This window comes from Macrotis lagotis, chromosome X, assembly GCF_037893015.1.
Source record: "Macrotis lagotis isolate mMagLag1 chromosome X, bilby.v1.9.chrom.fasta, whole genome shotgun sequence".
Lineage (NCBI taxonomy): Eukaryota > Metazoa > Chordata > Mammalia > Peramelemorphia > Peramelidae > Macrotis > Macrotis lagotis.
In genome coordinates this window covers 73,724,963-73,868,391 of record NC_133666.1, presented here as the reverse complement: position 1 = coordinate 73,868,391, position 143,429 = coordinate 73,724,963, and the positions used below count along the sequence as shown (strand labels likewise).

At 46.6% G+C, this 143,429-nt stretch overlaps 1 protein-coding gene across 4 annotated transcripts; it reads right to left on the bottom strand.

Moving 5' to 3' along the window:
- Positions 1 to 36,780: 36,780 nt before the first annotated feature.
- On the bottom strand, positions 36,781 to 134,932 carry CLCN5 (chloride voltage-gated channel 5). 4 transcript variants are annotated; one of them, XM_074203202.1, is made up of 14 exons: positions 134,916 to 134,932; positions 105,355 to 105,419; positions 79,343 to 79,501; positions 62,118 to 62,269; positions 54,517 to 54,616; positions 53,343 to 53,530; positions 52,224 to 52,346; positions 50,828 to 51,034; positions 44,924 to 45,004; positions 44,192 to 44,734; positions 42,450 to 42,636; positions 41,136 to 41,534; positions 39,677 to 39,893; positions 36,781 to 38,861 (listed from the first exon to the last, which is right to left on the bottom strand). In XM_074203202.1, exons 3-14 carry the CDS (start codon positions 79,482 to 79,484, stop codon positions 38,771 to 38,773), a joined length of 2,430 nt encoding a protein of 809 aa, XP_074059303.1. In that variant the 5' UTR covers positions 79,485 to 79,501; positions 105,355 to 105,419; positions 134,916 to 134,932; the 3' UTR covers positions 36,781 to 38,770. The 4 variants fall into 4 exon arrangements, with proteins under 4 accessions (XP_074059303.1, XP_074059300.1, XP_074059301.1 ...); XM_074203199.1 differs by lacking the exon at positions 134,916 to 134,932 and adding an exon at positions 111,445 to 113,939; XM_074203200.1 differs by lacking the exon at positions 134,916 to 134,932 and adding an exon at positions 98,631 to 98,670 and having other exon boundaries at positions 105,355 to 105,844.
- Between the last annotated feature and the right edge of the window lie 8,497 nt (positions 134,933 to 143,429).

The window sequence follows — 143,429 nt, the reverse complement described above, 5'->3', positions numbered from 1 at the left end:
CCTCTTTTGTCCATGTACTCTCCGTCCCATGTCCCCGCCTGACCCTGTGTCCCCTCTTACTACAGTCCCCCCCTGACCCCTTGACCCCTTTCTCCCTATATCCCCTCTAACCCCTGCCCCGCTCGGTCCCAGTGTCCTTTGTGGCGGCTTTACCCTCTGTCCCCCTCTCTACCTTTGACTCCTCCGAACCCTGTCATCATCTGTCCCTGTATTCCACTCGGCCCTACTGTCGCCCTCTGTCGCTATCTCCCCTCTGCCCCCTGTAGACCTCGGTCCCTGTGTCCCCTCTGGCCCTGTGACTCCTCTGATCACTCTCCTCATCAGGCCCCGGGTCCCCTCTGACCCGTCCACCTTTGTGCCTTTGTCCCCCTCTGCCCGCCGTCCCCTTCTGTCCCTCTGTCCCAGTCAGTCTGGTCCCCCTTTCTCCCTTTGTCTCCCTTTTCTCGCTGTTCCCATCCCTGTATTCCCTTCTCCCCCTGCCTACCGTTCTGTCCATGTGTCCACTCTGTCCCTGTGTACACCTGTCCATTTTCCCCCTCCGAGCCTCTGTCCCCCTCGGTCTCTGTGTCCCCCTCTCTCCCTTTGACTCCTCTGAACCCTGTCCTCATCTGGCCCTCTATTCCCCTCTGCCCACTATCGGCCTCTTTCCCTACTTCCCCCCTGCACTCCTGTTGCCCTGAGTGCCTGTGGCCATTCTGCCCTCTGTCGGCCGCTGTCTGTATCTCCCCTCTGCCCCCTCTTCCCCGCTTTTCCTGGGTCCAATCTCATATCTTCCCCCTCTGCCCCGGTGTCCCCTCTGTCCCCGTGTCCTCCGTTGTCCCCATCTCCCCCTCTGTCACAGTGAACTCTCTGTCCCTTTGTCCTCTCTGCCCCTCTTCAGCTCTGTCCCAGAGTCCACTGTGGCCCCTTTCCCATCTCATCCTCTGGCCCCCTCCCTCCCTTTGACTCCCTCATCTATCCCTATATTCCCCTCTGCCCTATGTCCCCTTCTGTCCCTTTGACCCCTCCTTCCCTTCGTCCCCTCTGCCCACTGTCCCCCCTCTATCACTGTCTCCTTTCTCGCGGCTTTGCCCTCTGTCCCGCTCTCTCCCTTTGACTCCTCTGAACCCTGTCCTCATCAGTCCCTGTATTACCCTCAGCCCACTGTCGGCCTCTTTCCCTATTTTCCCCCTGCACTCCTGTTGCCCTCAGTGCCTGTGGCACCTCTGCCCTCTGTCGGCCGCTGTCGGTATCTCCCCTCTGCCCCCTCTTCCCCGCTTTTCCTGGGTCCAATCTGATATCTTCCCCCTCTGTTCCGGTGTCCCCTCTGTCCCTGTGTCCTCCGTTGTCCCCATCTCCCCCTCTGTCACAGTGAACTCTCTGTCCCTTTGTCCTCTCTGCCCCAGTCCAGCTCTGTACCAGGGTCCACTGTGGCCCCTTTCCCATCTCACCCTCTGGCGCCCTTTCTCCCTTTTACTCCTCGATCTACCCCTGTCCTCATCTATCCCTTTATTCCCCTCTGCCGCCTGTCCCCCGCTGTCCCTGTCCCCTCCGCCCCCTGTCCTTGTCCCTCTGTCCATCTGCCCCCCTCTGTCTTTGTGTCCCCCTTTTTCCCTGTGACTATGAAGCCTGTCCTCTTCTGGCGCCGTCACCGCTCCATCCCTCTGTCATGCTCCACCCCTGGCCCCCTCTCTCCCTCTACCCCCCTTTGCCCCCTGTTCCCCTCTGTCCCTGCATCCTCTTCTGTCCATGTCCTCTTCGTCCCATGTGCCCGCCTGACCCTGTGTCCCCTCTGGCTACTGTCCCCCCGGACCCCTTGTCCCCTTTCTCCCTAGGTCCCCTCTAACCCCTGCCCCGCTCCGTCCCGGTGTCCTTTGTGGAGGCTTTACTCTCTGTCCCCCTCTCTACCTTTGACTCCTCCGAACCTTGTCATCATCTGTCCCTGTATTCCACTCGGCCCTACTGTCACCCTCTGTCGCTATCGCCCCTCTGCCCCCTGTCCACCTCGGTCCCTGTGTCCCCTCTGGCCCTGTGACTCCTCTGATCACTCTCCTCATCAGGCCCCGGGTCCCCTCTGACCCGTCCACCTTTGTGCCTTTGTCCCCCTCTGCCCGCCGTCCCCTTCTGTCCCTCTGTCCCAGTCAGTCTGGTCCCCCTTTCTCCCTTTGTCTCCCTTTTCTCGCTGTTCCCGTCCCTGTATTCCCTTCTCCCCCTGCCTACCGTTCTGTCCATGTGTCCACTCTGTCCCTGTGTACACCTGTCCATGTTCCCCGCTCCGAGCCTCTGTCCCCCTCGGTCTCTTTGTCCCCCTCTCTCCCTTTGACTCCTCTGAACCCTGTACTCATCTGTCCCTGTATTCCCCTCTGCCCACTGTCGGCCTCTTTCCCTATGTCCCCCCTGCACTCCTGTTGCCCTGAGTGCCTGTGGCCCCTCTGCCCTCTGTCGGCCGCTGTCTGTATCTCCCCTCTGCCCCCTCTTCCCCGCTTTTCCTGGGTCCAATCTCATATCTTCCCCCTCTGCCCCGGTGTCCCCTCTGTCCCCGTGTCCTCCGTTGTCCCCATCTCCCCCTCTGTCACAGTGAACTCTCTGTCCCTTTGTCCTCTCTGCCCCTCTCCAGCTCTGTCCCAGAGTCCACTGTGGCCCCTTTCCCATCTCATCCTCTGGCCCCCTCCCTCCCTTTGACTCCCTCATCTATCCCTATATTCCCCTCTGCCCTATGTCCCCTTCTGTCCCTTTGACCCCTCCTTCCCTTCGTCCCCTCTGCCCCCTCTCCCCCCTCTGTCACAGTGTCCTTTGTGGCGGCTTTACCCTCTGTCCCGCTCTCTACCTTTGACTCCTCCGAACCCTGTCAGCATCTCTCCCTGTATTCCACTCGGCCCTACTGTCCCCCTCTGTCGCTTTCTCCCGTCTGCCCCCTGTCCGACTCGGTCCCTCAGTCACCCTCTCTCCGTGTGTCCCCCTTAAACCCTGTGAATATGAATTCTGTCCTCTTCTGGCGCTGTGTCCACTCTGTACCTCTGTAATATTCTACCCCTGTCCCCCTCTCTCCCTGTATCCCCTTTTGCCCCCTGTTCCCCTCTGTCCCGGCATCCTCTTCTGTCCATATCCTCTCTGTCCCATGTCCCCGTCTGGTCCTGTGTCCCCTCTGGCTGCTCTCCCCCACTGTCCCCTTGTCGCCTTTCTCCCTATGTCCCCTCTGCCCCCTGTCCCATTCGGTCCCAGTGGCCGTTGTGGCCCCTTCCCCTGTGGCCCTCCATCACCTTCTCTCCCTTTGACTCCTCGGAACCCTGTCCTCACCTGTCCCTGTATTCCCCTCTGGCCCTGTGTCCCTTCTTCGCACCTGTCGCCCTCTGTCCCTGTGTCCCCTCTGTCCCCGTCCCACTCTGTCCCAGTGTCCACTTTGGCCACTTTCCCCTCTGGCTCTCTGGCCCCATCGATCTGTTCGACTCCACTTTAGCTGTCATCTGTCACTGTATTCCCCTCTTCCCTGTGTCGCACTCTCTCCCTGTATCCGCTCTGCCGCTGGTCCACCTCTGTCCCTCTGTCCCCCTCTCTCTCACTTTACCTCCTCTGAACCTTTTCCTCATCTGTCCCTGTGTCCCCTCTGGCCGCTGTCGCCCTCTGTCCTTGTGTCCTGGCCCACTGTCGCCCTCTTTCCTTGTATCCCTTGTGCCCCCCGTCGCCCTCTGTATCTTTGTACCCTCTGACCCCTGTGCACCTCTGGCCCTGTGTCCCCTTCTGCCCCCAGTCCCCCTCTGTCCCTCTGTCCCATTCTGCCCCGTCTCCTTTTCTCCCTTTGTCACCCTTTGGCCGCTGTTCCCGTCACTGTATTCCCTTCTCCCCCTGCCTACCGTTCTGTCCATGTGTCCACTCTGTCCCTGTGTACACCTGTCCATTTGTCCCCCTCCGAGCCTCTGTCCCCCTCGGTCCCTGTGTCCCCCTCTCCCCCTTTGACTCCTCTGAACCCTGTCCTCATCTGTCCCTGTATTACCCTCTGCCCACTGTCGACCTCTTTCCCTGTTTCCCCCCTGCACTCCTGTTACCCTCAGTTCCTGTGGCCCCTCTTCCCCCTGTCAGCCGCTGTCGGTATCTCCCCTCTACCCCCTCTTCCCTGCTTTTCCTGGGTCCAATCTGATACCTTCTCCCTCTGCCCCGGTATCCCCTCTGTCCCTGTGTCCTCCGTTGTCCCCATCTCTTTTGTCCCCTCTGGCTACTGTCCCCCCTGACCCCTTGACCCCTTGCTCCCTATGTCCCCTCTAACCCCTGCCCCGCTGGGTCCCAGTGTCCTTTGTGACGGCTTTACCCTCTGTCCCCCTCTCTACCTTTGACTCCTCCGAACCCTGTCATCATCTGTCCCTGTATTCCACTCGACCCTACTGTCGCCCTCTGTCGCTATCTCCCCTCTGCCCCCTGTCCGCCTCGGTCCCTCAGTCACCCTCTCTGCGTGTGTCCCCCTTTAACCCTGTGACTATGAATTCTGTCCTCTTCTGGCGCTGTGTCCACTCTGTACCTCTGTAATACTCTACTCCTCTCCCCCTCTCGTCCTCTTTCCCTCTTTGCCCTTGTCCCTGTATCCCTTTCTGTGCCTGCATCCCCTTCTGTCCATGTGTTCTCTGTACCCCGTGTCCCGCTCTGTCCCAATGTCCGCTGTGGCCCATTTACCGCCTGGCCCTGTGTGCCCCTCGGTCTCTGTGACCCCTCTATGCCTGTGACTACTCTGACCTCTGTCCTCATCTGGCCCTGTGTCCATTCTAGCCCTCTGTCCCACGCTGCCCCCGTCGCCGTCTCTCCTTGTGTCTCCTTTTGGCCCCTGTTCCCCTCTGTCCCTGCATCCACTTCTGTCCATGTCCACTCCGTCCCATGTCCCCGTCTGGCCCTGTGCCCCCTCTGGCTGCTCTCCCCCACTGTCCCCTTGACCCCTTTGTCCCTATGTCCCCTCTGCCCCCTGTCCCGCTCGGTCCCAGTGGCCGTTGTGGCCCCTTCCCCTCTGGCCCTCCATCACTTTTCTCCCTTTGACTCCTCGGAACCCTGTCCTCACCTGTCCCTGTATTCCCCTCTGGCCTTGTGTCCCTTCTTCACGCCTGTCGCCCTCTGTCCCTGTGTCCCCTCTGTGCCCCCTGTCCCACTCTATCCCACTGTACACTGTGGCCCCTTTCCCCTCTGGCCCTCTGGCCCCATCGATCTGTTCGACTCCACTTTAGCTGTCATCTGTCACTGTATTCCCCTTTGCCGTTTGTCGCACTCTGTCCCTGTATCCGCTCTGCCGCCGGTCCACCTCTGTCCCTCTGTCCCCCTCTCTCTCGCTTTACCCTCTCTAAACCTTTTCCTCATCTGTCCCTGTGTCCCCTCTGGCCACTGTCGCCTTCTGTCCTTGTGTCCTGCCCCACTGTCACTCTCTTTCCTTGCATCCCTTATGCCCCCCCGTCGCCCTCTGTATCTTTGTACGCTCTGACCCCTGTGCACCTCTGTCCCTGTGTCCCCCTCTGCCTGCGGTCCCCCTCTGTCCCTCTGTCCCAGTCTGACCCGTCCCCTTTTCTCCCTTTGTCTCCCTTTGCCCGCTGTTCCCGTCCCTGTATTCCCTTCTCCCCCTGCCTACCGTTCTGTCCATGTGTCCACTCTGTCCCTGTGTACACCTGTCCATGTTCCCCGCTCCGAGCCTCTGTCCCCCTCGGTCCCTATGACCCCCTCTCACCCTTTGACTCCCCTGAACCAAGTCTTCATCTGTCCCTGTATTCGCCTCTGCCCACTGTCGGCCTCTTTCCCTATTTCCCCCCTGCACTCCCGTTGCCCTCAGTGCCTGTGGCCCCTCTGCCCTCTGTCGGCCGCTGTCGGCATCTGCCCTCTGGCCCCTCTTCCCTGCTTTTCCTGGGTCCAATCTGATATCTTCCCTCTCTGCCCCGGCGTCCCCTCTGTCCCTATGTCCTCCGTTGTCCCCATCTCCCGCTCTGTCACAGTGAACTCTGTCCCTGTGTCCCCTCTGCCCCTGTCCAGCTCTGTCCCAGGCTCCACTGTGGCCCCTTTCCCATCTCACCCTCTGGCGCCCTGTCTCCCTTTGACTCCTCTATCTACCCCTGTCCTCATCTATCCCTGCATTCCCCTCTGCCGCCTGTCTCCCGCTGTCCCTGTGTCCCCTCCGCCCCCTGTCCTTGTCCCTCTGTCCATTCTCCCCCCTCAGTCTCTGTGTCCCCCTTTTTCCCTGTGACTATGAAACCTGTCCTCTTCTAGCGCTGTCTCCGCTCCATCCCTCTGTCATGCTCCACCCCTGTCAACCTCTCTCCCTCTACCCCCCTTTGCCCCCTGTTCCCCTCTGTCCCTGCATCCTCTTCTGTCCATGTCCTCTCCGTCCCATGTGCCCGCCTGACCCTGTATCCCCTCTGGCTACTGTCCCCCGCGACCCCTTGACCCCTTTCTCCCTATGTCCCCTCTGACCTCTGCCCCGCTCGGTCCCAGTGTCCTTTGTAGCGGCTTTACCCTCTGTCCCCCTCTCTACATTTGACTCCTCCGAACCCTGTCATCATCTGTCCCTGTATTCCACTCGACCCTACTGTCGCCCTCTGTCACTATCGCCCCCCTGCCCCTGTCCACCTCGGACCCTGTGTCACCTCTGTCCCTGTGACTCATCTGATCACTCTCCTCATCAGGCCCCGGGTCCCCTCTGACCCGTCCACCTTTGTGCCTTTGTCACCCTCTGCCCGCCGTCCCCTTCTGTCCCTCTGTCCCAGTCAGTCTGGTCCCCCTTTCTCCCTTTGTCTCCCTTTTCTCGCTGTTCCCATCCCTGTATTCCCTTCTCCCCCTGCCTACCGTTCTGTCCATGTGTCCACTCTGTCCCTGTGTACACCTGTCCATTTTCCCCCTCCGAGCCTCTGTCCCCCTCGGTCTCTTTGTCCCCCTCTCTCCCTTTGACTCCTCTGAACCCTGTCCTCATCTGTCCCTCTATCCCCCTCTGCCCACTGTCGGCCTCTTTCCCTATTTCCCCCCTGCACTCCTGTTGCCCTCAGTGCCTGTGGCACCTCTGCCCTTTGTCGGCCGCTGTCGGTATCTCCCCTCTGCCCCCTCTTCTCAGGGTTTCCTGGGTCCAATCTGATATCTTCCCCCTCTGCCCCGGTGTCCCCTCTGTCCCTGTGTCCTCCGTTTTCCCCCTCTCACTGTGTCCCCTCTGGCTACCGTCCCCCCTGATCCTTGACCCCTTTCTCCCTATGTCCCCTCTAACCCGTGCCCCGCTCGGTCCCAGTGTCCTCTGTGGCGGCTTTACCCTCTGTCCCCCTCTCTACCTTTGACTCCTCCGAACCCTGTCATCATCTGTCCCTGTATTCCACTAGGCCCTACTGTCACCCTCTGTCGCTATCTCCCCTCTGCCCCCTGTCCACCTCGGTCCCTGTGTCCCCTCTGGCCCTGTGCCTCCTCTGATCACTCTCCTCATCAGGCCCTGTGTCCCCTATGACCCGTCCACCGTTGTGCCTTTGTCCCCCTCTGCCCGCGGTCCCCTTCTGTCCCTCTGTCCCAGTCAGTCCGGTCCCCCTTTCTCCCTTTGTCTCCCTTTTCTCGCTGTTCCCGTCCCTGTATTCCCTTCTCCCCCTGCCTACCGTTCTGTCCATGTGTCCACACTGTCCCTGTGTATACCTGTCCATTTTCCCCCTCCGAGCCTCTGTCTCCCTCGGTTTCTGTGTCCCTCTCTCTCCCTTTGACTCCTCTGAACCCTGTCCTCATCTGTCCCTCTATTCTCCTCTGCCCACTGTCGGCCTCTTTCCCTATTTCCCCCCTGCACTCCTGTTGCCCTGAGTGCCTGTGGCCCCTCTGCCCTCTGTCGGCCGCTGTCGGTATCTCCCCTCTGCCCCCTCTTCCCCGCTTTTCCTGGGTCCAATCTGATATCTTCCCCCTCTGCCCCGGTGTCCCCTCTGTCCCCGTGTCCTCTGTTGTCCCCATCTCCCCCTCTGTCACAGTGAACTCTCTGTCCCTTTGTCCTCTCTGCCCCTCTCCAGCTCTGTCCCAGGGTCCACTGTGGCCCCTTTCCCATCTCATCCTCTGGCCCCCTCCCTCCCTTTGACTCCCTCATCTATCCCTGTATTCCCCTCTGCCCCATGTCCCCTTCTGTCCCTTTGACCCTCTCCTTCCTTTCGTCCCCTCTGCCCACTGTCCCCCCTCTATCACTGTCTCCTTTCTCGCGGCTTTGCCCTCTGTCCCGCTCTCTCCCTTTGACTCCTCTGAACCCTGTCCTCATCAGTCCCTGTATTACCCTCAGCCCACTGTCGGCCTCTTTCCCTATTTTCCCCCTGCACTCCTGTTGCCCTCAGTGCCTGTGGCCCCTCTGCCCTCTGTCGGCCGCTGTCGGTATCTCCCCTCTGCCCCCTCTTCCCAGCGTTTCCTGGGTCCAATCTGATATCTTCCCCCTCTGCCCCGGTGTCCCCTCTGTCCCTGTGTCCTCCGTTGTCCCCCTCTCCCCCTCTGTCACAGTGAACTCTCTGTCCCTTTGTCCTCTCTGCCCCTGTCCAGCTCTGTACCAGGGTCCACTGTGGCCCCTTTCCCATCTCACCCTCTGGAGCCCTTTCTCCCTTTGACTCCTCTATCTACCCCTGTCCTCATCTATCCCTTTATTCCCCTCTGCCGCCTGTCCCCCGCTGTCCCTGTCCCCTCCGCCCCCTGTCCTTGTCCCTCTGTCCATCTGCCCCCCTCTGTCTTTGTGTCCCCCTTTTTCCCTGTGACTATGAAGCCTGTCCTCTTCTGGCGCCGTCACCGCTCCATCCCTCTGTCATGCTCCACCCCTGGCCCCCTCTCTCCCTCTACCCCCCTTTGCCCCCTGTTCCTCTCTGTCCCTGCATCCTCTTCTGTCCATGTCCTCTTCGTCCCATGTGCCCGCCTGACCCTGTGTCCCCTCTGGCTACTTTTCCCCCCGACCCCTTGTGCCCTTTCTCCCTAGGTCCCCTCTAACCCCTGCCCCGCTCTGTCCCAGTGTCCTTTGTGGAGGCTTTACTCTCTGTCCCCCTCTCTACCTTTGACTCCTCCGAACCTTGTCATCATCTGTCCCTGTATTCCACTCGGCCCTACTGTCACTCTCTGTCGCTATCGCCCCTCTGCTCTCTGTCCACCTCGGTCCCTGTGTCCCCTCTGGCCCTGTGACTCCTCTGATCACTCTCCTCATCAGGCCCCGGGTCCCCTCTGACCCGTCCACCTTTGTGCCTTTGTCCCCCTCTGCCCGCCGTCCCCTTCTGTCCCTCTGTCCCAGTCAGTCTGGTCCCCCTTTCTCCCTTTGTCTCCCTTTTCTCGCTGTTCCCATCCCTGTATTCCCTTCTCCCCCTGCCTACCGTTCTGTCCATGTGTCCACTCTGTCCCTGTGTACACCTGTCCATTTTCCCCCCTCCGAGCCTCTGTCCCCCTCGGTCTCTGTGTCCCCCTCTCTCCCTTTGACTCCTCTGAACCCTGTCCTCATCTGGCCCTCTATTCCCCTCTGCCCACTATCGGCCTCTTTCCCTACTTCCCCCCTGCACTCCTGTTGCCCTGAGTGCCTGTGGCCATTCTGCCCTCTGTCGGCCGCTGTCTGTATCTCCCCTCTGCCCCCTCTTCCCCGCTTTTCCTGGGTCCAATCTCATATCTTCCCCCTCTGCCCCGGTGTCCCCTCTGTCCCCGTGTCCTCCGTTGTCCCCATCTCCCCCTCTGTCACAGTGAACTCTCTGTCCCTTTGTCCTCTCTGCCCCTCTTCAGCTCTGTCCCAGAGTCCACTGTGGCCCCTTTCCCATCTCATCCTCTGGCCCCCTCCCTCCCTTTGACTCCCTCATCTATCCCTATATTCCCCTCTGCCCTATGTCCCCTTCTGTCCCTTTGACCCCTCCTTCCCTTCGTCCCCTCTGCCCACTGTCCCCCCTCTATCACTGTCTCCTTTCTCGCGGCTTTGCCCTCTGTCCCGCTCTCTCCCTTTGACTCCTCTGAACCCTGTCCTCATCAGTCCCTGTATTACCCTCAGCCCACTGTCGGCCTCTTTCCCTATTTTCCCCCTGCACTCCTGTTGCCCTCAGTGCCTGTGGCACCTCTGCCCTCTGTCGGCCGCTGTCGGTATCTCCCCTCTGCCCCCTCTTCCCCGCTTTTCCTGGGTCCAATCTGATATCTTCCCCCTCTGTCCCGGTGTCCCCTCTGTCCCTGTGTCCTCCGTTGTCCCCATCTCCCCCTCTGTCACAGTGAACTCTCTGTCCCTTTGTCCTCTCTGCCCCAGTCCAGCTCTGTACCAGGGTCCAGTGTGGCCCCTTTCCCATCTCACCCTCTGGCGCCCTTTCTCCCTTTTACTCCTCGATCTACCCCTGTCCTCATCTATCCCTTTATTCCCCTCTGCCGCCTGTCCCCCGCTGTCCCTGTCCCCTCCGCCCCCTGTCCTTGTCCCTCTGTCCATCTGCCCCCCTCTGTCTTTGTGTCCCCCTTTTTCCCTGTGACTATGAAGCCTGTCCTCTTCTGGCGCCGTCACCGCTCCATCCCTCTGTCATGCTCCACCCCTGGCCCCCTCTCTCCCTCTACCCCCCTTTGCCCCCTGTTCCCCTCTGTCCCTGCATCCTCTTCTGTCCATGTCCTCTTCGTCCCATGTGCCCGCCTGACCCTGTGTCCCCTCTGGCTACTGTCCCCCCGGACCCCTTGTCCCCTTTCTCCCTAGGTCCCCTCTAACCCCTGCCCCGCTCGGTCCTGGTGTCCTTTGTGGAGGCTTTACTCTCTGTCCCCCTCTCTACCTTTGACTCCTCCGAACCTTGTCATCATCTGTCCCTGTATTCCACTCGGCCCTACTGTCACCCTCTGTCGCTATCGCCCCTCTGCCCCCTGTCCACCTCGGTCCCTGTGTCCCCTCTGGCCCTGTGACTCCTCTGATCACTCTCCTCATCAGGCCCCGGGTCCCCTCTGACCCGTCCACCTTTGTGCCTTTGTCCCCCTCTGCCCGCCGTCCCCTTCTGTCCCTCTGTCCCAGTCAGTCTGGTCCCCCTTTCTCCCTTTGTCTCCCTTTTCTCGCTGTTCCCGTCCCTGTATTCCCTTCTCCCCCTGCCTACCGTTCTGTCCATGTGTCCACTCTGTCCCTGTGTACACCTGTCCATGTTCACCCCTCCGAGGCTCTGTCCCCCTCGGTCTCTTTGTCCCCCTCTCTCCCTTTGACTCCTCTGAACCCTGTCCTCATCTGTCCCTGTATTCCCCTCTGCCCACTGTCGGCCTCTTTCCCTATGTCCCCCCTGCACTCCTGTTGCCCTGAGTGCCTGTGGCCCCTCTGCCCTCTGTCGGCCGCTGTCTGTATCTCCCCTCTGCCCCCTCTTCCCCGCTTTTCCTGGGTCCAATCTCATATCTTCCCCCTCTGCCCCGGTGTCCCCTCTGTCCCCGTGTCCTCCGTTGTCCCCATCTCCCCCTCTGTCACAGTGAACTCTCTGTCCCTTTGTCCTCTCTGCCCCTCTCCAGCTCTGTCCCAGAGTCCACTGTGGCCCCTTTCCCATCTCATCCTCTGGCACCCTCCCTCCCTTTGACTCCCTCATCTATCCCTATATTCCCCTCTGCCCTATGTCCCCTTCTGTCCCTTTGACCCCTCCTTCCCTTCGTCCCCTCTGCCCCCTCTCCCCCCTCTGTCACAGTGTCCTTTGTGGCGGCTTTACCCTCTGTCCCGCTCTCTACCTTTGACTCCTCCGAACCCTGTCAGCATCTCTCCCTGTATTCCACTCGGCCCTACTGTCCCCCTCTGTCGCTTTCTCCCGTCTGCCCCCTGTCCGACTCGGTCCCTCAGTCACCCTCTCTCCGTGTGTCCCCCTTAAACCCTGTGAATATGAATTCTGTCCTCTTCTGGCGCTGTGTCCACTCTGTACCTCTGTAATATTCTACCCCTGTCCCCCTCTCTCCCTGTATCCCCTTTTGCCCCCTGTTCCCCTCTGTCCCGGCATCCTCTTCTGTCCATATCCTCTCTGTCCCATGTCCCCGTCTGGTCCTGTGTCCCCTCTGGCTGCTCTCCCCCACTGTCCCCTTGTCGCCTTTCTCCCTATGTCCCCTCTGCCCCCTGTCCCATTCGGTCCCAGTGGCCGTTGTGGCCCCTTCCCCTGTGGCCCTCCATCACCTTCTCTCCCTTTGACTCCTCGGAACCCTGTCCTCACCTGTCCCTGTATTCCCCTCTGGCCCTGTGTCCCTTCTTCGCACCTGTCGCCCTCTGTCCCTGTGTCCCCTCTGTCCCCGTCCCACTCTGTCCCAGTGTCCACTTTGGCCACTTTCCCCTCTGGCTCTCTGGCCCCATCGATCTGTTCGACTCCACTTTAGCTGTCATCTGTCACTGTATTCCCCTCTTCCCTGTGTCGCACTCTCTCCCTGTATCCGCTCTGCCGCTGGTCCACCTCTGTCCCTCTGTCCCCCTCTCTCTCACTTTACCTCCTCTGAACCTTTTCCTCATCTGTCCCTGTGTCCCCTCTGGCCGCTGTCGCCCTCTGTCCTTGTGTCCTGGCCCACTGTCGCCCTCTTTCCTTGTATCCCTTGTGCCCCCCGTCGCCCTCTGTATCTTTGTACCCTCTGACCCCTGTGCACCTCTGGCCCTGTGTCCCCTTCTGCCCCCAGTCCCCCTCTGTCCCTCTGTCCCATTCTGCCCCGTCTCCTTTTCTCCCTTTGTCACCCTTTGGCCGCTGTTCCCGTCACTGTATTCCCTTCTCCCCCTGCCTACCGTTCTGTCCATGTGTCCACTCTGTCCCTGTGTACACCTGTCCATTTGTCCCCCTCCGAGCCTCTGTCCCCCTCGGTCCCTGTGTCCCCCTCTCCCCCTTTGACTCCTCTGAACCCTGTCCTCATCTGTCCCTGTATTACCCTCTGCCCACTGTCGACCTCTTTCCCTGTTTCCCCCCTGCACTCCTGTTACCCTCAGTTCCTGTGGCCCCTCTTCCCCCTGTCAGCCGCTGTCGGTATCTCCCCTCTACCCCCTCTTCCCTGCTTTTCCTGGGTCCAATCTGATACCTTCTCCCTCTGCCCCGGTATCCCCTCTGTCCCTGTGTCCTCCGTTGTCCCCATCTCTTTTGTCCCCTCTGGCTACTGTCCCCCCTGACCCCTTGACCCCTTGCTCCCTATGTCCCCTCTAACCCCTGCCCCGCTCGGTCCCAGTGTCCTTTGTGGCGGCTTTACCCTCTGTCCCCCTCTCTACCTTTGACTCCTCCGAACCCTGAAATCATCTGTCCCTGTATTCCACTCGTCCCTACTGTCGCCCTCTGTCGCTATCTCCCCTCTGCCCCCTGTCCGCCTCGGTCCCTCAGTCACCCTCTCTCCGTGTGTCCCCCTTTAACCCTGTGACTATGAATTCTGTCCTCTTCTGGCACTGTGTCCACTCTGTACCTCTGTAATACTCTACCCCTGTCCCCCTCTCGCCCTCTTTCCCTCTTTGCCTCGTTCCCTTGTCCCTTTATCCCTTTCTGTGCCTGCATCCCCTTCTGTCCATGTGTTCTCTGTGTCCCGTGTCCCGCTCTGTCCCAATGTCCGCTGTGGCCCCTTTACCGCCTGGCCCTGTGTGCCCCTCGGTCTCTGTGTCCCCCCTATGCCTGTGACTGCTCTGACCCCTGTCCTCATCTGGCCCTGTGTCCATTCTAGCCCTCTGTCCCACGCTGCCCCCGTCGCCGTCTCTCCTTGTGTCTCCTTCTGGCCCCTGTTCCCTCTGTCCCTGCATCCACTTCTGTCCATGTCCTCTCCGTCCCATGTCCCCGTCTGGCCCTGTGCCCCCTCTGGCTGCTCTCCCCCACTGTCCCCTTGACCCCTTTGTCCCTATGTCCCCTCTGCCCCCTGTCCTGCTCGGTCGCAGTGGCCGCTGAGGCCTCTTCCCCGATGGCCCTCCATCACCTTCTCTCCGTTTGACTCCTCTGAATCCTGTACTCACCTGTCCCTGTATTCTGCTCTGTCCCTAACTGTATCCGCTCTGCCGCCTGTCCACCTCTGTCCCTCTGCCCCCCTCTCTCTCTCCCCTTCACTCCTCTGAACCCTGTCCTCATCTGTCCCTGTGTCTCCTCTTGTCTCCTGTAGCCCTCTGTCTTTGTGTCCTGCCCCACTGTCGCCCTCTTTCCTTGTATTCCTTCTGCCCCCCGTCACCCTCTTTACCTTTCTATCCTCTGTCCCCTGTGCACCTCTGTCCCTGTGCCCGGCTCTGGCCCTGTGACTCCTCTGATCACTCTCCTCATCAGGTCCTGTGTCCCCTCTGACCCATCCACCTTTGTGCCTTTATCCACCTCTGTCCCTGTATCCTCCCTTGTCCCCATCTCCCCCTCTGTCACAGTGAACTCTCTGTCCCTGTTTCCCCTCTGCCCCTGTCCAGCTATATCCCATGGTCCACTGTGGTCCCTTTCCCATCTCATCCTCTGGCCCCCTCCCTCCCTCCCTTTGACTCCCTCATCTATCCCTGTATTCCCCTCTGCCCCCTGTCCCACTCTGTCCCAGTGTCCACTGTGGCCCCTTTCGCCTCTGGCCCTCTGGCCCCATCAATCTGTTCGACTCCACTTTACCTGTCATCTGTCACTTTATTCCCCTCTTCCCTGTGTCGCACTCTCTCCCTGTATCCGCTCTGCCACTGGTCCACCTCTGTCCCTCTGCCCCCCTCTCTCTCACTTTACCTCCTCTGAACCTTTTCCTCATCTGTCCCTGTGTCCCCTCTGGCCGCTGTCGCACTCTGTCCTTCTATCCTGCCCCACTGTCGCCCTCTTTCCTTGTATCCAGTGTGCCCCCCGTCGCCCTCTGTATCTTTGTACCCTCTGACCCCTGTGCACCTCTGTCCCTGTGTCCCCCTCTACCCGCGGTCCCCCTCTGTCCCTCTGTCCCAGTCAGTCCGGTCCCCCTTTCTCCCTTTGTCTCCCTTTCCCCGCTGTTCCCATCCGTGTATTCCCTTCTCCCCCTGCCAACCGTTCTGTCCATGTGTCCGCTCGGTCCCTGTGTACACCTGTCCATTTGTCCCCCTCCGAGCCTCTGTCCCCCTCAGTCCCTGTGTCCCCCTCTCTCCCTTTGACTCCTCTGAACCCTGTCCTCATCTGTCCCTGTATTCCCCTCTGCCCACTGTCCCCCTCTTTCCCTGTTTCCCCTCTGATCCCCGTTTCCTTCAGTGCCTGTGGCCATTCTGCCCTCTGTCGCCCGCTGTCGGTATCTCCCCTCTGCCCCCTGTTCCCCGCTTTTCCTGGGTCCCTGATGTCTTCCCCGCTCTGTCCCGGTGTCCCCTCTGTCCCTGTGTCCTCCGTTGTCCCCATCTCCCCCTCTGTCACAGTGAACTCTCTGTCCCTTTGTCCTCTCTGCCCCTGTCCAGCTCTGTCCCAGGGTCCACTGTGGCCCCTTTCCCATCTCACCCTCTGGAGCCCTTTCTCCCTTTGACTCCTCTATCTACCCCTGTCCTCATCTATCCCTTTATTCCCCTCTGCCGCCTGTCCCCCGCTGTCCCTCTGGACACTCCGCCCCCTGTCCTTGAGCCTCTGTCCATCTGCCCCCCTCTGTCTCTGTGTCCCCCTTTTTCCCTGTGACTATGAAGCCTGTCCTCTTCTGGCGCCGTCACCGCTCCATCCCTCTGTCATGCTCCACCCCTGGCCCCCTCTCTCCCTCTACCCCCCTTTGCCCCCTGTTCCTCTCTGTCCCTGCATCCTCTTCTGTCCATGTCCTCTTCGTCCCATGTGCCCGCCTGACCCTGTGTCCCCTCTGGCTACTTTCCCCCCCGACCCCTTGTGCCCTTTCTCCCTAGGTCCCCTCTAACCCCTGCCCCGCTCTGTCCCAGTGTCCTTTGTGGAGGCTTTACTCTCTGTCCCCCTCTCTACCTTTGACTCCTCCGAACCTTGTCATCATCTGTCCCTGTATTCCACTCGGCCCTACTGTCACTCTCTGTCGCTATCGCCCCTCTGCTCTCTGTCCACCTCGGTCCCTGTGTCCCCTCTGGCCCTGTGACTCCTCTGATCACTCTCCTCATCAGGCCCCGGGTCCCCTCTGACCCGTCCACCTTTGTACCTTTGTCCCCCTCTGCCCGCCGTCCCCTTCTGTCCCTCTGTCCCAGTCAGTCTGGTCCCCCTTTCTCCCTTTGTCTCCCTTTTCTCGCTGTTCCCATCCCTGTATTCCCTTCTCCCCCTGCCTACCGTTCTGTCCATGTGTCCACTCTGTCCCTGTGTACACCTGTCCATTTTCCCCCTCCGAGCCTCTGTCCCCCTCGGTCTCTGTGTCCCCCTCTCTCCCTTTGACTCCTCTGAACCCTGTCCTCATCTGGCCCTCTATTCCCCTCTGCCCACTATCAGCCTCTTTCCCTACTTCCCCCCTGCACTCCTGTTGCCCTGAGTGCCTGTGGCCATTCTGCCCTCTGTCGGCCGCTGTCTGTATCTCCCCTCTGCCCCCTCTTCCCCGCTTTTCCTGGGTCCAATCTCATATCTTCCCCCTCTGCCCCGGTGTCCCCTCTGTCCCCGTGTCCTCCGTTGTCCCCATCTCCCCCTCTGTCACAGTGAACTCTCTGTCCCTTTGTCCTCTCTGCCCCTCTTCAGCTCTGTCCCAGAGTCCACTGTGGCCCCTTTCCCATCTCATCCTCTGGCCCCCTCCCTCCCTTTGACTCCCTCATCTATCCCTATATTCCCCTCTGCCCTATGTCCCCTTCTGTCCCTTTGACCCCTCCTTCCCTTCGTCCCCTCTGCCCACTGTCCCCCCTCTATCACTGTCTCCTTTCTCGCGGCTTTGCCCTCTGTCCCGCTCTCTCCCTTTGACTCCTCTGAACCCTGTCCTCATCAGTCCCTGTATTACCCTCAGCTCACTGTCGGCCTCTTTCCCTATTTTCCCCCTGCACTCCTGTTGCCCTCAGTGCCTGTGGCACCTCTGCCCTCTGTCGGCCGCTGTCGGTATCTCCCCTCTGCCCCCTCTTCCCCGCTTTTCCTGGGTCCAATCTGATATCTTCCCCCTCTGTCCCGGTGTCCCCTCTGTCCCTGTGTCCTCCGTTGTCCCCATCTCCCCCTCTGTCACAGTGAACTCTCTGTCCCTTTGTCCTCTCTGCCCCTGTCCAGCTCTGTCCCAGGGTCCACTGTGGATCCTTTCCCATCTCAACCTCTGGCGCCCTGTCTCCCTTTGACTCCTCTATCTACCCCTGTCCTCATCTATCCCTGTATTCCCCTCTGCCGCCTGTCGCCCGCTGTCCCTCTGTCCCCTCTGCCCCCTGTCCTTGTCCCTCTGTCTATTCTCCCCCCTCAGTCTCTGTGTCCCCTTATTTCACTGTGACTATGAAGCCTGTCCTCTTCTGGAGCTGTCTCCGCTCCTTCCCTCTGTCATGCTCCACCCCTGTCCCCCTCTCTCCCTCTACCCCCTTTTGCCCCCTGTTCCCCTCTGTCCCTGAATCCTCTTCTGTCCATGTCCTCTCCGTCCCATGTGCCCGCCTGACCCTGTATCCCCTCTGACTACAGTCCCCCCCTGACCCCTTGACCCCTTTCTCCCTATGTCCCCTCTAACCCCTGCCCCGCTCGGTCCCAGTGTCCTTTGTGGCGGCTTTACCCTCTGTCCCCCTCTCTACCTTTGACTCCTCCGAACCCTGTCATCATCTGTCCCTGCATTCCACTCGGCCCTACTGTCGCCCTCTGTCGCTATCGCCCCTCTGCTCTCTGTCCACCTCGGTCCCTGTGTCCCCTCTGTCCCTGTGAATCCTCTGATCACTCTCCTCATCAGGCCCCGTGTCCCCTCTGACCCGTCCACCTTTGTGCCTTTGTCTCCCTCTGCCCGCGGTCCCCCTCTGTCCCTCTATCCCAGTTTGTCCGTTCCCCCTTTCTCCCTTTGTCTCCTTTTGCCCGCTGTTCCCGTCCCTGTATTCCCTTCTCCCCCTGCCTACCGTTCTGTCCATGTGTCCACTCTGTCCCTGTGTACACCTGTCCATGTTCCCCCCTCCGAGCCTCTGTCCCCCTCGGTCTCTTTGTCCCCCTCTCTCCCTTTGACTCCTCTGAACCCTGTCCTCATCTGTCCCTGTATTCCCCTCTGCCCACTGTCGGCCTCTTTCCCTATTTCCCCCCTGCACTCCTGTTGCCCTGAGTGCCTGTGGCCCCTCTGCCCTCTTTCGGCCGCTGTCTGTATCTCCCCTCTGCCCCCACTTCCCCACTTTTCCTGGGTCCAATCTGATATCTTCCCCCTCTGCCCAGGTGTCCCCTCTGTCCCCGTGTCCTCCGTTGTCCCCATCTCCTCCTCTGTCACAGTGAACTCTCTGTCCCTGTGTCCCCTCTGCCCCTGTCCAGCTCTGTCCCAGGGTCCACTGTGGCTCCTTTCCCATCTCACCCTCTGGCGCCCTGTCTCCCTTTGACTCCTCTATCTACCCCTGTTCTCATCTATCCCTGTATTTCCCTCTGCCCCATGTCCCCTTCTGTCCCTTTGACCCCTCCTTCCCTTGGTCCCCTCTGCCCGCTGTCCCCCCTTTGTCACAGTGTCCTCTGTGGCGGCTTTACCCTCTGTCCTGCTCTCTACATTTGACTCCTCTGAACCCTGTCATCATCTGTCCCTGTATTCCACTCGGCCCTACTGTCGCCCTCTGTTGCTATCTCCCCTCTGCCCCCTGTCCACCCTCGGTCCCTGTGTCCCCTCTGTCCCTGTGACTCCTCTGATCACTCTCCTCATCAGGCCCTGTGTCACCTCTGACCCATCCACCTTTATGCCTTTGTCCCCCTCTGTCCCTGTGTCCCCCTCTGCCTCCGGTCCCCCTCTGTCCTTCTGTCCCAGTCTGACCCGTCTCCCTTTGTCCCTTTGTCTCCCTTCGCCCACTGTTCCCGTCCCTGTATTCCCTTCTCCCCCTGCCTACCGTTCTGTCCATGTGTCTGCTCTGTCCCTGTGTACACCTGTCCATTTGTCCCCCTCCAAGCCTCTGTCCCCTCGGTCCCTGTGTCCCCCTCTCTCCCTTTGACTCCTCTGAACCCTGTCCTCATCTGTCCCTGTATTCCACTCTGCCTCTCTGTCCCAATGGCTTCTGTGGCCCCTTTCCCCTCTGGCCCTGTGTCACTGTCTCTCCCTTTGACTCCTACACCCTTTCCTCATCTATCCGGATCTGTGTCTCCTCTGCCCCCTGTCCACCTCTGTCCCTCTGTCACCCTCTGTCCCTGTGTCCCCCTCTCTCCCATGTCCTCTTCTGGCTCTATGTCCACTCTGTCCCTCTTTTCCCCTTTGTCCATCTCTGTCACTGTTTCCCCCTTTTCATCCTATCTCCCACTGTCCCTGTGTCCCCTCTGCCCGCTGTCCCACTATGTCCCAGTGTCTACTGTGGCCAATTTCCCCTCTATCCTTGTGTCCCCTCTGCTCCCTGTCCCCTTCTATTCCTGTGACCCCTCTTGTCCGCATCACGCTCTGTCACTGTATCCCCCTATGTCCCTTTGCCCCTCTCTATACCTATGTCCCCCTCTCTCCCATTGACTTCTCAACCCTGTCCTCACATCTGTCCCTGTATTTCCCTCTGCCCCATGTTGCCTTCTGTCCCTGTGCCCCCTCTGGCCCCTGTCCACCTCTGTCCTGGGTCCCGATCTACCCTCTTTCCCCATCTGTCCCTGTGTCCCCACTGTCTCTCTGTCCCCTCTGACCCTCTGTTCCCCTCTGCACCTCTGTCCTTGTGTCCCCATCTCTCCCTATGACTCCTCTGACCCCTGTCCTCTGTCCCTGTGTCCCGATATCCCCTCTGTCCCCTCTTTCCCTGTATCACCCTCTGTCCTTCTGTTCCCCTTCTGTCCGTGTGTCTGGTCTTTCCCGTATCCCCTGTCCCTATGTCCCCTTTGCCCCCCATCGACCTCTGTCCCCCTTTCTCCCTTGTCCCCCTCTGTCCCTGAGTCCCCCCTATTTCCCTCTGTCCCCTTTGCCCTAACCCTAATTCTGACCTAGGCTGATCACAACCCTAACCCTAACCCCAACCCTAAACCCTAAATCCTAAACGTTTTTTTTAGGTTTTTTTTTTTTGCAAGGTAATGGGGTTAAGTGGCTTGCCCAAGGCCACACAGCAAGCTAAGTATTAAGTGTCTGAGACTGGATTTGAACTTAGGTACTCCTGACTTCAAGGCCGGTGCTTTATCCACTGCGCCACCTAGCCGCCCCTAATCCTAAACTCTTAACCCTAAACCTTAACCCTATTCCTTACCCTAACCCTAACCCGTATGTCCCCTCTACCCCCTTCCCCCCCTTCCCTGTGTTGCCTCTGCATCCTGTCCCCATCTCTCTGTGTCCCTCTCTGCCCCCTGTCCCCATCTGTCCCTATGTCCCCTCTGTTCGTGCGACCCCTTTGTCCATATGTCCCCCATCTGTCCGTGTGCCCCCTGTCCCCGTCTGTCCGTGTGTCCCCATCTGTGAGTGTATCCCCATCTGTCTGTGTGTCACAGTCTGTCCGTGTGTCCCCATCTGTCCGTGTCCCCCGTTTGTCTGTGTGTCCCCATCTGTCCGTGTGTCCCCCGTTTGTCCGTGTGTCCCCATCTGTCCGTGTGTCCCCTGTCCCCATCTGTCTGTATGTCCCCATCTGTGAGTATATCCCCGTCTGTGTGTCCCAGTCTGTCCGTGTGTCCCCATCTGTCCGTTTGTCCCCCATCTGTCTGTGTGTCCCCCATCTGTCCGTGTGTCCCCCATCTGTCCGTATGTTCCCCGTTTGTCCGTGTGTCCCCCGTTTGTCCGTGTGTCCCCATCTGTCTGTGTGTTCCCATCTGGGAGTGTATCCCCGTCTGTCTGTGTGTCCCAGTCTGTCCGTGTGTTCCCCCATCTATCCGTGTGACCCCATCTGTCCGTGTCCCCCGTCTGTCTGTGTGTCCCAGTCTGTCCGTGTGTCCCCATCTGTCCGTGTGTCCCCCGTTTGTCCGTGTGTCCCCCGTCTGTCCGTGTGTCCCCCGTCTGTCCGTGCGTCCCCCGTCTGTCCGTGTGTCCCCTGTCCCCATCTGTCCGTGTGTCCCCTATCTGGCCGTGTGTCCCTGTCTTCCCCCGTCTGTCCATATGTCCCCTGACCCTGTCTGTCCGTGTGTCCCCATCCTCATCTGTCTGTGTGTCCCCCGTCTGTCTGTGTGTCCCCATCTGTCCGTGTATTCCCGTCTGTCCGTGTGTCCCCGTCTGTCTGTGTCCCCCATCTGTCCGTGTATACCTATCTGTCCTTGTGTCCCCTGTCCCTGTCTGTCCGTGTGTCCTCATCTGTCTGTGTCTCCCATCTGTCCGTGTGTCACCCGTCTGTCCGTGTGTCCTTCATCTCTCTGTGTGTCCCCCGTGTGTCCCCTCCCCCATCTGTCCGTGTATCCCCTATCTGTCCATGTGTCCTCATCTGTCCATCTGTTTCCCATCTGTCAACCCAAGTGTCCCCATCTATCTGTGTGTCTCTCCATCCCCATGTGTCTCAATTTGCTTTTTTTCCTTGTCTTTGCTCCATCCATCCTTCCCTATTTCTTCTCTCTTCCTCCCATATGTCTCTTCCCCTATCTCTCTCCGTGTCCCCATAAGTCTCTTCCACATAAGTGCATTTTCCTGTTTGACAGTGGTTCTAAATGACTGCTGCTCCTTCTGCCTCGGTGGGTTCCCCTTAGTTTGTGTGTCTACTCATTCATGTTTGCATGTGTGTGACTATTTGTGTGTGTGTGTGTCCTCTTCCTGGATTCCAATGTCCCATCTCGCTGTCTTCTCTCGGTGTTGCCCTTGTCCTCTCCTGCCTTTGTGCGTGAGAAACCCCTTCTATTTCTAGGTTTCTAGTCTTTGTGTCCACACTTCACCATGTTTCCAAACCCATGTGTGTCTCCCTCTTATTTGGGGGTATATTACCCTCGTTTCGGGTACTGTACATTCCCTTTCCACGGATGCATTACTGTCTCTGTTATCTGTCCTCGAGTGTTCTGCTTTGGTATGTCCAATCCTCTATCATCCCTTCAGGTCTTTTGTAATCCAAACACATCCCCTTTTGAGGTCCTCTTTAGTCCTTGTCTAGTTCCCTTCTCCAAACTGGTAAAAGCATTTTCTTCCTAAGATGTAGGGCACAAACTCATTGGGAAGTGCCATGTGGTGTCTGATGTAGCTCCCACCAAAAAGCTGTTACAGCTAAAGCTAGGTTCTGCCCCATTGCTGGGGCAGGCTGGGGGTTCTTCCCAAATAGTCTATCAGTCAGCCAATAAGCATTTATTAAATGGTCCCTTTGGGACCAGGCACTGTTGGAAGCAGTGGAAATACAAAGGAAGGAGTCAAGGACTGTCTTTGGTCCCAGAGGAGCATCCACTGTAAGAGCAAAGGACTGAGGAGAAATGTGAAGGTTGTGGCTGCACATTGGGTACCTGATTTCTTGAACTCTTCAGTTAGCACAAAACAATTCTGATGGTTGTGACTTTAGAATAGAATCGGAGATCTGACAAACTTAGACCTCCTTCCTGCCCACTCGTTTTTCCTTCTTTCCCTCCAAGTTCTTGACTTCTTGTGGGGAAACCACTCCAGAAGGAGCAGAGGGCTTGTGAAAAGCATGAATGAAACAAAACTGGAAAGGTTGGTGGCTTGCCCCTTCTCTACCCTGATGCCCCCAAATACAAAAGAAAACATCTTGAATCCTAGGAGGAAAAATCTGGACTTTATTCAGTAAACAATGAAGAAGTGCTAGAGTTCTTGGCAAGGAGGACGATCCAAGTTCTGATGGGAAGGACTTACATGACAGCATATCTACAATGGATCGCTTGCTCTAGTGTCTGGTTAAGAGGTAATGAGGCCCATGACTTCAAGGGTAGTAGTCGGGGTGGAAAGGAGATGGACAGATGTTGGAGATTTTCCAGAGGGAAAATCAAGCAGTGATGATGATGATGGTTGTCCTTCATTCTCAAAGAAAACCACAACATCAGAGAGGTGATGCCATGACAAGCACATGAATTAGATTTGAGTGGAGGCGGGAGTTGCTAAATCACCAGCCTCATGTTCTCCTCTAGAGACATCTGGTTCCAGTGGCTAGATAGGAATCAGGATGACTGGAGATGCTGGATGGGAGGCCATTAGGATGAAATGACTTGTCCAAGGTCACACAGCTAGTAAGTGGTAAGTGTCTAAGGTTGGATTCAAACTCCCATTCTCCTGACTCCAATGTCAGTGCTCTATCCACCATGCCACCTAGCTGCCCTGGGATAATCGATAGAAGATGATGACTACTTAGATGTGAGGGTTCTTTGGAAAGAATACCAAAGCTTACTGCTTTCTTAGATTGCAATCATTGATAGTAATGGGAAAGTAAGGAAAATGTTTGAATTTCGTGGCAATTAAGTTTGGGTTCAGAAAAGTTTAATTTGAATTGGTCTCAATCAATAAGGGTTAACAACCTAGAAAAAGTTCAGTGTTACGACCTTTGGCCTTCTTCTCAGGCCCTCTCTGCAGACAGTTCTTGCTAACAGCCATATTTCTTTTTATGACTCTTTGAGTTTAATATGGGAAAGCCACAGGAAAGTTGCTGCTTCAGAACAGGGACACCCATCAGCCTCTGTTCAAGGGAAGTCTCTAAAGATAGATGTCAACGATTTCCTGTCGTTTTTTAAATGGTATCACTTAAACTCCATGACACTGAATCTGTTTTACATAAAGAGAGTTGTTAGTATTGTTACTGATACCTCAACTGGGAGGAGCCTTCCCAAAAACATGTGCATCTGGAAATGACTGCAAAGTTTTCAGAGCTTTTGAGGGGCACATTGAAATAAGTGTTTTCCTTCTCTTGGCTAAATCAATCAAAATCCTAGAACTGTACATTACAGGAATTAGGATTGAAAGGAACCTTAGAGGTCAGCTGGGTCAACCCTGTCATTTCCATCTAATCCAATTCCCCCATTTTATAGAGGAAAAAACTGATTCTGAGAGAGGAGTGCTCCATTGACTTCATTCTGACCAGTTATTGGCTTTTCATGTTTCTCTGTATTTAGCATATCATTTTCATAGTACTGTAATATTCCATTATATTCACATATCACAATTTGCTTAGTCCCCATTTGATGGACATCTACTTTCTATTTCTTTGCTACCACAAAAAAGTGCTACTCTAAATATTTTGGTGTATTGGGGGATTTTCTTTTTGGTAATGACCTACTTGGTTTATATATCTGACACTGGATTAAGGTTTGGACACTTCAGCCACTCATTATCACAGAATGGTTACACTCATTGACAGTTCCACCAACAATGCAATAGTGTATTTCCACAACCCCTCCAAATGGATCCATATCTACAAAGAATAATAGCTATTCCTTACTCTACTTCTTCTGTTTCTTTTTCTTATCTTATTGCTAAAGCTAGCATTCTGAACACTCTATCAACTAACAATGAGGATAATGGATATCTTTTTCTATAGTTGCTCTTATTAGAAAGTCTTTCCACACAATTTACATATAATGTTGACTTTTGGTTTTAGCTAGATATCATTTATCATTTTATAAAATGGTCCATTTATTCCTATTCCTTTAATGTTTTTTAACAGAAATGAGGGGTTGTATTTTAGCAAAACCATTTACAAAATGATTAAAATATGATTTATGATTATTTTTGTTAAGACTTTTATGTTTATAATTTTTTTTATAATGAACAAACCCTATTCTGACATAAATCTGATCTGGTCATAATATATAATCTTGGGCTCAGTGTTAATATTTTATTTAATATATTTATAGCAATGTTTATTAGATATTGATCTATTGTTTTCTTTTCTTTTTGGTAACTTCCAGATGTGGGTATCGAGGAAATATTTGTGTCATAGGAGGAGTTTGGTAAGATCCTTTATTTTCCTTTTTGTTTTTTTTACTTTATCTGATATTGGAAATGGTTCCTTAAATGTTCGATAGAATTCAATTGTAAATCTACTTGGTCCCGAGGCTTTTTTTCTTTGGGAGTTCAGTTATGATTTGTTCATTTTTTCCTGAAATTGATTCATTTCAATTTTTTATGACTTTTTCTGGGTATTTTATATTTTTCTAAGTACCTCTATTTTAGCTAAGTTTTCCATTTTGTTGGTACATGATTGGAAAAAATGATTCCTGATAATTTCCTTCATTTAATCTTCATTTGTTGTAAAGTTGCCTGCTTCATTTTGTCCTAGCAATTTCTCTTTTTGTTTTTTAAAACAGATTAGTTATTTATTTTTTTTTTTTTTAAAAAGTAGCTCCTAAGTTCCAGGGTGAACCAGGAGTAGATATATAATTCTGAAATTCAAAGAAAGTCAAGAATAGGATTGGGAGGGAGAAGAATATAAATGATAGATGAGCTGCTGCTCTCCAGCTGTGGAAGAACTTTCCATGCTGGGACTTCTTAAACATTATTAAACTTATGGGTCTGCATTTTTTAAAAAGGTCCTCCAAATCCCTGCAGAAGCAAAATAGTATAGTAAAAATAAAAACACAACCCAGTTTTAAAGTCATAGGATCACAGGATTTCCTTCTGAAAAAAGACTTAGAGATTACCTTGTTGAACTTCCTTATTTGACAAATGATTAATAATATGAGCCATGATTCTAATTTTTGCCTCTGCAGTTTGCTATTTGTGTGATTTTGGGAAAAATATTTTCTAACAAACTACTTCCCTCATCTCTAAAATAAGGAGGAATAATTCCTTGAAGTACTTAGTTTGGAGGGATATCAGAAGGCTCAAATGAGGCAATTTTACCCTGAAGCAAGGGAAATAAAATAGAATTCCCATAATGGAAAGAGCACTCGACTCCAAAACAGGAAGACCTTGGTTTAAATCCCTTGATATTTGTTAACTGTCTCACCCTTTCTCTGATTCTCATTTTTCTCATCTGTAAAATAAGGACCATCTTTCCTGTAGGACTTATCTCACAGGGTCATTTTAGACTCAGCTGAAACTAATAAATGTATTAAAAATGCTTTGCCAACTTTAAAGTGCTAGACAACCCCCCCAAAAAAAAAGTAGCTCCTAAGGGGTGACTAAGTGGTGCAATGGATAGAGCACCGGCCCTGGAGTCAGGAGGACCTGAGTTCAAAGCCGGCCTCAGATACTTCATAATGACCTAGCTGTGTGGCCTTGGGCAAGCCACTTAACCCATTTGCCTTGCAAAAACCTAAAAAAAAAAGTAGCTCCTAGTATTTTTTTTTTTTATCAATTTAATGTTTTTATTTGTGCTTTGAAATTGGTTAATCTCTTCTTTGACTTTGTTTTGGCATGTAGTTGGCTTTTTAAAAATTATTGCTTTTCTAGTTTTCTTTTATTAGTTGCATACTTAATTTATTGATGTTCTTTTTCTGCTTTGTTAAAATGATTTAGAAAATATAAATTTTTTGTTCAGGTTCTATTTCAAAAGTGTTCGCATATTGTCCCAAGGTTATATCTTGATGAAATCTAACCACTATGATTTGACCAAGTCTTTAGGATGAAATTGTTTGTTCTCCGATTAATTTTTAATTGTTTCTTTAAATTGAAGTTTTTTATTGTCTTGTAGTCATTAAGAGATGTACTTACTTTTTATGCCTTTGTGATGCTCAGTGCCTTAATATATGGTAAGTTTTTGTAAAGTTATCATACATAGCTGAAAATGCGTATAATCCTTTTTATGCCCATTCAACAATCACCAGAAGTCTATTATAGAAAATTTTTCTAAAATTCTATTTGTTTATCTTTTTGTTAGATTTGTCTCTAGGTCAGTGGTTCTTAGAGAGGCTGGGTGGTACAGTGGATAGAGTGCTAAGCCTGGAATCAGGAAGACCTGAGTTCAAATCTGACCTCAAAAGCTTCTTAGCTGTGTAATTCTGGGCGAGTCATTTAACTCTGTTTGTCTCAGTTTCCTCATCTGTCAAATGATCTGGAAAAGAAAGTGGCAAACCACTCCAGTAGCTTTGTCACAGAAAACCCTAAATGGAGTCATGAAGAGTTGAACCTAATTGAAATGATCAAACAAAAGGGATCCCAAAATGTGTGTGTGTGTGTGGGGGGGGGGGTGATGGACTCCTTTGGCAGTCTGGTGAAGCTCTTGGATGTCTTCTCAGAATATTGCTTTTAAATTCATTAAATAAATACATTAAGTTGCAAAAAAATTACACTGAAATATTTATCAAATCATGTATTTTTTAAATTCAAGATCTCTTGGCCTAGGTCTAAAATAGGAGTTTTCCTTATACAGTTTTACTGGCTACTTCTCCCTGTAGAGAAATAAAACTTTTATATTTAGACACTACACCTGTATTTATCAATGACACGTTCAAGCATACAGTGGAATTTTCCTATTTCTATCTTTAAATCATGGTTTTGTTTATGTTATCTTGTCTAAAATGATCCTGATTGCTTCCTCTGCTTAAGTTCACAAGAAGCTTGATAGATGTGAAAACTCGGTGAATCTCTTTCAGGTCTATTTCTTGTAAACAAAATATTGGCTTCTACTTTCAAATCCCGTCAATGGCTGCTTTCTTCTATTTTATGGCTGAATTCATCCTATTCAAGGTTATTATCATGGTTAATTATGTATTTCTCTCCATTCCATCCTCTTCTTTTTCCTCTCCTCTCACTCCCTCTCTATACAAAAAAAGGTAGTAAAAGAGAAGTATAGGGTCCACTAGGTGGTGCTGTGGATAGAGCATGGGCCCTGGAGTCAGGAGGACCGGAGTTCAAATCCAGCCTCAGACACTTCATAATTCCCTAGCTGTGTGGCCTTGGGCAAGTCAGTTAACCTCATTGCCTGGCAAAAACCTAAAAAAAAAATACGCAAAACACTAGTGATTGATAAATGAAGCAATCAACTTCTGACCCACCATCCCCTTCTCTTCCCTTTGTCCAGAACCCAATCACAGGTTTTTACCTGTTCTTTCTTTTTAATCCCCAGTGCTTAGCATGGTGAGTATAGTTGGTGTTTAATAAATGTTGACTTATTGATTTGGTGACCTCAGTACTCCCACTGTTGACCCAACACACATACCCCTGTCTCTCAGTTCCTCATCTGCCATCACTTTCATTTCATGGAGAGAGGAAAGGAAGAAGAGTAGGGTTTTTCTACTGTAGTTTTATCTATTCTCCTCTCTCTTCTCATAGCAGAAATTGGAGAGGGGCGAAGAAGAACAAGAACCAACATCTTCTTTTCCTAGACCTCAAACCACCCAGTGAGCTTGACTGCCCTGACACCTGGTGGCCACTTTCTGGATGTTTCACAATTATTCTTCACAATACCTGAATCTGAAAGGTCTTATTATAAACAAATAAAATAAAATAATAAAATAAAATAAAATAAAAAGGTCAGATCTCTTTTGTAACTCTGGCTAGCTAGAGAATTTTTAATGAAACACAAAGGTTGAAAAGACCCCCAAACTCCCAAATAGGCCATTTTGATTACATAAATTCTAAACATGTTTGGAGGATTAAAATAAGAATAAAAAATCAAATATAAGAGAAATGATAGCGTGGAGAAAAACATTTACACCAAGTAATATCCATAAAAGTCTAATATCTCACATTAAATAATCAGAGCGGAATTACTTGGTCATGATTGGACCATGCTAATTAAATAAAAATGACAATACTATCTAAATCAATTTACAGATTCCACGCCATACCAATAAAAGTATCAAAGGATTTTTTTTATAGAACAAGAGAAAAATACTTTTAAAATTCATCCACATGAATAAAAAGGCAAGAGTCTCAAGGGAAATAAGAAAAAGGTGGGAAAAAGGAGTGGGCCTAGCAACACCAGATCTTAACCTATCTTACAGAGAAGTGATCATCAGAACAATTTGGGACTTGTTGACCAGTAGAACAAATTAGGCATGTTGGATTCGGCAATTACTAAATATGACAGCATAGAATAGTTGATAAATCCCAAGATACCATGGGCAAGGAATCAACTGTTTGACAAAAACTGCTGGGAAAATTGGTAGAAACTAGAATTAGCCCAACATTCCAAATCACAATGATCTCCAAATAGATACAAGATCTAGAAATACAAGGTCATATCAGACAAATTAGAAGAGCAAGGGAAAAAATCAAGAAAGAACAATCTTTTTATAACTGTATTAGGGAAGATTTGACAAATAAGGGATAGAGAGGGTCACAGAAGATAAACAGATAGGAAGAAGCACTTCTCAAAAGAAGAAATACAAACTATCAACAGCATATGAAACATGCACCAAATTATTAATACAAAAATGCAAATTAAAGATGATTCTGAGGTTTCTCCTCCAGGCACTGAATTGGTAAAAATGATAAAAACAGAAAAAGTCACAGTTTGTTGAAAGTGCTGGGGAAGGATGGCTGCCATTTTGATGATGCCCTCTGTTGGTGGGCCTATGAATTGGTTCAGTCATTCTGGGAAGTCATTTTTTAACTAGGACCTCCAAATTCACTAACCTGGGCATACCCTTTGACCCAGTAACAGCACCAAAGAGATCAAAGGAAGAGGAAAAGGATCTTTTTATTGCAGCAAAGAACCAGAAACTAAGTCGATGTCTAAATAATCAAATTACAACTGATCAAATCATGGTATATAAATATGGTAGCCGTTACTGTGCCCTAAGAGGTGACAAAAGGCATGGTTTCTGAGAAACCTGGCTATAGCTGCATGACCTGACATTAGTGAATAGAACACAACCAGGGCAATTTCTGTTTAGAGACTTGGAGTTTCAAGATGGGCTATCAAAGAAGACAGCCTCAAAGGCCATAAGAACCCTTAGCATGGCAATGAACACTAAACTTTCTGGATGGAGAGGCTATGGATATAGAGTAAGGCTTACATTTTCAGACATGAGCACTGCAACACAAATATGTTTAACTCAACTATATTTATTGCTTAAAAGCTAAAGCTATTTGGGAAGGAACATTGGAGGGTGTGGGGTGCGTGCACGCGCGCACGCGCGCACATACACACACACACACACACACACACATATAAGCATCAATAAAATGGTTATCACACACAAGGAAGTTTAAGAGGGGACCCAGACCAAAAATGGGGGAATTGTTTCAAAAAACAAATGCTGGAATGCGGCAGAATCATAGGTACAGATACAAGTTTTTTCCTGTCCTATGTACATGGAAATGTTTCTTTGTTTAAATAAAAATAGTTTAAAGGTATGGTAACCACGTAATGCAGGGAATTAAGACAAGCATTTAACATCAATAATAAGTGGTCCAAGAGTTTTCACGAGACTCAGAAATTATAATACAGACCACATGACAACATGATGCAAGACACTAATAGTAAAAGAAATGCAAATTAAAATTTTAATGATGAATACAAAGTCTACAAAGTGACTGAACTGTTCACATCCCTCAAGCCAGCAGGCTTACTACTGGGGGACATGGGACATTTAAACTAAAGAAGTTAAAGTTGGAAACGAAGGCATAATATGTGATTCCCAACAGTACTCTTTTGGATGGTAGAACAACTTAAAGAAGAGAGGCATATAAATGGGAAGAGTAGATTAAGCAACACAAAATGGTATATGAGAAATTTAGGAAAACATGCAAAGATTTATATGAGGTGATAAAGAGCAAAAGAAGCAGAAACAAGCAAATATATGCAAAGGCTACATGAATGTAAATGAAAAAATTGCTAGAAAAAAATCAAACTAATTAAAAAGTCAATGGTGATCACAGAACAGATCTTGAAACATATCCCTTAGGGAAGGGAAGTAGGGGAGACTATTAACATAGAATATTATTTACATTGTCAGCTATCATGGCAATATTTGATGGTTTTTCTCCTTACTTTTCCATCACAAGAGTGGTTTCAATCTGGAGGGGTAGGATTTTCTCTTTCAGAAGTAACAAATAGTTTTTAAAAAATTAATCACCACAGATTTATATTTCTCTGGTTCTTTTACATCATAAACATGTTAGCTCTTGACAAAATTAAAGAATCTTTAACAGGTGGGTCACTTCTAAGCACCAAGGGAAATTTTTCTCCTTTTCCTCAACTGTATCTTTTGATAAGTCAAAGCATTCCTGCATGCATCTGCCCCTCTCCTCTACTTCTCAGTGAGATGCAACAAAAGAAACACTAGCATTTTACCCTCCAACAACCTTCCTACTGAATCCCAATGTTGCCAGTATATGAGGCATCAGACACCACATCACAGTACCAGGCTACACAACTACTGTGCCAAGTAGATTCACAAAGCAAGAAAGAAAGCAACCCTAATTCTACATTGAGTGCTAATTTCAGGTCCTGAAAATATTCAAAATATTTGGGGGAGGGAAGAGGGACAATCAAGGGTCAAGTGATTTGCCCAGGATCAAATGCTAGTAGTGTCTGTGTCTGAGGCCAGATTTGAACTCAGATTCTCCTTATTCCAAGGCCAGTGTTCTACCCACTGCTTCAGAATATTTGAAAATATTAAGAAATCCACCTAACAGTCATTTGGCCCTTTCAATTTCCAAAATGTTTCCCATCTATTGCTGTATTCTCTTCGCAGTATGCTCTTGAGGTAGGTAGGGTCATAGTAGCATCAGCCCCTTTTACAGACAGAAAAACAGAAGTCCTGGACAATTTAGTTCCCACATAAGTAGCCTCTGGAGCAGTCTCTCCACCTTCCACTCCCCCACTTCACCACACCATTTTACATGACAGTCGACCAGAGTTGGAGATCAGGCCATGCCCCTGGAGGAAGGCCCATGTCTCTGAAGGATGGAAGAAAGCTAAGGATGCATCTTAAGAATTGGCAACCCTTCCTCATATGATTAACTGCTCAGCACAATTCTGTGCTGTGCTTTCTCTGGAAACTTTACCCCATTAACTTTCTGAATGCCGAGTTATTATTGACACACAGACATTAGTAAAATATTGGTTTCTGCTAAACTCTTCCCAACTTTCAGGAACTCCAAGAGTCAGTTGGGTAGGTTTAGTTTCTTTGGCTGAGTTGAAGTCTATGTTGGGCCTCCAAGAATGGGCCTGAAATTGGAGCTGGCTGATCTAACAGTTGTCATTTGATTTCAAAGAGGACCACACCAACCAAATTAATGGTGACATGACTTGTACATTATGTTGATTATAGTGAGGGCTATGTTGTGTCAAGACATCCTTGTCACTTGCCTTTTCCAGAACCTTTTCACCAGCTTGGTTGAGGCCCTGGTGTCTGTGTCAAAGTGGCAGCACCATCCTAATGTGGGTTGATGGCAGGGCAGGGTTTTGGATGCAAAACTGAAGAGGATAGGCTAAGTGGCTTATTAAGGAATGAAAATATCCACATATGGGTTTGGGGCATGGTTTCTCAAGACAAAGAAACGAACATTGAAGACATCAAGCTTATCTAGGCTACATAAAATCACGTTGAAAGGATTTTGAGGTCACTTTCCAGGGAACACTACCAAACCCCTAAACACACACACACACACACACACACACAGACACTCTGTCTCTCTCTCAAAGGAAGGACAGAGACTTGTTATGTTATATGGTGAGATACAAGAAGAAAACTAGATCTCTCTCCTTTTTAGGCAGGATCGTAGGATTTGGGAGTTAGAAAAAACCTTGGCAACTAAAGTCCAAGCCATACACAAAAGCTATCTCCACATGACAAGACCTCCAAAGAAGGAGAACCAACCACGTTGGTCCTTTCTACTTCTCAACAACTCTCATCATTAGAAAATTTTCCCTAATGATACTAACCCTCATTGTAACCCCATTTCCCCAAATGCTCCTAGTTCTCTTCTAGGTCTAAAAGAACAAGTCAAAACCCTTTTCCTCAGGACAGCCTTTTAAAGACAACTTAAAAGAATTCTCATCCTAGGACGGGTCCAACCTTGGACTCTCTTGCCCAGCATTCTACCTCAACACCCTCATTTTACAGAGAAGGAAGCCGAATCCAGAGAGGGAGAAAGGGGCTTAACCATATTCATAGTAACATCAAGGATTTACATGTAGATCTGATTAATTTCAATACTCTCCCACTGTCAATCAAGGCCTCCATAGAGCATGGTCAATTGCTAAAATGAGGGTTTAGCACTGAATGCTAACTAGGCATATTTTCTGCCTCAATATTATGAAGTACCTCATGTTAAATATTTGCACTACTGACGGATCTTTTATTTTGGTTCCTTTAAATAAACTCATGTCATTTCCTTCACCCTCTGTCCTTGTTAGCAATCAATGAATTTTCATTCGGTAAGATTCTGAAGTAAAAGAGAAGAGTTGTTAGAACTGAGGAAAGGAAGGAGTGGGGCTGTGAGGATCCAGTTAAAAATGATCAACTTCAGAGCATAATATTCTGCTTTTTTTCAAACGAGCTCTTCAGCCATCAAGATTCAAGACACGTGTAAGGGTCGGTCTTGCAATGTTTTCTTTTTTGGGGGGTGATTTGGCAAAATTAGTGAGCACAGTGGAAAGAAAGCAATTTTAATTTCCTGTATCACCCATGAAATGAAGCCAGAATCCAGATGTCTAGAAATGAGGATGTGGCCAGCAAGAGTTTCTGGCATCCTCTCAAGTTGCTAACGCCCACAATTCCAAGAAATTCTTTCCATGTAACAAGCAACACAATCAAATCTTTAACAAACTTTTTATCATTTAGGTTGAGACCTCAACAAAGTACAAATAGCAAACAGGTTCAATCTCAACTTTATTACAGCTACCTCGTATTTATTTCATCAGGAATCCTGGGGGTGTCTGAATTGTTAGTTCCTCTCCAGAAGTATATAAAAAGGAGATCTGAGACTTATTTTTTTACTATCGATGGCTATTGAGTCGATTTCACATTGCCATGTGGTTGGCTTGAGAGCCCCCTTGTTTATACCAGCCCAGGGGAAGGATGCACCATATGTTACCATATGGGGAGGTACAAATGCATGTGGTGTAATGCCAAGTGAACATTTTTGTGTAAACCCCTTAACTCCATAAAGCCTAGAAATAGGACACAACTGAAAAATGTCCCCTTCACACAGGGCCCATGAAATTGATCTGGCTGGGAACATGTCACTGTAAACTGCAAAAAATGCTGTGGTAGCACTTTTGGTGACAGCTGAAGACAGCTTGGCAGTCCTAGTACAGGTTGCACTCCCCTAGGAGCTTCCATGCCCAGGGTGAGCTCACCCTGTGAAAATGGATGTCAGCCCCCAACTGAGCCCCATCCTTGCCTCTCACACTTGTAAGGCTTTCTGCACTTAGGCCTCTGGATGAATTTTTCTGCTCTGACCTCACTGCCCTGGAGGCATGGGAATATTGTATCTTCAGGCACAAGGCCTGGGGAGACCAACTGCCTCTTTCCCATGTTTCCAGGCCAAACAAATGAGAGTGGTATCCAATGTCACTTTCCTATTGGCATTCCATTTTTTCACCTTTCAAATAATCCCCAAATTGCTCCAAACTGAAGGTCTGGGTCTCCTTCCTATGTCTGAAACCCACCATGGTTCCCTTCTGCATGTCCTTTCAGAATCTCTCCCCATATCATCCACCCTCCTGACCTTGGATGGAGATCCAAGGTGGGGCAGAGACAAAACAGCTTCTTTCTTCCATGCTTCGACTGGGGAACTTAGGACTTTTAGCCAAACACCACTGGGCATTTCCCATCCCAAGCACTCATGAATGAGACTTGTGGACAGCTAAGTCCCTAGTCACTAATGATATTTTGGTTTCGAAAACTGCCTTTGATAGAATCAAAATCTTTATGGGACCCAGAAATGGCCCTTGGATGAAGCAATTTTGATCTGGACAACAGGGAAAGGCAAGAGCAATATCTCATAATGAACTCTTCAGCAATAATTTTGAAAAATCCTTTTTCTTTCCTTTTCATGAGCTCACAGGGCTTTGTTTCAAAGTTCCACAGTGTCTCAAAGTGTACTAATTCACCATTACTTTCTCATGCTCGTGTTCTAACAGAATTGAGGATTCATTGGTGATTTTAATCCTGTTCTCAGCTCTCCCTGCCAAGAGTTGTTCAGATACAGCTGTTTGGTGCCAAAACAATTGAATTGCTTTGCTGTTGGATCAGCGACTTGAGATGATCTCACCAAAGCATTATCCACGGAAGCCAAGAGATGGCTGCCTCTTTCCCAGTGCACAGCTGGGTCCAAGACTGCTGACAGTAGAGTGAAGCCATGGGGAAACTGAGGCCAGGCAGAAAGAACAACACATTGGTTCACTGTGATTAGTCCAAACAAATCGTTTTGTTTTTTCCAAGTACTCATACTTGATTGGAATTTGCCCCTCTTCTTTACCCTCCACAGTTCCTGCCCCATACCCATCACTTCAGATAAGTGGGAGTAAACTCTCTTCCTTAAAATCTGTGAAAATGTGCAAACCCAGATAAACAAGGTCTCCTTTTAAAAGACTAACTGATGGCCTCTCATCAGCCCTTTCAGGGCTGGATGTCTACCAGCTCTATTCTTCACTAGGAAGCCAGGACTCTGCAGAAGTAATCAATTGCATTCCAACACGAGCCTCTTCTATTCCTACAGAACAAGTTTAGTGCTTTTACACTAAACAGATGAGCTTGAGCTCATTAATCTGTGGGTCACAGAATTCCCTAGTTGGGGCCATGTGGCTGCTGGCCTGGGCTGTCAGAGCTCCCTGCATCTGTTTGGCTTAATGGCTAAATAGAGGCCACATTTTCCTTTAGACCAAGGCAAGAGGCTCTGTGAATGTGCTGAACAAGCAAATTGACAGGAAGTCCCAGCCACAATCAGAACAAATTCCAGTTCCATGGGGTTGGACATGTGTCACGATGGACACACTGCACGGGTCACAACCACATCTGGAAGGTGAGTGAGAAAAGTCCTCTCAAGCAGAGAGGCACACATGTGCAGTAGCCAGCAATCCCACACCCAGGCACAGCCTCCCAAGAAGTCCACACCAGGAAGCAGGGTGCCACCTGACCCAAAAGATTCAGGGCATTGGAGCAAAATACCAGAAAACAAGCAGAGAATGGTAGAAAGCACTTGTGACTCAGGACAGTCATGGAATGCCATTGTGCTCTTCAAACAACTTAGAGAAACATGGGAAGATCACTCTCAAATGATACATAGTTAAGAAAGACACAATGACAATAAAAATGTAAAGTCAATATAACTCAGATAAAGACAGGGACCAAGCTGGCCTCTGGAGGTGAAACACGTCTCTCCTCATTAAACAGATGGCAAACTACAGGTACAGAAGGAAATGTGTCTACAGGCTTTTGAGACATGCATGAGGATGTGTCTTGTCTGCTCAATTTGATTTCCTTGTTGGAAGGCAGGGTGCTACCAGGGATGTTTTCAGAAATGACAACAATGTGAAAAAAAACAAAAAAAACCCACAAGTAATGATGTTTTCAAAGCTTGGGAGTCATACAACGGCCCCCAGCACAACCATCATCAACAGTACCAGCCAGAACTAAGTCCTAGAGGTGGCATCTCTGGGCTACCTCAACTGTCAAAGATTTCAATGAGACATGAAAAACAAGAGTAGAACTCATACTTGAAGGAAGCTGAGCAACTCAGTTTTTTGATAATACCTAGTGACAGACAAGAAACCCAACTTGAGAGCTTGGAAAATGTCAGTGGGGGAACAGCCTCTAATTAAAGAAGAAATGTTGCCAAAGGCTTCACTTTCCCTGTGTCCCACAGGGTCTGTTTGGCAGCAGAGTTCACACAGTCAGCAGCCTTTCATATGGACTCAGCAAGTGGAAGAAACAGGAACCGAAATGTTAATGAAGCTTGCTGCTATTTTACCTGGGCAAGGACTTTGTGGGCTGCTCCTTGGAAACATCCGATTGACATTTTCAAAGAGACTATACTTGCCTTATGACTGGCTGACATTTGCAAAATAATTACATGTAATAAAAGAGCTTTGGGAAGGTACGAAATCCTGAGCGAAAGCTCTAGACAGGGTTCAGTAGCCTTTTAAAAGGGCTATGGCGGTAGAGACACATATGCACACGCACACGCACACAAACACACATACCCATCTTTATTTTGGTATGGCATCCAGGATCTGCTCATTACTGAGTGGAGTAAGAGAGAATGTGTGTGTGTGTGTGTGTGTGTGTGTGTGTTGGGGGGGGTACATTTGGATACACTTCCCAAACAGAAGTCAACTTACAGAAAGGAAAGGGGGAGCATGAAAGCCATTGTCTTCCTGCCCAAAGTGGCAAGAATCATCTGTGTCCCACTGAAAAGCAGAGTGTGTGCCATCTTTGGTTCATGTGCATAATCCCAGGAGGGATTTTTGGGAAATGTTGAACCCCATAGTGTTCAGTCCTGAATTGTTGGAAGTGGAACAGAAAGGAGAACTGCATGAAGGGAAGCCAAAATCCTCCCAGAACAGTGAAAGATTGGGGGTTCTGTAACTCAACATACACCCTGGTTACAGTTTTATACCTGATCCTCAGAGGATTCTAAAGGACTAGTGATTTTTACTGGAGCACCTTTGGGTGCCACCCTCATGAAGTGCAGGGAACTTTGAGGGGTTAGGGGATTGCAGGGGTTCAAATTTAGATCATAAAGAACTTCAGGGGACCCAGAGTTTCCTTCAGGAGTCAGGTTCAAATGTCTGACTAGATCTGGAGTTCTGGGAAGACCAGTGGATGGATGCAGGTGAGGGGATCCAGTGAGCTAGTCTTTGGGACTTATGTACCCATACTTTTAGAGAAAGCTGGTAAGACCTATGTGGTCAGCTGGTTCTGGTAACTGATCTTAGAACTGTGAGCCCTGCTCTGTCACAGACTCTCAGATATTTCCAAGTATATCGGCCTGATCGTGGACCCCTTTCCAATATCTCCAACAAGCAGGCACCCGGCTTCTGATTAAGAATCACCAATAAGGCAGAAGCCACCATTTCTTGGGCCAGTCCATTTCATTTCAGTCCAGTTCCCACAAGGGAGAGGATTTTCCAGACATGACAAGCCTAAAACTGCCTTGATTTCCACCCAAAGCTGAGAAAGCCTCATCTCTTCTTCAAAAGACAAGACCTTTAACCAACTGAGGCCACCTAATAGTGGCCTAACCTCGCCCCAAATCCTTTAATGAATCAATTCTTACCAGTGGTTGTTTTAGAACACATAAGAAATCCTCCTTTGTCCCTGTTTACAAATAGAGCTGATTAATTGTGAGCCTTTTGCAGGCAAAGAGAAAACAGGATACCATTTTTGCTCTTGGTATGAGTAGCATGAGTAACAAGTAAGCAAGCTACAGAAACCAGCCTCCCTGGGTACAGTGAGAGGTCAAATCAAGCAACATTCTAGAAGAATCCAAGAGTTTCACACAAGGAGAAACTGACGAGTGCCCTCCCCCAACACCCTATATATGGGGATGGAAAAAATCTGGAATCCCAGTAAATAGTTTAACAGGCACAGGATGAAACCCCCCCCATCCCGAGCCTCTCCCCCAACACACACACCTCCTATAATCTGGGGAGAAGCTCATGGGACTTTACAGTTTTCCTGTCCATCAATAAACCAAGTGAAGCCCAAGTTTGGAGAACTAGGCCTCTAAAAAGAGCCAGAAGATGATGGAGGGGGCCAGATGGGCCAAGAGGTTCCTTGCAGAGGTTTTAGTGATGGCTAAGCTGGCTAATCATTAGTTACCAAAGTTAAAAAAATAAAGATCTTATTTAAAAAAAAAGGGGGAAGGGGAGGAGATGGAGGGGAAGGGGAGAGAGAGGGAAGGGAAAGGAAGGGGAGGGGAAGGGAGAGAAGGAAAGAGAAGGGGAGGAGAAGGGGAAGAGAGGATGGGAGGAGGAAGGAAGGGGTAAGGGAAGGGAAAGAAAGAGCATTCTCTTATGGCAATTTTCTTTTACTCCTTCTTGAACTCTTTGCAACACAGCTTCACAAAAGCCCCAGGAGCACGCTCTCCTCAAGAGAAGATTCTGTAGTGCAATGGGTTAGCTGAGAGGGAAGTCCCAAACAACAACTCTCAGCCTTGTCCTCAAATAGGTGATGTGCCAGTCGCTGCATGAGGAACTCAGGTTTTCTAAACAGTGATGATATTGTAGCCCCAGCACAGTTCGGGGACTTCAGTTGAAAAGTATGGAATCAGGGTCTTGGTTTGCCATCTGGGCGATGTGTTTCAATACATCCTTTTTGGTAATAATTCCAAGGAGTCGCCTAAAAATTTAAATAAAAAAGGCAAGATATAGTAACATCCCTACCCATGCTCCATCAACAGTCGGCCCATCTTCACCACGATTTGGTGGTACAGACTCACTAGCCTAGGCAATTAACTGAAGGACTGAGAAGGCTACTATGGTCTGGAATCCTTTTTGGCTTTTTTAGCCAGGGTAAAGGCCCAAATGTGTCCCTGGGTATTGGAGAGGAAGGAAATATTCTCCTTCCTGGCAAGACCAGTTTTCTGTACTTGGTTCACAGTACAATGATGCCCTTTGCTCCCACTCCCAATTCTTTTTGGTTTTTGTTCTTGCAAGGTGATGGAGTTAAGTGACTTGCCCAAGGTCACACAGCTAAGCCACTATTAAGTGTCTGAAGGCAGATTTGAATTCAGGACCTCCTGACTCCAGGGCTGGTGTTTTATCTACTGCGCCATCTAGGTACCCCACCCTCCCAATTCTTAAAGACAATGACTTGCACTCCTGAAGATAATTTAGGGAGCACATGTTGCTTTCCATCTTTCTCTCAGCATTTATTTCTCCTAATCTCAGACAGGACTGCTGAATAGCTAAGTGGAAAGGAAATCTCAGTGACAGGAAAGCATTTCCACAGTAAGGACCCAAAGGGAACTGAAGAACACTAAGCTTCCACTCCCACCATTTCGTGGGGTTACATAAAACCTGACTCTTGGTCAATGAATGTGTCCTTTAGCTTTTTGGAATTCCTCTTATCCCTCAACATACTTGCCCAAATATACCACTCCCTTACTCCCTTCCACCAGACTTGATTCTTTGACCTTTCACAGCTGTTCTTACCCATTGTGAGTGACCAAACACTGGCGAAGTCCCAACTTTCGGAATATGTCCACCACAATCTCCATGGGGGTTTGATCTGTCACTGTGAAAGGGCTAAGGTCCAGGATGTTGCGAAGTTTGAGTGATGGAGGAGCATGTGGAGGCAGTGGAGGTGAATGATCCGTGAAATGAATGATGGATGTGCTCACAATACCATCCTGCTTCTTCCGAGCGTTTTCTATTGAAAAAAAAAATACATGGATAATAAAATATTGGGAGTGATTTTTTACATCAATGTGGTCTCATACAAGTGGTTTCTCTCCCAACAATTTTATCATTTCTTTGGTTAAGAATTATCCTGGGAGTAGAGATTTAAGCTGCAAGGGCCTCAGTGGTCAGAGGTGTCAAACCACTTGCCCAAGGTCACATAGGTACAAAAAGGAGAACCAGGATTTGAACCAATATGTTTTTGGACTCCAAATCCTGGCCTCCTTCCCTTGACCTGTTGCTGAGATGCTAAGATTCCAGAGCCACTAATTTTGACTGGAAATGGGGCCATTCAACACTTATTTAACACTGATTGTGTCCCGGTGCTAAGGGAGACAGAAAGCTCTTGGTGAAGCCATGGTCCCTCCTCCTGGCGGGAGAAAGGGAAGCCACACACAGAAATAAGTATGAAGGGAGGGATAATAAGGGACAACACTATGGAAAGGCCTTTTACTGTCTAAAGGGCTGCCTGGATTCACTGGAGGTTTCACAGAGGAGATGGCATATGTTATAACAGGCACAAGGGAAAAGGGACAGGAGTCAGAATAACAGAGCCGGGTAGGAAAGGACAGGAAGAGGCAAGAAATGTGCCCAGAGCATGCCAGACTTTGGACTAGAACACATGAGGGTAGAAAAGGAGATTGGAGTCAGGCTTAGAGCTCCTGGGAGTTCCTGAGATTTTCTGGGAAGAGAGATGATCAAAACTATTATTTCTCTAGCCTTTAATGTTTACACAACCACCCCTTCAGGGAGGTGTAGTATGAAGATGAATACTCCCATTTGCTAGATGAGAAAGCTAAGGCTCAGAGAAAGAAAATGACTAGACTCATGTTCACACAGCAAGGAAGCATAGGAGCTAAGCCTCAAACTCAACTTTTCTGAATCTGATTGGTGCTTGGCCTCCATTCTCATTGAGGAAGTAAATGAAGCCAAAGGTTGGGATGTCTCCATTGTGTTCTGGGTTCCAATTTGCAAGGGAGAAGCACATGGCCATTTTAGTCTGTGAGTTTTCTGTGGCTTCCCATGCCTCAGCTCCATATCTCAAGGGGTATCTTTGGATGCTCTTGGGGGCTTGACCAGGGTTTGCTAAATCTCACTTATTCAAAATCCACCCCTATTCTCATTTATCACATGGTGGTCACTGCCATGGCCACTGCACACACCTACTTGAGACCCCATATTTTCAAGAACATTCAGCCATCTGGCTCCTTACCGACTGAAATGATGAGATCTCTCCTGAGAACAAAACCCACCAGCCTCTGAGACTCTCTGGACACAACCACGGGGTAGCCACTATAGGTGGTCTCACTGATTAGTGTCTCAACATCCTCCACAGTCATGCTGTCCTGTGTGAGGACCATGAGCGTTGGGTCACTTCGGCGGGGTCTCATCACATCCATCGCCAGAGTCTTATGAGTGAACTCTTCTTTTGCTTCTAAGAATGGGTATCCATTGAGGCGAATGTGAGCATCATAAATACCCTCCCGCCCAATGGCATCTGCCACCCACTTGCTGGTCATAGCTGCAGCCATCAAGGGCACAATATACTCCAGGCCACCCGTGAGCTCAAACATGATGACAACTAGAGACACAGTCATACGGGTCACTCCACCTGAAAAGAGCAATATTTGAACACATATGTTAGGGTCTCTCTAGGAAAAAATGGATGCCCAAGCAATAATTAAGCACCTGTTCTGAATCAGGTACTATACTAACCACTGGAGAGATGAAGAAAGGTATAAGCAAGATCCTGACTTCAAGGAGTTTCCATTCTAAGGGGGAAAACAACATGCAAACAAAAATCGACACACAAGCTCCAGATGGTGCAAACAGGAGGTCATTTCAAATGATGTCAGCTGAGTTTCTGAGGGAGCCAGGAAACCCAAGAGGTGGTGGTGAGGAGGGGACACAGTCAGGGCAAAAGCCAGACTGCAGAGGGAAGTGGAAGGGGCCAGCTTGGGGAGGGCTGGTCATGTCTTTACACCCACAAGATGGCAACAGGGAGTCACCAAAATTGTTCAACTAGGAGAGTGACTTGGTCAGAACACTACTTCAGGCAAAGCTTTTAAATGAATGTCTAAGAAGAAGGGCGAAAAAAGAGTCAGTATGATACCAAATGAATCTGTTATAGATCTTCTCCGAGAGATCTCAGCATAATGAAGTATCTTTTATATTGTAGTCCGGTGGGATGGATCCCAAGAGAAGCTTATAGGGAGAGGGGAACAGGTGGCACTAGGTGACCTCCTAGACTCCTTTGAATTCAGAGTTCACTGACTCCCAGAAGCAATACCTACACATCTAAAGCATTCTTTCTGTAAACTCCCAGAGGGTAGAGATGTTCCTTCAAAATCCCTCACTTTGGCTTCCCACCTTTGTATTCATGACATCACAGATCTAGAGCTAAGCAGCATCCTGGGCCTACCCTCTGACTCCCCCGCTGGCAGCAGACTCGGCCCAAACTCAGGGAACTGTCTGTAGGTAACACAAACCAGTCAGCCCTTGGCTCAACCCACCCCCCAAAACTTACCTAAGCAGGCTGCTGCACCAACCATCGCATAAAGGCCAGGGGTGATACAGTCTGCTCCTGGGCTGCACCAACCATTGAAGATGGGCCAGTCATGGTGATAGAAAGCTAGCTGTTCCATTCCCACTCCGAGGAGTCTTCCTGCTATGGCTCCAACAGCCATGCTTGGGATGAAGAGACCAGAGGGAACCTGCAAAAGAAGGAATCTATGATTAACAAGGAATGACTTTCGTTTTGGTTTTGGGTTTTTTGTGGGGTTTTTTTGCAAAGCAATGGGGTTAAGTGACTTACACAAGCTAGGTAATTAAGTGTCTGAGGCTGGATCTGAACTTAGGTCCTCTTGACTCCAGGGTCAATGCTCTATCCACTGCACCACCTAGCTGCCCCCAAGGAATGACTTTCAAAACAACCAGACTGTGTCCATTCAGGGATGAACAATTACTTTATCTGTATGACCCAAGAAAGTTATTTTCATCAAAGTACAAAGTTAGTTTCAAAAGATGCCTTCCAAATGCACTGGATCACTGGGATCCCTGGGATCCCTGGGATCCCTGGGCTGGATGCCTTGCCTTGAATTGGGAGCCATATGGGACAAGAATCAGAGAGTTCAAGGCCAAAACCACGTATGGCAAAGAGTTCCTGTCTAAAGAAGAGTAAAAATAGAGAACTGCTCTCAAGTGCAGATGGTTTTCTGTACCCAATTCTTTGTGCCTAGAAATATGAGCCATGACGGCTGCATATACTCCCACTTACACGTGGCTGCTCAAATGCTCAGAGACCCAACCCAGCCCTTCCCTGGAACCCTATCTACAACATCTCTGGCAGGTAGGGCTGGCCCTGATAGAAATGGCCACTCAGGTTTCCTTCCAGTTCAGAGTTTGTGGTCAACAGAAAATTACAGTATAATTTGTGTATGGCCTTTGGTCTTTCCATTTGACTTTGGCTGGGCTTTATTTCAAACTAAATAACAAAGCCACATTGTAAAAACCATTCCACAATGCAGATGAATTATCTCATCTCAGACAATGTTCTGGACTGAACAGAGCTTCTCTCTCTCTAGTTTTACTATTTTGCCTGGCTCACATTTTTCCAAGGTGGTGATGGTGGTGGTAGGGTGGTGCAGGCCACAGACATAATTCAATGTCTTGGTAAAAAAGATCTTTTCTGATGGCTAGGTTTAAGTAGGGGAAGGATTGTTGAGATTTCTCCCTTTTTGTTTCTTTTGGAGTGTGAGTCAAAAAAAGAGGTGAGGCTATTTTCAAAGGAAGTGAAAATAAAAGCCCAGTACACTGACTTCTGCTGCTAAAAGTTTCAGTATCTGTCTTGGTATAGAAGTGGGCCTGGCTACAAAACCAAACCTGAAGCATGCCCATGAACACTTGGGTAAGACATCAGGTCACCCTGGAAGGGCCACCACTGTCCCCCCAATGCTGCTCAGTTACAAAATGTATTAACAACTTACAAAAATACAAAGGATCCCCAATTCCTTCCACCATCAAGTTCTGTATCCTGTTCTTTATAAGGGTCACAGAGACAAAGAGAACTATTGCTAGCTTCACCTTTCAAAAGAATTCAAGTTGGAGAATGGAGGGGGGAGAGAGGAAATTTTCTAGCAAGCTCCAGGACAAATGAAAAAGGGTTGGAGGAGGGCAATGGAGAGCCATGTTTCTCAAGAGCCCTAGCAGATACCTCAAAGGATGGAATAGAGCATCTTGGCAGAGCTTGAGCAAATGAGAGTTCCTCACCTTCATCCCAAAGGTGAAGATGGTAATGAGAATCTTCATGACAAGTGCCAGAGATAGTTGCCACATGGCTGTGTATACCCCTGGCCCAGCAGCCCTGTCTGGCAGCTTGCCCCCTTTGGTGGTGTTGAAGTTGTTCACATAGTCGCAGAGCTTGGAAGAGTCCAGGAGGCTACAGTCATTGAAGAGCTCAGAAATCAGCTCACTGGTACTCATGCGTGTATACTCATTGGGGAAAGCCAGGATGCCAGTGACGGCTGTCACAACAAGGACCTCCAGCACTGGGTACTTGCCCAGTTGGGTGTTCTTGCGCTTTCGGCACCAGGCAATGTTGCCTCGGATAAAGAAGGCTCCCCAGAGGCCCCCAAAGATCCCCAAGAGCACAAATGGCACAAGCTCCAGGAGATGCCATGGGCTGTGAAATTCTACATAAAACAGTACCAGTCGGCTATTCCCAAAAGGGTTGATGGAACGCAGAGTAAATGCTGCTACCAAAGCAGCGAAGAAAGATCGCCACAGGGTTTTCAGAGGGAAATAATAGCTGACCTGGAAGGAAGAAGAGAAGAAAGTCAAGTCAGGCACCTAAGCACCAAGTGTTTCTGAGAAGAACACAAAGAGCTGGGGGATGAGCAACCTCCCCCCGCCCCACCTCGCCCATTCTATGGTCCTTCAGTTCAAGGACAAGGTCACCATAAGGGTCACAGAAGGACTTCCAAGAGCTTGCATTTCCTTTACCTCTTCCAGGCTGAACAGCACTCCACCAATGGGCGCTCCAAAAGCTACAGAAACACCCGCTGCTGCTGCTGCTGACAAAACCTACAAAAGCAAATACTCAATGTCAACTACGGGATGAGGAGGCTTCCTTATCTGGACATGTTTTCCTTTTTTCCTTTTTTTCCTTTTTTTTAGGTTTTTTCAAGGCAATGGGGTTGCCCAAGGTCACACAGCTAGGGAATTATGAAGTGTCGGAGGCCAGATTGCAATGCAGGTCCTCCTGACTCCAGGGCTGGTGCCCTATCTACTGTACCACCTAGCCACCCCTGGGCATCTGTTTTAATTAAGATTGATGCTGTTCCTCTTACCACTACTGGAAACATCTCCCTTTTACTGCAGACCAAAATCTGATTCAGTTTCACTCAAACCATGCAGGCAGTTATTTATTCATTGAAGAGCCTGAAGCACTTTTTATTGGAATTGTTCCCAAACTGCCCACCAAAGAAGGGGCCCAATTCACATGCCAGAATGTTGGCCATTGGGGTCAGGCAGCCCTCCCTGAGATGGGATATTTCACTGTAGAGTCAAAAGCATTTTCAGATGAGATCTCCTCCAATAAAAAAAGGAGTGTCTGATCTCTGAAACCACTAGTTATATCAACAAAGTGTCTGTACTAGTTCAGAGGACACAATTAGAGTCTTCCTCAGTCAATCGAGCTTCTGTGATATTATAATTTGGGAACTATTACATGATGATATGGCTCAAACTACATACCCATTTGCTACTGAGGACAATATATATTTTATATTATAGTAATGACAAGAATATACAGTAGCTCAGAAATGGTGATTGCAATGGAGAAGAAACTGAGTGTGGGGACCCAGCAGACTGCCAGGGCATCCAACCATTCAATCAACAGGTACCATGGGATCATGGTTTAAAAGCTGGAAGGGACTTCAGAAATCACCCAGAGCTTTATAAAAGAAATGAGAATAAGATGGCAGAGACACAGTAAGAAAGCTGTTCGTTGGAAAAGGATATAGGAGTCTTAGTGACCTGCAAATACAATGTGAAGATAAAAGGCATGAAGAGAAATCTATGCCTGAAACCTCTTCCCAAGTTAGGCCACATCTAGAGGAGTGTTTGTATCTAAGTCTGGGTGCCATATTTTAGGAAGAACTTCGATAAACTGGAGATCATCCAGAAGTGGGTGACTAAAAAGGAAAAGGGCTTTGAGATCATATTGCATACGAGGTCAGTTGGAAAGACTGATGGTGTTCAGCCTGGAGAAAACTTTCCCACTAACATGAGGTTGTGAAGGAGGATGCCTACTCTCACCATGATCAACACTGTTCCAGAGATGCTAGTTAAGACAGAATGGAAGTAAAAAGAAATTAAAGAATTTGGTGGATCAGAAGTAGCTAATATATCTCTATTTATGGGCAATGTACTGGTTTATTTAGAAAATTTGAAAAAAGGGGCAGCTAGGTGGTGCAGTGGATAGAGCACTGGCCCTGGAGTCAGAAGGACCTGAGATCAAATCCGGCCTCAGACACTTAATAATTACCTAGCCGGGTGGCCTTGGGCAAGCCACTTAACCCCATTGCCTTGCAAAAACTTAAAAAAAATTGAAAAAAAATCAAGAGAATATATCATTTCTACAAAATAGTGAGATATAAAATGACCCACAAAATAGTTAGTACTTCTAGATTTAACATAAAGGAGGAAAAATCATTTAAAATGAGGAATAAGTATCTGGGAATTAATGTACCATGCCATACACAGGGCTTCTATAACTAGAACCATAAACAAATTTTATGGAAAAAAGAGAAAGAACAAAATCATTGGAGAAATAGTTAATATTCATGCTTAGTAGGCACTAATATAGGAAAGTTGACAATTCAATACAAATTTATTGGGATTAAAAGTAATACCTATGGAATATGCTTCATACATTTAATAAGAATAACAATGAAAAGAATGAAAAAACTAAAAGTGGCCCGATATAAAAATTATACTCTAAAGAAGAAATGATCAGAACTATCATGGCATTGGAAAAAAATGAAGAATAGATGAACAGACAGAACAATAAAAGCCATATTTCAAACCAAACGTATATAATGGGTCTAGTGTTTGATAAGTCCAAGGTGTTGGAAAACTAGTACGGTAGTTTGGTGGAAGAGAAGAACAGATCATCTTCTCACACTAAGTTCCACAACAAGTTGCAAACTTATCTATGATTCAAGTACAATGTTATGTGAGGAGATGGCAAGATGTTGTTTGGGAAAGAATACTGAGGAGTCTGTTTGCAGAATCCCATCCTGATGTGATCATGACACACTGCTTTACCATTCTTGCCTTACTTTCCCAATCTGTAAACTTGAGAAAGAACAATAATGCTTCAGAACCTTCCTCACAAATTAATTAGGAGGTGCAAACAAGACAATGTGTGTTCAAGGCCTTGGCAAACCTCAAAACATCCTGGGATGTCACAGTCATTTGATTCTTTTTGAGGAAAAAGTCTCCAGTGAGGAGCCCAAAGCTCTTGGTTTGGTCTTCGGCTAGAAAACATTTTTATCTATGACATGGAATAAAGGCACAGATGGCAGGCTTAACAAACTTCCAGATGCCACAAAACTGGGAGGAAGAGTTGACACATCAGATGAAAGGATCAAAATCCAAAATGATCTTAACAGACTCAAATATTGGGCTGAGTATACAAAGATTACATTTGATTCTATTCACTTTAAAGTGTTATACTTGGTTGTAGAAAATCAGCTTCATAAATACTAGATGAGGGAGGAGTAAAGAGAAGTTCATCTGGAAACTATAGATGGTAGATGAACTCCAAATGGACACGTGACTTAAGGATGGAAAGGATTAGAGCACCAGGGAAGAAATGACCTTGTGGGATCTAAGGAGAGAGAAAATTCATGACTAAGCAAGTGGTAGTGAGAATCACAAATGAAACCGTTTTGATTACATATAATTGAAAAGGTTATGCACGACGCTAATTCAGTTAAAATCAGAAGAAAAGCAGGTAAGTGGAAAAATATAAAATCATAAAAATTTTTCAACAAATTACTCTGATAAAGTTCTCATTTACAAGATATATAAGGAAAAAAACAAACAAAAAAGAAGATATATAAGGAACTGATTCAAATTTATAAGACTAAGAGACATTTTCCAATAGATAACTGGTCAAAGGATATATGAACATGCAGTTTTCAAAGGAAGCAATCCAAGCAATCAATAGTCAATGAAAAAAAATGGAAAAAAATAGTCAAGGAAAAAATTTTCCGAATCATTAATAATTTTTAAAGAAATGTAAATTAAAGTAACTGAGGTTCCACCTTATACTCCCCATGCACCCAGATTGACTAAGATGACAAAAAGATGGCAAAAGAGAAACATAATAAATTCTGGAGGGGCTATGGGAAAATAAGGAACTTTAATACATTGTTGGTGGAGTTGTGAACTGGTCCAGTCATTCTGAAAAGAAATCTAGAAATAAGCCCCCAAAGCTGTTAAATTTGGCATACTCTTTGATTCGGTGAATATTAGGCTGATAGTCCAAAGAGGTCAAAGAAAACAGAAAATGACCCATACATACAAAAATGTTTACAGCAGCAAAAACTGGAGACTAAAGGAGTACCTGGGGCACTGCAGTACACAGTAGACCTGGTGTCAATAAGACTCCTCTTCCTGAGATGAAATCTAGCCTCAGACACTTATTAACTGTGTGACCCTTTGTGCCTCAGTTTCCCCATCTGTTAAATGAGCTGGGTAAGGAAATGGCAAGCCACTCTAGAATCTCTGCCCAGAAAACTCCAAATGGAGTCATGAAGAGTCAGACAAGATTGAAATCATAGAGCAAATAAAAAGGAATGTCTACCTATTTAGAGAATGACTAAACAAATTGTGGTCCATGAACGTAACAGAATATTATATCATGAGAAAAGATGAGCCGGACAACGTTAGATGAAACTGAGAAGACTTCTATGAACTGAGCAGAATGCAAAGTCTATAAAATCTAACATTATAGTGCAAGACAATTTGGAGACATTTCAGAACTCTGATCAATCCAACAAGAAACTACCAGTTCAAAGGCCTGAAGATGAAGCACACTCCTCACTTCTTGCTAGAGTTGAAAAGGAGCTGAAAATGCAGAACCAAGAGATGTAGGCAGTGGAGGGAATTATTTGACTTAACTTTGAATATTTTTGAGGGGTTTTTTTCCATTTAAAAAAATGTTCTGGGGCGGCTAGGTGGTACAGTGGATAAAGCACTGACCCTGGAGTCAGGAGGACCTGAGTTCAAATCCAGACAACCAGACATTTAATAATTACCTAGCTGTGTGGTCTTGGGCAAGCCACTTAGCCCCATTTGCCTTGCAAAAAACTAAAAAAATAAAATAAAATAATTTTAAAAAGTTCAACGTGGAAGCAGTGGGAAGGAGAGCTAATAAATACAAAAAAAAATTAAAGAAAACCTCTCTAGGGATAGCTGTGTTCTGCAAAGTGTTGAACAGTGGCCCAAAAAGTCAATATAATCTTTGGCTGCAGTAGTGATAACATAAGGGCAGCAATAATGATAACACTTTAAAGAAGACACAATTTTACATAATGGATCAGCTTTTTTGAGTCTCCTGACAAATCCATGTCCAAGTATTACTATCCCTGGCAGCCTGGAGGCTGTGTAGTGACTTCTTCAGGGCCACATAGCTAATAAGCATCGGAGGTGAGCTCTGAGTCTGGTGGTCTACCCACTAAGTCACCCTTCATGAAGAAGCAATCAATGTAAGTTAGTGGCCCTCTGTCCTCTTGCCTGGTCAGACTGCATCTGGAAACTTGTCTCTGATTCTGGGCACCCATTTTGTGAAAGACACTGACAAGGGTGTCTAAAGAGAAAGCTCCAAGGAACCTCCCATAGCCAGGAAGTTCACTGGAGGAAGACTTTGACTACAGGCAGGAGAGAAGTACATGGGTGAGGGTAAGGAACACTGACAAATAGTGATCATGAAGGAAAAAAAAACACAGAAGGAAAGAAAAAAGTGTCAAGGAAATGTTTTTTAAAAGCACTAAAGAGAACAGAAGGAAGTTTAAATGGGGCTGCAGAGAAGCAAGGCAGCTTTCAATGGACATTAAAAAAAGAACTATTACAAGTAGTTCTCAGTTTCATATGTGATCATCTGTTTCTGTTTGCCTTCATATACTGAAATGTCCACGTTTGATGCTATATAATTTCATAATAAACAAAGAAAGAAGAAGAAAAATCAGCAGCAAGGACCTTCAGACCATTCTCTATGAGGCAAGGCTCAGAGACAGGAGGCATGCTAGGAGGAAACGTTGGTTAGACAACAGAATTTGGAGACTGGAGTCTCTGCCCCCCCCCCCCCAATTTCACTAGTATTATCACTTGTACAGCCTTCCCTTTCTCCACCTAACCCAAGTTTTCATTAGTTTGGCCTCCCCTTTCCCCAGCCTTCATTGCCTTTCTAGTGTCCAGAGAACCCCAGCAAACTACTCTTTCCAGTGGCAGGAACTAAACAATGCCTTGAAACCCCCAATTACTAGCCCCGCCCCCGCAGAAAAGCTATGGGACATGTGCTACACTGGGATGACAGGCAGCATCACATCTTCAAATTGGTTGGAATAGGCCCTGAGTTCAAATTTGTTCCTCCTGTGGGAATCCCACCCAACACAAATGATCTCCTTGAGCCTTGCTGGTGACCTGAAGGAAGCTAGTATCCTGCCCATTTACCAGCTCCCATTTTTAAAAGTATCTTCCTTATGCCTCCCTCTGCCTTTGGCCCTCTGGGACCCCATGGAGAAGCTCCATCTCTCTTCTATACAAGACCCTCCAAGGAAAGCAGGCAGGCCCATAGACTTGTCTAGTGGGAGGAATTTGGGGATTTGGCTTTACCTCGCGACGCTTGGCCTCGTTTTTCCTGTACTTGGTGAAACAGTGGCACAGGATGTTTCCACAGCAGCATGCGACATGTACAAGGGGACCTTCTTTGCCTAGGCTCAGGCCAGATGAAACCGCCAGCACCAGAGTGATGGTTTTAATGATCAGTGTCCATTTTCCCAAATAGCCTCGAATAATGAAACCACTCAGAATCGTCTTGATCTGTACGAGTCCAAGCACAAGAAAGGTTGGATATTTCCTGGGCCTCTGTTGGGCAAGCAACAACAACCTTGCAACCCTCCCCAACTTAGCAGCTTTCCCATACGCACTCCCCAAAGGTTCCTCCATACTCCTCTTGTTGCATAGTGACCAGCCAATGGCGGGGGGGGGGTGCTGCAGAAAACCTATTAATGTGACCATTCCTCTCAATGGACTAGAGGAGCAGAGAGCTATGGGTCAGTCCCATGTTGCAGTAAACCCTTCTCAGTGGTCATTCTAGGTAGCCAACACTGGGGGGAACAGAATCAGTCTGTAAGGTGGGGCCCAACTGTACTTTTGGGCAGTGGGTGGAGGTTGTTTTTAAACAACACAATCCCACTGGAATTGCTAAAATGAGACATTCTGAAGAGAAGGGGAATGATGAATATAGCTGAATTGGAACAGGTTCTCCATGACATCAACTGTATATAAAAGCCAACTCACAGATTAACTGTAAGGAGAGTCCCAGAAGCAAATGCTCAACCTGAACCTGGTTTCCTTCCCTTGGCTTTCTTGGGTCCAGAGAAGTCCCAGAGAAGTTTGGGCTCAGTCAGAGAAGGGAGCCAAGCAGCTGGGGAGAAATACTACAAAACCTTCCTACAGTTTAGAGATGGCCCACTTGTGTGTATTACTACCCACTCCATGAACATAGGTTGGGGAGGGCTGATGATCTATTATTATAGAAGGAGAACAAAGATTCTAATAAAATGCCTTTGTTGGAGAAACAAGCCATTCCAACTTCTTAGGTCTCTGGACATTGAGAAGTTGGCCAGAATCTTCCAAGTAGCAGAGTGTATCTCAGAAAGAGCTGGAGTTTGTCCCTGGCCTGTGCTATGTCTTCCCCCTTATCATCTCTGGGCCTCCACCCCTTCCCCCCATCCCTCCTCTGGCAAACAAGGGCCTTGGACAAAGGGACCCTTGAAGTCTCTGGTAGCTCCAAACTCTCCCTCTAGGATCCTGCACACTACATTGTGTAGATTTTGGATTACACAGTTCCCAGGAGTTAGCCTGGGAATTGAGCCACAGCCTCTCTGACAAAAGAATTTGGGTTGTTCCCAGGTTGGGGATCGCTAGTGGCTTCCAGGTGTCGGGGACTGTTTTCCAGGGGTAAAGAAGATGATCGACAATTTCTTACATAGTCTTAGCAACTCACCTCAGGGATCCCAGAGCCGCAGGCATAGGGTGCAAATACCCTGACAAGGGAGACAGCCAGAAGGGCAAATAGGAGGGCCCAGAGGACATACATGAAGTAATTGAGGATGTAGGCAAAAGCTCCCTGGAACACAAACACACGTTAAGAGAAAATACACGAGAGAGAAAAAAAGAGAGATAGTGAAACAGAGAGAGAAGGCTTAGACTTGAATGAGGTTGTCTGAATCAAGCATGAAACTACTTAGAAAAATGGTTTTTGGGAAAGGTCATGAAGGAGACAGGATCTATGTGAACTCTCAGGAGACACCCTTCCAGAGTTTGAGACAAGAGTACAGAAACACACTGTCAGCTCATTTGGTGAAACCATTAACTTGCCACTGAAAACAAGATGTTTTATTACAGTAAAAACAATTTGGGCTGTCAGTGACCATGAGCTCACCAGGCCCAGAAGCCTTGGAGGCCTCCTCTTAGGGTGTCTCCACTTAAGAGCATTGAACTAGGGCACAAAGAAGGAGCCCCACTGTGATGAGGAAAGAGGCTTCCCTGCTCTAGTGGTGTGAGTGAGGAGGAGAGGTAATCTAGGCCACTTGTTAGCAGCTACCACCATAACAAAGGGTAGAAAAGAAACTTCTTCTGGACAGAAGCCATTAGGAATCCTGGAAAATCTAGCTGGCTGTTGGGAGAATTTCTTTTTTTGGCCTTGCCCTGTGAATATGGTGATGCTGAAGCAAGTTTGAGGCCAGGAGATGGCCCAGGAAGTTCCTGTCATGAAGGGAGGAGCAGAGGAGAGAATGAGCATTTCCCAAGCATCTACTACTTGGAAGAAATACTCTAGAAATACGATGGTAATCGAACTGGTAAAAGAAAGTTACTGAGCTGGGGAGGGGGAGGAGGGGGAGCAGAGGGAATCAAATCTGGCTGGGGGGCATGAGGGAAGCCAGTTCTCAGCTCAGTGGCTGCCATGGGCCAGGTCTACAGCAATGATCTGGGGGAAATACAGGGGACTAAACTACAGGCACAATCTTCGAGGGGTGGGGGAGGTAGGGCGGGGGAGGTAGGGCCCTCCCACTGATGCCCCAGGATGATGTGTCATTGGTCCCTTCCCAGGAAGCTGGGCTACCTCAGACTGGCCAATGATCAGTTCAGACCAGGTGTGCCACTCGATGCACTTATCCCTGTCTTCAAAGGTGACTTCCTCAGAGTTCCAGCAGCAATGCTCATGGTTGAACCAGAAGCCTCTCAGGCAGACTCCTTCCTTCAAGTCGGTCATCCAGTGAGCAGAGATGTCTATCAAGCCAGCCAAGGAACCTGATAGAGGGAAAAGGATTCCGGAGTCATCAGACCCAGTTGCATTTATAGAAGACAAGAGGGAAAGGAACCCAAAGTCTCAGCCAAGTCAGAGCTCTCTTTATACTCTGAACTTCTCAGTCAACATCAGCATCTTCATCTATATCTGGCACCATATGTGGTTTGGCCTTTTTTCTCCAAAACATACAGGGCTCCCAAAAGTCTTTGTGGACCCTGTGGACACTAACTTCCAAAGCCTTGTTCTGACCTCTCCTGACCTTTGAGTCTTAAAAAAAATCACTTACACCACTGGCATCCTCGTGGGACCTTGCTCATATCACAGCACCATTCTGAGAAGGGAGACTGATCCCAGAGGGGAGCAGCTGGACCTGAGGAGTCAGGTGCTCTCCATCTTCTTCTCTGCCCCCATCCCCACTCATTTCTGCTGCCTGGCTCACCATCACCCCCACACCGAAGCTGATATTACCCTCACTAACTTCCACATCCACCTTGAATCTGTCCAACTCCAGCCTTCCAATTCCTCACGTGGGTTGCTGAACTGCTCTACTGGCCACATGTGGGCTCAAACTTTGTCTGCTCTCAGAAATGACTCATTACTGAGAATCTCACCATCTCAGGACATGCTCCTAAATCTGCTCTGCTCAGGTTTCTCCACTGGACAGCCAGGGTCCTGAGGTGCAGTGCCAGTGCCAGTGCCAGTACCAGTGCCACCTCCCCTTCCCTACCAGGAGAGATTATTCCAGCTCTCTCTCAAAAGTTGTCTTTTGGGCAGCTAGGTGGTGTAGTGGATAAAGCACCGGCCCTGGAGTCAGGAGTACCTGGGTTCAAATCCGGTCTCACACACTTAATAATTACCTAGCTGTGTGGCCTTGGGCAAGCCATGTAACCCCGATTGCCTTGCACACAAAAAAAAAGTTGTCTTTTCACTGCATTCAGGCCTTGATCCAAAACAACCAGCCCCGTGCACATGGGAAGATCAACTATACCTGCTAAGAGTCCAATAAGCAGCATCAGCAGCCAGCCAGAAAAAGCATCACTCACACGATGAATAAGGGCCCAGGTAGACTCTTTGCTTTTATTGGTAATCTGAAAAGAAACATCCCACAACAGATTACACACTAGATGGATCCAGTATACTCACTCACTTGCCTTTCTGCCATGCAAGTCACACATTCACTCAAAAACAAAGCAAATCTTACTGTCTCCTAGAAAAGCAGACATACTCTGTTTGTAGTGGCAAAGAATTGGAAATTGAGTAAATTCCATCAATTGGGGAATGGCTTAGCAAACTGTGGTCTATGAATTTCATGGAACACTATTGTTCTATTAGAAACCAGGAGGGGGCAGCTAGGTGGCACAGTGGATAAAGCACCGGCCCTGGAGTCAGGCATACCTGAGTTCAAATCCGGCCTCAAATACTTAATAATTACCTAGCTGCGTGGCCTTGAGCAAGTCACTTAACCCCACTGCCTTGCAAAAAAAAAAACAACTTAAAAAAACCAGGAGGGATGGGAATTCAGGGAAGCATGGAGGCATTTGCACAAACTGATTCTGAGCGAGATGAGCAGAACCAGAAAAACACTGTACACCCTGACAGCAACATGGGGGTGATGATCAACCTTGATGCACTTGCTCATTCCATCAGTGCAACAACCAGGGACAATTTTGGGCTATCTATGATGGAGAATACCATCTGTATCCAGAGAAAGAATTGTGGAGTTTGAACAAAGACCAAAGACTATTAACTTTAATTAAAAAAAAAGACCATTATCTTATTATGTAATTTTGCTCTCTTATACTTTTTCTTCCTTAAGGATCTGATTTCTCTCTCATCACATTCAACTGAGATTAATGTATACCATGGAAACAACAGAATGATTAACAGATGGCTTCTGTGGGGGGTGGGGGGAGGGAAGCAAGAGTAGGGGGAAAATTGTAAAATTTTAAATAAATAAATTTAAAAAATAAATAAAATATTATTGTTAAAAAAAAAAGAAAAGCAGACACAGTTAGACTTAACACCCTTCTTAAAATGCCCCAATTTTTGCCAGAAATTCAAGGCTACACTAGCAGAAGCACCTACAAAGCATGTGCTACATAGGGCTTCAATAAAGTATTCCTACTTCCTAATGTCCCTCACCTCTGTTAAGACCTCCATTCATGATCTACACTTCTCTGCCTAGTTTATTTTCTTCTCTCAGTCTTTCCACCTGTCTCTCTATGGAAAAGAAGATTTAACAATTAAAGCCCTAAGCTTCTGGACTTGCAAAGAGTGAGAGTTTTGTCTCTTCCTTCCCAATTCTAATTCCTTTAATTTCTGTTTTTTCTCTAATTGCTGATGCTAACATTTCTAATACAATATTGAATAGTAGTGGTGATAATGGGCACCCTTGTTTCAACCCTGATCATATTGGGAATGCCTCTAGCCTCTCCCCATCGAGTATAATGCTTGTTGATGGTTTCAGATAGATACTGCTAATTATTTTAGCGAGCAGTCCATTTATTCCTATACTCTCTAGTGTTTTTAATAGGAACGGATGCTGTATTTTGTCAAAAGCTTTTTCAGCATCTATTGATATGATCATATGATTTCTGATAGGTTTGTAACAGTTTTCCTAATATTGAACCAACCCTGCATTCCTGGAATAAATCCTACTTGATCATAATGTATTATCCTAGTGATGACTTGTTGTAATTGTTTTGCTAAGATTTTATTTAGGATTTTTGCATCTATATTCATCAGGGAGATAAGGTCTGTAATTTTCTTTCTCTGTTTTAACTCTTAGTTTCATAGAAAGAGTTAGGCAGAGTTCCATCTTTCCCTATTTTTCCAAAGTGTTTATATAGGATTGGAACCAATTGTTCCTTAAATGTTTGGTAGAATTCACTTGTGAATCCATTAGGCCCTGGAGATTTTTTTTAGGGAGTTCAATAATGGCTTGTTGAATTTCTGCCCTTCATTTTCAAAGAGGTCCAATGACATCAGAGAAGTGATGTCTTGACTTGCTAAATGAATTGGATTTAAGTGAGATCACCACTGTGCAAAGTCACCAGCCTCACTCTATTCTCCAGAGTCATCTGCGTCCAGTGGCAAGAGAAAATCAGGATGACTGGAGATTCTGATCCTGGAAGTAGTGCAAGACCTTGGTCTTTTTAAGCTAAGGTCTTTCCTAGGTCTCAGCTTGTCTTGAGGTAAAAAGGGCCTCTTTCACCTACTCAAAAGAAACAACAAAACCCATAATCTAGGAGGGGAAGACCCTCAGGGTTTTCTGACTAGAACAGAAACAGTTGCTAATTACACTCACTCTGAGCCAACAAAACCCCCAAAATGATCAACTGAGGGTTGAATTGGGACCCATTATTGAATGATTTGAGTTTTAAGGCATAGTCAAATAATTCCATTTGAATTCTAATGTCTGGTTTCCACAGCTCAATTTCAAGAAATGTATATTCTTAGTAAGGCCTTTTTCAGGAACAAAGCAAAAGATGGCTTCATTTGCCTATTCAAAAAAAGAAAAGAAAAAGAAAAAAATCAAAATACAATTAACCACTTAGTAAAAGAACAAAAATTAGTGGAGAAAAGAACTCCTAAAAAAAAGAAAACTCCTTACAAAACAGAATAGGCCAAATGGAAAAGGACGTTCAGAAATCTCACTGAAGAAAATTGGCAAGCATAAGCTAATGATTGAATGACATTATGAAACAATAAAACAAACTCAAAAGAATGAAAAAAATAGAAAATATGAACTCCCTCACTGACCTGGAAGCTTGATCAAGTAGAGATAATTTAAGAACTACTGGACAACCTGAAAGTCATGATCAAAGAAAGAACCTAGACATCATATTTCAAGAAATTATCAAGGAAAACTGCCCTGATATCTTAGATCCAGAGGGCAAAATAGAAATGGAAAAAAATCCACCAATCACTTCTTGAAATACATCCCAAGATGAAAACTGCCAGGAATAGTCAAATTCTCACACCCCCACATCAAGAAGAACATATTGCAAAGCAGCCAGGAAGAAAAAAACTAAGCCAGTTAGAATCACACAAGATTCATTAGCTTCCACATTAAAGGAGCAAAGCGGTTAAAATATGATATTGCAGAAAGCAAAGTAGTTAAGATTACAACCTTACTCAGAACAACCTACTCAGTAAAACTGAGTATAATCTTTCAGGGGGAAAATGGATATTTAATGAAATAAATGGCTCTCAAGCATTCCTGATGAAAAGACCAGAGCTGAGTAGAAAATTTTACATTCAAACAGATGAATCACCAGAAACATAAAGTAATCATAAAGGACTCAATAAAGTTAAACTTCCCATATTGGAAGATGATACATGTAACTCCTAAGAACTTTATCATTATTAGGGCAATTAAAAGGAGTCTACATAGACAGAGGGCATGGGTGTGAGTCAATTATGTTGGAATGATCTCCAAAAAGGGGGGGGTGTCGGGGGTCGGCCCTGACCGCCTGGGTGGATAGGACCTACCCGGGAGTGAGGTCAGACCAACCCAGAGAAGACACGGCTCCTTAAGGGGAGCAGTGGCTTCGCCTGGTTGGCCTGTGTCGCTTGCTCCAATCGGGTGGTAGGTTCTGCCCTCGGGGCGGATTGGGGTGGCAGCCCGGAAATAACTCCCTATATTAACCAGCGCCCTGAGCTATTCGGGGGATCCCTCTGCACCTAATAAAACATATGCCTCCTGAAGACGTGTCTGCCTGAGTCCCTCCTCGCTGATCCCCGGGGGAGGGAAAAACCGGGGACGCCCGATGCAGTGCCCACTGAGGAGCTCACTCGGGGGTCCGGGGAAGAAGACCCCGGAGAGAACGGGATGAAAAAGAGAGGTGCATTGGAAGAATAGGGGAAGGGAGAAGCAGAATGGGGAAAATTTTCTCATTCATAAAACAGAAACTGATAACAGAATGGATTAGAAACCAGAATCCAACAATTGTTTGCAAAAGACATGCCTGAAATAGAAAAACACACAGTTAAAATTAAGGGCTAGAGAAGAATCTATTATGCTTCAGCTTAAACAAGGCAGAGGTAGCAATTATGATCTTAGACAAAGTGAAAATAAAAGCAGATCTAATTAAAAGATATAATCAGAGAAACTACATTTAGGTAAAAGGTACCACAGACAATGAAGTAACATCAAAAAATTTTAAAGCAAGCTTTCTGAAAAGTTGTTTCTCAAATATATACTGAATAAACAGCTGTGTCAAATTTATAAAAATAAGAGCTATTCCCCAACTGACAAATACTCAAAGGATATAAACAGGAAGTTTTCAGAAGAAGAAATCAAAGCTCTCTATAATCACATAAAAAATACCGATTATAGAGAATTGCAAATTAAAACAACTCTGAGATATTACCTCAAAGTCATCAGAAATGATAAATGCTAGAGGGGATAAGGGAAAAATAGGTACTAATGCACTATTAGTGAGCTGCTGTTTTTTGTTGTTTGTTCTTTGTTCTCAAAGAAGACCAAGACAAGGTGGCTAGGTGGCGTAGTGGATAAAGCACCAGCCTTGGAGTCAGGAGTACCTGGGTTCAAATCTGGCCTCAGACACTTAATAATTACCTAGCTGTGTGGCCTGGGCAAGCCACTTAACCCCATTTGCCTTGCAAAAACCTAAAAAAAAAAGAAGACCAAGACATCAGGGAGGTGATGCCATGACATGCAAGTGTATTAGATTTAAGTGAGAGTTGTGCAAAGTCACCAGTCTCACTTTACCCTTAGGAGTCAAATGGGTTCATGAGTCAGATATGGATCAGGACAAATGGAGATGGCCCTGGTTGCAGGGAGACACTTAGGCCTATAAAGCCTTCAAGGTCACAACATGAGTGAGGCAACATCCATTCAATTTGGAACTATGCCCAAAGGGCTATAAAAAGGTGTATAACCTTTGATCCAGCAATAGCACTACTAGGCATGTATTCTAGAGTTCAAAGAAAAAGGAAAAGGGTCTATATATACAAAATTATTAATAGTAGCTCTTTTGTGGTGATAAAGAATTGGAAATCAAGGGAGTGATCATCAATTGGGGAATGGCTGAACAAGTTGTGGTATATGATTGTAAATAAGTTAGACTGTTCCATAATAAATAATGAGAGGGCTGATTTCAGAAAGACATGGCTAGACCTATATGAACTAATGCAAAGTGAAGTGAGAAGAACCGGGAGAGCATCTGTGCACAGTAACAGCAATGCTGTAATACTGATCAACTGTGAAAGATTTGGTTATTACAATGACCTAAGACAATTCCAAAGAACTCATGAAAAAAATGCTATCTACCTCCAGAAAGAAAACTGATAAAACTCTGAAAATTGAAAAATAATTTTCCCTTGTATTCTTTTTTAAATTGTTTTTAAAATTTTATTGAAGACAATGGGGTTAAGTGACTTGCCCAAGGTCACACAGCTAGGTAATTATTAAATGTCTGAGGGAGGATTTGAACTCAGGTCTGCCTGACTCCAGGGCTGGTGCTCTATCCACTATGCCATCTAGCTGCCCTGAAAAATAATTCTCTCTTGCATTTTTGAAATATGGCTAATATAGAAATCTGATTTGTATGATTTCACATGTATAATTGATATCATTTGCTTGTCTTCTTTAGATAGGAGAAAGGGACAAAATTTGGAACTCAAAATGTAAAAAGGAAACAATGCTAAAAAATAAATAATAATTTAACCCCTCCCAATTTGGCACAACTGTGCAAGGTTTCCTCCTGCTTGAGTTGATCTGTTATCCCAGGCACTTGAAAAAAATTTTTTAATTTTTTAATTTTTTTTGCTTAGTAATATTTTTTTCCCAAAGACGTGTAAAGATAGTTTTCAACATTCATTTTGGTAAGCTTTTGAGTTCCACATTTTTTCCCTCCCTCCCTCCCTTACCTTCCCCTGTCCTCAAGATGGCAAGCAATCTGATATAGGTTATACACATAGAATCATGTTAAATGTATTTCCACTTCAGTCATGTAGAGAAAGGAGAAAGAGAACAAAAAGGGAAAAGCCATGAGAAAGAAAAAACAAAGTGAAAACAGTTTGCTTTGATCTGCATTCAGACACCATAGTTCCTTCTTTAGATGTGGATGGCATTTTCCATTTGGAACTGTCTTGAATCACTTGCTGAGAAGAGCGAAAGCTATCTGAGCCAATCATGGTACAATGTAGTGGTCTCCTGATTCTGCTCGCCTCACTCAGCATTGGTTCATGCAAGCCCTTCTAGGTCTCTCAGCAATCCACCGGCTCATCTTTTCACTCTTAAAACTTTGTATAACACTACAAACAGACACCAATTACTCCCAATAATTTGAAAAATCAGCTTTCAAAACCAAAGCTGGCATAATAATTTGGAATGAGAAATCCTTGATCTCATTTAGCAGTAGTGAAGCCAACCCTAAAATGGGGAGGGTTAGGCATACACTGACAATCACAAAAAGGACTATGGCCTTGAATGGTCTTTCATGCTTGTAAACTCACTCCATTGTTCTTTGATCATTGGACAAAGAAGTTGGAGTTTTTATTAAAGGTTATTGAACAGTGAATAGAAAATCTTCCTGCAGAAAGTTCCACTTGGTGATGGGTCATGTGGTGAAGGGCCTCCAAAACCCCCAGTACATGTCCATAGATCAGGGACAAAGGTGAAATTATTCCTGTCCAGGAAAATGCCTCTCCTCTGGGCAGAGGGCTAGAAGAGATGCCCATTTTAGAAAAGAAACTCGCCTGATGCTCAAGGACCAGGAGCTAGGGGAATGCTAGAGGAAACCCCTGATGCACAAGCAGCATAATCTGAAGGTACTATTTCAAAAGGGAAGAACATTGTCCTGGTGGGAGTCAAGGAGAAGCATCCAGGAAGGCCTGGGCCATGGGTTTGTTTGGATGACATCTGAACTCCCTCGTACTAATTTAATGAAATTCTAAAAACGAAAAGTGATTCACCTGATGTATAAAAAATGTAAGGAAATATTCTTAATTCTAATGGGAAATGTGATTCTTTTAGTAGTAAGACATTTGATGGAGTCTTCACAATGGATTCCTAGTGTCCTAGTGACAAATTACGATTTTCCCACTCATTAAGAGACTCTCTGCAAACAACATTTTCAGCACCTGTGAAAATCCAATATTCCAATATTATGTTTGAAGCAACTGAAGCAAGGTCTGAAAGTCATTCAAAAGTCAATCAAAGCACCTGGAAAGCCATAACCAAGGGAGCACAAAGCTCTCTATGCTCCACGCATTCCACTGTCATATGCTCCCATTTCCACAGACTTCCAGGCATTCACGTTAGTCAGATATGTCTCAGGGGAAAAAGAGGCGTCACTGAACAGAAATGGTTCAGGACAAAAGACACCCCACAATATGCACACAGACATCCCCCTCAGATGAAGAAAGGGTGAATCCAGTGGCAGGCATTCTATCATGAAAAAGAATTGAAGGGTGACATTTTTTTATGGTCTTTCACCTGAAGAGGCTAAGGAAGGCCAGAGTACTAAAATTCAAGGAAAGGGAAAGTACATGATCAAACTTTTCTTTATTCCTATCAGCTCCCCATCAGAAAACCATGCCCCACCATCCTTGCCATACCTCTCGGTGCCTGTCTCGGTCTCTGGATTTCTCTCGCACCCAGTCAATGGTATTAAAATCTTCATAGGTCCCCACTCCGGGGATTGGCTCCTCTAAGAAGTCCATCATCTTATTGGGAACATTCAATCCTCCTCCATTATAGGACATGAATTCTGGGGAGAAATAAACATATTCGTACTAGTTGGTTTCTCAATAATCAGCAAACTTGTATCATATGGCTCCTGTGTTCCCAGCACCATGCCAGGCAGTGGCCAGCAGACCCAAGTACAAAGAGGAAAACAAATCTGATTTATGAGAAGCTGGTATTATCCAGCAAACAAGAGGAAAATCTACACAAAGTTACACTTTTGGGGAAATGAGCCATGAAATCACTTCCATGGTCTGTGTCAGAATGGGGTAAGAAGAGTTTAAACTTGGCTATCAGCAAGATGTTACCAAAAGGATCCAACAGGGAGATTCAAGGAGGCAGGAAAATTGGGAGGGGTACACATGTTTGGATAGTAATTGTCTTACTGGGAACCACCAACAACAAAAAAAAAGAAGGGGTAACATTTTACATAAACACTTTGAACATAGTGAAGTCAAGAAGGCCCCAACCTCTACCATTCCAAGTCTTCTGGCTTTGTCCTATCCCGCTCACTGTCTTGCTGGCTCTTGCCCTCTGTGTGTTCCACTCAGCTCTGGCACCAGAGAAGGCTTTCCATATTACCTCGGAGGTTTCATTTATCACCATTTTAGTGGTATCTTAGAAGATTGTAATCTTCAGCCAGTCTCCAATAGCTGCTCATAAGAGCATTCCCAAATTAGAAATGACAATTGTTAATATTCCTGTTGAGACCCAGGAATTTACAAGGGAAGCATTGAATCACAAAATCCACTTGGTCTGGTGCTCTCCAAAGCACAAGACTAATTAGTTTTTTTTTTTTGTTTTTTTGTTTTTTTTAGGATTTTGCAAGGCAAATGGGGTTAAGTGGCTTGCCCAAGGCCACACAGCTAGGTAATTATTAAGTGTCTGAGCCCAGATTTGAACCCAGGTACTCCTGACTCCAAGGCCAGTGCTTTATCCACTGTGCCACCTAGTCGCCCCACAAGACTAATTGTTGACCCAAGTTCCTAGATTTCAATCAATTCCTAGCCTGCCCTGATAGTGATCTGGCCATACCTTCATCCTCACTGTTGTATCTCAGAAGAGGGGCTACACCCTTCCAAGAGCAAGAGATTCTTGGGAATTTCCCTTTGACCACAAGCTCTCCCATTCTCACTCTTACCTTTCATTGTGTGGATGATTTTTCCACTCCATCTCCCAGGCTCTGATTTCATTTGCTTTCACCACTCAACATGGTACCACAAGGCCTGTCCTGACTGCAGACACCTTGGCTCACTTCACCCCTTCAACTTTTCCTAGGACCTACTCTGCAAATCCTCAGCCATGAGTAGCAGAAAGGACTTGCTCAGGGTCACACATCTAGGAAGTATCAGGCTGGATTTGAACTTAGAAAAATGAAGCTTCCTGACTCCAGGTCCAGGGCTCTATCTACTGCTTCACCTAGCAGTCCCATAATTCCAGCTATACTTTAGCAAATAAGACACCAAACATAGAAGCCAGATCAAGTAACAAAGGAAGGGTGCAAAATCATGACCTGCAAGAGGTTCCTCTTAGCACTCTAAAGTTGGTGGTGGGGTGGGATGGAGAAGAGGGGCCAAAGAAGGGCCAAGCTTGAGACTTGAGATAGGCAGATGGGGGATCCAGTCAAAGTTCTTCCTGTTTTTTAGCTTCTTACAGGCAGAGGTAGAAGGGAGCAAGGAATCTAATAAACAGCTGAGATAACTCAGCCACCTGGACAAGTTCAAGTCACTGTGTCTAGACCAACTACTTATCAGGGGCCTAGATAAACTGCATCATAGCCAAACACCTTGATTTGATGAGACAGGAGCGTGAAGCCTCAGGACTGAGAAATGGTAAATGTTTGCCTAATTTTCAAAAAAGGGAAGCAGATGAAGCTTGCAAACTCTAGGCCAATGGACTTGACTTTGATTCTTGGCAAAAGTCTAGGCTACAATGGGGATGGCAATCAAGAATGGGCCACAACACAGAGCAGGCAATGTGTAAGCTATGTCTTTGCCATTACCTTGGTTGGTCTAGGTAGATTTTTATAGCGCATAGGACAAATTTGATATAGAGCTGCAAGTTTGACAATGGTAGATTTGGAATTAGGTGAATAGCTATACAGTCATGAATGAAAGATTCAATGTCAGCTTGAGATTCAGTCTCTAAGGGATCAGTACTATGCAAGAAGGGCCCGAAGAACAGAGGCAACTAGTGCTGCCTAGACAGTGCACAGAAGTCTGGCTCTGGAGGTAGGAAGCTATGATTTCAACCACTGACCAGATGGGTGATCCTGGGCAAATTACTTACCTTCTGTGCCTCTGCCTCAACTGTTAAATGGGAAAAGAAAGGCACCAACCTCCAAGATTATGAGGGTCAAATGAAATGAGATTTGTAAAAGCATTTTGCCAGACTTCAAGTACTAGATTAGACTATAGTAATGCTAGGCAGCTGTTGTTATTAACTGAGATCAGAAAAGGCCTTCCTTGGGTAAGAAGGAACATCTGAGCCAAGGCTTGAAAAAAAAATGAGGCATTCTGAGAAGCCTGTCAGAAGGAACAGTGTGGAATCAGTCAGGAAAGTGAAGCTGGAGTATGATTTAGAAAGGGTTTTAGATAGCCTAACTAAAGAATTTACATCTTATCCTAAAGGCTAGAGGGAACCACTGAAGTTTCTTGAGCACTATAGATGACAAGATGAGGCCTATGTATTAGGAAGATCAGCTACATGACCTTACTAGCTTCCTTTAAGCTTTAGAACAAGTACTGTTTTGAGGCCTTTCAGGGTTCCCCCAGCTGCTAGCGCTCACCTGAATAACTTTGCATAAATGTTGTACTTAATTGTGGATACATTGTTTCCCCCAGGAGAATGCAATCCCCTTGAGGGTAGGGATTCCTTCCTTTTTAATCTTTATATTCCTGGGGCCAAGCATGGTACCTGATACACAGTAGGTGCTTTAATAATTGCTTATTTAATTGACTAAAGAGGGGGAAAGCTGGGGGTGGTGACAAGAGCACATCTACTCAGTTCTGAACTCCAGGGAAAAGACTTGGACTGCATCTATGGGTCTGGGAAACATCTGTAGACAGACCATAACCAAACCTACAGCAGCTGAGGTCATCGAGAGTTGGTGCAGAGAGGGGCCAGGACAGAGACTTTGGGGACATTCATAGTTAGGGTCACCAGGGGGCCCTACAATGGACAGAGCCCTAGGCCTGGAGTCAAGAAGACTCCTCTTTCTGAGTTCCAATCTGGCTTCAAATACTTACTAGCAGTGTGACCCCAGATAAGTCACTTCACTCAGTTTGCCTCAGTCATCTGTAAAATAAGCTGGAGATGGAAATGGCAGACTGCTCCAGAATCTTGTCCAAGAATAGTCTGACACAACTGAATAACAACAAAATAGAGGATGAGACACACAGATGTCAACCCAGGAAAGAGTGAGGAATGGTCAAATAAGCAAGCAAGAAGAGAACCAACCAAGCAGTGGCAAAAAAAAACCAAGGAGAAGAGTATCTGGGGGATGCTGTGGAAGGAGGAGGGCTGAAGACAGGCCATTGTACCAATCTCTAACAAAGTCCCTGCTCATGGTGAAGCCAGGCTGCAAGAAGAGATAAGTGAATGGAGACCACATAGGGAATCAAAAGTGCAGGTCACATAAGAGTTTGGTTATGGAAGGGAGAAGAGATATAAAATATAGGCAGTATCAAAAGGGGGGGGGTGATATTTGGCCATGTTAACAGGCAGCAGATGAGTGAGTAGATCGGGACAGCTGGAAGATAATTCAAGACTGAAAGGGGATAATTAAAGAAGTGATGGAATCTAGGGCACAAGGAGAGGGTGTTGACCTTGGTGAGGAGAGGGGTGAGTGGTGAATTATGATAAGGAGTTTTGAGATTAGAATAAAGAGAAAAGACTCTCTTTCCTCAATAAAGTATGAGGTGATGTTCTTTGTTGAGAGGAAAGGGTGGGGCATAGTACAGTGGGAGGCCACAGGAGGGATGAGAAAGTTGAAAAAAAACTGCTATAGGGGCAGTTAGATGACAAAGTGGATAGAGCACCAGCCCTGTAGTCAGGAGGACCTGAGTTCAAATCCAGCCTCAGACACTTCATAATTGCCTAGCTGTATGACCTTGGGCAAAATCACTTAACCCCACTGCCTTAATATATAAAAAAAATTTTAAGCTGCTATAGGCAGTGCCATGGTCAGGTCAGTGTCAAAAATCTTAACAGTAGTAAGAGCCCATCAGAGAACATTCCTTTTGTAGGGGCTCTACTCAGTAAGGTTGTTTTCTTGTAGTACCATTTGGTATATGAGGGGCAGAGAAGGTTGAATGGGGGTGTGGGGGGGGTAAGTTTAAATATGGGTTCAAGTTTGGGAAATGAATACTACAGAATCCTAAACCTAGAGCTGGAAGGGATCTCAAGGGTCATCTTGTCCAATCCCTTCATTTTACAGATAAGGAAAACGGAGGCTCAAGGAGTTGAAGTGATTTGTCCAAGTTCACACGAGTCAGAAATTAGAATTTGAACCCAGGCCCTCTGACATCCAAGTCAAAGATCTTTTCAGTGTACCAAACTACCTCCCAGGGGAAGGATAATAGCCTCAGGGAATCTTGAGGGGTAGAGGGCTGGAAGTTCTCAAAGGGGACAAGGAATTGGTCTAGGAAGAGTGAGAGTCAGCAAGAAAAAAAAAGAATAGAAGGCTTATAGTAAAACAGGCATTTCAGAGTTCTTGATAGTGGTTGAGGTGAAGGGCACAACCACCACTATCTCTGTCTGTGGTCAGGCGAGACCAGGGCTTCTGAGTGGAGAAGAAGGATAAGAGTCATGCTCCATGGGGTTTCAGAGCCTCAGAGAAAGGTGGGAGCATGACTGGGTCACTAAATGATGATGGGGAGGCCTGCTGGTGGCACCAGACGCTCCAAGAGTAACTAACTCTGCTCTGGTCCAACGTGGTGGGCACTAGAAGAGAAAGTATAACCAGTTCCAAAGAGGAAACACCTGTCTCCTGGGAGAAACCAAAAGATGAAAAGAGGAGCAAAAGAAAAAGAGAGCTAAGGGGAAAGAGTATTCTGATCAACCAAATTCCAGAGGGCACAATGGGAGAAGGAAGCAAAGCTGGAGAGGAGAGAGGGGAGGGGCAGCAGTGGTGGCAAATGGAGATAGATGGAAATGAGAGACTGAGTGGAAATGAGAGACTGAGAATGAGTGGTAGCAGGGGAGGGGGTGATGATTGACTCTGTATCACTAGGATTAGGAGAGCAGGAGGTCGGAGTTTGCTAACCTTAGTTTAGGACATGGATTTTCAGGATCTTTGGGTTGGGTCCCCCACCTCAAAAGTCCTGTGCAGGCAGACTGGGCCTGCCTTCAGTGACCCTTTCTAGAGATGAAGTCCTGAAGGCCAGGGGTGGAGAGGCTGGGCCCAGGTCAAATACCACAAAACTTGCTTTTTTCCCTTGTTTGGTGGTGGTTGCATTGAGTTAGAGCAGAAGGATGGTGGAATCAAGGGCAGGCAGGTGAGGGAGGGGCTGGAGAGGGCAGCAGGCTCCCGGAGAGGGCAGCAGGCTCCCGGAGAGGGCAGCAGGCTCCCGGAGGGGACAGGCCCAAGAGCCGCCACACTTTCCCTGTTGTGAACCTGATGCAGCATTAGCCCTGGCACTGTGGCCACTCTGCAGATGCGAGTCCACACGGCAGTGAGCTCACCCCTGGAGGAAGGACACGAGCTGGCTGCCTTTCCCAGCTCCCTAGTGGCTTCCTGGCTGCTTTTCCCAGCTCCCCAGCATGCATGGGAGAGGGACAGGCCAAAGGTCCAATCCCCTGGGCCCAGCAGAGGAGAAGTTAATCTTAAATGTCCAAAGCAAAGTCCTTGCAGCTTCTGGCAAAGCACCTGCCTCAGAGGAAGGCTGCACTTACAGTCGGGTCAGGCCCCAGAGATGGTGATAAGGATAAGCTGCTTCTGACTGATAAAAAACAAAGGCGGGGGGGGGGGGGGGGGGGGGGGGGCGGGGCAGGCAGGCTCCCTGGACTCTGGCTCTGCATTTACATGCAAGCCAACACAAACTCCTCAGGCTCCCAAATCCACTAGAAAAAAGGAGCAAGGCTCTGCTTCCATTCCCATGGGTTTCAGATTTCTCATTTCATCGCAGGCAAAGGATCCTGAGAAATTGATTTGTGAAAAGCATTGGCCAGCTTTCTCCTCCGATCCCCATGATGTACCAGACAAACGTATAAGAATTTCTGACTGACTCAAGATGAAATGAAGCCCCCCCTCCCCGCTTCCCCATTTGGACAGACAGTAGTAGCAGCAGCGGGAAGTCCCCTCACCCCCAAGAAAGGATGACTTCAGTCAGTAACTTGAGCTTGGCATCATCCCTCCTGGCATTTTCAAGGCAGAAGAAAACAAATTTTCTGACCATTTGATCCCAGTTCCTAAATCTGAGCTCCTGCTGAGTAGTGGCCACACTTCCCTCCAGACCCCCGGGCTATACAGGGTTCTCAGGGGTGCTGGGTGGGGGGCCCCAAGTGTCTGCTTACCTTTCCTGGGTCTGCTCCAAGCGAGAGCCTGAGCCTGCTACTGCAGGCTGCATGGTGCTGCCGAGTGGGCAGGCCAGCAGGCGGCTGTGCACTCCCAGCAGAATGAACGTCTGCCCGCCCGGGCGGATCAGGGAAGAAGAGCACTTGCAGTCTCCCAGGAGCCAGCTACCCTCCAGAACCCCAGCCCCCAGCCCTCCACTGTGATGTCATTGGCTGGCTCACGTGAACAGACCCCCTTGGACCAGCCTGGGGAGAAGGAGGCTTGTTCCCAAAAGGGAAACCTTAAAGTTATAGTTTCAATTAGAAGGTACAAGGCACCAACCAGCAGCTTCCCACCACCTCAGGCCGCTGCTTCCCAGTCAAAGAGAAGGCCCCGAGAGAGCAGGGAGGGAAGTAACATGAGCTACAGGCGCTCCTCAAGAAGAGCGCCAATATTTACTACTGAGAATGCAGGCTGCCTTGAATGGGCTGAGCTGAACCAAACTTCACATCTGCAAATCTCGCAACTCAGGAAGGATTTTGCAAGCTACAAAACTGTCCAGAGGCAGAGGACCATGAAGGACAGGAGCACCAAACATTCCACCCAGATGGTCGTCCTTAATTCCTCCATTTCCATCAAAATTGTTATTTCATTCGACCAGAAGCAACAAAGGCATATGGTATTCTAAGCAGGCAGAATATTACCAGTAACCCAGGAGGAAAGGGAACAAAAATAACCAAGGCCACAGATGCCTGACCAAGATGGTGGATCTGTCACAAAACCAGAGCCATGGAGATGAGAGAAGCAGCCAGCTGTGCCATGTCCCCTGATGCCTACAACACTGAGGAATGGCACTAACAGGGGGTTCCTCTACAAAGACCACTCTAAGGAAAGCCAGGGAGAGAAGGAAGAGGTTGAGCTCTCTGTTCTCCTCTGGGTCCATCCAAAGTCAGAGGGCCCATGGCAAAAAGACTGATGAGCTACCACCTGGGCTTGGGTGGATCCGAAATGCTAAGAAGCCAGCTGCCTGCTGAAATGTACCAAGGGCTCAACTAGCACAATGGAGGCCTGTGTTACCTGTCTACCTCACCATTCTCAATGACATTATGCAAAAAGATTTGAAGGCTCACAGAAGTACAAGAGGGTTTGGGGTTTTTGCTTTTTCTGTACCTGTTTTTGAATAGACTATAATTTTAATAATATGCTGCCCTTTCTGAAGTCAGAGAGAGAGATAGTGGGAGAACTAGTGATGGAGACAGACCCATCATGTTAGGACAGGAAAGTTCAGCAGGCCCTTAGTTCTCCTGATGAAGGTATGGGTAGAAAATCCTTCTGGGAACACTTCAGAGTTCTAAGAGTCCACGGTCAGTTCCTGAGGGAGAGGCCACAGCCTCCTGAAGGTGAGAAGCACTTGAAGTGAGTGAGCTCTCTTGAACAAATATTCCTGGCTCTCCAAGTAGTGCTGTGAAACAGAAGCCCCAAATGGGGCCAGAGGGAAATCACAGAGAACTCACTTTGCTAATGTCACAAGGGCCAAACCATAAACAGACAGGGTGACAGGCAACAAAGCAGAAATGTGTCCTCAGGTCTGCAAAAGAACAGGTTTATATATTAACTCTCAGCATTAGGGCCTGTCCCTCCTGCCACAGCAAGGCCAAACTGAAACTACAAGAACACATCCACTGAAAATAGAACTCAAGGGGTCAAGATGTCACACTTCACTGGGTCTTCAAGGTCATCAAGTTCAGTTGAGGAAACTGAGACCCAGAGGGGAGAAAGGATGGAATATGACCATCTGTACAAACCCGGAAGGAAATTCATGTCTGTATAAAAGACCTTAGCCAACCTGAGATCTAACTACATAGGAATGACATGGTTTTGAACCAGAAGACTTGCACTTGACAAGCCACTTCTAGGATCACCTCCAGATCTCCTTGGGGTCTGCCTCAGGGAGTTCCAGCCCCAAACAATCAGCTTGCTTTCATAGCAGTTACCTCATTTTTATGCAAAAAGGGGTGACCTGCAAGGAACCCATATCTGCCTCCATCATTCATCAGCCTTGACCTTTATTGCCCTGGGGTCATTTTTCCAAACTCAAAATTGTTCCCACAGAGGTCCAGAGTCTCACTGGCCTTTTCAAAGCTTTGCCACAACAAAGGGGGATTCCTGAGAACCAGCCCTGGGATCCCAAAGGACATCTCTAGAGAATGATCTAGGCTAGAGGACAGAGAGGGACCCATCTCAAATGAGCCAGAACCCAGGCTGATTGGGTCTCCTGAAGCTGAACCCAGTTCCCCATCTGTCCCAACTTGTTCTGCATGACTGAAGGTCAATCTGCAGAGATGGCTCCCCCTTCTCTGACTGCCTCAGAAGGAGCCATTGTCACATATTAACCTGCTCACAGCTTGTTCTTAGGCTCTTTGACTTGTAGTGGGGAGGAAGCAGGGCAGTCTTGTCACTTATTGGCCTAAATCAGCCCACTAAAGTATTTGGAGGGGGGAGGGGCATAACAGTGAATGAATTTATTATCATTGCCAAGCTGGCACTCTTAGATTCAGAAAACTTTGGGGCTACCAAGAGAACAGTGTCCACATCAACAACAACATGGTGAGATGATCCACCTTGATGGAAGCAGCTCCTCTCAGCAGTTCAGAGAGCTGGGATGACCGTATTAGGCCGGTTCCAGACAATGTTATCTCCATCAGGAGGAAGAAAAACAGATCAAAATAAAACACCAACCCTTCTGAATCTGCTGAAAACTTTATAAAAATGATCTCTTCTGTGGCTCTTTCCTTAATCCTAATTCCTCAAGTGGGAAAATGACTAATCTGCAAACATGTTTGTCAAAATATGTATGTACCATGTTTACCTGACTGTTCACAGCTGGGGGGAGGGGTGGGAAAGGGGGGGGATTTTGTAACTTAAAAATATACATGTGCATTTGGATGAAAATCAGTAAATAAATTTTTTAAAAAAGGAAACTTTGAGGGGCAGCTAGGTGGCGCAGTGGATAGAGCACCGGCCCTGGAGTCAGGAGTACCCAAGTTCCAATCCGGCCTCAGACACTAAATAATTACCTAGCTGTGTGGTCTTGGGCAAGCCACTTAATCCCATTGCCTTGCAAAAAACTTTAAAAAAAAAGGAAACTTTGGAACTGAAGATGATCATAGTTCACTCCTCTCATTTTACAGATGGGGAAACTAAGGCTCATAAAGGAGGTGATTTAGTCAAGGTCACCCGGTTAGTTAGTAGCTTTGTTCTTGAGAACTACCAATGTTTGCCCAGTCTGCTCAGTACCAGCTCAGTGTGGCAGGGCCATTGGAACATGGGCATGAACTTAATTCTGGGTCCATTATGAATGAGCTGATTAATGGTACTTATTGTCACCGGCTTTCAATCATGGACAACGTGAAAGTCCTCCAGGACAGGAGGAGTATTTCAGAAAACTGACTGCATTCTTCCCACCAAGATGGAAACCCTCTTAATGGAAATTGCTGCATCAGCCTTGGGGAGATGCTGATAGTGGCTGAACAACAAGAAGCAGATTCATCACTTCAATGAAAGGGTTCTCATTGGGCTTGGCCGTTTAAGAAGACTGACTTGATTTGAACATGTGGGCAAAGGGAAATATTCTTAATCAAATACAGTGTGTTTTTTAGAATGGTACCATCTGGCACCCACTGTAGACCGTCTGCTGGGGGACTGAATCCAGAGAGAATCCTGGGGTCTAAGGGGGCGGAGGGACAGCTGCTGAGCCTGACCACTTGGTCATCTCCAAAAGACAGAGTGCTTTTGGGCCCTCTTGAGATCTTCCCTCACAAACCAGCTGCTCTGAGGGTCTGCTCTGCAAGGGTATGCTCTGAGCAGGAAGGTCCCAGCTGTATTCCTTCTGCCCTCCTGCATGGGATGCTGCTCCCTAGCTGTACCAGGAGTCCTGAGCTCCCCTCTACTAATTGTTAGAGGGAGGGTTTGTTACCAAAACCAGCTAATCCCAACCCCACCCCAAATGCCCCCTCTCTCCTTACTCCTTCCCCATCACCAGCAACAATCAATTTTAAGAAGACTTTCTACGTTATTGAAATCTGCTCCTAGCAAGTGGATTCCCCATACCTTGGGCCCAATGACTCCCCATTCTGCTCAGCCCTTTTATTTGTCACTACTTCCAAAGACCAAGTACCCTGGGCTAACAGGCTTTAGCACTTCCAAGACCAAGACTGACCTTGGGTCTCAGGAGCTACAGGGAGGCAGACAAGCAGTCCCAGGCCCAGGGAGCTCCACCCAATAGCAGCTGCTGAGAACAACTGTGGGAAGACAGGCAACCTATACAGGTATATAGGTTAGAGCCAGAATTTTCATGAAGGAAAAAAAAGTCACTCAAAGGGGCCAGCCTATAGCCCTTGCTATGTGGTAAGTGCCTGAAGACGTGTGTAGAAAACCCAGCCTCTTTTCCCAAGAATAAACCTAGAATTCTGTTTTCTTTTCATCCGTTAACAGACTTACTGGCCTTCTGTCCCAGCTTGTACAGTTCGGCCACAAGCAGTTGCCTTTGTGGTCCAAGAGGTCACCCAGGAGCATATGGGGTGGCCACCTCCCTCCTTGAAGGGCTTATCCTAGGGCAGGAACCCCCAGTGTTCTCAAGGGGGCAAAAGGCAGCTCCTCTGGCCAAGGACCCCAGGGTGGACGTGATCTCCCCACCGTGGACTACCTACCACCACTGAAGCTGCTCCGCTGTGGTAAAATATTGAGTGAAGCCAGGGAGGGCAGAGGCCGATTAGGCCCTTAGACCAGGGCCTCCCAGGAGAGCTTGGAGGAACTCCTTGCTGTGTCTCCATTAAAAGGAGGAAAGTGTTTGTGGCAGGAGAGGGGGAAGGACCCTGGGGTGGGGGGGAAGCTGTAAAAGTTACATGGGATTGCATGTGAAATGACTTGATGTTCTTAAGAGAAAGATGCTTTCATTTAAGAAATTTGGGATCTCAGTTTGAAGGATGGAATCAAAACCAGAAAAGGCTCATTTGCTGCATTCACTGAGTCCAGGAAAAATATATGGTGAGGGGGCCAGGAAAAATCAATATTGGAGCAACTAGACCAGAAGGTTCCATTCAAGTCCAAAAACTTCACAACGGCTCTTTAGAAGCTCAGCCCTCCTCCCCACCAAGGTCAATGAAGGCATTTACCCCATTTCTCATTCTGTTCTCCTGTCACATGGTGCTGCAGCAGTCCAGACTGCAGGGAAGGTTCAGCTCAACCCCCACCCCCGAAACTCTGGGAGGCCAGGCCCAAGGCCCAGGAACAGAAAGAGAGAGTGGAATGAAGGGGCCCTCAGGCAAAGTCGTGCCCAGATACTGTCATGAGGGGCTGAGGGTGTGGTGACTTCAAGGGGAATCCGTTCATTCACATGTCTGTGGCTATCAAGTGGTTGTCACCTGTTTTCGGGTGCTCTGGGCTCAGTTTAGACCCCAGAAGATCTGGGAGCACTGAATGCCAGATGGGCAAAGTCCTGAAAGATTGTCTGGGTTAAGCCTCTCATTTTTATAGAGGAGAAAACTGAGGCTCAGAAAGGTCCAGTGATTTGTCCAGGGAACAGAGCTGTGCCACAAAGTCTCAGTGTCTCTAGCCACCCAGAGTCACCCAGTCACTTTTTAGTTCTCTAATTCTGAACACAGATCTCCCATAAATTTAGCAGGGGACTTGTTGCTGCTAGGTGATTTCAGTCATGCCTGACCCTCTGTGACCCCATATGGGATTTTCTTGGTAGAAATCCTGGAGTGGTTTACTGTTTCCTTTTCTGGCTCATTTGACAGATAAGGAAACTAAGGTACACAGGGTGAAGGGATTTGCCCAGGACCACACAGTTAGTGATGGTCTGAGGACAGATTGAAGCTCAGTCCTCCTAACTCCAGGGTTGGTACTTTACCCACTGTGCCACTCAGATGCCCTTACCATGGTGTCCAAACTTACTTCATTTTGTTAATAAGTTCCCAATTTGACAAAAGGAAGGCATCCTGGCTTCACTAAGGGGCAGTGAACCTATAACCTAGGGTTGATCAGTAGCTTTCTGAGAGTTCATGAACTTAGGTGGGGGAAAAAAATTCCATCTTGATTTTCACTAACGTATAACTGAAAATTAGTGCTTCAATGATTTAAAAATGTGCTACTTCTGAGCAGACAATCTGTCCCTAGGTTTCTGCCCCAGACTGTCCCAGGGACCTATGATACAAACTGAGTAGAGGGATTGCTGCTGCTGGTCCTGCCCAGAAGGCTGACAACACCTCGAGCAGGGGCTCACGGAGACCTGGGCTTAGCCCAGCAAAGACAGCAAAGCCTTGGTCTAGCCATGAAAGGCAGCCCTGAAAGGGTTCCTCAGAATGCTCTTCATTTGAGAGATCTCAGAGTCTGAGAGACTGGGTGTGTTCATAACAGTCATTTAGGCTTCAACTGCTGAGGCCTCTTAGAGAGTGTTTCTACTACTAGGAGCCAGAAGATCTGGAGCAAATCCTTTCAAATCTCGGCATCTCAGTTTCCTCTTCTGTAAAAAGAGAAGATTGCACTAGGTCGCCTTGTAGGTACCATTTTCACTCATATGCTTCCCAGCCTCCAAAAAAGCAACTCTGCTTTGGAGGTATAGTTTACGTTCCCCCAAAACAGTCACACTCAGCTCTTCAGAAAAGGCAAGAGCCAAGCCCTTCTTTCCTCGTGGCTAGCGTCTAATGGCTTCCTCTTAGTCATATTCCAAGGAAGGTGGGAAATATCTCTGAGCCCCTGAAATATTACCCCAATGGGGCCAGCTACGTGCTTGCCACTACCAAATGTGCAGCAAGTAGGGGATTCCATGTTGTCACAAGGTCAGTGAGCAGGTGTCAAGCAGGAAGTGCCCAGGCACGGCCCTGGCCACTTTGGAAAGGATCTTGCCTTTGAAGAACTCTCAAGTGCGTTCTGATGGCAATGGAGCCATCAGTCAATTGGCACCAAGGGAATCAGTTCAATAGACATCACTGCCTAGTTACCTGAGAAGGTTCCAAATAAAGGGGCTACTAATGGCTTGGAAAAGTAGTGATTCTCCAAGTTGGGCTGAAATGAAACAATAGACTCAAAGGCAAGTGAGCAAAGCTGTAAAACCAACAGCAAGACCCTGAGTCTGGGATCTCCTGGAATAGGCAACTGGAGCTACTTTGGATTCGCTGCAGGGTCACTGTCACATGGAAGACTGCCACCTAATATGGTCTCCACTATGAAGCCATGCCTGGAGAGCTACACAGCCAAAGGAATCGGGAAGATCTGGGGGAAGGGGGCAGCGGACAGAAGTAGGTTAATCTGATTGCCCTTCCTCCATGAACCAAGAGTTCATCTTAGAGGTGGCCCTTTGGCTGAAGGGCAAGGGTAGTGGTGGTGGTGTAAGGGGTATTGGCACTCTCCTCCTCTAAACCCTACCCTGCCTTGATCATCCTGTGGGAAATGGTCCAGGAGCTGACCAGTACAGAGCCCACATGGGCTCATACCAGGGCCATAGGAAGGCTCAACAAACACCAATTCAGTACTTTGGCCTTGCACTAGGTAGGGATCCAGAGATGGAAGATGACAGTCCCTCGTCTCCCAGGGACCATACTCTAAAATGAGCTAGATGGAGCATATGAGCAAGGATATGGCCTGAGAGACACCAAGGGTCCCGAGAATGGTTCGAGGCATGGCTAGTCTAAACACCCCATCTCCTATCATTGGACCTTAAGGCCTGGTTTTCCTGATTTCACGTCAGCCACCAGAACTTGAGTGGTCTCTGGGCCAGCAGGGCTTGCAAACTGAATAGTAGCCAGAGCCAATGGTGCCCTCTGGTGCCCAGATTAGGGAGCAGCAAGGCCAAAGAGGGCTGGCATCTCTTTTCTCCCCACTCTAAGGTGGAGGTCCTGGGCAGCCCAGCAGAATTTCCATGGTCACTTTCATTAGCCCCTAACTAGACTGAACCAGGCTGAAGCAGCCAGGTCTCCCCTCCTCGTTTTGGAGGCCCAGAGGATCCAGCAATCTTTTTCCAGCAACAGTGTTCCATACCTGAGTGATATACTGAGGATGGAACCAACCCCCCCCCCCCCAGGTTTGACACCAAATATCCAACTGCTCTCCAAAACATCACTCTGCTTCTCCTTCAGACAGAGCCAAGTTCCAGAGCTGCTTGGCTGATTTGTACCCCTCTTCCCAGCTCTTTTTGCTTATATTCTTTCCAGTCTGGAGACTCTGATCCCACCACCTCTGATGCATTTCTAATCAGGCTCGACATGATGGATTTATTCCTTCTTCATAAGCCAGCCTCTCCAGGCCAGCGAGCAAACAAGGGACGCTTTATTGCTCTTGCAGTCCTGCCTAATGTGGGGCCATATTATCTGATGTGCTCTGCTACCTGGTCTTCCATTTGGGGTTCAGACAGGTCCAAAGACTGGGGGCTCTATTAGAAGGAGGAAATCCTGCTACAAGCAGGAATATTGCTAAAGCAGAAGCGGGAAGTCAACCACCGATACAATCTCTAGGTGGATGTGGAAAGGTGGATAATCCCTACCTGTCTCTATCTCTCTCTAAAGGATTTCTGGAGGTGGAAATGAGCAAACAAGGTGTGATGGCTTCCCTCCCCGCCTCAGCCAAATCCCTGTGGACTGGAGCCAGAGGTCTCTAGGAGAGGCTCCAGACGTACTGGTGTGGGGCTTCAATAAATGCCTTTGACAAGAAACAGTGAACAGTTGTGACTGATTCCCTCAAGCTATTAAACCATATATTAATATGGCACTGTCATAAATTTCCCTTTCCTAGGAAAAGAAAAGGACATGAGAGAATCAAAAGCCAAACCCTGCAGAGTTTGCCCTGTGTTCTCTTGTGTTCCACCATCACAGCCTCCTGAGCTTACCACTCCCATCCCAACCTTGCCTTTCTCTTGTTCTTTGTCCCTGACTCCCAAAGCCCCCTCCAGACGTGAGACACCAAGGCTGCCGTTCCTTAGAAGGTCTGTCCCCCAATCCACCCCTCTGGCCCCTAACGTCATCTTTTTGGATGTTAGCCAGCCAAATGGTTCTCAGATGGATCTACAGGCCCCTGGGGCCTGGTCACTTCTAAAAGAACACTGTCGACATCATTGTTTCTGTCAAGAATGAATCATTTACCTTGGCTATATCTGCATGATGCATCAGCCAAGCAGTGAGTATCCCATCTCCCAATCCTGCTAGTGGAACAAGATTTTACACTATGACTTTTCTGCTCTCTCCGACAGGTCCTGATATGGCTTCTCTCTTTTACCTTTTAAATTGTCTCCTCAATAAAAATTTATTAAGCACCACCTACCACAGAGCAGTTTCTGCAAACAAAAGGACAGGAAAGAAACCATCTCTGAGCTGAAGGATCTTACACTTCACTAGGGAGGAGAGGGGGTTACAAAATGTACAAAGATAGAGCCACTTAGGAGGAAGAGAATCCAGGTTTCCAGGGGGAGGGGGGGGGAGAGAGACAGATCAAGAAGCCTTGTATAGGGGGTGGCATCTGAGCTGAACCACTAAGAGAGATAAGGAGGGCATGCATGCCAGCCCCTGGACAGATGATGCAAATGTGTGGAGTAGTGCAATGTGGCCAGCTTGGGAAGGAAGCTACTAAGCAGCAAAGCAGGAAAAGTTAAGTAGGTAAGGAGTCTGGGCTTTTTCCCAGAGGTCCTCAGGAGTCATGGGAGGGAATGCCTCATCCTCCATCTGTGAGCCTTAGAAAGGTGACTTAAGCAACTAAATGGAAAAAGGGTTAGAAAGAGGAAGGAAAATGAAGGCCAGGAAGTCAGTCAGGAGGCTGCCATGACAGACCACAGAAGTGGGAGCCAAACAGATGGAAATCAGAGGTCCTGGGGGGGGGGGGGGGGGTAGAAGCCTCCGGCTTCGGGAAGTGAGCAAATACGAAAGTGGGGGAGGGGGCAGAGAGGGAAGAAACACTGACAAAGTGCCAAATGTGCCAGTTCTTCTGCTGAGAACCCTGGGAGGCACATGCTCTTCTTGGCCCCACTTTACAGAGGCAGACACAAGTGAAGTGACTTGTTCAATAAGTGTCTGGGGCAGGATTTGAAGTCAGGCCTCCTGACTCCAAGTCTGATATACTCTAGAAACAGCAAGGAAAGAGCAGAGGACTCCAACCAGAGCCTTGGTGGACCTACCAATCGGAGAGGAAGGAGAATCCCATCCCAAATCAAATTCTCGCAAGAAGCTCAGGACTCAAATGACCACCAGTTAGCCAGAAAACAAAACTGCCCTAAGATGCTGCTGCTTCTGTAAGAGATCTTTCCTGGTCCTGGTCCCTGATTCAATGCATCCCCTTAACCAGGCCGGGGCTGAGGTCTGTCCTCATTTTGTCTCTTTAGTAATCAGCAGGGCCTGGCCCACAGGAGTCACTTAAGAAGCTGACAGCTCACCTAATGATGCTCTCAGTAGTTAGTCACTAAACATAAAGTACCTACTGTGACTCAAGTACTCCACTAAGTGCTAGAGAGACAAAGAAAGGGAAAAAACCCCACACCCTGTTCCAGGAATGCAGAGACACTCAAACAAGCAAGAAGGAGAATCTGGAATAGGGTTGTAGCCCCAGCAGTAAGCATACCTCCCAGGTCTCTGTCCAGTGGGGGGACATCATCTGTCATGGAGAAGTCCAAGGTGGTCCCTGAGATCTCCACCAGATCTTCGTCACTGGTGCTGCTGCGGAAGCTATTGAAGCTCCCTCTCCGAAAGCCTGGATTGTCCATGGTGTCACTCTCAGAATCTGGAAGGAGACAGAAACGACATAGGGTAACTGATAGGGGAGGACCTCTCACGCTACTCTCCCCCTTCTTGGTGGGCCCAAGATGACGATGGCCTGAAATGATACAGCTGCCTAGAAAAACTCAAGTTCAGGTTAGTAGGCAGATCTCAAGAGCAGGATTGGAAACATGCAGGGGTAGCCCCACGCCTCCACTCTCTCAGAAAACCCCCATGGGGCCCAAGGTTGCTGCCCCACACCTGCTTGAACTTTGACCTGATAGGATAGTCCTGACAACAGGAATGAGGAGAGGCTGAAAGCCAGCGCCATCAGAGGTAAGCACTGGTCTAAGATAAACATCGATGCCATATTCTAGAAGGGGCACTGCTCCTTGCAGATGCCAACACTCACTTCCATGATAAAGGAACATGTGAAAAGGAACTGGAAGCTTTGTAGACTGGCAAAAATGAAAGGCAGAATCAAGATGGGACTGGATCTCCTCATAGCCACCTCAGGAAAGCTCATGATCATCAATGCTGAGAAGGAGAAAGGCTGAAAAGACTCACAAACAAAAGGGAAGAAAATACAAAACAGCAACATGTCCCCAAAAATTGGCAATGGAGAGATGGTTAGCACATCAGAAGAAATTGAGCAATAATGTGCCTAAAGGGAGTAAAAACATCATGGGAGTGGGATGGGTGGGGGAAGGAACTCCAAAGGAGAATAAAAAGCCTTCCAAAAGGCCAGTTTACAGATGGTATTATGCCTGGAACAGTATAGCCAGCACTTTACTAAATGACAGCCACAAACACTCCAGAATTCACCTTGACTATTCTCACAGCAAAGCCCAAGTGGATGAAGTACATCATTATCCAGGCTCGGCTAGGCTGGGCAGCTGGAATGCCAGCTTGGAGAGCTGGACCATCTGTATAGTCACAGTGAAGACACTGAAAAAATAACCATCAACTGGGCTCACAGAAGCGGACAGGAGGAGGAAGAGGAGGCTGAACAACTGTCTTGGGTAAATTATGTGATTTTTTCCAAAACCCCAAGTTTTGTTTTGTTTCTTAACAATAATGTTCTGGTGATGCTGCATGGCGAGCAATCATAGAATACCAGTTTTTGTAGAACTGGAGGTGAAGACTGCCCAATGGGCAATGGAGAGGCACATGGTGGATGTGAGTAGGCTGCAAGACATGAGAAATTGGGGTTTGTGCTGGAGAAGAGGAATAGTCAGTCTCCCCTCTCCAATGAGCTGATCATGGTAGCAAGAATGAGGGATTCCTCACAGCCAGCCAGCAGACACCAAAAGTACCCCCATGATGGGGAACTAAGCAGAGTTTGGAGGGTCAACACTTTGGGTAGCTCCCTTTTGCATTAACAGAGAGGACACAGACAAAAAGAGTTGTACCCAGTTGGCAGCGGTGCAATCTGCACTGCTGCAGGAAGTCACCAAAAGAGCAAAAGGAAACAGTCAAGACAATGACCACTGGAAAAGATGACTGAAAAACCTCCCCCAAGTCAAAGAAGCAGCCAGAACAGAAAATGGCTTTGGTCTATCCCCCCCAATCCCAAGAATAATTGAAATAAGTGGCAGGAAGGAGAACAAACGTTGCCACAGGACCCATGGGCCAGGCCCTGGGTGAAGCACTTTACAAAGATGATCTCATTGGATTGTCACAACAATACTGGGCATTAAATGCTATTAGGAGTCCTATTTTACAGTTGAGGAAACTGAGGCAGGAGGGTTAAATGACTTGTCCAAAATCCTACAGCTAGCCAATGTGACAATTCTACCCCTGACTCCAGGTCCAGTGTTCTCTTTACTGTGGCAGCCCCTAGCCAGAAAATAGGAGTTTCCAGTGAAAGATTTGCAGCCAGCTAATCTCTGGATTCCTCGGGCTATCCCAGATAAATTAGAAAGAAGATAAATGAATAAGTACCGCCATCCTAAAAATGGTCAATGAGAATTTTCCAGACTTAAAAAAAAGTCAAGAGAAAGGACTCCAAAGACCTTGATAAAGAACTTGAGGTTCCAGTGCCAAGGATCAAACACGTGACCCACTGAAACCACTAGCCAGAGCTAGGTTCACTTTTCAAAGAGAACTAAGAGGAATCAGGAAAACTGGAAGAGAGAACCCGGGCAGCCCAAGAAACGTGTCCCAGAAACCCTGAATCAGCTGCCCTGCACATTGGGCAAGACATTGACACTTAACAAGCACATGGTCTTCCAGAAACAATTGAGTCTCCCAGCCAAGGAGAGAATTAAAGCCATTTGTACTTCTCCCATAGAGATCGACCAGTTGGAGAGAAGGTGGAACAAAGTGTGAATGATGAATGCAAGGACACAGAACAAACAGAGAAGAGGAGAAAAGCAGAGAAATGCCAAGTGAGAAAGCAGCAGCTGGGCCCCGAGCACGTGCAGAACAGTGGCCCAGTGGGGGGAAAGGCGGGCAGCGGCACTCGGGCACAATGGAGCTCCTCTTACCAGCGAGGGTGGGTGTGATCAGGCTGGGATGAGTTTTCCATCCACACCACACAGGATCACACGTTCATACACACACACACACACACACACACGCCTGGCACATAGTAAGTACTCAACAAATGCTATTGTGACTGAACAGAAATAAATAAAACACCTAAAAATCATTATCTTGCCCTTGTCATTCCATGCTCAGAAATCTCCACTGACGCCCTAGTGCCTCTAAGCTAAACTAAATGTCTCCTGTACCTTGTGCCATCCCTCACCTCCATAGACTGTTTCTCCTTCCTGAGTTGGACCTTCTCTTGCTTGGATTTCTTCCTTATGACTTCTGGAATCCCCCAATAGATAACACTCCCTTCCTCCTGCATTGGCTTATCTAAGGTGTGTGAGGATCTCTGCTAGCATGGCCTGGGGGAACCACCTACTACAGATCAAGTCAGAAAGTATTAGCCTAAGTGTACAGGTGAGCACAGAAGATGATCCCAATGGGCAGGGTGGCACCAAGTACTGCTGCTGGCTCAGGCTGGACAGAAAAGAGATTCCAGGGTTTATGAGCAATCAATCCTCTTTTCCTTGTTCTTTGTATAAGGAAATACTCCTGTTTATTGATATTGGTCAAGGGCAAAACAGGGTTTTTTCAAGGGTAAATGCAAAGGCCAGTCATAGTTGTGTGCAAGAAGCCAGAAACCAACTGGCCACATGTTTCCTTCAGGCAATCGTTTCGGACAGCCTGGGTCATATGAACCGTGGGAATTGAGGGAAAGCCAAGACTCTGATAATCCCCAAATCATGGACATTTGGCCCTGGAATGTGCCTTTAATGATTCCATTTGAGAAGGTCATTAGTGCTAGTCTAGAAACTCCCTTTTGACAAAAGGGTGAAGGTAGGTGGTGAAGGCCTGACTCTGGAGGCCTTAGGAATCTGGTTAAGCTTCTCCGCTCAGGAGTTTTTGGAAGTCCTTTCCTGAAACTCATTGACACAAATCACAGAGTGCAAAGAAGCTTTGTTCTTCGTCCTCTCTCCCTCCCTCCTTTCCTTCCTTCTCTTTCTTTCGTCCTATCTTAAATAGCAGGGGACGGAGTTTGAACAGGATCCTCTGGGCAACGAGGAACTGCTGAAGCTCTCTAAACAAGCACACTGCAGGGGCCCCACACTCTAGCTGGCTTCTCTCCAGGTAGGCATCTGTTGCCCACATTGTTTGGGCAGGACCAAGGGGCTCAGTTTACAATAAAGTGACCTCCACAAAAGCTATTGTACAATGTTTCCTGTGACCTGTCTCCTGTATAGTGGAATGAGTAAGAGAGGAGGCAGGGAGAACCCTCCCTTGCTAGCAATTATTGCAATAGTCCAAGTGTAAGAAGATGAGGGTCTCTACCAAGGGGGTGCCAGACTCAGAGGAGAGAAGGAGGTATATCCAAGAGATGCTTTAGAGAAAGAAATGGCCATATTGGGCAAAGAACAGAAGTTTCATGGGGGAAGGCATTTTCCTGTTATCCCCCTCAGGCCCTAAGGATGGCTTGAAGGGCTGAATTCAAGGATAAACTCCCCTGAAGCCAAGCTGTCCTCCAGTGCCAGTAGTGAGGCGATCTAGCATGGACAAGGCCCTGGTGTGGCAGCCTGAACCTCAACTATCGACAAAGCAAGGGCCCATGCTCTTTCGGGGCAAACATTCTTCAAAGCTGCCTGAGGTGTTCCTGATGCTGCTTCCAGTCCCTCCTGGGTGGGCAGTGAGTGGACAGGGGTGAGGATAGCCACCCTCTCAAAATACCAAAGCCTCCTCCAGAACAAGGGAGACCCATTCCCCACAATATCTCCTATTCTTGGCGCTTCTTAAAGCTAGCTTGCTAACACCCTATGCTGCTCATGAGATAACCATCACCCAGGAGACAAGAAACATTGTGCAATAGCTTTTGTGGAGGTCACTTGTCTCCAGTGGAGAAATTCAGGTGAACCTATTCAGACTTTCAAAGGAATTTTTGTTTTAAGAGGGATTCTAGCTCAACACCTCCCCCCCCCCCACCCCCCACCAAAGTCCTGGCTTCAATCTCAGAGGTGCATGGATTGCAGATCCTCCTGGAGCCTCAGTTTCCTTCTCTGACAAATGTGAAGGTTAGACCATGTGATCTCTGCCCCTCTGATCCAATACCTAATGCTGGCCAAGTGAAGAGCATTGTCTAGACCTAGGGGCTACATGAAGGGAGACCTCAGGGAAGATTCATCAGATTCTTAATGGAGATCCCTATTTGATGCTGCCCTCACACTCCCCCCGCCCCGCCCCTGGACACTGGACATGCTGAAAACCTAATTAGGGAGGCATAAATAAAGCAGTTGGGAGCCTCAGTTCCTATTTTCTCCTCCAGATCATTAAGACAACAGAGACCAATTCATGGTGGTGTAAGGGCCCTTTTTACAAGCAGTGCCCTGGAAGACTGGGTGCTTTGCAACCCCCACAATTTTAACAGTCAAATTATGAAGACCGAAAAAGTCACATATCTAGGAAGTTTCAGCACCGGAAAATAGCCAAGTTAGAACATGAGTCCCCTTGGCATGGCCCTGGCACAGCTCCTAATTAAGCCCTGCCTAGACCAGCGTGGCAGCTGCCTCTCTCTTACCTTCATTTTCAACGCCCAGTCCCAGACTCTCATAACTTTCCTTAAGCCATTACTGAGATCACTCCCCCCATCTCCATCCAGCCCACTCCAAAATCAAGTCCAGAATTCTAGCCTTCTGTCCCTCTACACTGCTCCATGAACTTGGAGTCAGCCAAGTTCCCCAAAATGGCTTCCTTGCCTTTATTCACATGTCTCTCCTGGCGTAGTCTGCTCCCTACCCTCCTCATTACTGACTGAATTCTCAAGACCTCAATCACAGATCACTAGTGACCCAAGTCAACCTCTTTCACCCCTCCCCCCAAATGAGAGAACTAGTTCTATCACTCAGCAATGCTTGCCAAAAAAACTTTTTTAGACAACTCCCACGGGGCAAGTGCTCACAAGGGGGTCAGAAGAAGCCATACCAGGACACCCTGAAGGTCTCACGGGAGAACTTTGGAATGGATCATACAGCATGGGAGACCCTGGCCCAGGATTGCCCCAGCATGACGTGCCCTCATCAGAGAGGACTCTATGAGCAAGGCAGACTGGCAGCATCTCAAAGGAACCCAAGGTGTTCACATGGGCTCTTTGTGTCTGACCTTAGTGAAGCAGCCCGAGCTCCTATTGGTCTGATCAGCCAGTCAGCTACACTGGCATCTGCCTCAAACATAGTGATGTCATTTTGGCCTTCTTCTGGAATGAAGGACAAAAAGCAACCATCATTTTCGATCATTTAGGTTTTATCATTCCAACCAGATTATACGCTCTGAGATGGCAGGAAGCAGCAGGCTTATATGAACCCCTTCCCTGACTAAATTCTACATACTCCCCCTACATACAAGAGAAAGAAAGAGAATAAGGCCCAGCACCAATGCCACCTCCTTCTCCATAGGGCTTTCCAGGTTTCTTAGGCTGATGTGACCACTTCTCCCGGTGCAGGCCTCCACTAGCATCTTATATCTCCTCCTTATTGTACTTACTGTATTCAGTCTCATGTGAATTATTTGCATAGAGCTTGGTAAAGTGACTGGAACTCTAAGCCAGCCCCCAATTTAAGAACCAGTTGAATTCTTGTGATGTCAAGCAAAGGAAAAAAAAGACTGTTAAAAAAGCAGCTTCTATTGCTCTCTAAGCCATCGGGTGGCAGGCCAAAGGAGCTCTTGGGGGAGGGAATGCTGTCTAGTTTGCTGATTGGGTCTCAGACACCCTGTGCATGAAGGGGGGGCCCCCAAATGGTTGGGACTGCCACGCATGCCAGCAGCAGCTGTGAAGGGACTTCTGGTCATGTGTGGGGTGGCCTAGATGCGGGTCCTCTGAGGACTCTTTCAACTCTGATCCGATGTTTCTGTAACCCAGTGTCACCGAGTTCTTCTCCAAAATTGGCAAAGCAGAAAATTCCTGAATGGTGCAGTGTTCTTCCTCTGGACAGTGGGGCACAGAAGCTCCCTTTTTAATGAGGTTTGGCTACAACCCATGATTTCCCTTCAAGCTCATTAAAAATGGATTCTGCTTCTATTCAGAAGATTTCGCCAACATATACCTTGGCTTGGAGTGAGATGACCAGTCCGCCTGCCTTCCAGCAATATTGAATTTGGGGGAGGAAGAGGGGAGGTTCCTTTAAGATGGAAGAAGCAGAACTTCATTCGTGCCTCCCTGGGTCAAACTGAGGAAGGAACATCATATTTGAATTTAGGATTTGTCTCAATTACTACAATACAAGATTGAAGAGTTTTAAGCACCACCATGTTTCTCAAGGACATTCCTCTGTTACCAATTCTTTTGGAAGAATTAAAATTATAGGGGCCCAGATCTTTGTTCTGTCTAGTGCTCAAAGATTGTTCCCATAGGTTCCAGAGTGGGGAACCTGAAAGGTAAAGGAGACCCACAGAGGGCAGGTGACTTACTCAAAGCCACATGGGCAGCTCTCTGCCCATGGTTCTCACCAAGAAGGAAGAAATGTCCTCAGTCTTTCACTCCTAGATAGCCATGGAGGGCCTCTCCAACTTGGAAAGGGTTTGACTGGAAAGCGAGACTCAAGAGTGAAACAAGGCTGGTTCTCCCTTCTAGACTTCGAGGCCCACACACAAAGGTCTGTATTTCCTCTAGCTGAACAATACTGACATGTTCACATAATCTGGGAAACTAATTTAAGCCAGGTGCATTTCCAATCAAGGTCTAAATTTTGCTCATGAAAAAAGGCAAGGTTTGAATAATAGTTTACAAGCTCTAAACCCAGCGACCAGGGAATGGAGGCCCACCAAGTCAGCCAGAGTGACCCGTTGGGTGTTTGGCAGGGTGGAGTGGGGGACTAAGACAATCCTCTCTATTTCTACTCCAGGCAGTTAGTCTGCTACCTATCAGAGGCTTCACGAGATCCATCAAGGGATCATCTACATCAAAAGGAACAAGTACCCAAGAATTTCAAGGAAGAAACAACCCTTTTCCAACATGGAATGAAGGGAGTCTGGCATCACCAGGTCTAAAAGCACATCATAAAGCAAAATTCATCCATATTGTTTGGTATTAGCTGGAAAGCAGAAGACGAGATCAGGAGAAAAGTAAGATTAGAATGAGAGCTAAGGAACTGCACAGCAACCCAGGGTTCAGGAAACCTGAGAGCACAAACTGTGGAGGGAGGGAGGGAGGGAGGTATTTCTTATTCAACAAGAGCTACTGGGCAAGGTGGAAAGCAGTTTGGGGGAGAACTGGCTTAAACCACTAGCTTACACCATCACTACAGCAAAGTCCAATCTATCTCTTTTCTCAACATTCTCCCTGCCCCATCTCTCTCCTATACTCCAATCCCACATGACCAACCACCAATTTATTATACATTCTCCACTTGGAGGAACCACAGACATCTCATACTCATTGTGTCCAAAGTAGAACCTACATCTCCCCCCCCAAACCCACCCTTCCTGGCACTTTGCACTTTCTGCCAAAGGTACCCAATCCTCCAATTGTCCGGATTCACAACCTCAGTTGCCTACTTGGTGCTTCCCCTCCTCCTCCCAGCCTGTATCACATCAGCTGCCAAGGTCTGTTGATTGTTTCTCCACAACAGTGTCTCCCAGCTGTCCCCTTCACTTACATAGTCACAATCCTAGTTCAGGCTGCCATCGTCACTTGCCTGGACCAGGTGTCAGCAAATGATGGTCTACTCCCTGTTTCAATACAGCCTGTGAGCTACACTTGAAATGCAATAAAAATTTATTCAAAAAGGTAAAAAAAATTCTTAGCTCAGGTTGTGTACAAAGAGTCAGCAGGAGAGATCTAGTCCAATGATCATAACTTGCCTGGCCTAGACCATCATAATAATTAGCCTCCAAAATGGTTTTACTTCTGCTTTCTTTGCTATGGAAAAATTATTTTTATACTGACAAGGATGAAAGAAAAGTGGCAGGTGACTAAGATAATAAGCTATCTGTGAACATGTTCAAATCAGATGGCCCAGGTAAACTCCATCCCCAGGACTAAAGATACTGGAACTTTGGACAAGTCACTGTCTGTGATCACAGGGAATGATTAGAGGGAACAAGAGAGCTGTCTCAGGATGGAAGTAGAGGAAATGATGTCTTTATTTTGTTTAATGGTCTGCAAGTTCTATAGTGAGTCCAACTTTGAGTTCTGACAAAGTTTTAGAATGTGTCATTAGAGGGACAGCTGGGAACCAGTTAGAAAAGGTGTGAATGGGAAGAGCCAATGTGGCCTCCTCCAAAAAGGCTGACATCGTCTCCTCCAGGAAAGATCATATCAGATTAACCTCACGGGGCGGGGGGGGGGGGGGGGGGTGGACAGAATGATTAAGACTTGGTAAGTCAGGATAATAATACATGTACAATTCATGTAGATTTCAAACTATTGGCTAAATCTCTTATGTTATTCCCCTGGACAAGATAGAGAGATATATAATATATAGACTAAATAATAGGATAGTTAAGTGGTTTTAGAATGGGCCAAATAGACAAACCCAACAAGCATTAATGGTTTCATGTGAACTTGGAAGGAGGTCTCCAAGTGAAGTGCCCCAGGATCTGTGATGGGCTAACATTTTTCTTAATCAATGGTTTAAAGTCATCAATGACATTCTTAAAAATTTATAGAAGACAGGGGCGGCTAGTGGATAAAGCACCAGCCCTGGAGTCAGGAGTACCTGGGTTCAAATCCGGTCTCAGATGCTTAATAATTACCTAGCTGTGTGGCCTTGGGCAAGCCACTTAACCCCGTTTGCTTTGCAAAAACCTAAAAAAAATTTATAGAAGACAGAAAATTAGAAGGGATGGTTCATTATTGTACTGGATGGCTGGGTTGACCATCTTGACAGGCTAAAACACTGGGTTAAATATAAGGAGATGAAATATAGTTGGGCTAAAGGTACACTGTTACAGCTGGGTTCAAAACATCAATTTCACAAGTTCAGGTAGTTTGGTTAGAGCTGACATGAAAAGTTCTGGAGATCTTAGGAGACTGCAAGCTCAGGGTAATGTGGCAGTTCAGGAAGCAAAAGGCAGGTTATCCTGAATTAGGGAGGCTGGCATCTGTTCTCCACCCTTTAGCCAGACCCCATCTGGAGAACTGTATTCTGTTCCAGGAGTCACATTTTTAGGCAGATCAATAACAAATAGCCAGCAGAAGATAACCAGAGTAGTGAAAGGGCTTAAAACTCACCCTAAGAGGATCTTTCTTAAAAAGGAGTGGAGAATGTAGATCCTGGAGAAGAAAAGACTCAGACTGACCAAGTAGTGGAAGGAAGGGCTGCCATGTGGTAGGGAGATTAGACTTGCTAATTGTGCTGGGCAGGCCCAGGAGCAACAAGGGTCAGTGGCAAGGTGATACATGGAGGTCTGGTGATTGGCAAAGGCCCAAAGTCGAAGGCTAGGAACCATTGGAGATTCTGGGTTGTTCCTGCACCAAACTCTCTTATACTTAAGAGATTTAGGGAAGGAAGCTTGATAACACTTAGCTGATCTCTTAATATGGCAGGGGGTGAACTTGCTGTGGAGAATTAGGGAGTCAGAAGAGGCTAGATGAACTGTGTAGTTGGAAAGACAGAATAATAATAGCAATACAAATTTTAAAAATAATCATAGCTAATGTGTATAGTGCTTTAAGACTTGTTTTACACATGATGATCTCATTTGTTAAGAGCTACAAGAGGGAAAAGAAAAATAATCAAATAACATGGAGAATTTGTAAGTCAGATGACTTGTCCTCAAAAACAAGAAATCCAATTACTCTGACACTGACAAGCAGACATGGCTATCACCAAATTCATCCTGAGTTTGGCTAGTTGACTAGGTAACTGCCCCCCAAAAAACATTATATAGTCTAGTTGGAAAGCCAAGATACCTGAGGAATTTCAGCAGGCAGAAAGGCCCAGTGGTTAGGAAACCTTTATGGAGGAAGGATTTGAGCTGAAGAAGACCTGAATTGGCAGAGAGGAAGAGGAGCGGGAAGGGCATTCCAGGAAGTGAGGCAGAAGGGGATGAGCAGAGGTCCTTTTCTGGGGACAAGGAGACCAACTTGACCAGGACAAAGGTTTTGTCAGGCTTCATTTATAAGACAACAGGAAATCGATGTGGGAAGTAATGGCCTGAACAAGGAAGTACTGCATGATGAAAATGTCTGGGAAAGATTAATCTGGCAATGGAATGGACAACAGATTAGAGAAAGAGGGAGACATTTAGGAAGCTATTATAGGAATTTAAACGTAAATTAAAAGGCACCTGAATCAGAGGATTGGGGGTGTGAAAGTGAAAGGAAGCAAGAGAATATCTGCCCCCCAGTGAATCCTGAAATTTCAACATTAATCAGCTAACAAATATTTTAGCTTTCTGGTCAGATCACAGTTGGTACAGCAGATCCAGTTCTGACTGCCATAAGGTTAGATCCTTTGATTCAGGCTGATAGGTTCTAGATCCCAAAGAGATCAAAGAAAGAGGAAAAGGACCCCCAGGTGACCAAAAGTAGTTCTAGCACTTCCTTTTTTGTAGTAACAAAGAATCAAAAATTAAGGGAATGTGCCTATCAATTGGGGAATAGCTGGACAGAAGATGGTATCTGAATGCAACGAAATAGTATTACAACCTAAGATGAGAGAAGGGCTGGTTTCGGAGAACACTGGACAAACTTGAGGAATTGCCACAAGTCAAGTGATCAGAGCCAGGAGAACAATTTCAATAACACCATGACTAGAAACACAATAACTCCAGAGGACCATCCAGAGAGGTGACAGGTTCCATACATTTGCAGACATAGTCAGGACATGAATTAGGTTTGCATGACAATGGGGATTTGTTGTTCCCAGGACCAGGCTGTTTTTTCTTTTTTTTCCCCTTTTTTAATGGGGTGGAGGAAGCTGAAAGGGGAGAGTGGGTATAGGGCTAAGACTGCAAAAGAAAGGGAAAAGAAAGTAAAGGACAGGAAAGGACAGGAAAGGGGACACTGAACTATTTTGGGGGGGGGATTGCAAGGCAATGGGGTTAAGTAGCTTGCCTAAGGCCACACAGCTAGGTAATTATTAAGTGTCTAAGGCCAGATTTGAACTCAGGTCCTCTTGACTCCAGGGCCAGTGCTCTATCCACTGCGCCACCTAGCCGCCCCTGAACTATTTTTTTAAAACTGCACATAAGAAAAAAAGAAAGCCAGAAAAAATTTTAGACAAGCAGGTCAGCTTCCAAAGACATGTAAGCAAGCAATCCCCAGCAGAGTCCAGAAAGTCATTAGAGCTGGGCAGAACTTTGCCCTTCTCTGCCTTTCGGACTTGTTTTGGTTGCTGTTTGTTCTTGTTACAGCAAAAATAACCTTTTTTTACATTTTTTCTCCCAAGAGATTTCTGATTTGATTGTTCCTCCCTGGGATGCCCATGCTAGCCATGGTGTGACAAGGTACCCACCCCAGGAGCCCTACCTACCCTGTCAAAGCTTCAGGATCATCAAACTAAATCACCCTGGCAACACTTTGGGGCTTGAAATATAGAGATGGGGGTGGCTAGGTGGCACAGTGGATAGAACACCCCTGGAGTCAGGAGGACCTGAGTTCAAATCCGGTCTCAGACACTTAATAATTACCTATCTGTATGGCCTTGGGCAAGCCACTTAACCCCACTGTCTTGCAAAAAACAAAAAACAAGGAAATACAGAGATGGAATCTAGAACATCTAGATTATCTCCTTGGTATAATAGGGAGAGGTAGTCAGAGAAACACTGAGGAAAACAAGCCTATTTTCATACAAAAAAATTTCCAGACAAATATTTTTGATACTTGCATAATTCTACATTTAATTTTTCAAGGGGAAAACAAGATCTAGCCCCCAAAGTCTCACAGAGCTCCCACTGGGAAACACTAATCTGATCCAACTACCTCCTGTTACAAATGAGGAAACTGAGGCCTGGGGACTTTATTGGCAAGTTACCTTTCCTGTGTGAGTGTTCAAACATGAAACTCTAATAGCTTCCTGAGCTTCCCAACTGCCAGAAATCCAGAGCCAGGCCACGAGTGATTTTTTTTTTTTGCCTCAGCTCCAAATGTTTAAGTGAAAATGAATACTTGAACCAAAGCCACTTCTTGAAACAGAAAAAAAAAATACTCAGGACATAAATGTGATGCTCCTTCTAACTCAGGACACTAATTTGAAATGAACAAGTTTATATCTCAAATTCTCATCTCATTTGGGGCATATTAGTTTACTCAAGTGTAAGCCAAGTCTCTGCATTTTGAATTTCTTCTCATTGTCCTGGCCAAGAAACTGTTCCCTTTCTCTGAACGCCTAGAGCTCTTCGAAGTGTAGCCTCTCCTCATACTGGACTTCTCTGTGGCCCTGGGCTTTTCTCGCACCTGGACGAAGCTGCTGTGTGGGCTCTATTCAGAGGGCAGAAGGGCTAGCACACAGCGGCTACTTAAGAAATATGTGCTGATCATATACTACCTCGCAAGTAAAGTACACTATTTTCATTCTCTTTTTTGTAAGGCAAAGTCATTTTAAGGGGAATAAAAACATTAAAAATAACCACTAAAAATGCCTCCTCCCCCTTTCCTTGGCAATGAAACATGAATGGGGCCATTGAAAAATGCAGGGAGACATTTTAGGGTGTGTTGTGTTGAAGGAGGCAGGCTCGTCCTTCAGTCTGGTGCCATGTCTAACCAACTGCCGTAGGTGTGGTGACTGCCAACCATGACAAATACCACCTACACCTTCTTAATTCGAGAATGTATGCTTCCTTACATCAGAGCAAGGAGCAGCTGGAAGTAAGGTCCGACAGACTAGCTCTGGTGCAGGCTAATGGGGACTAATAGCAAAGCTTTCTGTTCCAGTGGGAGCAAAAGCAAAAGGGAGGGAGGGGGAGGATGTCAATTCAAGGCAAAGCAATCAGGGGAATGGGATTCCATTCTTCGTCCTGTCTTCAACTGCCTGAGCAAATGAAGGGCAAAGGAACAAAGACTTTTACATCTTAATTGCTGCCCAAGTGAACAGAAGTGGGTAAAGGAGAAAAAAGCAAACCTTGAACCCTACAGATCCTGTGAGGTGGATGAATTGTTACTAAGATGAAGCAGCGCCACCAAGTCTAAGCTCTGTCTGGGAGCCACACTTAAGGAGCCATGCCCCAACCACTCTCCTTGCTGAAAGGTGAGGCAGTACCACACAGTGAACAACTTCCTCCAGCAAAATAGAACTGGACTATATTAGATTGTACGTCATCTGGACGTAGTGTTGTAGCACAGCTCCAACACATTGCCTCGAGAGATCACAGATTTGGGAAAAACCATTCCAGTACTCTTTGATCTACTGACCACCTCCTATTTTGTGATAGATACTTTCTTCTTTCTTGGTTTCCATGCCACCACACAGTCTGGGCATTTCTCTTACTTCTCTACTTTGTGTCCTTGACTGCATCTCTTCCTCCTCTCCTATGCTCTCTGAAGACTCAATCCTTGATCACTGGGTCATATATATATTTTCTCCCTCAGAAATGTCACCTTTTCCCTCAGGTTCAGCTATCATCACAATGTACACATAATGCCGAAATCACTATACCCTTGACTTCTGACAAACTACAATACTAACATATTTCCACAATCTGAAAGGACAGTGGAGTTATACATCCCCTTACCTCAATCATGTTTCCCCTTTTTTTTCCTCCCTTGGAGAATGTTATACCCTAAAGAAATACTTCTCAGAAGTACAAGTGTAAATCAACAGAATTCACATTGATGCAGAAGAATCCCAACTTCAAGTCATCCAGAGATGTAGTGTGCAAACTCCAAAATTTCAGCAAAAGAGAAATGGTCAGAAAGACACAAATCATATGCCCAAAACATCATTTCAAAATATACCAGATTTGGGGGTGGCTAGGTGGCATAGTGGATAAAGCACCAGCCTTAGAGTCAGGAGTACCTGGGTTCAAATCTGGTCTCAGACACTTAATAATTACCTAGCTGTGTGGCCTTGGGCAAGCCACTTAACCCCATTTGCCTTGCAAAAAAAAAACCTAAAAAAAATATACCAGATTTGTCATCCAAGATAAGAAAAGACAATATACTATGCAGTACAGTTTTAAAAAAGTCAATCTTCATCCCCAAAGTTGTAACTGAGCAAAGCAAAGAACAATTTTTTTCTAAGAAAAGCTTAGTGGGGTTTTTTTTTTTTGTTTTTAACTCAAAGGCCTTCCAGGCATTCTTACAGAAGGAAACAGGCCCAGGAAAGGGTCACTGATATTCAAATCTACCAGAAGGGAAGAACCATAGTAGGGTAAAGCAGAATGAATAAAGGATGACTCAAAGTATTTACTTCCTTGGCAAAATGGGATATCAAAGAAACATAAAGGAAATACTGACTGATATCTGATTGGCAAAATCCAGAGAAGAGAAACAGGAAATCTTAGAGAGTGGAGTAGGCAATTCTCAATAATACTCATAGCTGGGGTTGGAGGAAGGACGGGAAGTTTGGGAAAGCATTAAGTACCACAAATAAAAGCAGACTTTTATCAATTGTTATTCATGATGTGAACAAGAGTGTATGTGTGCTTATGCTTCAGCCTACAAACCCTTGACTTGGTCCTTAGAATGAATTAAAATGGATTGTACCTTGTGCAGAGAAAACTGTAGTACAAGACACATGGTTGATGAAAAATTAGACTTAATTATGACCCTGAATTTAACTGAATTCTCACATTTAAATAACATTAAGAGTAAAATAAGAATGGGGCAGCTAGGTGGTACAGTGGACAAAGCACAGGGACTGTGCTTCCCAAATTTAGTCTCAGACACTTACTGGCTATGTGACCCCAAGTAAGTCACTTCATCCTGTTTGCCTCAATTTCCTCATCTGTAAAATGACTAGAGCAGGAAATGGCAAATCACTCCAGTATCTTTGCCAAGAAAAAACCCCACTGGGGTCACAGAGAGTTAGAGATGACTGAACAACAACAAAACCCAAGCTTGGCCATCTATTTTACTAAAGCTCCAGAATTAAGTCTTGACTTCATACAGCTTGACCCTGAGGACAAGGGAGTCCTGGTTAAGTTGATTAAGGCATTAGGACCAACTAAAAGACAGAGAGTTGACAACATCTTATATTACCAAACCTGAGAATGCAAAAACTAAGAAATTTGTGACTAAGGTGGCCTAGCTATAAAAGTTTCATTTTTTTGTCCATAAAAATTTCCATAAGAATTCTCCCCCAGAGGTAGCTAGGTGGCATAGTGGATAAAGCACTGGCCTTGGAGTCAGGAGTACCTAGGTTCAAATCTGGTCTCAGATACTTAATAATTACCTAGCTGTGTGGCCTTGGGCAAGCCACTTAACCCCATTTGCCTTGCAAAAACCTAAAAAAAATTCTCTCCCCTCTTCCTTTAATAAATAATATCTGAATATTTAAAAGATGTTGTCTTCAAAACATTATCAGTGCCCTAATTCAGATCATTGTCTGGATTATTACAACAGTTTGCTATCAGCCTCCCTACCTCTATTTGTCGGTCTGTCTATCTATCCAATCCATATTCCACACAGCTGCCAAAGTGATCTGCCTCAAGCCCAGAACACAAACATGACCATGTCATTCTCCAGTTCAGTAAGTTTGGTGGCTTCTTCCTGATTCCAGGGTCAAATATAAACTCCTCTGTTTGACAACTAAGGCTCTTTATGGTCTAGACTTCTCACAGATTATTTCCCTTTATAAACTCTATACCTACAAAGATCCATCTCTTATCTCTGTGCCTTTGCACTGGCTGCTCCCCCCACCAAGCCCAACTCTTAGAATCATTAGTTTCCTACACACACACACACACACACACACACACACACACAAACACAGTATTTTCCCTAATACAGGAGTGCTCAACTTGGGATCTACAGATAGACTTTGGGGGAGATGTCTGTGAACTGGAATGGGAAAAAATGACATCTTGATTTGGATATAATTGTTTTTCTTTGCAATATTCTATAGTTTCTTGACTTCTTTCAAGGCCCAGTAAAATCCCACCTTTTACAGGAAGTCTTTCCCAGTCTCTCTATCTTCCCACTATGGACCATCTCCAACAAAGCCTGCTCCTAACTTCTTTGTCCATTAGACTGGGAACTCCTAGAGAGAGCAGAACTGTCTTTCTCAGTTTTCCCTGTGTTTAGCACAGTGTTGGCACACACCAGGTGTTTAATAAATGTTTACCAACAGCCTATTTTCAGTCATGCTTCATTTATAAAGTTGATTTTGAACAGAGGTCTAGCCATAGGCTACCTCCACAGACAGCTGTCAAAAGAGGGTTCAGTGACCAAGTAAAAGGGACAAGCCCTTGTTGTCACAAAATGTGAGCTCTCAAGGAAAGGGATCGTTTCCTTTTTGCCTCAGTATCCTCAGTAGCTAATGTGCTACTTAGCAGAGGTTCACTGGCCAATTACCATAGGGAGCAGAAGCATTATTATCTAAACTTTCTATAAAGGGAAGCTGAGGACTGGAGAGGTTAAGTGACAGGCCTGGGTCACTTGGTGACATCTGTGTCTGAGGCAAGAGTGAGTCCATAGAGTCTATTAAATGCAGCCTGCTTTCCATGCCCTCCTCCTTCCCTGGTAACATACAATCAGCATCAAATAGGCACACAACAAACAACCTAGCAAATAAATATGTAAAGGAAAATTTTCCCAAAGGATAAAAAAGCGGTAAGAAATCAACAGAAGGAAAACTAATATTCCACTCATAAAATTTACAAGTCAAACAGAAAGATAAATAAAGTAGCTGGAGACCTAAAGGGGAAGGGAGGGTTACAGACAAAACTGGACTTGGTGAATGCATGGAGAAACGTGGCCCTGATGTGTTCCAGAGCCTATTGATTTTTCAAACCCTCCCGGGACTGTCACAAACATTGGTTACGCTCTAAAGTATAAAGAACAGACCCATAAATACAGAGAAACAGAAGCTTTCTAGATCACAACGAGATGAAAATAATCGGGTAGAGTTGATTAAAAGATACTGACCAAAAGAGACTGAAAATAATTTGCTACATAATGTGGAAAGTCAAGGACAAAATAATAGAAACAAATACCAAAAAAAAAGACATAATACGTTATAAGACATCAAAATGCATGGGACAGAGCAGAAGCAGCAATCAAGAAGGCAATCCTATATTAATGTTAATATTAACCAAAGAGAAAAAGCAAAATTTAATGAGTAGTAGAAAGGGCCATTTAAAACCAGATGAACCCAAAACAAGAACAACCAAAAAAGAATAAAAATTGAAAAGATGAAATAAACAAAACTGAAAGGAACAAAATACAATTAACAAAGGGCAGGACCAATGAATAAGCTGCTAACCCTTCAGCTCAATAACTGAATCACCGAAGAGCAAAGCACATCAGTAAAATGAAAAATTCGAGGGGAGATATCACAAGGGAGAGGAAAGAAAGAAAACAATCCAAAACTATTATGCACACTTAGTTCTCAGTAATACTGAAAATGTGCACGTAATGGATGACAATCTACAATAATACAAAATATTCAACTTAGTCCAACAGGAACTAAGGAACCTCAGAAAGAAAAACCTACCCCTACCTGGCTAAAAATGAACTGCCACTGGAAAAAACACAACCAAAAAACAATGACCCTGGGATTAGATGTTTCACAAGTGAATTCTATTCAAAAGTAAAAGAACAAAGAATCCCTATGCTATAGAAACTGTTTTGGAAAATAGGCATTTTTTATTCTACAAGAAAAATCTGGTCCCAAGACCTAGCCTGGGAAGAATAAGGCATAGAAAAAGAATTCCAAACCTTTATCAGGTAAGGAATACAGATGCAAAAAAATATTAAGCAGAGTGCTGGAACATAGACTTCAGCTATGCACTCTCTCACAGTCCTTCCCCCTCCCTTCCCGCCAAATTTACTCGGCCAAGCAGAATTTATACCAGGCGTGTAAGGGTAATTTAACAGGAAAACAATGAACATACTAAATCATATCAGTAACAAAAGCAATTAAAAACACATGCTCACATTGCAGAAAAAGTCTTCCAAGAAAGAAATACAAATACTCATTTATGTTAAAAACACCATAGCTGAGAAATAGAACACTCTCTCACATGGTGAAGGAAAACTGTAACTGAAACCAAGAGCTCACGTTACTTGTAATTGAGAAACATTAGAAGTTTTTCCAATAAAAACAGGGGTGAAGCCAGGATGCAGACTATTGGCATTATTTTGGGAGAGCCTTTTGGGGACCAGCATTTTTACACTTAGAAGGAAAAGAAAAGGGAAGAGGCAAGGGCAAAGTGCATTTTTGGTGCCTAATAAAATTATTAATACACAAAAATCATCACTGTGATTAAATGATAATAAAAATAAAAATAGCACAATCATTTAAATCAGTATGATATATTCCTTTTTTCAAAAGAAAATTTGATATAAAATAACCAAATGTTTCAACAATCTGAGAGTTAGTTGACCTGTCAAGACAAAACACAAACAAAATTTCCTACCAGAAAATAGTAATATTAAAAATAGTCCAGTAAGGGGCAGCTAGGCAGCACAGTAGTAGACAGAGCACAGGCCTAAGAATCAGGAAGACCTGAGCTCAAATCCAAATACTTACTTAGCTGTGTGACCTGGGGCAAGTCACTTAATCCTTTTGCCTAGAAAAAAGAAAAACAAACAAAAAAATGACTCAGTGAACCCAGCGCAAGGCCCAGATTCCAAGATACTATCAACACACAAAAATACCTGTTGATGTCTAAAATATTTCTGTTCTAGAAAATTATGTGACTAATGCCTGGGGAATAGCAGAATCAATTATGGTATATGAATGTAAAGGAATATTCTAGTGCCATAAGGAATGAAGAAAATGAGCAGTACAAAGAAATGGAGAAAGCCTTCCATGAATTAATATTTCGGTAGGGGATATAAGCCTGAAAATCAGGGCACCAGTAAGCAATTAAACCTCAAGCTAAACAGCCTATGCTAATAAGCATGAATTAAACATTTAATTAACAATAGTTCTGCTTGCCATCTTAAGACTTTAAAAAAAATTTTTGATGCAGTGGAAACAGCATTCTATGTGGAGTCAAAGAGAGGGGCAAGTTTGAATCCTAACTCAATTATTGCCTAACCTGTATGATAGAGGCATCGGGCCTCCGTTTTCCTCATCTGTTAGATGGAGGAAGGGGGGGGGAGTGGACCAGGTAGCTGTGGCACAGTGAAAAGAGGTCTGGATTTGGGATCAGAGGATATAATTTCAAATCTTTGCTGTGACACTTAATTACCATCTGATTTTGTGCAATTTGTCTACCTTTAGGGGAAGATCCCAGTTTCCCCATTTGTAAAATGAATGTAAAATCTGTTAAATGATGGCCTCCTAGCTCTGACATCTTGGGATCCTCTGAAATGATTTGAATGAATTGGGTTTCCGCTGATCACAGCAGTTAGAGACCATAACTTCTTGAAAAGAACATTGGATTTGGAATTTAAAGACCTGGGTTCAAATGACTCACTGATATTTAGTAGCTGTTACTTAAATTCTCTTCATCTCAGTTTTTATTTGCAAAATGGAAACTATAACATAATGTCTCATAGTCACTTCCTCACAAGATAAAGCACTTTACAAATTAACCAGTAGGTAAAGACTGATCTGGCAGTTTCTTTTCTACAAATAAAGAAGCAGAGTCCTGCAGGCTCAGCTGGGGGAGCACCTTTCTGTGCCTGTTTCTTCCCCTACAAAATGAGACTATCAGGTCTTTCAGTCAGTTCCATTCTAGCACTAAATCTATGACAGTAAAGAGTAGATTCACTTTCAGCATCTGAATCACTGGCAGAGACACAGATGATTGGAGTACTAAGTCTTTTGGTTCAGGTCAATGGGGGTCATGGAGCTACTACCTCCAGATTGTAGTGCAGGCTAGAAGAATTCCTTCATTGGGCATTTCCCAAGATTTCCTACACTCTCCTAATGCACTGCACCTGGAGAGCAGATTCAGTTGGGCATTGATTCAAAAATGCCAACTTTGCAAACCTCCCAGCACCTTTAAAAAGAAAACAAGCACATTTCCCAACCTCACTTTATGAGGTTTGGGCCTAAATCCTAGGGCAGGACCATGGATACAAATTTTAAATCTGAATCCATTTTCTAAAAGTTTAAAGAAAACACAAACAGGAGAAAAAGTGAAGAGATGGGAAACTATGTCTGTAATTTTTCCAAATTGAAGTTGGAGGCAGAAAAAAATTGGTAAGGGGGAAATAGTCCCTTTGCAGCATCTACATCTTGTGTTAGGGTGGTTATAAACTGACTGCTAACCAAGGTTAAATGTAGCTCTAAAACACCTGGCTTTTTTTGAAGGAACTGAAAGAACCTATAGATTTCAACTGTTTTCAGAATTCCTGCTGCCAGGCAGATGGAGGCAGGGCCCTCAAGCAAACAAGACAAGTCAAAGGCTTAATTCATCCACCCAAACACCTCTTTTGCAAATAGGTTATTATTTACACTTCACAGTATACACGCCCATAAATGCCAGATCTTCAAGGAACTACTATTGATGTTCTGCAAGAAAGTCAAGGAAATTCCCAGGCAAGTGACACACCATCTTTCAGGTCTCAAAGAAAAGTAGGTTACTTAGGAGAAGAGGGCCCTAGCTTGTGCTGCCTATGTGTTTAGATGACATTAAGGCATGATTAGCATGGGCACTGGCCTTGCAGGTTTGGATGAGTAAATGGGACTGCTAGGAGTCTTTTGGCGAACTCAAGTCTTGCAAGAAGAGCATTCACTGAAACCAAACACTTGTTTTTCTCATTTGTCAAATGAAAAAGTTGAGCTTGATGATGGCCTTCAAAGTTCCTTCCAGTTCCATGTCTGATTGTCAGAGGGAATATCATGTGGCTGGGGTCACCCTATAAAAGCTAGTCCAAGGCAGTGATTCCCAACAAAGAGAGTTTTATCAGTGCTGGCAGTCCCTCCACTGATGCTGATGCCCACCTTCTCTGGCTAGGGGGAAATAGTCTTCCAGAATGACTGTGACCAAACCCATCCCCTATCCCCACACCCCCGCACACTGCTTGGCCACCCTAGAGATGAGTTTCTCCCAACCCATCTCAAGAGGTCCTTAGATGATAAGGGCCCAGAGTAAAATCCCAATCAAGCTTGGGTCAATTGGCATTGTCTGTGAAAGCCTCCCATGTCATAAGAAGTTGTTAGAAAATGAGAGGAAAATAGGGTTTATGGGGGCAGCTAGGTGGCGCAGTGGATAAAGCACTGGCCCTGGAGTCAGGAGTATCTGGTTTCAAATCCAGTCTCAGACACTTAATAATTACCGAGCTGTGTGGCCTTGGGCAAGCCACTTAACCCCATTTGCCTTGCAAAAAACTAAAAACAAATAGGGTTTATGATGCCATGGCATTTTGCTCCGGGTCCTATTTGACCATTCCAGACCTGGGAGAAACAGTAATGCAACTAGGACATGCCCACTTTACACATAAGGAAAAACTGGCTATCTTGGGCAGGGTTAGACAACAGTTAGTAAGTAGCTGACCTAGGGCACTAGGTCAGATCTCCTGACCCTAAATCCAGTAGTTTCCACTATACCAGAGTCTAGAACTTCAAACCCACTCCCATCCCATCTAGTGTAGGCCAGAAAGGGAGGTGCTAAGTATGCTTTAAAATTATTAAAGTAAGAGAGAAAGATTACACCCTAAGATTCACCAGCACCACCCTGGTACATGACATCTAAACAGGATAAGGAATGAGTGACTTCCTCAGCAGGCTATGTCTACCAATGTTAGGGTACCAAGGCAAAGCTTGTGCCACCAGGAATTGCAGTGGGTCAAATTAATATGTGGTCCTGGAAAGAAAAGTGGCTTTGGGATCAGAAGACCTGAGTTTGGATCCCTGGTTCTGCCTCTGATGACTGTGGACCATGACTAGGGTCAAGGCATTTCACTCTTTGGCCCTCAGTTTGTCCATCTGCAAAATGACCAAATGACAAAATAAAATGTAAAAAATTAGAGGACACTGAAAGGCGATACCTTTTATAGTTATGGTTTGGTGGAAAACCAAAGGATAGAGACAACTGCAAAGTCTTATACAAGATAGGAAATTGATAGAAATATGACCAAGAATCATTATAAATAAGGATCTATCATTAACCATAGGAAAGAAAGCTTCCAAGACTCCGAAGAAGAGAAATACAAATTCTAACAATTTTGAGATCTCACTTTGAATTGACAAAGGTAATAAATGACAGCTATCTTCCTGTGCTGCAGGATTGGTGAGCCTATCCAGCTGTTTCAGAAACCATTCAGGATGATGGAAGAACATGCATAAAACTGTTCATGAGCTTTATTTGATATAGTGAGCTCACTTTATGGGGCAAACTGGGAATCCAAGTCAGAAAAAGCCTGCTTATGCTGGGCCAAAATTCTGAGGACTCTGTGGTAGCAAAAAGCTGGATCAATGGGAATGCCTATCACCTTGGGAACATCTAACAATTTGTAGAATCTGAATGTAATGGCATACTATTACCCTATGAGAAATGACAACTGAGAACATGAGAAGACATACTAACCGATGCAGAGTATACTAACAGATACACTGGAACACATTTTACCAACTGAACCTTATTCTTGAGAAGTTGCTAAGGATGCTAAGGTCTTTTCTTTTGATGCCACTACCATTTACCCATATTTTCTCTGCCCCCCAGTCATCCCTTATCAGTAAAGGCTGCAATGACTGAGGCTAGCATGGGTTGAAGCCTTCTTTCAAAAGGATTAAGAGGACTAGGACCTTCTCATCCTCTCCTTCACCAGGTTTGAAGTTAGTCATGACAGAATTCTACTTCCCCTTACAATTGGGGAAGAAGAAATAGTCTTGAAGGTAACCGCACATCTCATGTGGTCAAGATCTGATGTAGAGGGCTGAGAAGCCAGGATGTAAGAGAAGGGTTCATAAGATGGAGGGAGTTACACATTGAGGGCATTGAATTTGTTCAGGAAGATTACTGGAGGGACTAGAATTTGGCTATGGGAGAAGAGATTTTAAAATGTAGGGTCTTGGTTTGGGGAGATGGAGAAGTCCTAGGATAGGCCTATTCTCTAGTATGACTGTTGGAGGATAAGAAAGATGCTTTGAGGAGCTGTATGGTTGGGGTAGCTAATGACATATCCTTATCACACAGGGGAGTTTCCCAAATAACCTGCTTAAAAATCACAGTTGGGGAAGATGAGCCTTTTAACCTGCAATGCTGACAGGGTTAGAGAGCCTCAGCATCTTATAAAGAGCACCTCATCTTCCTTCCTCAGTACTAGGTAGCACTGCTGGAGAAGAGCCAGTGACCAGATTCCTTCTATCACAAAGGAGTCCAGACAACTTTTGACCAACAAGCTGAATGCCAAATGAATTCCAAAGCTAACCACTGGGGTTTCCCAGGCAGAAGATGCTCCAAGGTATCAATTCTCTTTAGCAGGGAAAGTGGGCACCTGTTCTGCCATTTCCAATCTTTACAAGCTACCTGAGAGTTCCAAGGTTAAGTGACTTGCCCAAACCCTTTTTAGTCGATGAGAAAGTTTCCTGTTTCATGGCACCCAACAATTAGGCCAAATTTCTCCACACACTTGCTCCTATTTCCTCAAAGGTTTCCAGCTCCTACTGTGGTCATGAATAACAGAAAAGGAGTTCTTATCTCTAAGACTACAGACTAGGTCTTGGAATAACTGAGTTTGACACTAACATCTCCCATAAAACACCTAGGCCCAGCCTGGGAAGGGGAAAACAAAACCCTTCCCTGTGGGCAGGTCAGGCTGGATCACTGAGTGATAGCTAGCACAGGGTAAGGCCATTTATGCAGAGAAAAGGATGGAATCCCAGATGAGGTTCCTGCTGCTTCCCCAGCCCCAAGATGATTGGAGCAGAGCCAGAAGCCCAGGAAATGTTAGGAACAACAAAAGGGAAGGACTCCCAGGAGGTCAGGGAGCAGGAAGTTCAGCAAATGGCTAGAGACAGCACTGTAGCTCCACTGGGAGCTGAAGATGGACCTCCAAAATGTTCCACCACAAGGTACAGTCTCTCTCCATTAATTTCCATTTATGTGTAATGATAATATCTGGACCCCTGAAGTTGATAGAAAACAAGGAAGCCCAGCTGTGCTCTGGCCAAAGGCTCACACACCTTAGAATATAATAGGAATATGGGCAATGACTTTGGAAATCACGTAGTCTTGAAAAAGCATCTACTGTGGAGAAGAGGGGGAAATATAACCAAAAAGCAAGATGGTCCCTGCCCCTCATTTGGGAGGAATCCATGAAACAAGCAACCACAAAATCTAAAGGGAGAGGAAGGAGCCAGGAAGAAGTCTTGAGGGTTGGGCTTCTTCACTTTGGGGGTACCATGGCTCCCCCTGGCAGTCTATTTAGCATCTTCTTAAATGCACAAAATAAGACACAAAGGGAACAAATTCTACTGGAACAGTTATCTAAATATCTAGTTTTACAAACAAGGCTGCAACCCCTAAGTTAAAAATGGTTGTTTTAGTACAACCCACCCAATCATTTTCCAGTCAAAGAACCCAAGACCCAGACAAAAGTTATTGAGTTATTGACAGGTAATAAAGGAAGAAAAGGACAAAAGTCAATCCACCTCTCTCCTTAAGGCTCAGAACAGGCTGCCAAACCTGACAAGCGTGTAAGAATGCAGGGTTCCTTCAGTAGGTAACACTGTGTTCACTGTCCAATCAACATCAACCCGGTCCCCCCAGGATACAAGCCTTCCATAAATGAAGTCCCAGGTTTCTTGATACGTAAACATAAAGGTCTCCCAGACCAGTTCCTAACCCTCCAACCCACCAATGATCATAAATTTCATCTCTAATATGCCCCCTTCTGTCCCCTCACCTGATACCTCAACTATTGCTATAGCTGTCTGCCTATGTTCAGGTTCTCTCCCCTCTGTTTTTCAATTGGGGGATCATATTACTCCTCTACTCAGTAAATACCAGTGGCTCCCCAGTATCTCCAGGATCACTAGATGGTCCCTTCCTACCTTTCCAGTCTTCTTACAAGTTATTCCCTTCCAAGTACTTAGAGACTAATGGCTATTCTCACAAAAAAAAAAATTCTAGCTCATGACTCAGGCATTTTTATTGGCTGCTGCCAAGGCCTGGAATGCTCTCCCTCCTAGTCTTCACCCTAGACTTTCTCCAGGCCTTGGCCCAAACTCCACACCTCCCAGGATCTCAGTGGATACCCACAGCACCCACTAGCTTTGCTGTCCCCAGTTTGTCACTAGCTAAGCCAGGACCATCAAACTAGCAGCTCACTGGCCTCTCCCTCCATTCACTTACCTTGGGAGTCACCAGTCCAGGTGTGTCTCTGAATAATTAGTGGGTAGCATGAGGATGTTGAACTCCTGGAAAGAAGGGAAAATTGTGTTAGGAGGCAGTTAGCTGGATCTGGGGCAGAACTTCACATGGAGCTCAAAAGGCTGTGAAGATATTCCGAGGAGGGATGGGAGACCAGAGGCCTGGCAAAACAATGAAGAATTATTGATTTTCACAGCAGAAATGGTCCTTGGAGATCATTAGGAAGAGGAGTTAATCCCCTTCTCAAGTCTGTCCTGGTTTTCCAACTCTGCCCCTATTAGCTCTGAATTATCTTTTCCTTTCTCCCAGCCCAGGGAGGCTCCTTTCACCTGACCCCCAAAGCCCAATCCCCATTCCTTTAGGGCCAGGTTTCAGGGGATTGGATTAGGCTTTGGAATTAAGATCAAGGAAATCTGTGGATCCTTGGCCCAGGTTTTCCACAATCCAAGGTTTTAGCTCTCTTCCCTTCAGGTACTTCCCTTCTTCCCCACCCTCTCCTCTAATCAGCAGTTGACATCAACCTTGCCCTTCCCCAGAGTTCAGCTAGGTTAGCCCCCCCCCCCCCCCCCCCCCCCCCCCCGGCAGATATCAACCCAAAGAACCTTTCTGGGGGCTCAAGTTGATTATAGTTGCCCAGGTTACCACACCAAAAGAATGTTGGGCTTTTTCATTCATTTTTAGTTTCCAATTTAAAAGTATTTAGCATAACATTACCTGTAGCAGAGAATCTAGGAAGCTCAACCTTTCTTAGTCACCCCACCCAGGGGGAAATCTTTATTATGGGACATTTCCTCATTCTTGGCAGGTCCATAATAGCCCTCCTAGGGTTTAAGTATCCCCAATCTCCAGTAGGTTCACAGTGACAGGGCCAGAGGGGTTGGAGGGATGTGAAAGTGGATCAGGAATTAGTGGGCTCAGGGATTTCCAGTGGAACCCCTCCTGACCCAGAATCATCAATCAGTGAGATAGAGGGTTGAGTGATTTCTTTCCAGGTAATATGGGGGATAAGAGGAATTCTGTAATGAAAGAGAGGGACCAGAGAGCCAGAGAGAATGAAAATTTTCCTCTTCTCTCTGGTTATATTTTCACTGTGACCTTACTGGCTGGCTCACTACTGGAAAAGAGAAAGGGATTTTTCATTTTCTCATATACTGGTTGTTTCTTTGCTATAGATTTTCAGGAGCCAGAGACAGAGAGAGCCTTAGGGCCCAGTGCTCACACACATGCACACATCCACACAGTAATCTCCCTCCTAGAGAGGGTTGCCTCTATTCTACAGGCTAGAAAGAAAGATCAAGAGTTTCCCTAAAAGAACAGAAGTACTGGGGAGGGCCCTAAGAAGCAGAGAATAAGCTTAATCTGAACTAAGGGTCTCCTGATCTCAGCAGGCAATAAATGCTCTCTCCTTCCAGGTCTCCAAACAGGTGCTGTGGGGAGGGGAGGGGGTAGGTATCTAGGAAAGGTCTCTCTCCTGCACATGGCTAGAGGGGAGAAGGGGGAACATGCCAAGCATGAGGGGGGAGGGGAGCATCCAAAAAGGTAGTTTCTGGGCCTCTTAACTGGGTAGGCTAGTGTGTGCTGGCTATAACTTCTCCAGGAAACCAAGCTGCTTTAAAATCTTTCCTTTTGTTTAGTCCTTATCTTTCAAAGTTCCAAAGTGAGGCTGGAGCTGCTATCACCACACATCTTTTTTTCTTTATTATCTCTGTTATAATAATAATACTTGTCCTTCCATATTGAAGAAGACCACAACATCAGCTATGCTATGATTTGCACATAAGATTGATTAAAGTGAGGTGTCACTGTGGAAGATGCCATGCAAACAAAGTGGTTGGTGATCAATGAATGACTTTTAGGGTCAGGTCTTTCTCATGTCATTGAGGCTCTTCAGCAGAACTCTTATCAGGATTTGTGAAAAACTTTTAGGCCAGAGTACTGGAAAGTTAACCTAATTGGCAGTATGGTAATTTTATGATGACAAACTTACAATAAGGTAAAGTTAATCTGTCACTCCATGAACTATTCTATCCATCTCTGGAACCATACTCTTCCCCACCTCATGATCATCCAGAGCAGATTCTGCAATGATTGTCACATCTAGCACCCATCATCTCCTGCCTCTTAAGATTGAATCAATTTCATTTTTTATGAGGTTGCTCATATGCAATGTCAGCTCTCATTTGGTGGGAAAAGTTGTTGCAGATAAATGCCCCAGATAATTTCTGGTTAAACTCTCAGAATGGATTTTGAACATTAGAATTCAAATGTACAGGAAACTCCCAATTCACCAATGAATTGTATTGCAGTTCATATGGGAGTCAAGTGTTCAATTGAAATGAGGCATTTCCTCTCAAACCCCATATTGTTGTGGAGAGGTTCCCAGGCTAGCCCATAGGGTTGCTGAAGCACACTGTGGAAAGAGGTAGGGAGGTTCTCATAACCTTCATCAACTCACTAGCTCACAAGTATAACAGTATGATAACAGGATGAACAATAATGGCTTTCTCTTTTAAGATCAAGAAAAATCCATTGTGCCTATGCTTGAGTGATTCATAAGCAGCTTAAGAACATCTGTCTATACACTGGGGGAACCTTCTTCCCTCAGCCAGGGAAATGTTGTTGGCCTCCTCAGAGGGTCAACCAAACGGCTTCTCGAGGAAAGTATTTATGATATACGGATGTGTCCAGATGTGTGCAGATGTGCATTTTCAGAGGAGTCCATCTCTAAGCCCTTGGCTCATATTTCTGGATCCCAAACAATAATCATTTTCAACAGTTTTCCCAGTTCTATCTCTGCTCATTAAATATTAGCATCTAAGTATCAAGCTACCTGCTGACTTTGCTTGGAAAACCTTAGTTCATTAAGGAACTCCTTGATATGCTAGTGAGAGGCACTGGACTTGGGGGCAGAAGACCCCAGTTCCAATCTCAAATGAGCAATTTATAAACTCTTGAGATCTTGGAAAATGGAAAATTCTTTCCCCTTCTGGGGAACAGAGGGTCCATAATCAGTAAAATGAAGGGTTAGACTCAATGATCTCTAAAAGTCCCTGCAGGTACACTCAACAAACATCTCCAAGCCTACCATTTTCTAGGTGCAGGAGCCACAAGGGCACGAATGAACTGGTCCTTGCCCTTTCTTCACCCCCCCCAGGCTACCTCCTCCCTGGTCACAACCTCAACCAATCTCAAAAAAATATACCTGTGTCACTGTCTGACATAGTAGATGTTCCCTTACTGACCAAGGACAAGACACCAAGTTACATGAATGTCTAGGAGCAGTTATACAATGCTCAGCTATCACACCTTCAGAACCAAAGCCAAGTTCTGAGACCCCCTCCCCATCAGAGAGCTGCCTCTCTACCTCCCCCTGCCCCCAAATCCAACAATCACATGGTGGTTGACCTAGGAATCGCTACTTCTAGTATACTCCTGAGCAGTTTCCCATCTTCCTGCCTTTGCACTGGCAGGTCCTTCCTCTTCATCTCTACCTTTCAGTTTTTGTGGACATGTGATTGGGTTGAAATATAGCTGTGGTATAGGAAATGATGAGCTATTTAATAAAGAAAAGCATGGAAAGACTTGGACCTGTGGAAGGAGGATGCTGTTCACCTTCTGAGAAACAGCCAGAAATAAGTGTCAGTGGTCTTACATATATGTGCATGAGTGCATGTGTGTAAGCATGTGCATGTTTACAAACATCTATGGATGAATATCTGTATCTGTGTGTTGTGGGCAGTGTATATAAAAGTATGCTCATATGTGTGCATGTGTGTGATACACATACCTACAGGCTTCATTGTAGCCTCCTTAGGGTAGAGGGGAAGGGAAGGGGAAAAAAGTCATTAAGTTAAAAAGTACCCAGTGGACAACCAAAGAAAACCTGTTCCAAGGAAGCAAAGAAAAGTTAGATAGCTTTTACTGGATGAGCTTTCTTGAAATGGAAATTGATTGTTTTATGTTGAATCCTCTCCTGTGTTCTGCTGTGTACAAGGCAATGTTCATTTTTTTTCTTATTTTGTATTTGTTTAAAATTTAAAAACAAACAAAAAATCAAATGCTTCTGAATAAGATCACAGGATTCAAGATTTAGAGCTAGATCTGAACCTGTTTTACATCTGGGGCAACTGAGGTCCAGAGACTAGGGAGTTGCCTAAGGTCAATTTTGTTGATGGATGATGGCAGGACTGATCCCTAGTGTCTCTCTTCCAAGGTCAACTGGCAGCTGAATGTCTTCTCCTGTATGTGCCAAAGGAAATTCAAGCTCAAGTCCAACAAAAGCCTTCATATATTATCCTTTCCAGTCACATGGAGGCCAGTTGGTAACTGAAATTAGACAAGCAGCCATTCCCCACACTGGACCCCAAAGCAGCCCCTTGGCTGCCTGGGGGACCATCTTCCTCATACCAGCCTCTCAGAATTCCTGTCCTTCAGCGCCAGAGGCTCTTCATTGGGAAGCCTTTTCCTTAGCAGTATTTATTAATTTCCTACTCTATCCTAAGTATTGGGGACACCAAAAGAAGCAAAAGTCAGTCCTTGCTCCTGAATAAAAAGGGTGTTTTAAGCAAAGTTTAGGCACTGAGGGCAGGAAGCCTGGATACCCAAAGGTCCCTATCAGAGAGAAGTGCCTCTCCTCCAGCACATGTTTGAAACTAATGAGGTTTCACCGTCAAAGTGAGCCTCCTCCCATAGCACCTCCAGTATCAGTCTCCTTAAAAAAAAAAGAAAACTGATTTGAAGAGAAGCATCTGGGATGCTTCAGGCTCTCTCTCTATAAAAGAATTCTCATTTAGTTTAAGGAATAACTTACCATCTACTTAACAGGGAGTCATGCATCCTCAGGCTTTGAGGAGCTGAGAAGTCAGAACTGACAAAAAAAGAAAGAAAAACCTGCCTGTGCCACGAAGCCTAGCAAGAAACCAGATGCATGAGCTCTGCCAGCTCTGGGCCACCTAACCGGTTCATCAACTTCAATAAATTTGTCTCAAGATAAGAAAGCTGCCAATTGGAGGCAAAAGCAGCAAAATAAAGACTACAAATGTTCAGGTAATGCAATCACCCCAATCACTCCATTGCCCAGGGGAGTCTTGCCTTGTTTTTCTAAAATATTGCCAAGTGCAGAAAACCAACTAAAAGTCCAATCCTATACATGGCCATATGAGGTGCAATGGCCTGATGAGTCACTATCTGATAAAAAGGGTACAGCATGAATGCGGTTAAGCTTCATGGTCACAGTAATAAGCCCATCCCAAAGTAGGAGTCAGCAGACACCCTCATTTAGGGAAAAAAAAGTACTGGGGTTGAAGGATTTCTAAAACCCTGGTGCATTAAATGGCCCCAAGGGCAGAGACAAACACAAGGAACATCCTATTGCTCTTAGGCCTAGTTTACAAGTATGCCCACATTAGCTAGCTGCCAGGCTACAAACTACACAGGAGGCACATTTCATAGGTCACAAGTAATTACAAGTCAGATTTCTCCTCCCACCCAGGATGCTGACTTTTCTTTCCCATGGGCATCCAAACTCCCTAGAACTTTTGGCTCACTCCTCTCCACCAATCAAATAAGCTTTTTCTTTATCTTCAAAGCCTTTTTCAAAACTCAGTTCCCTCAGGAGGGCAACCCCTTTAGCACTTCACTGCCAAGACCATACTTCAGTGTAGTCACAGAAGCTTGGGCACTGGCTTAAGGTCCCTGCTGCCCATGGACTGAAATGGCCCCATTTTTAATCCTGAACTAGACCAAGCCCCAATCCCTCTGCTCTTTCTTCTCTTGGTGAACTCAACAGCTCCCTTGGATTCAATGACTTTCCCTAAACAGATGGCTCCAAGATCTAGATATTCAGCCCTAGTCTCTCTCTTGAGCTCAAGTCCCACATCACCAACTGCCATGTTTCCAACTAGATGAGGCAAGGCCAACATGCTCCAAACAAATCCATCTTTCCCCCTCAGACACACCCTACTTCCTAACTGCCAAAGGGGTTCTTATCCTCTGAGTACTCAAGCCCATAATTCTTCCTTTTCCCTCTCCCTACTACCCTACAGACCCAGTGACCAGGTCTAGCTGATTCACCTTGGTAGAATCTCTTCCATTCCTTCCCTTCTCTCCACCATTATGGCCACCACCAGATCCCCTTGGTACAGGTACACATCAGCTCTCACCAGGAGCCAACAGCCTCTGCTTTGGCTGCCTCTAATCCATCCTCCAGCCAGCTACCAAAGTGACTGGCTGGCTCGAAGGGACACATGTGACCAAGTCACTCCCCTGTTCAGTCTGCTCCAGACCAGTAGTTTCCAGTAGGAAACCTTCAGCATTAAAGAACATTAGAAGTCTTTCACAATGTGCTGCTAACCTACCTTTGGAGGCTTCTTACAGCTCAACTCAGTATGCTCCTCCCTCCCATCCTGCCATCCCAGAACCCCTCGGCTCCTGGCATCTCCTCCCTCCCCCAGAATCCCAATACAGCAGAGTGGATGCAGTCTACATGTAGGCTCCATGGGAAGAGTAAACAAAGTTGACTTTGAAGTCAGAAGGCCTGGATTCCAATTCTGCTGGTTTGGGGGACCCTTGCCAAGTTCCAAAGTGGCTGACCTATAGTAGCAGGGGGAGTTTTTTCACCCAGGAGCTCCCAGGACCAGTGAAAGAAATCCTAGGTTCTGCCCCAGCCCCATATACCTTGGCATATATTGGGTACTTACTTATACATATACAAGTTGCTTCCCCAAGAGACCGTAAACTCTCTGAGAACAGTAAGCATAAGCACTCCAGAATGGCTCTCTGGAGGGGTTGTAGCCCTGGGAAGGAAAGGGGAGGACTCTCTTCTTCAAGGTCAAGAAGTAAAAAGAACCTAGGGAGAGTAAGCAGCAGACTCTGCAGATCAGATCCTACCCCTTCCCTGGCAGGCAGGAAGAGGGGCTCCTCCTACCAAGAGTACTTGGTAGGAAATAGAAGGCTGAGCTAACTGAGGATTGAAGCTGAAACTGGAGGAGGGGAGAATAATGTTTGCGAAAATCTGTAAAATGAGATATTGTAGACAGAAAGTAAAGGGCAGGAAGAAGCCTCCTGGTGTTAGATGTCACACTGACCCCTAGCAGGTAAACAAAGTGCTAAGTCAGCTTCACCACCATACCAGCAATACTAGTTCCTCATGGACTCTGACAGATTGGACACATGGCTACAGGGTTATAATAGGGCAGACTTGATTCAAAAGAAATGGCCCAACTGGCAGCAAGGTGGTACAGTGGATAGAGCACCAGCCCTGGAGTCAGGAGGACCTGAGTTCAAATCTGGCCTCAGATACTTCAAAATTACCTAGCTGCGTGAATTTGGGCAAGTCACTTAATCCCATTGCCTTAAATAAAAAATAAAAAATAAAGAAACAAAATAAATGGCCCAAATCAAAGGCTCAGAGGGATAACACTGTCAGGAAAGTAGGTGTCCACAACCAAACTCCTAGAACTAGTAGGAGGAATCATGGGGAAGAGCATTTTGGTTAATGACAATGAGGAAAAAGAAACTAAAATACCAGTGACAGGAACATGCTTCAGACAGACTGGTCAGATGAAAGGTTTGGATGCTGTTTTCCCAGAAGAGAACACAGCAATGGCCCAGAAGTGAGGGAAAGCAGTGAAGGGGAACTCTTACTCTCCAGGTATCTATGTTAGGGGCTTATTACACTAGAATCAGAGCACCTGGGAGATTCCTGCCTTCTCTTGGTGCTCATTTCAACTTTGGGGAGGCAAAGGAAGCAACAAAGAGAGCTGCTGCTCTTTCCCTAGGCCCAAAAGATCACAGATCTGGAGCTAAGGGGGATGCTGAAGGCCTAGTCTAACCCACGCATTTCAGATGAGAAAACTAAGACCTAGTGAGGTTAAGTGATTTGTCCAGTGTCCAAAAGGTAGCAAGTGGCAGAGGCAGGATTCACACCATGGTCCTAAGATTCAGCACTTTCTCCTGGACTCTTTGTGGCATTCCTTAATTCTAATCGGAAATGAGAGGGATCTTCTTGAAAGGTGGTGGTGGGGGTGGGGAGAAATACAGAATACAAAGAGAATGCAAAGAATTCAAAAAGAATGGCCAGGACCTGGACAAAAGAGCAGCCAAGACAATTTACAGATGAGGAAATCAAAGCAATCCATAGTCATATGAAAAATTGCTCTAAATTGTTACTGATTAGAGAAATGCAAATTAAAGCTTCTCTGAGGTACCATCTCACACCTCTCAGACTGGCCAATAAGACCAGAAAGGACAATGATCAATTGTTGGAAGGGATGTGGGAAATCTGGGACACTAATACATTCTTGGTGGAGCTGTGAACCCCTCCAACCTTTCTGAAGAGCAATTTGGAATTATGCCCAAAGAGCAACAAAAACGAGCATACCCTTTGATCCAGCAATACCACTACTGGGTCTACACCCTGAAGAGATGATGAAAAATGGTAAAAAACATCACTTGTACAAAAATATTCATAGCAGCCCTGTTTGTGGTGGCAAAGAATTGGAAAGCAAGTAAATGTCCTTCAATTGGGGAATGGCTTAGCACACTGTGGTCTATATATGTCATGGAACACTATTGTTCTATTAGAAACCAGGAGGGATGGGAATTCAGGGAAGCCTGGAGGGATTTGCATGAACTGATGCTGAGCGAAATGAGCAGAACCAGAAAATACTGTACATCCTAACAGCCACATGGGGGTGATGATCAACCTGGATGGACTCACTCATTCCATTAGTGCAGCAATCAGGAACAATTTTGGGTATTTGTGATGGAGAATACCATCTGTATCCAGAGAAAGAACTGGGGAGTTTAAACAAAGACCAAGGACTATTACCTTTAAGTTTAAAAAAAAAAGTATCTTATTATGTAATCTTGCGATCTCTTATATTTTATTTTTTTCCTTTAGGATCTGATTTCTTTCTCAACACATTCAATTTAGATCAGTGTATGCCATGTTAAAGACTATCAGACTGCCTTCTGTGGGGGGTGGGGGTGGGGGGAGGGAAGTGAGATTGGGGGGGGAATTGTAAAATTCAAAAAACAATAAAAAAAAAAGAGTAGCCATGAGCCACACATGACCTGAAGCTTGGAAAACCTTTGAAGGCAGACAAAAAGGGCTTTCAAAGCTTTGTGTGTGATTGTAGCAGGATCTGAGAAGAAAGACTGGGCCCCCTAGTACAGGCACCCAGAGGAAAGGACTGGCTGGTGAAGTCCGAGTCTGAGCTGGGGGGCCACAGCTGGTGAGGGATTAGCTTGGAATGTGGACAGAACAGGTCCAAACTGGCCATGAAAATCAGGAGTTTTCTTCATAGGCTGAGACTGAGCTGGGGATTTCAGAGTTAGCCAGTAAGCTCTAGACCAGACAGGCCAGGTGGACCATGGAAGCCCACACCAGAGTGGGTACTGCCCAAGGCCCAGTCTCTTTTGTGGCCAAGTGAGGCAGGGGCTGCCCTTAGATCATGAAAGCACTAGTCAGCTTATTCTTCAATATTTTCTCAGTAAGGACCAAATGAAAATGCATTTATGAACCTCTTCCATGTGCTAAGTAAGCATCAGAGATACAAAGAGAAAAACAGATTGTTCCTCTTCTCAAGGAGCTCATGATCCAACGAGGGAGAAAAATCATCAAAAACAGTGAGCTCAGGAAGTCCTGAAGCACACGGTGAGTCCCAGGGGACCTGGTGAGGATAGATGGGAAAGCAATGGTGGGCCTTTGGAATTGGTGATCCCACCTCACCCAAATCACTCAAATCATGTGAGCCATCAAACACCTTAGAGGGTGCACAGAACTATTAAGTGGATGATGCAGGATTTGAACTCAGGTTCAGCCCTGGCAGAAACAAGCACATAATTATAAATCAGATGAGGCAGATCTCAGCAGGCAGGGAATCAAGTAAGACTGAAAAGTGAACAGGAATTCAGGAAATATAAGGGTTCAAGTTGTGGGATAGTGATCAATGGAACAGGTCAGACCTATTCCTTGAAAAGCTCCTAGGTCAAGAGATCTGAGCTGGAAGGACTTCAAAGGCCCTCATTTTATAGAGGAAGAAAGCAGCTTACAGAGCAGGTCAGTGACTTGTCCAAAGCTGCAAAGTTAATTGGTGTCTAAGTCAAGATTTGAACCCAGATCTACCAGAATCTCGGTGCACCATCTGCTCCATTCTATGCATCAGCTTCCCTATTTTTCTTATTAGTTTATTTAAGCAGCTTAGGGGAAGAGAAAGGGAATCACAGGAAGGAAGGAGGCCACTGAAGAAGTAATCATCTTTATCTGGCTAAGAGGTCAGGAGAGGCCACCCTAGGACAAAGACCTGACAGTGGGAGAGAAGGGGCCTGATAGAGCCATGACCTTGATAGCTGACCAGCCTGAGACAAATGTGAGAGAAGGAAGTCCCAAGGGACTTGGCATTAACCACTAGGGTGACTTGGAGGACGTTGGTAACCTCAGCAGAAATAAGGACACTAGGAAAAATAATTAGGCATGAGGGAAAGAGCTATGGAGGAAGGCCATGCCCAGCAGGGTCAGGACAAGGCTTCGAGGTGAGAAATGTAAGGATTTACAGAAGCAAACTAAGATGATGACAGAGGTACATCGGCCTAGCATTGTAGATTTTGCAAAGTACTTTATATAAAGTCTCTAATTTGAGCTTCAAATGGGTCTTATCCTCTCCACTACATAGATGAAGAACCGAGACTCAGGAAGTCAGAGTGGTTTGTTGGTGGGAGGTCAGGTTCGAACTGAGGCCTGCTTGGTCCTAACCACTACAGCCTGCTGCCTTACCTTATCTGGAGAAGCACTATGCAGTGCCCAATTCACTTACCTTAGGTGACCCATAGTGCTAGGTTGCAAGGCATGAGGCCCCGAGAACACATTCTTGTATTTCTCTTAAGGGAACCCAAAAAGCTGGGCATCTTTGCCCAGAGTGGACAAAGCGTTGACAAGAAACTGATGCTCAGTCTGATGGTTCTCAAATCAAAAGCAACCTGAGGGCCAAAACTCAAAGGGGAAGCAAGGCTTTAGAACAGCTACCTTTTTTTCTTTATTAAAGATTTTATTTGAGTTTTATAATTTCCCCCCCAATCTTACTTCCCTCCCCCCACAGAAAGCAATTTGTCAGTCTCTACATAGTTTCCATGTTGTACATTGACCCAAATTGAGTGTGATGAGACAGAAATCATATCCTTAAAGATAAACATAAAGTATAAGAGATAACAAATTCAGACAAGAAGATATCTGGTTTTTTTTCTAAATTAAAGGGAACAGTCCTTGAACTTTGTTCAAACTCCACCATTCTTTCTCTGGATAAAGATGGTATTCTCCATCGCAGAGAGCCCCAAATTTTCCCTGGTTGTTGCACTGATAGAATGAGACCATCAAGGTTAATCATCACCCCCATATTGCTGTTAGGGTGTACAGTGTTTTTCTGGTTCTGCTCATCTCACTCAGCATCAGTTCATGCAAATCCCCCCAGGCTTCCCTGAATTCCCATCCCTCCTGGTTTCTAACACAATAGTGTTCCATCACACACACAGACCACAGTTTGCTAAGCCATTCCCCAATTGAAGAACATTTACTTGCTTTCCAATTCTTTGCCATCATAAACAGGGCTGCTATGAATATTTTTGTACAAATGATGTTTTTACCCTTTTTCATCATCTCTTCAGGGTATAAACCCAGTAGTGGTATTGCTGCAAAGGGTATGCTCATTTTTATTGCCCTTTGGGCGTAAGAACAGCTATCTTTAATCAAGGGTCCACTGACCCCAAAGGTCAGTTCAAGGTTCAGAAAAGTGAAGTGACCTGTTCAGGGTGATGCAGTCAGTATGTCAGAGGCAAGGCTCCAACTCAAGATCTTCCTGGCTCCCAGCTCCCTAACCAACATCCTATCTTCTTTCAAGTGGGAGCAGTTCTATTGGTTATTGCTTGGACCAAAGCACCATCAGAAAACTGAAGGGGGTCTTTACCCTTGCTGCCCTTGTAGGGCCCACTCTCCAGACAGGCCAGACTAACAGTAAATGCTAGATTGCACACAGCTATGGTGAAGGACTACTTCTTAACATATGCAATAAAGATTAAAACAAAATCCTGTTTTTCTTTCCCACTTCCAAGTAAAAGCCATGAATCAAAATTATTAATTGCCTGCCTCATTTTCCTAATGAAAATGTGGCTGCCAAGAAGGACTGGAAATGTCCACATGTGAATGCGCTCCCAGCAGGTTTTTCCACCCTTTGAGCCTCAGTTCATTCGAGTCCACCAAGTTTCCAGGAGTCCAGCCTGGCCTGGTCTGGCCAAATCAAGCCTCCCCACAGTAAGCACTTCTTTGGAGAATGTGTTCAATTCCCAGATGATGTGACAAGACTTTAGATGCTATATAGCTTGGACATGTCAAAAGGAACAAGGCCAACTTCTTGCAGCCAAAGTCCATCTTCTGACAATAGGCCATTAGTGTGAAATGGTCTCTAATGGGGTTCCCAAGATAATTTAGTCACATACTGAGACAACTACCAGTTGGCTGGCCCAGTAAAGCCTGGGGGATCCATGCAGCACCCTGAGGATACAGACAGGGAAAGGAGAAGGGCAGACAACTTGGGGAACCAAAGTGAAAAGAGGCCCATGTCCTAGCTGGACTTAAGAAGGATTTGATACTATCTCAAAGATAAGATGTGGAATTCTGATGAGCACAGAAAGTTGCTTCAAGGAAGGTCGGGGTCAGGCAGAGCCAAAAGCAAACAGCCCAGCCCCAGGGTCCCCAAGGAAAGGGGAAGGAGCACAAAACACAAGTGAATCGCCAACATTTCAGCTCCATCAGCTCAACTGTTTCGAAGCCATTCTAGAAACATATTTCCCTCCTGCAGCAATCACTCTAGTTAGTTATTGTTCCTCCCTAACAACTGAAACACATAAATACCATTTTCTATCAGGAGGCCGAAAACGGCAAATTTGAGCCAACTGAGATGGGAGCAAAGAGCTCTGAGGAGGGGGAAAAAATCTCATTAGTTCTAAGAGAAAGGATGTTTTTTAAACATTTAACAAATTAAAACAGATTCAGTCCCCTGCCTGCATTTCTCTCAGTATAAACTTGGAGGCATGGCTAAGAATTCCCCAGGAGTCACTACCTCTGTTTATGATCATCGGATTTCTTTGGAAAAACCTGCCACATTTTTTTCTCCCTCTGTGTCTGTCTCTTGTGTGTGTGTGTGTGAGCCCATGCCACATGCGGACATACACAGACACACCAAGAGTCCTATTTACAAACATAAAAGGAAGTGCTCTGGTGCGTCTCTATGAGATGGCACTGAAGTCCTGTGGATGGGGCAATGGGGGCCAGAGTAGTCCTCAGTAATACCTGCTTCCAGAACCCCCTCCTCTTTCCCCGGACCCTCCCTTTGCCAAGCTATGCCTAAAGGCCCAATGAGAGCTCAGTCTACCAGTCATCTCAGCTCTTGAAGACTTCCAGGGGCAGAATTCTCCCTCCCAGGCAGCCCACTCCATTGTGAGACAGTTCTAATTGTTAGGAACATTTTCCTTCTATTGAGCCAAAATCTGCCTCTAACTTCCATCCATTGATGAGCCCCAGGGGCCAAACAACATAACTCTCATCCCTCTTTCACATGACAAACTTTCAAATATTCAAATATTTTACGACTCTCATCATGACCCCTTCCCCTCCCAGCCCCTATAGGCTTCAGATTCCACATCCCCAGGTTCTCTTCGACCACCCCGCAAAGCATTGTTTCAAGTCTTCCTCACAATCCTTGCTCTACATGCGCTAGCTTAGCAAACTCCACCTTAAAATGGGAAGCCTAAAACTTGACCTAATTCCCCAGATATAGCCTGACTAGTACAGATGATGGCAGGTCAGTCACTGTCCTCGTTCTGGATTCACTACAGCTGTTCCTGGAGACTGAGGCTGCATGAACTTTTGCTGGTGACTTGGTTTGGCTTCTAGGGCAGTGCAGGGACAGTGGATTTTTCTGATCCCAAATTTAGAACAATAGATTCCCATTTGTTCACATTAGAACAAAAGTTTCCCTTTCATCCAATTAGTCACCCCTACTTCCAATGTGCCTAGAAAATAATAGCTTCCAATGACCCTGGCACTTTCTAGTTTACAAAATGACTGACATTCATTATTCCCGTATATAGAAATGAAACACATAGTGCAGAAATACTGGGTGACTTTCCCAAAGTCATACAGGAAAATGGCAGTGTCCCCTGAATCCAGATCCAGCAGCCTTTCCACTGGCCCAGACTGCCTCTGGGGCTGCCACCTCATTCCGTTATCCTGTCATTCATCCTTCCCCATCACTCATCAATCAGATCCTTCTCTGAGTCAGATCCTCACCACCTGTCCAACTCAAATTGGGCATGGCCCTGGCCCCAAAAGGAGAAAAACTTGCTTGCTCTGCCTTTCTCATCAGGAACCTGTACTGGCTCCCGGTAATCACATCTTTCTTTAAGTAAACCATCTGTTCTACAACTGGGCTGGGAATGGCCGTCAGACTCCCTGGCCTAGCTTAAAGAGGCTGCTTTTTGAAAATTGGCACAGGCACATCGGCCTGACTGAGGGGTCCCATGTGACTAAAGATCACCCCTCTCCCCATCACACCAAAGTATATGCATAGCTCACAGGCTAACTGAGGGCCTAGGGCGGATATTTCCACAGCAGCCCCGAGGTGGAAGCTGTTACAGTCTGGAGTCACAGGCTGCTGAAGGGAAGGGGAAGGGAGGGCAATTGCCCTGTGAGTAGGACCCTGCCTGCTCAGGAACAAATTTCACAGGGCCAAATACAGACTTGACTCCATTTCCCTAATTGTAGAGGATCTAGAAGCACAGCAAGGAAGCACTCTTCCCACCAGAAAGCCTGATGCCCAGTGACAAAAGAATAGAGTCAGGGCCTAGCGCCCCCTGGTGACTACCTTCAGACAGCTTCCTCACTGCCTCCAGTGAGGCATCCTGGAGGAAAGTTTCCTAGTAAACAGACAAGCCACCTTTAGACCGCCCCTAGCAGTCACTAGAGGAGTGAAAATAGCGCCCCAAAGCATATGGGTTTCAACAGATGGAAACAAGGACAAATAGAGCATTCTGTATTGTCTACACTGGCAGTGGTACTGTAGCCTGATGATAGACAGAGGGAGAGAAGGGAACAGGACCTACATCCCCCACTATTGGTCATGGTGGCAAGGACAAACCATGACCCAGAAAGTCTAATGCTAGGACTCTATCCTACAAAACCATAAAAAGGGGGAAAGAGTCTCTCCGTACCAGAATGCTCCCAAGTGAGTTATTGGGAAGAACAAAAACTTGCAAATCTCTACTTGCAACCACTGGAGGTTGACTGGATGAAGAAATTATGGAATGGAACATTATGGTGGTGCAAAGACAACAAATGGAAAGCCAAGAAATATGGAAAGTGCTAGGGAGTGACGCCCAGTGAGGAAGGCAGAGTTGGCCCTGTGCACATAGCCAGGGCCCCAGCAAAGTCAGGGAGGCTGCCAAAAGGTAGCGGGGGCTTCACACAGAGCTGGCTGGCACTTGGCTGGTGGGAAGCTTTAGCCCTTATTTTGGATGTTTATTTGATTGTTTGTCTTTGTTGATGGCTAAGTTTCTAATAATAAAAAAACTGTTTTAATTAGCTGAAAATTCCACTGGATGGTGGGCTGTTTGATGGGGGAGCCAAAGCTTTCCATCGGTAAAACACATTCGCATGGGGCCCTCACCCAAAGCAAAGGAAAAAAGTATCCTTGAGTGTGGCCTGCTCTGCCAGGGGGAGCAGTTCTTGGTTACCCCCATTGCCAGGACTCAGGGCTGATTGGAGCTCTTGCTACTCTTGTCAGAAGTACGATTTTCTTGTTAACAGATAAACAGACCAAATACATCCTAAGAAAGACCTGCAGCAGTCACAGCTTTGTCCCCATCTTGGAGATTAGGTATCATGAGAAGAGAAGAACAGGGCAAGAAGAACAGTGAGCAAGTTAATGAAACAGCCCATACTCAACCAGGCAAAGAACCACGTCTTTATCCCCATCCTTGCTCAAAATGAGAGCAGAGGAGGGAATCTTTGAGTGATAACAGCCCAACTCACCTTCCCACCCCCTCCTGCCATCTGTACAGAGTAGGAAACTCAAGGCCAGAAGGGGCAGCATTGGAATGATGGCCACCCAAGAAGTTAGTGGCAGAACAAGGATGAGAACACTGGGGCCACCAGCTCCCCACACTGCATCAGGCTCTCTCTGGCCCCATGGATGTGCCCACTGGAGATCTTTGGTCAGTTGTAGGGGAACAGACACAGTTTCCTAGGGAATGGTTTAAGATAAAAAATGAAAAAGGAAACCATAAACCCTGGTGAACCCAGAGACCCCTCCTCAAGCTTCTCCCTCAGATCACCCTGCACATGACAGCCCTATTGAATCTTTCTAGTTGTTGTTCAGTCATTACAGTCATGTCCCCACTGCTGCACCATGACCCCATTTGAGGTGTTCTTGGCAAAGACAATGAAGTGGTTTGCCATTTCCTTTTCCAGCTCATTTTATAGATGAGGAAACTGAGGCAAACAGAGTGAACATGTCCAGGTTCAAAAAGTTATTAAGTATCTGAGGCCAGATATGAACTCAGGTCATCCTGACTCCAGGCCCAGCACTCTATCCACTAAGCCATCCAGTTACCCCATCAAAGGACCTTAGAGATTATCCAGGCCAAATGAGGAAACAGAAGCCCAGAAAAGGCAATTTCCACAGTTGTGTAGGTAGCATCACAATGAATTTAAATCCAGCTCCTCTGACTCCAAATCTAGTTAACTGTTTCTTATAACCAGGTTCAGGGACTCCCCAGATGCCACCCTCAGGTACTTTCTTCACAGAGAATTCCTCTGTCCCAGATACTTTCCTCCACATACATCTATCTGGTAGCCTCTTTCCTGTACTCAAAGATCTTTGGTCCTTCCTTGGAGTTAAGGTCAAGCTCCTGGCCATCACATTCAAGGCCCTCTCCAACCTAGGGTTGCTCTCCCTCCCTGCCTCCAAGCAAACTGGATCCTGATTTGACTTTCCAGCCTCCAAGCCAGTGAACACATTGTTCCTTCACAAGTGGAGTATTTTGCCTGTCCCTGGTTCACTCTGTTCACTTCCTCCACATCCTTTCAAACCCAAATCCAAGACCAGGTCATAGCAAAAAGCACTGAAACATTAGGGCCCAAGAAGACTTGGGTTCAAACCCCACATTGGACCCACCTGCATGACACCAAAGCTTAGCATAGCACCTAGCTCTGAGCAGATGCCTAATAAATACCTGGTGACTAAGTGGGTAAATCACCAAAGACTTCCTAGGCTGTTTTCCTCCTATGTGTGAAATGACTAGAGTTCCTGAAATTCCATATATGCACTTTTTGGGTCCCTCTGGTATACATGTGTTATTCTGTGTTGATATTGTTGGTATGAGCACCAGATGGGCAGTTAGATGGCATCACAGTATATAGAGGATTGGGCTCTATCTGGGAAGGAAGACCCAAGTTCAAATCTAACCTCAGACACTAACTAGCTGTGTGATCCTGGGCAAGTCACTTCACCTGATTGCCTTAATTTCCTCATCTGTAAAATGGGGGCCACAATTTTGTAAGATCAAAATGAAATAGTGTTTGTAAAAGGGTCAGCATAGGGTCTGGTATATAACTGCATAAATGTTAAATTATATAAATGGTAGCTATTTGTCATTATATTATTATTATTACTTATTATTATTATTATGGATATCTCCCATTAGACTCCACTCCATGTGAGCAGGGACTCTCTCTGTCAACTTACCCCATCAACTTCTCCTGAATGTTCCCTGCCTCCAAAGGGCCAATGTCTAGTCAGCCTGCCTTGGGGCCCATCCATGAATACAGAGCAGATATGGCTGCCTACTCATCCAAGGGCATGATGATCTGACCATCACCTCAACTGGGTCAGGCACACAGTGAAGGTTCAGGAGGCAGCCCAGTCCTGCCTACCATGAAGGAGCCACCACCCAGGACAAGAAAGAAAGATGCCAACCAACCATGGGGCACTATGTGCTGCTGACTGGGCAGCACATCCCACATATGGGTGGGCCGGAAACCTATGAGAATGAGGGGAGGAGGGAGGGTTTGGTCAGGAAGAAGGCATCAAAGTCATAGAGACAGAAGAAAGCAAAGCATGTGAGAACCTCAACTTTCAGCTGGGAGGGCCTTGAAAATCTCAAGTATACCCCCCCCATTTGATAGAAGGAAATTGAGAGACCCAGAGTAGTTAAAAGACTTGCCCAAGATCACACAGCTAACCGACTAAGGAACTAGAAGTTGATTCCAGGCCCACTGCCTCCAATTCTAGTGCTGTTTTCACTGCATCAACGGGGGAAAAAAACAGGTTCACAAAAGGTGGTTGATTAGGGCAACAAGGCTGGGTAGTAGGGTGGTAGGAAACAGAGACCCTGAAGGGCTGGGAGCAGAAGCCTATGTCCTGAGCAAGCTGTACTCATGGGAGATTGGGGGGTAGGGGAGCAGAAGAGCCTAAAACAGCAGGCAAGGAAGGGGCTGAAAGCAGGGTAAGGAAGGAGACCAGAAGGATTTGGAAAGAAAAAGCAATAGGACCCAGCAACCAACCTATTGCTATGATTTCATTCATATTAAAAAGTCAAAGAAACAAGGCCCTTGGAGGCTGCTAGAGCAAGTAACCTGGGCCAGGAGAGCCAGGGCTGTGGCTGTTCCTGAGGCAATTTTCTGTATGTTTTAAAGAGCAGATTCCTGACCCCAGGTAGGAGGCCAGCTTTGCAGGCTCCTTCCTTCTCTAACTTCTCCAGGATAACTGGCCAGAACCCCTAATACAAGTTAGTAATCTGACTCATTCTCTTTCTCCTCACCTTTCCCCATTACTACAGAGGCCAACACCATCCTCCCCATCTCCTGGGTTCCCACCTTGAAGGCATCCTGGAAGCTTTTGCCAAGTCCTGTCCAGTTCTCCTCTGTAGTATCTTGCCAACATGCCACCTTCTCTCTTCTGACACTATCATCAACCAGTGCAGACCTTCATGACCTCCCTTCTAGACTAGTATGAGAGCTGCTGGGGTAGAGGGGTTGAAGGAGAAGTAGCCACTAGTTGTCTGCCTCTATCTGGGCAGGAAGACCCAAGTTCAAATCTAACCTCAGACACTAACTAGCTGTGTGATCCTGGGCAAGTCACTTCACCTGATTGCCTTAATTTCCTCATCTGTAAAACTCCACTCTATCCTCCACTCAGCTTGTCATGGTGACCTTCCAAAAGCTGTGGAGGTCTATGTCATCCTCCCTCTAGCCAGTAAACTCCAAAGACTCCCTATCACCACCTGGATCAAATGCAAAGTCCTCTGGCAGTGCTACCCTCCCCCTTCACACACACCCCTGCCCCCTGACTCTCTAGTCTTTTTACACTGTACCCTGTCCCACCACGAGCTCTTTTTACCAGTGCCTCCTGCCTCCAGGCTGTGCCACAAACAAGAGCCTCCATCAGGTGACTCAGGGCATTTTAGTTAGCTGACCCCTGGCCTTCACTGCTCTCCCTCCTCCTCTGTGCCTCTTGGCTTCCCTGAAGTCACAGCTAAAATCTCACCTTCTCCAGGAAGCCTTCTCCAATCTGTTCTAATTCTAGCACCTTCCATCTGCTTACTTCCTCTTTCTCCTCTCTCTAGCTTGTTTGTATGTGGTTATTTGTATGCTGAGGTCATCACCGTTAGATTGTAAGCTCCTTGGGGACAGGTTTGCCTTTCATTATGTCCCCAGCACTTAGCATAGTGTCTAGCATACAGTAGGCACTTAATAAATGCTCCCTGGCTGACACAAACAGCAACCTAAGGTTACTATCTCCTTTCTATTTGAAAACCAAGGGAACACAGTTTAGTAGGTAACTATATGATCTTGGGGAAATGACCTACCCTCTCAGGGCCTCAGGTTCCCCAATGGTTCAAAGTTAACCAAGACCTCATGTCCTCATCATTGGAGCAGTCCAAATCAGGTTTTTGCTGTGGCCCAACAAACCCTCAGGATCATTTGGGGCCTGAATTACCTGGGGAAGCAAAGGCAAAAGAAATGCTTCCCCCCCTCCATAACCAGAGATGAGAATTTCAGGCTGTAAGGAGGGGAAGGTAGGGTCAGAGAACATGGGTCAGATAGGTCTCCCAGAATTCCTCAAATTGCAATTAAGTACATAACTCCTAAAGCTGGGGTATGGGGCAGGAGGAAGGGAGTATTTCAACAGAACTGACTTCCTTTGTATCTTATCAGAATCACTGAAATCTTTCATTCTGAGAAGGGATCCTAAGGCTTACTCAGAATGCCAAAAGGGTCTATGAAATAAACATGGTGAAGGCATGCCCTCCCCCCCGCCCCCCCCCGCCCCCCCCCCCCCCCCCCCCCCCGCTAAGGTGGGACTCTACAAAAGGGCCAGTGTTTTCAGTCAAGAGGCCTCAGCCTTCTCTCTGAGGCAGATAGTCCCTAGGGAGCAACACCTCCCCCTAAAGCGTCTGGAAACTACAGTGCTTCCCAGGGTGGTGCTAAACCCTGCCAATTGCAGCTGGTCTCCTAGGACTAAGGACACAGAAGCCTTTTACCTTTCCATTGGGAAAAGTACATTCCTTGTACAAGGCAACCCCAAGAAACTTCCTCTATCCTAGAGTCTGGAATCCACGATAAGAAAAAGTAATTGCTCCAGATGAGGAGGGACAGGTATTAACCCCTCCCCCCAATATTCTTCTGAGCTAAAGAACAAAATGAGGTAGAGACGGGGAGAAGCCTGGCTTTGGGGGGGACATGAGAAGCCCTTAAAAGCTTAGTGAGAGGGGCAGCTAGGTGGCTCAGTGGCTAGAGCACTGGGCCTGGAGTCAAGAGGATTTGAGTTCAAATCTGCCCTCAGAAACTTAATACTTACTTAGCTGTGTGGCCTTGGGCAAGTCACTTAACCCCATTGCCTTGCGAAAATAAACAAAAAAAATGCTTGCTGAGAGGCCTATTGGAAATCCTAGTCATGGTGGGTTACATGGGCAAGTCTTACCCAGGTCTTCATTATGCCTAAGTCTTGTCAAAGATTCTAATCAACCAGTCCTTCTGACCAATGTTTCCCTGACCATCAACCCACTGGCAATCCTGCCCATCTGTGGTACCTATAAGCTAACTGCATTCTTCCAGTTAACCAACAGCAAAGGCATCCTAGTCCTCTCTGCAATTCCCCACCCAGTTAGTGTTCTGCTCCTGAGTTTGGGTTTCCTTTCATTTTGGTCTCCCTAACCTAGAAGCAACCTTTGGCTCAGGTTGACTACTTCTTGGATGGAATGATCCAGATGCCCCATAAGGAGTTGCACTGCCATGTTGTCCTATGGCCAATATGAGCTGGATACAACTACTCACTGGAGAATCATGTAATCCCAAGTACACAAGACAAATCATCCAATGGTTAAACAGGCTATCCCAGAATGCAACACCACAGGGAAGTCAATGCAAACTGGTATTGCCAAGCTTTCATGGTGTGGTTCCAACCTCCCTTTCCAGACTGCACACACTCTCCCTTCCAACCAACCAAGTCTCTACTATCCATGTCCAGGATTTTGCCCAGGCTGGGTATTCCACCTGAAATATGCTTCCTCATCTCCTTTGCCTCTCACAAGTTGTAGCTTTCTTCAAGACTGACATCAAATGATAGTTCCCGTGGGAAGTTTTTTCTAACACCCCTATTCTTAGTGATGTGTCCCTCCTCAAATGATGTTTATCTGTTTAAATTTCCTATCCATTCCCACTAGAACATCGACTCCTTTCAGGCCGAAACTGTCCTTTTTACCTTGTATTTGCACACCATCGTGTCAGGGACTGGGAAAAGAAGATGCTTAATGAATGACTCAATCTTCTAAAGTTATTTGGCTGAGTTATTCTCCCTGCTGTTGAACCCCAAGGACTCTGGGCCTTGCCATCTGCCCTGAGACCAGGGAGGCCAGAAGTAGGAATCGGCTTTGCTTTCACCTTTCTCTCCAAAGTGCTTAGCACAGTACCTGGACCAGTCAATGCCTTTAACTGCTTTTCCACTCATATCAAAGACTTGGTTACCAGATATTAAATTCACTGTGTCTGAGGTTTCTGGACTTCCCCCTCCCCAACCCTTTGCTGGGTGGCCATATAAACTCAAGGGTGGATGAGGCACTCTGACTTTAGGCAACATTTAGAGGGGGAACCTCAGAGATACTCTGAGATACTCTTCTAAATAACAACACATTCCTCCCTTTGATTCAGCTTCCTCAGATGATCAGTGTAGTATATGTTCTTGCATGTGCAGATTCTTCCATAGAGCCACAGTTATATTTATGTGCTCCAGGATTATCATTAGATTTGTATGTTTTTCTCCACTTTATTTTCATGGGATAAAAGGAAGCATCAGTCAATGAAAGGGGATGGTAAATCTGTGGGCTGATTGGACAATCCTTCCAAAGTATGTACCCATTTTCTTTTTGACAAGCCATAGGCTTGTCATTCTGGGGCCGTAGAAAGAGTTGGCCACTGGAAGGACCTCGGGCACTACCGGTCAGCGACCCTAGATGAAGCCTTTCTGCTGATGGCACACTCTTAGCCTTTGACCTAGAGTATTCAGGCAAGCAGAGGACAGTTGGACAGTAAGTACTAAAAAGAGCTGCCCAGCGTCCCTGCCACAAACCCAACTGGGATATGCTAGGCCTCCCTAGTCTCCCAGTATTTCAGGAGGCCATCTAAAATCACCCAACGCAGTGATCAAACTAATTAGCTCTTTGCGAAGGTCTTTTGTAGCTAACTCACCCCAGAGAGGCCATTAGCATACAACACTTCAGAAAATCAGATATTCTCTGCAGGGCAAGACTGAGGTTCAGTTTGCTTTAGATGTGACCAGCAACACCTACACTACACATTTTTCAAGTTAAAATCATCTCTTCTATACTGTATGGCTCAGATTCTGAGGTCTCAACCAAGCACTTACTTATACAAACACCTGAGAATACAATTTGTTTTCATGGCAGGCAGGAGAAAGTCCCCAAAAAGGATGCCACCTAGAGGTGTCCCTGTGGTCCACAACAAGGAAGACCTGGCTTTTTGTTGAGGAGAGAATGTGAGGATCACTCCTAGCTTCACAAGACCTTGTCCTGCTAACAGTGCCATCCCAAACTAAACCTTCCATAGCCCAGGAACTCCCAACATTCAGTCACTGGTAACCCGCTGCAACCTGGGGCTTGTCCCAACTTCTTTCAGACACCTAATCTTTAAGAGCAACCATCTAATGGACATGTGGATCACCCATTCTTCTAGCTTCTCCAACTAGGCACTAAGTGAAAACATCAGAAAGCAAAATCCCTGGACTCAATGGCCCCAGGACCCCACAAAAATGTCTTTGCTAAATTAGGATTTAATGGTATACCCTCTAACTCTGGAGGGGCTTGATCCAAGAATCCAGTCTAACGACATTTCTGAGACTTTTGCAAAACCTCAGCTGAAGCGCTTATCCACCAAGTTATACAAGGAATCAGCCATATGATGAATTTCTCCTTGAGCTAAGTTCCAGGAAAAAGCTGGTGTCTGCCAGCAAGTATGTATGCTTTCTTTGATCAGCACGTTAGTGTTCTATAAGCCAGTGTCTTTCCCTTGTTGGCTTGCAGTGGCCAGGAAACCTCAGCCCAGGCTGGCTCCCCAGTCAGTTCATCTCAGGTGCCAGTTCCCTTTTCCTGGCCTTTGTTAATAAGCTCTGTTTCGTCCGGGTCTCTTGGTAGAACTAGCTATCCCACTTCCCACCATTTCAGCTCATCACAAACCTCAAATCCTTTTGGAAGGAAGGAAAGAAATTCTAATGCAGTAAAAGAGAAATGCTATTGGCTATGTTCATGGCCGTGGGGTTCAGGATGACAGGCCTTGTGAGATTTCCAAGGAAGTTAAGTCCTGTCCTTAACTTGGTAACAACTACTGCCCCATGACCACAGTGCTAAAATACTCTGGAGTGTTCATACACGATAGGAAGAACAAGGAAAAATCTGACAGCTCTGCCACCCACAGCGAAATTTTCATGCACTGCTGATGTCAAAAAAATAGAAACAGGAAGTTTTGAATCATAATTCTGGTTAAAACCTGAGATCCCATAGCTTATTTTTTTAATGGTAAAATACTCAGTAACAAGTCAAAAAAAAAAAAAGAACCTAGAAACCTCAGTGGAGATTTTCTTGAGAAAACCAACTCAAGCTTGCTTTGAGAGTAATGAGAGCCTCCCCTCTTGGTTAATCCCCAGTCTGAAGAGCTGCAGTCAGGGAAGTGGCTGTAAGGACTGGCAAGAAGGGCCAAGCTTGGGGAAGGCAAGCCTGCTTTTTGCTTTCCCAGCCTCTGTTTCCTTATCTGCAGCAGGTCGGGGTTAGACTAGATGTCAAGGACCCCTTCCAGCTTCCAGATCCCAAATCCAATGCTATGATCTCATCCCCCAGCTAACAGCAAGCTTGATTTTATTTTTTCTGCTGGTGCTGCAAACCCCAATACAATCCATCACACAGACTTGGGAAAAGGGACTTGCTTCTAAAAGAACAACCACAAGAAAAACTCCTTTGCCAAAAGGCTTCTCATCCATCAGAATCTAATCCTATTGAGGAAAAAACCACATACACATAAACACATGTGTACACACATCCACATACATGTGAGCATACTGTGCATGCATATGCACATGAGTGGAGGCAACATGGTGGGAGGGAGGCCTCTTCCTTGGGGTCCCTACTCCCCTCCCATCCCTCTCACTCAGCAGCTTTTGTCAATAGTCATCAGGATGTGTGAAAACTAAGCAGTGGCTACTTGTCTCACTAACATCTGGCCCCCTCCCAACTCGGCCAAGTTTGTTTCTACCCCTGGCCTTCAATTATCTCCTAGGGGGCTGCTCAGTAAGGGGCTGCCCCCAGCTCCCTACAGCAGTTGTGCATCTTCTGAGAAGTAGCAAGAGACCTGCGAGAAGTTATGGCCAGGAGAGAATAACCTGCCCTGGCCTCCATGGCCAGGGGAGACCAAGAAATCTTGCTCCCCAAAACAGAAAGTAGTCCAACCCCACTGTTCTGAGCAGACATCACAGCTGAGGGAAAGAAAGAAGGCTGAGTCTGTCTAGAAAAACCTGGGAGAACTGAGGGGAGGCCCAGGCAGAAAGGCAGGAGAAGAACAGGACCTGCTGCCTCTCTGAAAGGCTGCCAGGGAAGGAATTCGAGGCCAGTCCAAAGGGACTGAAGTCATCTCAAGTCCAATGACATTCCTTATCAAGAAGTCAGACTCATAGAAACACAGGTCCCAACCAGGAGGGAAGGGGAAAGGGTCTTGAGTAGTGGACAGAAGAAAACCCTGGGGCCCTCAGACAGATGGGGTAGAGGCTCTCCCACAGAACCTGCTGCAGACCAACACACAACTCAAATATGTTCAGCTAGCCTTCCTAAGCCATAAGAGAGGAGAAGTTGGGACAGTAAAGGGGGGAGTGGGGGAATGTTGAGGCAACAAAAGAAAATATACAGACACTGAATCCAAAGGACCCAGGAGGCGGGAAGTCTCTGTCCCAAGGAGATCCTGGAACCCAACTCCCATGACCAGGAATCATCACAAATGTGGGGTGGTGAAGGTTAGGGAACAGTGTATAAGTCTCTGTTTAAGAAGGCAGGGAAGTATGTATCCTGGGAAACTTTTGGACTTAGAAAGAATAAGTTTCGATGGCATGGCAAATTCTTCGTTGGAATAGCTGCTTCCCCAGGGATGCCCAACAAGGGTGACTGGTAGCTGGGGAAAGGGTGATGCTCTTGCAACCCATTTTAGTCACCAATAAACAAGTGGGCTGATGCCATATGGGTACGTGAAGGAATAGCTGAGGTTCCACCAATAAAGAACCTAAGCTCGTCTCTTTTTGCTGTCCAAGTACCCCACAGGAGAAGAAATAACAGAGGGCTTCCATTTAATCTAACCCTAACCCTAAATTTGAGCCCAGTAGAAAAAACCCTGGACTTGAAGTCAGGATCTGGGTTTTAATTAAGCTTCTGTTATTTGGTTCTGTAGTATCCAGCAGATTAGAAGCCATAAAATGAAAGAGGCCATGGAGTAGAAGGGAAAACCTGTGCAACTTTTAGGGCTAGCCGCTTCCTATCTTAGGGCCTCAGCTTCGTGCTCTGTTAAGATAAAGGGGATGGGCTAAGATGACTTTGAGGGACCTTTTCTGATTCTAAATCTAGAAATTTTTAAATCAGATCTTACCAGCTATGAAAGCCAAACTTGGGTTAAGAAGAGTAAGAGAGGGCAAAAAGCAGCCATTTGAGTTACAGAACTGAAATCCTAGGTGTCTGTGCCTTCCCATCCAAGTCATCCTGAAGAACACCTTTCCATGGGGCCAAGCAGATCATAATACAGTGTTACAATTCAATTTCTGATTCAACCAACAAATGGGCATGAAAAGGAATAGGTGAGGCTACTGCACCCAAAGAACCTGAGCTTGGCTCTTTTTGCTGCCCAAGTACTCTGAAATTGGAAAAGAGTTAAGACAGAGGGCTCCATTGAATTTCATAAACATCTAGTACCTTCTCTGTAGGGCACCATTAAAAAAAAAAAAGAAAGAAAAATAATTCCTAAAGTTAGAGAACTTTATTCTACTGTGGGGAACTGTCATGTACAGAAGAAAGTAAACTCAGAGACATCTGAAGGGGGGAGAAAAGACGGCTGCCATGCTTAACCACTGATGGAATCAGGAAAGGCTTTGTGGAAGTGGTAGCACCTGAGCCATTTCCCACCACCCGCCTGCCCGCCCGCCCGCCCACTGTTGCTGCCCGTGGCTGGTGCAGCCTCTTTAGAGGCTTTACAGAAGTAAAGGATCACAGTGAGGTGCTAATGCCAGATTCAGGTTCCAGTCTGAGTTCTAACCCCAGGCAAAGGTGAAAAGCCACGAGGTCCCAGGCTCAGCATCAGTCCCTTTGTCCAATAGCTGGGTGACCCAGAAGGCAGGGCAGGGCAGAGAGCCATACAGAAGAGCCCTCCTTCCTCAGCTGAGTCTGAGCATTAGCAAAATCGAGTCTGCCAAGGTAAAAGTTAATGTGAAAAATCTTTCTGCATTATGGGCAACTGATCAAAGCAGAGTTCAATGGAGAAGAGGAGAGAGGGACCGGGAGACAGCCACACAGAATCACCAAAGTGGGAAGTGATGGCAAGGAGCTGAAATTCATTAAGAGTCTTATTTAGACTTTACGTCTCATGTCGCTAGAGAGTTCAATTAAGGGTTCAAAACAAAGGAAAAGAAAAAAGACGGTATTACTCACATTTTCACACACACTGATTTTGTGAAGGAAAAATAGCAAGAAAACCGTTTTTCCCTATTTCATTCCCCAGTGTAATTTGGGTTCCTCTTGTGAAACAGCACAAGATCAAGGCCAGAAGAGGCTTCTCTAAGTGGAATTGACTTGGTCCTTGCCAGATGGTCAAAGGGTTAAGTTTAAGAAGCAGCTGGCTGCTTGTCACTGGTTGGGGGGGGGGGAGAGAAGGAGAGCTAGCTAGTCAGCAGTCCCTCCCCTTGTGGTCCCCTCCTTCCCTCCCCCCTCCCCTCCCCCCCAACTCCAGATCCTGCCTCCTACCTTCCCTGGGCTAGGGGTTACAGTTCTTTGGCTCCCCTCCCCCTACAAAAAAATGCACCTCTAGTCTTGGGGAAAGGCTTGGATCTGAGCAGCTGTCTCGTCCCTGTTCCCTGGAAGACAGATGTGGAAAAACTGAACCTTCCCAGCAAGAAACTCCAAAAAGGTAACTACAATATTTTCAACACTTGCAAGTCATCTACTTCTAGCTTTTCCTCTCCCAGTAAGTCCCAGTAAGTTTGTTCCAATTCTTTGGGTCTGGGGGAATGCTAGGCTCTCTGGGGTGATTGGGGGCTCCCTGGTTGTCCTCGATGACCAGGGAGAGAGCAGGGTAATGGGCCTGCAGTGGGCAGCTGCCAGTCGGATTTGGGCTCTTTTCACTGATGTTCATGTTGGTTGGGGGATTGTGAGTGATAGAGAGAATTTGGCTGCCCAGCTTGGCTGCCTGGCTTAGTAAGAGCTGGCCTTTCTGTGGCTGCGGGCACTCCCTTTGGCTCAGCCAGGCAGATTGTAGCTCTTTGGGCCCTGGCTGACTTAGTTCTATCTCTGGCTTGGAGTTCCCTCACTTGGTAGAGTGGCTTCTGGGGCTTATTCTTCCCTGTGCCAAGAGCCATGCTACTGCTGCAGCTGCTGTAGGAAAGGAGCAAGGCTGCCTTGGGCTGCTCGAACCCAGCTGCCAGCCCAGCCAGCAGGGGAGCCAGCCGGGCTTTGAGGAGGACTGTCAAACTTCTTTCTCTTTCTGTGTCTCCTGTCTCTATGTGTCTCTCTGTCTCTCTCCTCTCTCTCTCTGTCTCTCTCTGTCTCTCTCTCTCCTCTCTCTCTCTGTCTCTCTCTCTCTCTCTCTCTCTCTCTCTCTCTCTCTCGCCCCGGCGCCAAACTTTCACCCTGTCTGTGGATTAGAGGGGATTTCTTTTCCTCCAGGGCTCTGGTAAGCAGGAGCACCCCTGCTCTGAAGATCTACCTTTTAAAAGAGAAAGAAAAGAGAGGGGCCACAGAGACAGAGGCACAGACAAGAGAGCAGAGACAAAGAGAGAAAAGAGGCAGAGACAGAAAGAGAGGGGGAGATGGAGAAAAAGAGACAGAAAAGAGGAGAAACGGAGAGTGAAGAGGGGAGAAAGACAGAAAGGGGGGAAGGGGAAAAAAGAGAGACAGTCAAAGAGAAGAGACAGAAAGAGGGAGATGAAGAGAAAGGACAGAGCTGGGGAGAGGACAGATAGATTATTGGGTCAAAGAGACAGGCAGAGAGATGAGAAGAAAAATGGGAAAAGAGACAGGGAGAGGAGAGACAGAAAGACGGGCAGAGACAGGAAAAAAACAAAGAGGAGAGAAAAGGTGCAGACGGAGGCAGAGAGCCGGAGAGAAGGAAAGAGGAGAGACCAAAAGACAGAGACAGAGTCAAAGAAAAGACGGCGAGACAGCCGCAGAGAGGAGAGAAAAAGCGAGGAGAGCTAGAGAAGAAAAGGGGAGAGAGCGCGCCCCAAAGGGAGGCAAAGCCTGGGGCAGAGAAGAAGAGCCGCGGGTCCGAGAGCCACCCGGGCCGCAGAGCGCTTCCCGGGGCGGCCGCCGGCTCTCTCTAGCTGAGTCTCGGGTCCCGGGACCCCGGCTGCGGCCGCGGGGAACGACCCGGCCGGCTTCTGCAGTCACTCGGCCCCGGCCACGCGCCGGCCGGCCCTCCGGAGCGCTGCCTTCTCCCCTGCCCCCCCCCTCCCCCGGCGGCCCCTAATCAGTCCCAGCTTCCCGGGAAGGGCCGGCAGCAGCGCCGGGGCTGGGCCTCATCCCGGGAGAATTCCTCCCGCGCCCCTCGCCCGGGGGAACGTGGGGAGCCAGAGGCCCGGGAGCGCCGGGCGCAGGAGCAGGGCCCCGGCTTCCGGGCCTCGGCCGGCGCCCCCGGGGGCGGCCCCTGCAGCCGCCGCGCTCGGAGGGCCAGCGCCCGGGGTTACCTGGAGCGCGGCGGCGGCGGCGGCGGCGGCGGCGGCGGCGGCGGCGGCGGCCGCAGCCGCGGAGGAGGCCGCGGAGGCTTCAGCTCGGCGGACCGAGCCGGAGCCGCGGCGGCGGCGGCGACAAGCCCGGGCCCTGGCCCCGGCAGCGGCGGCACTCCATCCAGCCCCGGCCTCCCTGGAGAAGGAGGAGGAGGACGAGGAGGGAGGGGGAGGGGGCAGGGAGGGGGCGGGGGGAGGAGGGGGAGGGGTGGGGGAGGGGGCACGCGGCTCCCTCGGACTCCGGGGCCGCTGGCCACCCGCGCGCCACCTCATGTGACAGGCGCCGCCGCGCGCCGCCGCGCGCGTCCCCGAGGCTCCCTCGGAGCCGTTCCGGAGCGCGCGCGCGCGCACAACTCCCCCCCCCCCCCCCCCCCCGCGGCCATTTTGCAGGAGCATTGGACTGGGCCTAGGCGTCCCCTCCTCGGACGGCCACTAGGCGGAGCGCCCGAGGTAAGGGCCCCGCCTTGGAGCCGGGGTGCTAATCGGCGGCCCGCCCAGGGGCTTGGGCCAGTCCCGGAGCACGGATGAGACAAACTGTTCCCCCCTGAGTCTTCCCGAAGCTTCGCTGGGTCCCTAGTGCCTCTGGGGAAAGGACCATCCACTGCAGCCTAAGAAGCCTAATATTTCCTTCAACTTTCCTCTTTGGTCTCTCATCAATGGCATTGCCAAGGATGCCTTCCCTCCTCACCTCTGCTTCCTTAAAGCCTCTGCTCATGGACTGCCCCAAGGCCTCTCTAGATCCCTCCGTACGTTTTTAGTCCCCCCCCCCCCCAGGTTCTTTCTATGTAACTCATGTAGAAAGTGTAAACAGGACACCCCCAGATCTACTGAACTGGGGCCTCTTCCATGACTTGGTGTTATTCTCAAGTCCCACATTCAGGGACATGCACCTGCCTCACTGGAGTGGCCCTGCTTGCCTCAATTTCCTAAACTTGGAAAATGAGCTGAAGAAGGAAATGGCAAACCGCTCCAACTTCTCTGCCAAGAAAACTCCCAATGGAACATGAGAGTCAAACACAACCAAAACAATTCAACAATAATATAGCAACCCACTTGGAAGGAACCTATGTTAGCATGTTAGCATGTGGCTGTTTTGTCTACATGGGAGGTATGTTCAAGGGACCTGAAGGGAAAGAAGATAGAGACAAAAGGACTGGACAAAAAAAAAATCACAGTAGCGTGACCCCAAAGGACACCCCGGACAACATCACTGACCATGCCACTCTGTACCTTTTTTGGCATCTCAGAAACCTAAGAATATTCTATAGCCACCTACAGAGTATCCTTGATGCCACTCTGAGAAAGGAATAAGTAGGCCAGGACAGCAGCCCACAGCTGCCTGAAAGGGTGCAGAGGACAAAAGAGTCAGGCCAAGCTTTACTGGGAGAAAGGCAGCTAAGCAGATTCTGTCAAGAACCTTGGTCTCAGATGACAAACATCTTTGAGAACAGGCCCTGACTAAAATGTACAAACCTTTGAAGCCACAGACTCTTCTGTGAGGCACATCCCCAATTAAGTCATTGATTTTAAAACTAAAACCAAAGGCAGGTTCTATATGCTTTTTCTGCAGTTCATTTTGGGATACCTAAGAATTGCAAACAAAAGAACATCCATCCCCATCAATTGGGGAATGTCTAAAGAAATGATGTTACATGAATTCTGGACACGGAATGTTGTACCTCAGAGAAATTACAAATATGACAAATACAAAGAAACCTGAAATTTTGGTGACCTTGATTCAAAGTGAAGCAAGCAGAGCCAAAAAACAATGTTCCTGAAAAGACCAATACCAAACAATAAAAAGTGAATGGTGGAGAATTTACAAATAACAGATATGATGCCAAAACTAGAGATGGGAAAGGATCTTTCAGCTCCCTCCTATACAGAGGTAGGAGTTCTACACATTACACCTAATGTCCATTTTTTTTTAATGTGTTGAATTCTTTTTATTTAAAAAAGGAAGTCACCTTTGCTTAAGAAATGGCTCTCTGGGAGGGAAGAGGAAAAGAGAAGCAAAAGACATCAATAAAAATATACTTTTGAAAAGACAGGAATTCCTAGCAGAAGAGCAATTGTTAGAAATTAGAGAAGGGGCATAACCTTGGCACTCAGAATCAAAGCCAAGAGAGAGACTGTTCTATTAGGAAAAGCTGAACCCTCACAGAATCCTCTGCCCTGGTTAGACCACATCTGGAATACCATACTCAGTTATGAACCCCACCATGTATGATGGGCATTGAAGTAATGAGGTGACTGGGCCTGAGTCAGGAAAACCTAAATTCAAAACCATTCTCACATTCTTACTAGCTGTGTATCTCTGCGCAGATCACTAAACCTCCGTCTCAGTTTTCTTTTTTTTTATTTTTTTATCCTCATTTTGTACAATTTTTTTACATTAATAAAATATTCTTATTTAAGAGTAAACAAAATACCCCTCCCCCCCAATGAATATAGACTTGCTTGGGCGATAAAGTAAAGGGGAGAGAAAAAAAATTAAAATAAAAAAAAATAATAGTAATAATTGTAGCTATGGCCAGGTGGCGCAATGGACGAAGCACCAGCCCTAGAGCCACAAGCACACGAGCACCCGAGCCCACATCCAGCCCCGGAGACCCAACAATCACCCAGCCGTGTGACATGCAAGCCACCCAATCCCCACTGCCCTGCAAAAACCAAAAACAAGAAAAAAAAAAAAAAGACCCAAAATAAAATAAAATAGTAATAATAGTAGGGGTGGCTGTGTGGCAGACAGAGCATTGGCCCTTGAGCCAGGAGCACCTGGGTCCAAATCCAGCCTCAGACACCCAAAGATCACCCTGCTATGTGGCCCCAGGCAGGCCACCCAGCCCCATTTGCCCTGCACCCTCCCCCAAACAATAATAATAAAAAATGTGCAGGGCAGCTAGGTGGCGCAGTGGATAAAGCACCAGCCCTGGAGTCAGGAGTACCTGGGTTCAAATCCAGTCTCAGATACTTAATAATTACCTAGTTGTGTGGCCTTGGGCAAGCCAGTTAACCCCATTTGCCTTGCAAAAACCTAAAAAAAAAATCAAGGAATATAACACTAACGTTACAAAGAATAATCATATTTATAATGCCTACTTCCCAGGATGTTTATGAGGAAAATATTTGGGGTGGTTAGGTGGCGTAGTAGATAAAGCACCAGCCCTGGAGTCAGGAGTACCTGGGTTCAAATCCGGTCTCAGACACTTAATAATTACCTAGCTGTGTGGCTTTGGGCAAGCCACTTAACCCGGTTTGCCTTGCAAAAACCGAAAAAAAAATGTGCTTCAGTCTTTGTTCCAACACCAACACCTCTGTCATGGGTGGATCTCATTCTTTATGGTAAGTCCATCGCAAAAGTTGCTTCCATATGTTTCCAACATTGCCATTGCTGATCACAACTCCCTCCTTTCTTATTTCTCCACTACCATGTACTATATTTTCTCTCTCCTTTCACACTGACTCTGCTGTAGGGTCATTGAGTGGCGCAGCAGACAGATCCCTGGTCCTGGGACCAAGAAGCTGTGAGCCCCCATACCACCCCATAGGCCCAGAATCCACCTGGCCCTATGGTCCTAGACAGGCCTTCCAATCCCAGCCCCTTGCAAGAAGTAAAAAAGAAAATGTGTTATATCTGACCACTCTCCCCCCTTGGTCCATCCTCTCCTTTATTCACATCCCCAACTCTTCCCCCTGCTCCCCCCCTCCTTCTTACTCCAGATGTCTATACCCCATTGAGTATTTATGCTGTTTTCTCTCCTAGCCACCTCTGAGGAGAGCAAAGGTTCCCTCATTCCCCCTTGCCTCCCCCCTTCCATATTATTGCAATAGCTCATTGTAATAAAGAAAAAAACTTATTATATGAAATATCTTGGCCTATTCTCCCTCTCCTTTTTCTTTCTCCCATTACATTTCCCTTTTTTTTTCTATTGACTCCATTTTAACACCATATTTTATCTTCAAATTCAGCTTTCTCCTATGCTTCAACTATAAAAGCTCCCTCTACCTGCTCTATTAACTGAGAAGGTTCATATGAGTATTATCAGTGTCATTTTTCTATACAGGAATACATGCAGTTCATCATCATTAAGTCCCTCATATTCTCCCCCCTCTCCTCCAATCTCCATGCTTTACCTGAGTCCTGTATCTGAAGATCAAACCTTCTGTTCGGCTCTGGCCATTCCAACAGGAACATTTGAAATTCTCCTGGTTCATTGAAAGTCCATCTTTTTCCCTGGAAGAGGACATTCAGCCTTGCTGGGTAGTTCATTCTTGGTTGCATTCTAAGCTCTTTTGCCTTCTGGTATATTATATTCCAAGCCCCATGAGCTTCCAATGTAGCTGCTGTTAAGTCCTGTGTGATCCTGACTGCAGCTCCACAATATTTGAACTGTGTCCTTCTGGCTGCTTGTAATATTTTCTCTTTGACTTGGGAGTTCTGGAACTTGGCTATAATATTCCTAGGAGTTGGTTTTTTGGGATCTCTTTCTCGGGGGGATTGGTGGATTCTCTCCATTTCTATTTTGCCCTCTGCTTCTAGAATATCAGGGCAATTTTCCTGTAGTAATTCTTTGAAAATGATGTCAAGGCTCTTTTCCTGATCATGACTTTCAGGTATTCCAATAATTTTTAAATTATCTTTCCTAAGTCTGTTTTCCATGTCAGTTGTTTTTTTTTCAATGAGATATTTCACATTTTCTTCTAATTTTTCAATTTTTTGGTTTTGTAGTATTGATTCCTGATTTCTGGTAAATTCATCCATCTCCCTGAATTCTATTCTTTGTCTGAAGGATTTGTTCTCCTCCGAGAGTTTTCTTATCTCTTTTTCCATCTGGCCAATTTTGCTTTTTAAGGCATTCTTCTCCTCAATAACTTTTTGAACTGTTTTATCCATTTGACCTAAGCTGGTTTTTAGCATGCTATTTTCTTCAGCATTTTTTTGGATTTTCTTGACTAAGCTGCTGACTTCATTTTCATGTTTTTCCTGCATCTCTCTCCTTTCTTTTCCCAGTTTTTCTTCCAACTCCCTCATTTGATTTTCAAAGTCTTTTTTGAGCTCTGTCATAGCCTGAGCCCAATTTCTGTTTTTCTTGGAGTCTTTAGATGCAGGAGCTTGTGCTTCCTCATCTTCAGACTGAGTATTTTGATCCTTCTTGGGCTCATATGCAAAATATTTCTCAATGGTCTTCCTCTTATTTCTCTGCTTGCTGATTTTCCCAGCCTGGGCCTGGTTTTGGGGTGCTTCCTGAGCTTTTGGGGCACTCCCACAAGGGTCTCAGTGTGTGAGGCTCTGTCCTCCCTCCTGGTCTGTGAATGACCATAAGCGCCCCCCTCTGCCACGGTGCTGAGGTGGGGGGGGGCCCTGCTGTTCTATGGGGGGGGGCCTAGACTGCTATCAGGATCTGAATGTGGTCAGAGCCCCAGAGTCCTGTTCCAGAGGCAAAGGACAGAGCTGGGCAGTCTCTCTCTCTTCACTCCCCTCCCTCAGCTCAATGGGCTCATGCCCTGGGGGCTCCTGCTTACTGGCTCTGCCTGCTTCTGTTTCCAGATCTGGGCGGCAGAAAGACCAAGCTACTTTCTGTGTGCCCTGAGGGATGGGCTCCATGTGCTCACTCTAGCAGAGGTCCCCCTCTGTTCCCCCACTTTGTGCTCAGTGCTTCCTGGGGTGCAGCTCAGGAGACTCCCCTGCTGCTGTGAGCCGCAGCTCTTAGCACCCTGGGGCTGCCTCCAGGAGGCTGAAGTTCTTTCACTCTGGCGGCCGCCCCTCTGGCGGGCTGCCCCTCCAACCCCAACCCCAGGGAGCAGAGCCTTTCTGCTCTTTTCCAGGTTACCTTGAGTAGGAGAACTGCCTCACTGGGTCCCTTTGTGGGTTCTGTCTCTCAAAAGTCTCAGTTTACTTAACTGTGAATCATGATAACAACACAGGATTGTTGTAAGGATTCAGTGAGATGGAATTTAGAAAGCACTTAGCTCAGGCCTGGCTCAATCTATTGGCTATATAAATGTTACTTGTTGTTGATATTAATTACCCCGAGAGGGTCCAGAGGAGGGCATCCAGGATGCTGAAAGACCTGGGGAGGGAACTCTATCATGTGAATAAAGATACACTGGAACTTCCGCCAGTAAGTAAAATTACTGCCATCAAACTGTGCCAATCCCATTTCTCCAAACTACCACATGAGTGGCAGGAAAGCCACCAGTATCAGCCTCAGAAATGCACTTACAGGGGTTCCTCTATCACATGAATCGAAAGCCTTTCCCCCTCACTTCCTTCCCCTGCTGAACACACAACCCAGGATTTCCCGACTACTGATCTGTGGTCTGCCAATCACTCAGTACCCAGCTGCCCACCCTCTATGGTGAAGGGAACTGAGGAAGGTGCCCTCTGTGCATCAGGCCACAGATTGGGACCCATTGACCTTAACTTACTCTTGGAGAGCTTCTCTGGGCTGGACTTTCCCCAGTCATTGATGGATCCAGGGGTCCTTCTGTTTGAGAAACAGAAGCCAGCTGAATACACTAATGACTAAAAGCAGAAGACAGATAATAGCATGTGTCCTTTGAAGAACTGGTCACTTCTATTTAACTGAGGCCTTCAAGAGCAATTTCAGGTCAAGAAAGGAAACACTCCTACCACTAGCCAGCAGGCAAATTAGTAACCTGGGTCTCCAGCTTGCCACCCTACTCCCTTTATCTGGAGCTTGGAATTATTTCCCTTTGTACCTTCAATTTCCCTCCTGAGAACTGCCTATTCCTCTTAGGCTGACTTCCCCTGCTGAGTTTAATGCCACGGGATTCAACTTCTCCTTTCTTGGAAGCCTGTGAAATCTGTTCCTGTAATCTGGGCTACTTGACAAATTATATACAAACTGAAAGCTCCCTCAACACAAATTCTGCAGGAGAATGACCACTATGGATTCTCCCTCCATAACTCTTTTTTTTTTTAAGGTTTTAAGGTTTTTGCAAGGCACATGGGGTTAAGTGGCTTGCCCAAGGCCACACAGCTAGGTGTGTCTGAGACCAGATTTGAACCCAGGTACTGCTGACTCCAGGGCCCATGCTCTATCCACTGCGCCACCTGGCTTTCCCAATAACTCATTTCTCTCTTCTTCATGATGTAGAGATCCAGAATAGCAGGCACCCTCATTTATTCCATTAAGGAAACCCAAAAAATTGCTACCTGTTCTGATTTTAGGAGAAACACAGAGAGAGAGAACACTCAGATTTTAGAGGGGGGGGGGGGGAGAACATACTCAGAATTATCCAGATGATTCAAATGCCCCATCATTAAGATATCATGCCAGGTTTAGGATCTATTTTGTCTTTCTGACCAGGTGGTCTGTAGTATGCTATCATGACAATATCACTTCTATTTCTGCCTTCATTGATATTTGTCCAAATTCCCTTTATCATGCTTCCCCCATCTGCTTCCCAGATTTTCTCACATGAGTATTTGAAGTTTTCGGTACAGACCTATGATCTCATTGGCATAGGGAACTAATCTTCATTTTACAACTAAAGAAACTAAGGCCCATAGAGAGACAATAATTTGCCCAAGGTCACACAGCTGGTAAAATAGTTGACCTAGGATTTGCACCCAATTCATCAGACTCCATATGTGCTGCTTCTCCTGTGGGAGAACATTTCACACCTTTGAAAGCCTTGCCTTTGATGGGCAGCAATGATCAAATTCCCACCTATGAAATTAAGGGCTTCATGTTCCTTGTTCAAGACCTCACAAGCTTTAGCAATAAACTTTTTTTTCCAAGGCAATGGGGTTAAGTGGCTTGCCCAAGGCCACATGGCTAGGTAATTATTAAGTATCTGAGGTCAGATTTGAACCCAGGTACTCCTGACTCCAAGGCCGATGCTCTATCCACTGCGCCACCTAGCCACCCCTTGCAATAAACTTTTTAAAATAACTATTTCATTTTTTCCAATTATATGTAAAGACAATTTTTAACATTCATTTAAAAAATTGAATTTCAAATTTTATCCCTCCTTCCTTTTCCTGCCCCCTTCTGAAAAAGGCAAGAATTTTAAATAGGTTATACATGTGCAGTCATGTAAAACATTTCTATATCAGTCATATTGTGAAAGAAGAAATGGAACAAAAGGGAAAAAATCACAAAAAAGATGAAGTAAAAATAGTGTGCTTTGATCTGCCTTCAATTTTTTTTCTCTGCAAGTGGATAGCTTTTTCCTTCATGAGTCTTTCAGAATGGTCTTGGATCATTGTGTTGCTGAGAAGAGATAAGTCCATCATAATTGATCATTGCACAATGTAGCTGTTACTGTGTACAACGTTCTCTTGGTGCTGCTCACTCCACTTTGCACAGTTCATACAAGTCTTTCCAGGTTTTTCTGAAAGCTGCCTGTTCATCATTTCTTATGGCACAATAGTATTCCCCCCCATTCATACACCACAATTTGTTCAGCCATTGCTCATTGGAAGGACATCCCCTCAATTTC

Excerpts from the sequence above, each read along its gene's own strand:
- CLCN5 (XM_074203199.1), bottom strand. The coding sequence starts at position 111,485 with ATGGTGGAGAGAAGGGAAGGAATGGAAGAGATTCTACCAAG. Across the intron at positions 62,270-79,342 it reads ACTGGACAGAGACCTGGGAG|AATTCATGTCCTATAATGGA; the intron begins GTATGCTTACTG and ends ATTTCTCCCCAG. Across the intron at positions 41,535-42,449 it reads TGGTGCAGCAGCCTGCTTAG|GTGGAGTGACCCGTATGACT; the intron begins GTAAGTTTTGGG and ends TGCTCTTTTCAG.